This window comes from Schistocerca serialis, chromosome 2 (assembly GCF_023864345.2).
Source record: "Schistocerca serialis cubense isolate TAMUIC-IGC-003099 chromosome 2, iqSchSeri2.2, whole genome shotgun sequence".
NCBI lineage: Eukaryota > Metazoa > Arthropoda > Insecta > Orthoptera > Acrididae > Schistocerca > Schistocerca serialis.
Genome location: NC_064639.1, coordinates 865,223,251 through 865,367,429, shown reverse-complemented (window position 1 = coordinate 865,367,429; position 144,179 = coordinate 865,223,251). Strand labels below are relative to the sequence as shown.

The window sequence follows — 144,179 nt, the reverse complement described above, 5'->3', positions numbered from 1 at the left end:
GCCAAAGGAACTGGTGTAGACATGTGTATTCAGATACAGAGATATTTCAACAGACAGAATACGACGCTGCGGTCGGCAACGCCTATATGAGACAACAAGTGTCTGGCACAGTTGTTAGATCGGTTCCTGCTGCTACAGTTGCAGGTTATCAAGATTAAGTGAGTTTGAACGTGGTGTTACAGTCGGCGCAGAGCGATAGGACACAGAATCCTCGAGATAACGATGAAGTGGGGATTTTCCCGTACGAACATTTCAGGAGTGTACCGTGAATATTAGTAATCCGGTAAAACAATAAATTTTCGACATCGCTGCGGCCAGAAAAAGCTACTGCAACAGGAGAATCGTTCAACGAGACAGAAGTGCAACCCTTCCTCAGATTGCTGCAGATTTCAATGCTGGGCCGTCAACAAGCGTCAGCGTGCGAACCATTCAACGAAACATCATCGATATAAGCTTTCGGAGCCGAAGGCCCACTCGTGTGCCCTTGATTATTGCACGACACAGAGCTTTACGCCTCGCCTGGGCCCATCAATACCGACAGTGGATTGTTGATGACTGGAAACATATTGCCTGGTCAGACGAGTCTCGTTTCAAATTGTATCAAGCGGATGGACGTGTAGGGGTATGGAGACAACCTCATGAATCCATGGGACCTGCATGTCAGCAGGGGACTCTTCAAGGTGGTGGAGGCTCTGTAATGGTGTGGGGCATGTGCAACTGGTGTGATATGGGACCCCTGATACGTCTAGATACGACTCTGATGGGTGACAGCCTGTCTGATCGCTTACATCCTTTCCTGTCCATTGTGCATTCCGACGGACTTGGGCAATTCTAGCAAGACAATGCGAACCCCACACGTTCAGAATTGCTACAGAGTGGATCCGGGAACACTCTTATGAGTTTAAACACTTCCGCTGGCCACCAGTCTCCCCAGAGATGAACATTATTGAGCATATCTGGGATGCCTTGCAACGTGCTGTTCAGAAGAGATCTCCACCCCCTCGGATCTTACGGATTTACGGAAAGCCCTGCACGATTCATGGTGGCAGTTCCCTCCAGCACTATTTCAGGCTTTAGTGGACTCCATGCCATGTCCTGTTGCGGAACTTCTGCGTGCTCGCGGGGGGCCTACACAATATTAGGCACGCGTACCAATTTTTTTGGCTCTTCAGTGTATAAACTGATGGTGGTTATACCAACGTCCAGGGAAACCACAAGTCCGTTGGCATACTAAGCCTAGCGAACGTCGAAGTCCAAGTTCCAGTATAGCATTCGGATTCTAACTCAAGAGCGCTGCCGAATGAACATCGAACAGCAGATCGACCGCAGCATAGCACTTCGAGTTGTGAAGTAGAAACATAGCAAGATGCGAACTGGCTTGTGGACGTCAGTAGCCCCGTTAAATAAGGCTCCGCTGTTAGTGGAGCCGGCGGCTGTGTCGCTGTGTATTCTGGGCGGCCAACCGCTGAGTGTTATGGGTGGCCGGGTGGCCAATTGCTGTGTTTTGGAGCGCGAAGGTAGCCTGCGGTGTTAACAGCGGGCCGCGCACGAAGTGCGGCCAGCGATACGTTTCTCGGCCGCTCGTAATGCAGCGCGCCGGTGCTCGGTGCGGAGATTTAACAGTGGTGGATACCACAGTCTCCCATGTCGTTTATATAGGTCAGGAACTGCTGAGGGCGTAAACACTACCTTGGGAAACACCAGATATTACTTCTGTTTTACTCAATGACATTCCGTCCCCTACTACGAATCCAATTCCACAACTGCGGCGATACTCCATAGACATGCAATCTGACAGGAAGTCGCTTGTGAAAAATGGTGTCGAAAGCCTTCTGGAAACCTAAAAATGTGGAATCAGTTTGACATTCCCTGTCGATAGCACTCATTACTTCGTGAGACGAATCCGTGCTGGATGTTTGTCAATAAATCGTTTTCTTTGAGGTTCAAAATTGCTCTGAGCACTATGGGACTTAACAGCTGAGGACGTCAGTCCCCTAGAACTTAGAACTACTTAAACCTAACTAACCTAAGGACATCACACACATCCATGCCCGAGGCAGGATTCGAACCTGCGACTGTAGCGGTCGCGTGGCTCCAGACTGAACCTCTCGGCCACCCTGGCCGGCTTTCTTTGGGGTAATGCGTAATGTTCGAACACAACATATGTTCTAAAATCCTACAAATCGACGTTAGTGATATGGGTCTGTAATTCAACGAATTATTGCTATTTCCTTTCTATGGTGCTGGTGTGACTTGCGCAACTTTCCAGTCTTTAGGTACGGATCTTTCGAAGAGCGGGCAGTTGTATACTACTGCTAAGTACAGAGCTGTTGTACCATCATATCTGAAAGGAACAAGACTCATATACAACCTGGACCGGAGGCCTTCGGTTTATTAAGAGGTTTAAGCTGCTTCGCTACACCGTACATATCTTCTTCTAAGTTACTCACGTTGGCTGTTGTTCTAGATTCGAACGCTGGAGAATTTCCCTCGTCTTCTTTGGTTAAGGACTTTCGGAAAACCGTGTTTGGTACCTCTGTCATCAGTGACCAGTGACGCCACCATTGTTATCGCGCCGTGAAGGTACTGATTGCGTCTTGCCGCTGGTCTGCAGAACACGGAAGTAACTAATTCTCAAATTAAGAGTGCAAATGCACAACATTCTAAGTGCCTTTTACTTCGCAAAACGCGTTTTCAGTGCTAATGTATTCTCGGTGCTCTGTTGCATGCTCGTAGTCGTGATCCAGGTGTCAAACCATGCACAAAGTCTTTCAAACACGCGTTAGTATATGGCGGACGTTCTTTGTGCCAAGCCCTGTTTCACTATGGAGCTCCAAAATTTAAAAGATACCCAATGAGGAGTGGTTTTCTTTGACTGCTGCCTCACCATTTAAAAACCTGATACTCTATTTCGGTACTTCTATTATCACAAATGATACGTAGTGCCTCAATATTAATGCCATTTGGAACAACAACTTTCTTACTGCTATTTCGTCGAAAACGCATTTTTGAGACCGTGGCTGCATATAACATACAAGTTTATACCTGTAAAGAATAATGGTGTTTATTTACACACACAGCTTCGTTACTGGTTTCGAAAAGTTTGTATTGCATTGGTTGTTGTTACATTAGTTGTTGAAAAAAGCCACAGCCAATAACTAATGTAAAAAACAACAAACGTAATATGAAGATGAACAGCCATCTGAAGATGTATCTGTCAGTTCGAAACCGTAATCGCACTGTATGTGTAAATGAACACCATTATTGACAGTGGCTGTCTGTTGCTTTCTTCTTTGCGATAATCGGTATGTGAAAACTTTCGTATTGGCACCAATCAGTTTTCTGGTATGTCACTTAGAACATTCTTAATAAAGTATTTATTTTCTAATTTGACTTATTACTTTTTACGGGGATGCTGTGAGCAGCACAAGTCTGTGATATGAAAATACCTTCTCAGCTAATTAGATAAAAATCTGTTGTGTACAAACAGATATACACTACTGGCCATTAAAACTGCTACACCAAGAAGAAATTGCAGATGATAAACGGGTATTCATTGGACAAATATAATATACTAGAACAGACATGTTATTACATTTTCACGCAGTCTGGGTGCATAGATTCTGATAAATCAGTACCCAGAACAACCACCTCTGGCCATAATAACGGCCTTGATACGCCTGGGCATTGAGTCAAAAAGAGCTTGGATGGCGTGTACAGGTACAGCTGCCCATACAGCTTCAACACGATACCACAGTTCATCAGGAGTAATGACTGGCGTATTGTGACGAGCCAGTTGCTCGGTCACCATTGACCAGACGTTTTCAATTGGTGAGAGATCTGGAGAATGTGCTGGCCAGCGCAGCAGTCGAACATTTTCTGTATGCAGAAAGGCCCGTACACGACTTGCAACATGCGGTCGTGCATTATCCTGCTGAAATGGAGGATTTCGCAGGGATCAAATGAAGGGTAGAGCCACGGGTCGCAACACATCTGAAAAGTAACGGCCACTGTTCAAAGTGCCGTCAGTGCGAAGAAGAGGTAACCGAGACGTGTAACCAATGGCACCCCATATGATCACGCCGGGTGATACGCCAGTACGGCGATGACGAATACACGCTTCCAATGTGCTTTCACCGCGATGTCGCCAAACACGGATGCGACCATCATGATGCTGTGAACAGAACCTGGATTCATCCGAAAAACTGACGTATTGCCATTTGTGCACCCAGGTTCGTCGAGTACACCATCGCAGGCGCTCCTGTCTGTGATGCAGCGTCAAGGGTAACCGCAGCCATGGTGTCCGAGCTGATAGTCCATGCTGCTGCAAACGTCGTCGAACTGTTCGTGCAGATGGTTGTTGTCTTGCAAACGTCCCCATCTGTTGACTCAGGGATCGAGACGTGGCTGCACGATCCGTTACAGCCATGCAGATAAGATGACTGTCATCTCGACCGCTAGTGATACGAGGCCGTTGGGATCCAGCACGGCGTTCCGTATTACCCTCCTGAACCCACCGATTCCATATTCTGCTAACAGTCATTGGATCTCGACCAACGCGAGCAGCAATGTCGCGATACGATAAACCGCAATCGCGATAGGCTACAATCCGACCTTTATCAAAGTCGGAAACGTGATGGTACGCACTTCTCCACCTTACACGAGGCGTCACAACAACGTTTCACCAGGCAACGCCGGACAACTGCTGTTTGTGTATGAGAAATCGGTTGGAAACTTCCCTCATGTCTGTACGTTGTAGGTGTCGCCACCGGCGCCAACCTTGTGTGAATGCTCTGAAAAGCTAATCATTTGCATATCACAGCATCTTCTTCCTGTCCGTTAAATTCGCGTCTGTAGCACGTCATCTTCGTGGTGTAGCAATTTTAATGGCCAGTAGTGTACACTGTTTTTTGATTCTTCCGGAAAGTGTCACATTTGGCCCTTACAACGTTTTCTACTTCGACTCCTCAATTTTTAATGGAAGTGCGTTATTTACAGGGTCCCTTTTCAACAATGCTACCTACTGCTGCAAATTTCGTATCAGTTCTCAAAAACAGCATTTGGTGACTCTTTCCTAGCTTCACTCCATAGGTAGCTCGTGCGGTGGTTCAAAAAAACAATGGTGCAAATGGATCTGAGCACTATGGGACTTAACAGCTGAGGTCATTAGTCCCCTAGAACGTAGAACTACTTAAACGTAACTAACCTAAGGACATCACACACATCCATGCCCGAGGCCGGATTCGAACCTGCGACCGGAGCGGTCTCGCGGTTCCAGACTGACGCGCCACAACGGCCGGCTTCGTGCGGTGGACTTGTGATTGCTGCATCTGCCATTGTGAAACAAATAAAACTGACAGCGCAACTCGACATTCACTACTTACTGTAATGGTTACTCCAGAACAGGAAAAAATGGTTCAAATGGCTCTGAGCACTATGGGACTTAACAGCTATGGTCATCAGTCCCCTAGAACTTAGAACTACTTAAACCTATCTAACCTAAGGACAGCACACAACACCCAGCCATCACGAGGCAGAGAAAATCCCTTACCCCGCCGGGAATCGAACCCGGGAACCCGGGCGTGGGAAGCGAGAACGCTACCGCACGACCACGAGATGCGGGCTCCAGAACAGGACTCAGTGCTGTTAATGATATATCTGTTAAGTTGGCAGTGCCCCCCCCCCCCCAGACGGGGTTCGTATAAAACATCGCTTGTCAGAACATTGTAATCGTGAGCCACGCATGTACTTGCAACTGCGGCCGGCAGATGATCGTAGTAGAAGCATTGCCATTCCTATTCGGTATAACGTAAACAAGCAGCGCTGGCAATCTGTTACTTGTGGAATGAACGTGATCACCGCGGTAATCGCTTGTAAGCGTACATTATTGTGTTTGCTTCCCGCTGTGCGTTTAGACAGGTGACTGACGATATTAGTGTGTTCAAACGTTCAAATGTGTGTGAAATCTTATGGGACTTAACTGCTAAAGTCATCAGTCCCTAAGCTTACACACTACTTAATCTAAATTATCCGAAGGACAAACACACACACCCATACCCGAGGGAACACTCGAACCTAAGCCGGGACCAGCCGCACAGTCCATGACTGCAGCGCCTGAGACCGCTCGGCTAATCCCGCGCGGCTATTAGTGGGTCTAAACGACAAATACACTTCACTGGTTCTTTTTGTAAAAATTTAAAAGGTGAAAGTGAAATTAATGTTGGAGAAGTGGCATCACTCTCAGCGATTGTGAATTCAGCTTCTACAAGTAATTCGTCTATTAAGCAAAGCCGGTGGTTTATGTGATGACGAGATTATTATGGATGAACATAATATTGGTTATTTGGTGAACAGAAGTCAACATGTGGTGGACGAGGAAATATTCCAATGGTTAAAGTGCATTCGGGTATCTACTGCCAAATTTTGCTTTCCGATAGTTGCAGAAGGCAATAAAATGCGATCGTTCCAGAGAAAACGGCTGGAGGAAAATGTTTGGCTGGCCTACAGCAACAATTCAGTGCCGGATTCTTTGAAGTTTCCGTTCTCTCTGGTTGGGGGGAGAGGGGGGGGGGGAAGAGGCAATAATGATGTAAAATTAGGAAGACTAGTAAATGAACCAATGGAAATGTATAAGAAAGCCACTAAAATTATACATAGTCACCCAGAGCAAGAGTATCAAAGACAAGTATGGTTACCTGGAAGAACTTTCTGCATGTGACTGAAGGGAAGTCGACGGATGTTTTAACATGAATGAATGAGGTTAGAAAGAGGTGATTGGACGAAAACAGAAAAAAAATAATCGCAATTATAAGGACAATAATGTTATATGGAGCCCAAAATATACCCTTGCGGGGGCATGGAGACGGATTATTGTTTGGTGAAGGTAGTCGGAGATGGACAGTGAATCATTGGAATCTACTTCGGAGGGTAACTTTCGTGTTTTGCTGAAATTTCGAATGGACGCACGGGATGAAATATTAATACAACACATGCAGTCTGTCTCTGAAACGCCAGTTATACAAGCAAGACAACACAAAATTATTTAATAGAATGATATTCTGATGTTATTACTGGAGAAATGGATGATTCCGCAAAGACAGGAATCCAAATGTTTCACCATAATAGCAGATGAGACAACTGATATAAGCATCTCTGAACAGTTACCGCTATGCATACGTTTCTTTGGTGTTGAGAGTAGTGTCGTAAGAGAAGAATTTGTAAAATTCATTAAAGCAAATGGCACTGATGTAGTTTATTGCAGAGAACAATCCTACGACGGAAGAGCGAATATGAGCGGTAAATTTAAAGAAGTCTATGCAGTTATATCACAGGAACTGCAATTAGCAATTTACAGTCGCTGTGCCAGTCACAGGCTCAATCTTTCACTAAGCACAGCCTGTACTCTAAACAGCGTACGAAATGCTATGGGTATAACTGGTTCCGTAGCGAACTTCATCGGGGCATTGCTCAACAATGACACTTACAAGAGGAAGAAATACAGTAGGAAAGATTCAAACAATTAAGAAACTGTGTGAAACACATTGAATAGGGAAGCATGATGCTGTCGTGCATTTTCGAGACATCGTTCCTAGGTTGACTATTGCGCTGCAGAAACTTTGTAACATTCGCAGTGGTATCAGTACTGCAACTCCTGCATTTTCCTTACTTGATGCTGTGCAGCCATCAGAATTTTTTGTAAGTTTATGTGTACTCGCCAAAGTGCCAGGGATAACGTCGCCACTTGCTCGATAACTGCAAGACAAGGAGGACCTATTCCAACCAAGGAAACTCGAGGAAGCAGCGTGCGACAGCTTGAAAGAACTTCATCAGGACAGCATTTTACACTTCTCCTGTCTTAAAAGCAGCAAAAGAGCTTGCTGAGAATTCTGGCACTGAGATAAAAACTCTAAGTAGAGTAGCAATCTGGATTCTTTCTCTAGATTCTCTGTCTAGTGAACTGGCCTATAGATTCCCCAAAGCACACCTTGAGACCGTTGGTCGTTAAAAGAAGCTAATAATAAGCAAATCTGAAATGCTGGTACAATAATAACCAGTGTAACTGTCAGAATGTTGAATGCAAGGATGCAAACATGCGTTGTACAGATGCTGTATATAAATTTGTGGGATGGAGTTCCATGCCTGTTGCACTGGGTCGGTCATTAAAAGGACGATTAATACTGTTTGTGGATGACGCCGGAGTTGTCGTCCGATGATGCTCCATATGTGCTCGACTAAAGACAGATCTGGTGATCGAGCAAGCCAAGGCAACATGTCGACACGCTGTAAAGGAAAAACGCCACTTGGAATGCTGTTCATGAAAGGCAGCACAACAGGTCTACATCTACAGCTACATGGATACTCTGCAAATCACGTTTAAGTGCCTGGCAGAGGGTTCATCGAACCACCTTCACTATTCTCTATTATTCCAATTTCGTATAGCGCAGGGAAAGAAAGAACACGTACATCTTCCCGTCCTAGCTCTGATTTCCCTTATTTTATCATGGTGGTCATTTCTCCTTATGTAAGTCGGTGTCAAAAAGATACACACATCAAAAAACGTTTTGCATCACCCCAGTTCCCAGAACTCCTGAAGACAGACATTGACCGTGGATACTGTATCACAGACACAGTCCCTTTGACTGTTCAGAGATGTAATTAAACCCACCCAAAGATGTAAACAACCATGCATGTGCAGTGCCTCTTAGATGGAGGGGGTCGACAGCCGATTAGTTCGTCATTCCACCAGGAAGGAGGTACACGGCTCGTGTTGTCTGTAGTTCAACCATGCCTAGACGGTCAATAACGCGGTTCGATCGCGTCCGCATTCTTACTTTGTGCCAGGAAGGGCTCTCAGCAAGGGAAGTGTCCAGGCGTCTTGGAGTGAACCAATCGGAGATGGAGGAGGTACAGAGAGATAAGAACTGTCGATGACATGCCTCGCTCAGGCAGCCCAAGGGCTACTACTGCAGTGGATGACCGCTACCTACAGATTATGGCTCGGAGGAGCCCTGACAATAACGCCACCATGTTGAATAATGCTTTCTGCGCAGTCACAGGACGTCGTGTTACGACTCAAACTGTGTGAAACTTCATTCCCGACGTCCGTGGCGAGGTCTGTCTTTGCAACCACAGCACCATGCAGCGTGGTACAGATGGACCCAACAACATGCCAAATGGACCGCTCAGGATTGGCATCACGTTCTCTTCACCGATGAGCGTCGCACATGTCTTCAACCAGACAATCGTCGGAGACGTGTTTGGAGCAACCCGATCAGGCTGAACGCCTTAGACACATTGATCAACGAGTGCAGCAAGGTGGAGGTTCCCTGCTGTTTTGGGGTAGCATTATGTAGGGCCGGCGTATGCCGCTGGTGGTCATGGAAGGCGCCGTAACGGCTGTACGATACGTGAATGCCATCCTCCGACCGATAGTACAACTATATCGGCAGCATATTGGCGAGGCATTCGTCTTCATGGACTACAATTCGCGCCCCCATCGTGCACACCTTGTGAATGATGTCCTTCAGGATAACAACATCGCTCGACTAGAGTGGCCAGCATGTTCTCCAGACATAAATCCTATCGAACATATCTGGGATAGATTGCAAAGGGATGTTTATGGACAACATGACCCCACCAACCACTCTGAGTGATCTACACCTGATAGCCGTTGAGGAGGGGGACAATCGGGACCAACAGTGCCTTGATGAACTTGTGGATAGTATGCGACGACAAATATAGGCATGCACCAATGCAAGAGGACGTGCTACTTGGTATTAGAGGTACATCTGAAGGTCTCGCTGTATGGCGGTACAACATGCAATGTGTGGTTTTCATCAAGAATAAAAAGGGCGGAAATGATGTTTATGTTGATCCCTATTCCAATTTTCTGTACAAGTTCCGGAACTCTCGAAACCGAGATGATGCAAAGCTTTTTTTGATGTGTGTATTTTCGCATACGGAGGAGAAAGTTGGTGATTGGAATTCCGTGAGAAGATTTCGCCGCAACGTAAAACGCCTTTGTTTTAATGATGTCCATCCCAAATCCAGTATCATTTCAGTGACACTCTCTCCCATATTTCGCGATAATACGAAACGTGCTGCCCTCCTTTGAACTTTTTCGATGTACTCCGTCAATCATATCTGGTAAGGATCCCACACCGCACAGCAATATGCTAAAAGAGGACGGACAAGCGTAGTGTAGGCAGTCTCCTTAGCAGGTCTGTTGCATTTTCTAAGCGTCCTGCCAATAAAACGCAGTCTTTGGTTAGCCTTCCCCACAACATTTTCTCTGTGTTCCATCCGACTTAAGTTGTTCGTAATTGTGGTTCCTAAGTATTTAGTTGAATTTACGGCCTTTAGATTTGACTGATTTATCGTGTAAACGAAGTTTAACGGATTCCTTTTAGCACTCATGTGGATGACCCAACACTTTTCGTTATTTAGGGTCAATTGTCAATTTTCGCACCATACAGATATCTTTTCTAAATTGTTTTGAAATTTGCTTTGATCTTCTGATGACTTTATTAGTCGATAAACGACAGCGTCACCTACAAACAGCCTAAGAGGGCTGCTCAGATTGCCTCCCAAATCGTTTATATAGATAAGTAACAGCAAAGGGCCTATTACACTACCTTGGGGAACGCCAGATACAATTTCTGTTTTACTCGACGACTTTCCGTCAATTTGTACGAACTGTGACCTCTCTGACAGGAAATCACGAATCCAGTCACATAACTGAGACGATATTCCATAAGCACGCAATTTCACTACAAGCTGCTTGTGTGGTACAGTGTCATAAGCCTTCCGGAAATCCAGAAATACGGAATCAATCTGAAATCCCTTGACAATAGCACTCAACACTTCAGTTGTGTTTCACAAGATCGATCTTTCCTAATTCCATGTTGACTCTGTGTCAACAGACCGTTTTCTTCGAGGTAAATCATGACGTTCGAACACAATACATGTTACAAAATCCTGTTGCATACCGACGTTAACGATATGGGCCTGTAATTTAGTGGATTACTCTTACTGCCGCTCTTGAATATTTGTGTGACCTGTGCAATTTTCCACTCTTTGGGTATGGTTCTTTCGTCGAGCGAACAGCTCGTATGATCGTTAAGTATGAAGCTATTGCATCAGCATACTCTGAAAGGAACCTAATAGGTATACAGTCTGGACCAGAAGACTTGCTTTTATTAAGTGAGTAAAGTTGCTTCATTACTCCGAGGATACTTACTTCTACGTTACTAATGTTGGTAGCTGTTCTTGATTCGAATTCTGGAATATTTACTTCGTCTTCTTTTGTGAAGGCATTTCGAAGGGCTCTGTTTAGTAACTCTGCTTTGGCAACACTGTCTTCGATAGTATCTCCATTGCTATCACGCAGAGAAGGCATTGTGTCTTGCCTGTAGCATACTTTACATACGCCCAGTATCTCCTTGGATTTTCTGCCAGGCTTCGAGACAAAGTTTTGTTGTGAAAACTATTATAAGCATGTCGCGTTGAAGTCCGCTCTAAATTTCGAGCTTCTGTAAAAGATGGCCAGTCTTGGGGATTTTGCTTCTGTTTAAATTTTGCATGTTTGTTTCGTTGTTCCTGGCCCGTTTTGTGTACCAAAGAGGCTCAGATCCGTCGTTTGTTAATTTATTTGGTACAAATCTCTCAATTTCTGCCGATACTATATCTCTGAATTCAAGCCATATCTGGTCTACAATTACATTATTAATTTGGAAGGAGTGGAGATTGTCTCCCAGGAAGGCGTCAATTGAATTTTTATGTGCTTCTTTGGAGAGGTATATTATTCGTTTAATTTTGGAGGATTTGGGGTTACAATATTCAGTCTCGCTACGACAATCCTGTGTTCACTAATCCCTCCGGCGGAAGTTCGAGTCCTCCCTCGGGCATGGGTGTGTGGGTTTGTCCTTAGGATAATTTAGGGTTAAGTAGTGTGTAAGCTTAGGGACTGATGACCTTAGCAGTTAAGTCCCAAAAGATTTCACACACATCTGAACATTTGAACTAATCCCTGTATCCGTTTTAATGCTCGTTATTAACTCAGGATTATTTGTTGCTAAGAGGTCAAGTGAGTTTTCACAACTGTTTACTATTCGAGGTGGGCTCATGAACTAATTGCTCGAAATAATTTTCAGAGAATGCGTTCAGCATAATTTCGGATGATGTTTTCTGCGTACCTCGGGAATTATTATTTTCGCCAACTTATCGAGGGTAAATTAAAGTCATCACCAACTATAATCGTATGAGTCGGGTACATAGTTGAAATCAAACTCGTTTTCTTTGAACCTTTCAGCAACTGTATCATCTGAATTGGGAGGCCGGTAAAAGTATCCAGTTATTAATTTATTCCGGTTGCCAACAATGACCTCTGCCCAGACCAACTCATAGGAACTAGATAATTCAATTTCGCGACAAGATAAACAACTTCTAACACCAACAAACACGCCACCGCCAACCGTGTTTAGCCTGTCCTTTCGAAACACCGTTAGGTTCTTCGCGAAAATTTCGGATGAGCTTATCTCCGGCTTTAGCCAACATTCAGTGCCTGTAACGATTTGAGCATCAGTGCTTTCTGTTAGTGCTTGGAGCTCTGGTACTTTTCCAACACAGCTACGACAATTTACAGCTGTTGTACCGATGGTTCCTGTATCTACGTTCTTCCTGTGTTCATCTGCACCCTTTGTGACTGAAGCCCTTTTTGTGGGGACCGATGACCTAGCAGTTTGGTCCCTTCCTTCCTCTTTCAACTAACCCTTTTTGTGTTTTCCCGAGACCCTCTAACCTAAAAAACCGTCCAGTCCACGCCACACAGCCCCTGCTACCCGTGTAGCCACCTCCTGCGCACAGTGGACTCCTGACCCATTCATCGGAACCCGAAACCCAACCACCTTTTGGCGCAAGTCAAGGAATCTGCAGCCTACACGGTCGCAGAACCGTCTGAGCTTCTGATTCAGACTCTCCACTCGGCTCTGTACTAGAGGTCCGCAATCGGTCCTGTCCACTATGCTGCAAATGGTCAGCTCTGCTTTCATCTCGCAAGCAAGACTGGCAGCCTTTACCACTTCCGTTAGCCGCTCGAAACCAGAGGTCGACTCATCAGTGTGACGTACAAATTTGCAGTGAGGGTGCATAGTATAACCCCTGCAACCGAGACTGTAATTCCAGGTGTATAGTCATGCTCAAAAGCATCCGAACGACCTGAATTGCATTTTGCCTTATTCGCATGCAACCCGCATAACGCAGCTGTCTAGCAGCCCTCTAATGGCTCTGAGCACTATGGGACTTAACATCTTAGGTCATCAGTCCCCTAGAACTTAGAACTACTCAAACCTAACTAACCTAAGGACATCACACATCCATGCCCGAGGCAGGATTCGAACCTGCGACCGTAGTGGTCGCGCGGTTCCAGACTGAAGCGCCTAGAACCGCTCGGCCACTTCGGCCGGCAACCGCTCCTCAGTAGAGTCGTTTTACTATTGAAAATGGTTCCAACAAGTCACCACTAGAAGACACTGTTCTGTATCGCAATAACTCAAGATGTAAAGTAATACCACGATACTACAAATATCAGGGAACACCTTATCACAGGTAAGACTGTCCTTAAAGCTCGTAAGCACACATTTTTAACAATAAATGACATACAGGGTTATTACAAATGATTGAAGCGATTTCACAGCTCTGCAATAACTTTATTATTTGAGATATTTTCACAATGCTTTGCACACACATACAAAAACTCAAAAAGTTTTTTTAGGCATTCACAAATGTTCGATACGTGCCCCTTTAGTGATTCGGCAGACATCAAGCCGATAATCAAGTTCCTCCCACACTCAGCGCAGCATGTCCCCATCAATGAGTTCGAATGCATCGTTGATGCGAGCTCGCAGTTCTGGCACATTTCTTGGTAGGGGAGGTTTAAACACTGAATCTTTCACATAACCCCACAGAAAGAAATCACATGGGGTTAAGTCGGGAGAGCGTGGAGGCCATGACATGAATTGCTGATCATGATCTCCACCACGAACAATCCATCGGTTTTCCAATCTCCTGTTTAAGAAATGCCGAACATCATGATGGAAGTGGGGTGGAGCACCATCCTGTTGAAACATGAAGTCGGCGCTGTCGGTCTCCAGTTGTGGCATGAGCCATTATTCCAGCATGTCCAGATACACGTGTCCTGTAACATTTTTTTCGCAGAAGAAAAAGAGGCCGTAAACTTTAAACCGTGAGATTGCACAAAACACGTTAACTTTTGGTGAATTGCGAATTTGCTGCATGAATGCGTGAGGATTCTCTACTGCCCAGATTCGCACACTGTGTCTGTTCACTTCACCATTAAGAAAAAATGTTGCTTCATCACCGAAAACAAGTTTCGCACTGAACGCATCCTCTTCCATGAGCTGTTGCAACCGCGCCGAAAATTCAAAGCGTTTGACTTTGTCATCGGGTGTCAGGGCTTGTAGCAATTGTAAACGGTAAGGCTTCTGCTATAGCCTTTTCCGTAAGATTTTCCAAACCGTACGTTTAGCTCCCTGCTTGCTTTATTCGTCGACTTGCGTGGGCTACGCGTGAAATTTGCCTGCACGCGTTCAACCATTTCTTCGCTCACGGCAGGCCGACCCGTTGATTTCCCCTTACAGAGGCATCCAGAAGCTTTAAACTGCGCATACCATCGCCGAATGGAGTTAGCAGTTGGTGGATCTTTGTTGAACTTCGTCCTGAAGTGTCGTTGCACTGTTATGACTGACTGATGTGAGTGCATTTCAAGCACGACATACGCTTTCTCGACTCCTGTCGCCATTTTGTCTCGCTGCGCTCTCGAGCGCTCTGGCGGCAGAAACCTGAAATGCGGCTTCAGCCGAACAAAACTTTATGAGTTTTTCTACGTTTCTGAAGTGCGTTGTGACCATATGTCAATGAATGGAGCTACAGTGAATTTATGAAATCGCTTCAATCATTTGTAATAGCCCTGTACCTGAAATGTTACCAGTGTCATTATTACATCAGATAGGTAATGCACGTAGTACGTTCGTCATATTCATGATTTCCTCTTCAAAGTAACATACCGTACTTATTATTTTACAAAAAGGGACATTAAAATTTTAAGTTATTCATGAACAGCTAGTTGAGAATACGTATGAACTTCAAATGACAAGACGTACCGTCTCATTCTGCATACGTATTCAAACCCAGGTCATGCAGACTAAGCAAAGATTTCGTGACTGATAGAAAAATGGCTCTGAACACTATGGGACTTAACTTCTGAGGTCATCAGTCCCCTAGAACTTAGAACTACATAAACGTAACTAACCTAAGGACATCACACACATCCATGCCCAAGGCACGATGCGAACCTGCGACCGTAGCGGTCGCGCGGTTCCAGACTGTAGCGCCTAGAACCGCTCGGCCACCCTGGCCGGCACTGACAGAATTTAACAGTCATTCCTGACTAGGCAAACAGAGAGTGATATACCTCGATTTTAGACAGTATCAGTTAGCAAACATCAACTTTAAATTACATAACGTAAACATTTTTAACTGACGTGAATTCCTACCAAGCATCTGTTGTCTCTGTTAACGAACTACGAGAGACGTTAAATATTGCTTCTTCACAAGTAACTTACTTGAAATGCCGTGAGGTAAAGCTTTGTGTTGGACAGGGATTCGAACCCAGAACCTAATCGGATTGTTATCGAAGCACAATCAACTGTGACATATCGGATTTTCTCGGCAGTAGTAAGAAGTTTTAACTGAAATAACGAGACGAAACTTTAATTTTTTCCTTCCCAGGACTCCAACCCGGCACCTATTGCTGTTATGTTCTAGAGAAAACGAACGTTAAATATGGGTTTGTTACACCAGCAGCGACACGTGAGCATGTTTGAGCCAGAAATAATAGGACGAATAGTTCAGTGCTGACTGGTAATCGAACCCCACATGTATCGTTGTTGACTAAACACAAAATGACGTCAGCTACCGAATTTTTCTCCACCAGCAGCTCGGAATAACATCCTTGAACTTACAGTGATCTCGCAAATAGTTCTGTGTCTCACTGGGAGTCAAAAACGTCAGATATCGTTAGTGTTGACAAACAAATGAAAAAAACATTAAAAATCAAAATTATTATCCATCAGCAGATAGGTGTTGTCATGCTAGGGCTTGATAAGAGATAATGAAAACTTAAGTGTCGGGCCAGGATTCGAAACCATTCACTCGCAATATGTGAAGATGTTGAGGAATCTGCAGTTTTGAACAAACAACAAATTGTAGTCGAGCTGTATTGACACGAAGGGATCAAATACCGCGTTAAGGGCGGTCTGAGTTGCATTCCCAGTTCAGAACCAATTTTATCGACATACAGAAGATCAAATAAAAGATGGAATAAGTGTCCTGTGACCCTATATAGCGTTTGTTTCGTCACTAGAAATAAATAACTAATATAAGAAAGGTTACAGGTGATAGAGTTTCTACATGTCGCCACTCCTGACTTTATTGTGTTTCAACCTAACGTCTACTTGGTAGAGAAGGAATATCATGTTTAATGTGAATTTCAGACCACAAAGCCTTATACCTTCTTCATTTGGCGTAGCCAGAAGAGAATAGAAGCTGTCTCTACCTATCAAAAGTCATCGGCAGAAGTTGGAACCGAACCCAGACCATAAGTATATGAACGTATCATCAATCCAACAGACCTCCAGATCCTCTTCTCTGTGACTCATTTTTCCATCATAACGCCGTTGCGCCACACTGGATGAGAATTCTGACACACTGGCGCCCTGTAGTGGTTTCCAGCATGTTCAGTACATTCATTTACTTGGTTGACCGAATTGCCATGAACTAGCTTCCTCGGCTACCGCCGGCCGAAGTGGCCGTGCGGTTAAAGGCGCTGCAGTCTGGAACCGCAAGACCGCTACGGTCGCAGGTTCGAATACTGCCTCGGGCATGGATGTTTGTGATGTCCTTAGGTTAGTTAGGTTTAACTAGTTCTAAGTTCTAGGGGACTAATGACCTCAGCAGTTGAGTCCCATAGTGCTCAGAGCCATTTGAATCTCGGCTACCCAGTGCATACATTCGACTCTATTTTGTAATCACCGAAATAAAGTCACGTAACTGCCACCTACACAGAACTGCCAACAGTGTAGGATGTAGAAATTTAAATAGGAAGTGTTCCTTTCGACTTGAGCTACTCTGTTGCGCTATCTGTTTGTTGAAACCATCATGCAGTGCAAAAGAAAAGCTGTAACTGTCTGTCTCTCAGAAGTCTACATCCGGCCATATGCATTATCTCACAGCACCGTAGAATGCGGAATTTCTGCAGGAATTGTTGTTGACTTCTGGAGCTGCTGTAGCTGCGTGTCAGCTAGTAGCATAACAGCAAGCATCGCGCAGCGTAGATAAGACGTCGCGAGTTCGAGTGCATTCACTGCTACATTTTTTAAAAAGCAATTCTGCTGTCTGCTGAAGTTATCAATCTAATGTAACTTTGAACATAATTCCCTTCACTTCTCAACCCAAAATAGTCGCATGTGGAAAAAGGGCTAACTTCTGCGACATTTTGTTCAAATGGCTCTGAGCACTATGGGAGTTAACTTCTAAGGTCATCATTCCCCTAGAACTTAGAAATACTTAAACCTAACTAATCTAAGGACATCACACACATCCATGCCTGAGGCAGGATTCGAACCTGCGACCGTAGCCGTCTCGCGGTTCCAGACTGTAGCGTCTAGAACCGATCGACCACTCAGGCCGGCGACATTTTGTTCTTTTCAGGTTTAATAGACGGCCAGGCAGCAGATGCATCTCGAAACTTTTTTATTATGTATGGGGAGAGAGCATCGTGCCAAAATACATCAGAAAAGCATTTTTTACATTAGCTGTCGTGTGGTAGTGGCATTTTAGTCTTCTTCAAACCTTGTTTGACAGCTTTAACTCAGAACAAGCTTTCTACATGCATGTAATCGATAAACTGCATGTGCATTGTCAGGCTGATAGATAACATCAGAGAATTCGCATATATCGTTGATGATTAATTTCTCTCTCATGTTTACTATTGTTTAACAACAATAAAAGAAACCTTACGAAAATTGTGCACTGTATTATAAGACGTGCAATAAAACTACCCACGATAACCTTACGACGAAAATCTGTTTTCATAAAACTGAGTATCTGTACACAAGCGTGCCTCTATGGGCATCAATTAGTAAAATACTACTCACTTAGATTTATCTTGGGTCTGTATTTAATTGGTACGCTGTGTTATACTCAAGAGGTATGCAAATCTGGTATTTCATAAACAAAGTTATGTATTCCTAGAAACCCAAAATTTGCTTGTTAGCAGTGGAAAGAGACGTTATCTGTTGTGCTACATTGTAAGTTTTTCACCATTCCACTATGAGCCGAAAGTATTTTCTTGCAATTTCCTTATCGAGGTTTGATTTGACTGCTTGTAGCTCTTTCACAAAAGGGATAAAAACGTTATACTGAGCGGGACTGGAACCGCGAACCATAACAGACGTTTTTCCACAGGTCAGCACATTAGCACAGAGCTAGCGAAGAGGTATCTGTCGTGCCTTCCTCTTACAAGGCCAATAATGGCTAGAACTCGTAAACCACTATTTAAAGGAGGAGATTAGTTGCGATTCCCACGTGCAACGACTTTCCTGGGCTGAAAACCGTAAATTTACAATCTTGTGTTACACCTCAAGCGATAATAACTCAGATTATTCAATGGAAATGACAGGAAAAATCAAGTGAACTTTGAGGCTTAATTCCACAGATCACCTTGCCTTGTTGCCAAATCTCAGTTACAGTACCAGCAGAAAGAAGACGAACCGATGTGTTCCTACAGTGAGCTGGGAAGTGACCATAGCTGGCGTCTCAAAGACACGGCTGCCACGGCTTGGAATACGTAATGCATTTCTGTAACTAGGTTTAGGGACTGGAGCGTAGTTATTAAAAATACTCAGAATTGACTGCAAACTAAGCATCATAAATCAGTAACTCTCATAGTTGTTTTTATATTTCTTTCGTAAGTGTACTCAAACCTAAGAAACTCATTCACACACGTTTTCGTGCCTGGCCCATAGTCGAGCACAACAAACAAATAATAAAAAAAGCAAAAAAAATCATATGTATATATAGGGTGGGTCACCTAACGTTACCGCTGGATATACAGGGCTATTACAAATGATTGAAGCGATTTCATAAATTCACTGTAGCTCCATTCATTGACATATGGTCACGACACACTACAGATACGTAGAAAAACTCATAAAGTTTTGTTCGGCTGAAGCCGCACTTCAGGTTTCTGCCGCCAGAGCGCTCGAAAGTGCAGTGAGACAAAATGGCGACAGGAGCCGAGAAAGCGTATGTCGTGCTTGAAATGCACTCACATCAGTCAGTCATAACAGTGCAACGACACTTCAGGACGAAGTTCAACAAAGATCCACCAACTGCTAACTCCATTCGGCGATGGTATGCGCAGTTTAAAGCTTCTGGATGCCTCTGTAAGGGGAAATCAACGGGTCGGCCTGCAGTGAGCGAAGAAACGGTTGAACGCGTGGGGGCAAGTTTCACGCGTAGCCCGCGGAAGTCGACGAATAAAGCAAGCAGGGAGCTAAACGTACCACAGCCGACGGTTTGGAAAATCTTACGGAAAAGGCTAAAGCAGAAACCTTACCGTTTACAATTGCTACAAGCCCTGACACCCGATGACAAAGTCAAACGCTTTGAATTTTCGGCGCGGTTGCAACAGTTCATGGAAGAGGATGCGTTCAGTGCGAAACTTGTTTTCAGTGATGAAGCAACATATTTTATTAATGGTGAAGTGAACAGACACAATGTGCGAATCTGGGCGGTAGACAATCCTCACGCATTCGTGCAGTAAATTAGCAATTCACCAAAAGTTAACGTGTTTTGTGCAATCTCACGGTTTAAAGTTTACGGCCCCTTTTTCTTCTGCGAAAAAAACGTTACAGGACACGTGTATCTGGACATGCTGGAAAATTGGCTCGTGCCACAACTGGAGACCGACAGCGCCGACTTCATGTTTCAACAGGATGGTGCTCCACCCCACTTCCATCATGATGTTCGGCATTTCTTAAACAGGAGATTGGAAAACTGATGGATCGGTCGTGGTGGAGATCATGATCAGCAATTCATGTCATGGCCTCCATGCTCTCCCGACTTAACCCCATGTGATTTCTTTCTGTGGGGTTATGTGAAAGATTCAGTGTTTAAACCTCCATTACCAAGAAACGTGCCAGAACTGCGAGCTCGCATCAACGATGCTTTCGAACTCATTGATGGGGACATGCTGTGCCGAGTGTGGGAGGAACTTGATTATCGGCTTGATGTCTGCCGAATCACTAAAGTGGCACATATCGAACATTTGTGAATGCCTAATAAAACTTTTTGAGTTTTTGTATGTTTGTGCAAAGCATTGTGAAAATATCTCAAATAATAAAGTTATTGCAGAGCTGTGAAATCGCTTCAATCATTTGTAATAACCCTTTATTTCGTAAACCACATCAAATACTGACGAACCGATTCCACAGACCGAACGTCAGGAGAGGGGCTAGTGTAATTGTTTAACACAAACCATACAAAAATGCACGGAAGTATGATTTTTAACACAAACCTAGGATTTTTTAAAATGGAACCACGTTAGTTTTGTTAACACATCTGAACATATAAACAAATACGTAATCAGTTCCGTTTGATGCATTGTGAAATGTTAATTACATCCGGAGATATTGTAACCTAAAGTTGACGCTTGAAACCTCCGACGTTCAGTTGCGTGTTGTAACGAACACGGGCCACGGTCGGCGAGCAGCATCTGCAGGGACATGTTTACGATGACGACCGTGTTTACGAGTGTGACTGTAGTGCACTGTTGTGGTTTGGTCTAGCTGTCGCAGTGTCCGCATGTAGCGCTTGCTGCTATTGTTATTCTGCATTCGTCTCCGCACGCAGACCAACTGTAGTACACCGTGTTACCGGACGTCTGTGATAGTGTAGTGTTGTAGGAACTGTGACCATGGTGTATTCAGACTCTGAAAAGGCGGAGATGATACTCATCTATGGCGAGTGTCGACGAAATACAGCTGAAGCCTGCAGTGTGTATGCAGAACAGTACCCGGACAGAGAGCATCCAACGTGCCGCACATTGCAAAACATCTACCGCCAACTGTATGCAGCAGGTATGGTCGTAGCACGCAAACGGGTTCGTAACAGGCACGTCACAGGAGAAGCGAGTGCAGTTGGTGTGTTAGCTGCTGTTGCCATGAACCCACACATGAGTACACGGGACATTGCGAGAGCCGATGGACTGAGTCAAAGTAGTGTCATGCGCATGCTGCATCGTCACCACTTTCACCCGTTTCATGTGTCGCTACATCAGCAATTACATGGTGATGACTTTAATCATTGAGTGCAATTCTGTCAATGGGCATTAACAGAGAATGCGTTGCAGTTCTACCTGTTTACCGATGAAGCGGGTTTCACAAACCACGGGGCAGTGAATCTACGGAACATGCATTACTGGTCCGTGGACAATCCTCGCTGGCTCAGACAGGTAGAGCGACAGCGACCGTGGACTGTAAATGTGTGGTGCGGAATCATTGGCTGCAACATACATCGCGTTTCTACAGAATGATCTGCCAACGTTGCTCGAAAATGTCCCACTGGAAATGCGTCGACGTATGTGGTATCAGCATGATGGTGCACCTGCACATTCCGCAATTAACACTAGGCTGACCCTTGACAGGATGTTCGACTGGCGTTTCATAGGACGTGGAGGACGCATAAATTGGCCAGCCCGTTCTCCTGATCTTACACCTCTGGACTTCTTTCTGTGGGGTACGTTAAAGGAGAATGTGTACCGTGATGTGCCTACAACCCCAGAGGATATGAAACAACGTATTGTGGCAGCCTGCGGCGACATTACACCAGATGTACTGCGGCGTGTACGACATTCATTACTCCAGAGATTGCAATTGTGTGCATCAAATGATGGCCACCACATTGAACATCTATTGGCCTGACATGTCGGGACACACTCTATTTCACTCCGGAATTGAAAACGGAAACCACGTGTGTACGTGTACCTCACCCCTCATGGTAATGTACATGTGCATCAGTGAAAAAGACAAATAAACAGGTGTTAGCATGTGGACGTAATGTGCTGTTCCAGTCTCTTCTGTACCTAAGGTCCATCACCGTTCCCTTTGGATCCCTACGTAATTCGGTGCTCTCCGATACACACGATCGAACAGCAGAGGAGTGGTACTCAAGGGTCAACTTTAGGTTACAATATCTCCGGATGTAATTAACATTTTACAATGCAACAAACGGCACTGATTACGTATTTGTTTATATGTTCAGATGTGCTAACAAAACTAACGGGGTTCCATTTAAAAAAACGTAGGTTTGTGTTAAAAAACATACTTCTGTGAATTTTTTTATGGTTTGTATTAACCAATTACACTAGCCCTCTCCTTACGTTCGGTCTGTGGAATCGATTCGTCAGTATTTGATGTGGTTTACGAAATATATCCAGCGGTAATGTTACGTGACTCACCCTGTATATACACTCCTGGAAATTGAAATAAGAACACCGTGAATTCATTGTCCCAGGAAGGGGAAACTTTATTGACACATTCCTGGGGTCAGATACATCACATGATCACACTGACAGAACCACAGGCACATAGACACAGGCAACAGAGCATGCACAATGTCGGCACTAGTACAGTGTATATCCACCTTTCGCAGCAATGCAGGCTGCTATTCTCCCATGGAGACGATCGTAGAGATGCTGGATGTAGTCCTGTGGAACAGCTTGCCATGCCATTTCCACCTGGCGGGTCAGTTGGACCAGCGTTCGTGCTGGACGTGCAGACCGCGTGAGACGACGCTTCATCCAGTCCCAAACATGCTCAATGGGGGACAGATCCGGAGATCTTGCTGGCCGGGGTAGTTGACTTACACCTTCTAGAGCACGTTGGGTGGCACGGGATACATGCGGACGTGCATTGTCCTGTTGGAACAGCAAGTTCCCTTGCCGGTCTAGGAAAGGTAGAACGATGGGTTCGATGACGGTTTGGATGTACCGTGCACTATTCAGTGTCCCCTCGACGATCACCAGTGGTGTACGGCCAGTGTAGGAGATCGCTCCCCACACCATGATGCCGGATGTTGGCCCTGTGTGCCTCGGTCGTATGCAGTCCTGATTGTGGCGCTCACCTGCACGGCGCCAAACATGCATACGACCATCATTGGCACCAAGGCAGAAGCGACTTTCATCGCTGAAGACGACACGTCTCCATTCGTCCCTCCATTCACGCCTGTCGCGACACCACTGGAGGCGGGCTGCACGATGTTGGGACGTGAGCGGAAGACGGCCTAACGGTGTGCGGGACCGTAGCCCAGCTTCATGGAGACGGTTGCGAATGGTCCTCGCCGATACCCCAGGAGCAGCAGTGTCCCTAATTTGCTGGGAAGTGGCGGTGCGGTCCCCTACGGCACTGCGTAGGATCCTACGGTCTTGGCGTGCATCCGTGCGTCGCTGCGGTCCGGTCGCCGGTCGACGGGCACGTGCACCTTCCGCCGACCACTGGCGACAACATCGATGTACTGTGGAGACCTCACGCCCCACGTGTTGAGCAATTCGGCGGTACGTCCACCCGGCCTCCCGCATGCCCACTATACGCCCTCGCTCAAAGTCCGTCAACTGCACATACGGTTCACGTCCACGCTGTCACGGCATGCTACCAGTGTTAAAGACTGCGATGGAGCTCCGTATGCCACGGCAAACTGGCTGACACTGACGGCGGCGGTGCACAAATGCTGCGCAGCTAGCGCCATTCGACGGCCAACACCGCGGTTCCTGGTGTGTCCGCTGTGCCGTGCGTGTGATCATTGCTTGTACAGCCCTCTCGCAGTGTCCGGAGCAAGTATGGTGGGTCTGACACACCGGTGTCAATGTGTTCTTTTTTCCATTTCCAGGAGTGTATATAAAAGAATGAGAGAGAGAGAGTAAAAAATTGTTGTAAGGAAATTGAATCATGGTATGTAAAGAAATTTCCATTAAAATGACACGTTCCACATCATTATGAAATGTCGTACTCAAGATCTATGGAACAAGTATTAATCTAATCTAATCTAATCATATTGCTGACTAGCCATGAAGAGTCATGAATTACCGAAATTTTCGCCAATAGCAGTAACCAAATCTAAACCTGAAAATAAAAGACAACAGTTTTTGTAATAAACTGGGACTCCTATCAAGACCCTTTCGTCCCTGTTAACTAACCACGAAAGATGTCTGATACACTCCACTCAGAAGTAACAAAGTGTGCATGTATTTACAGATGAAGGACATGATGTGAAGTTCTGTGACGGAGATACGAAACCAACACGTAATCGGATTGTCAACTAAGTAAAATCAAATGTTACGTATCGGTTTTTCTTACCAGCTGGTAGGTGTTTGAATCTAAAATAAGGATACAAAATTTTGTGCCTGAGCGACAATCGAACCGCACACCTACCATCCTTCTTTATCATCCACGAATATAGCTTAAGTATCAATTGGAAAGGAACTAAATGATTGACCTATACTGTTCTGAGAGATTCAGATCCTCGAAAGAGGAGATACGAATTCGAATCACAGTCCAGCACCAAATTTTTCATCGTCTCTAGTTCGATCAAGTACAAGTAAAATAATAGCCCTGTTTCTTCAAATGGCTATCGGTTCATCAAATAAAATAAAATTTTCTAATGTAAGTAAGTTTACTGGCGACAGTATTTCTGTTTACCATGACTTCCGCCTTTGTCATTTCCCAACATAAACCGGCTCTGCCCAGTTGGTAATGAAGGAACGTGATGTTTAATGCGCATTCTGGATTATAACGTCTTTTTCTTGAGGTTACCAGAGGTAAAGTAAATCTGTTTGTGCCTCTTAAAAGTAAATGTGATAGTTCGTTCCACATTTCCCAGCGCCAGGACTGTGCTGTAACGGATGATGGGCTTAGCTGACAAAATTAGTAACGGTGGAAAAAATGCGAGGCTATTAAATGGTTAAGTAGAAGCAAGCTTCTGACGTGGAGATCATACTATTCTCATTTCAGCAGGATGTAAAGACTCTTCTAGGCATCATAGCTTCAATGTGAAGCCATTTTGAAATTTTCACTAATTTAGCAAATTTCTTAGTTCGAGGAAATCCACTGTGAAGTGTGAAGTTACCGGATAATTCGATTATTACTATCATTTTCTTCATACCGCTGCTGGAACACATGTGCTTGAAGATCATTTAATGCCGGCCGGAGTGGCCGAGCGGTTCTATGCGCTACAGTCGGGAACCACGCGACCGCTACGGTCGCAGGTTCGAATCCTGCCTCGGGCATGGATGTGTGTGATGTCCTTAGGTTAGTTAGGTTTAAGTAGTTCTAAGTTCTAGGGGACTGATGACCTCAGATGTTAAGTGCCTTAGTGCTCAGAGCCATTTGAACCATTAATATATATATATATTAATATACACTCCTGGAAATGGAAAAAAGAACACATTGACACCGGTGTGTCAGACCCACCATACTTGCTCCGGACACTGTGAGAGGGCTGTACAAGCAATGATCACACGCACGGCACAGCGGACACACCAGGAACCGCGGTGTTGGCCGTCGAATGGCGCTAGCTGCGCAGCATTTGTGCACCGCCGCCGTCAGTGTCAGCCAGTTTGCCGTGGCATACGGAGCTCCATCGCAGTCTTTAACACTGGTAGCACGTCGCGACAGCGTGGACGTGAACCGTATGTGCAGTTGACGGACTTTGAGCGAGGGCGTATAGTGGGCATGCGGGAGGCCGGGTGGACGTACCGCCGAATTGCTCAACACGTGGGGCGTGAGGTCTCCACAGTACATCGATGTTGTCGCCAGTGGTCGGCGGAAGGTGCACGTGCCCGTCGACCTGGGACCGGACCGCAGCGACGCACGGATGCACGCCAAGACCGTAGGATCCTACGCAGTGCCGTAGGGGACCGCACCGCCACTTCCCAGCAAATTAGGGACACTGTTGCTCCTGGGGTATCGGCGAGGACCATTCGCAACCGTCTCCATGAAGCTGGGCTACGGTCCCGCACACCGTTAGGCCGTCTTCCGCTCACGCCCCAACATCGTGCAGCCCGCCTCCAGTGGTGTCGCGACAGGCGTGAATGGAGGGACGAATGGAGACGTGTCGTCTTCAGCGATGAGAGTCGCTTCTGCCTTGGTGCCAATGATGGTCGTATGCGTGTTTGGCGCCGTGCAGGTGAGCGCCACAATCAGGACTGCATACGACCGAGGCACACAGGGCCAACACCCGGCATCATGGTGTGGGGAGCGATCTCCTACACTGGCCGTACACCACTGGTGATCGTCGAGGGGACACTGAATAGTGCACGGTACATCCAAACCGTCATCGAACCCATCGTTCTACCATTCCTAGACCGGCAAGGGAACTTGCTGTTCCAACAGGACAATGCACGTCCGCATGTATCCCGTGCCACCCAACGTGCTCTAGAAGGTGTAAGTCAACTACCCTGGCCAGCAAGATCTCCGGATCTGTCCCCCATTGAGCATGTTTGGGACTGGATGAAGCGTCGTCTCACGCGGTCTGCACGTCCAGCACGAACGCTGGTCCAACTGAGGCGCCAGGTGGAAATGGCATGGCAAGCCGTTCCACAGGACTACATCCAGCATCTCTACGATCGTCTCCATGGGAGAATAGCAGCCTGCATTGCTGCGAAAGGTGGATATACACTGTACTAGTGCCGACATTGTGCATGCTCTGTTGCCTGTGTCTATGTGCCTGTGGTTCTGTCAGTGTGATCATGTGATGTATCTGACCCCAGGAATGTGTCAATAAAGTTTCCCCTTCCTGGGACAATGAATTCACGGTGTTCTTATTTCAATTTCCAGGAGTGTATATATATATATATATATATATATATATATATATATATATATATATATATATATATATATAAAGATCGTTTAATGCCTTTTGGTCTTTATCGATTTAGTTGCCCAAGAATGGGTTCTTTCCCTGTCTATGGAATCCTTTTCATGTTAATATCAAACATCAGCAATTACTCGAAGATTACATTAAAAACTAAAGTAAATGATGAAGACGTTACTTGATAACGAAAACGCGCTGCCTTTCTTCATTTACTTGCGCCTAGAAATGGCTGTCGAATACTGCCAAACCAAAAGCCAAGGGATCTTCCTACCTTCCGATATACGTCGCTGTCAGTTCTTCCGTATGATTTGGTCGACGTGACCTATTTCAAGTTGTGTGTGACACAGAATGTTTTAGAAAATCAATTTTTTTTCCTTTGTAATAAACAGAAAGATTTTCATGCTATCCAAGTTCAAAATTTTCGCTATTAGTTCAAATTTAATATTCGCTCCTGTAATGTAGGAAAGTATTTCTCAGTTGCAAAACCCGCATTCGACTCATTGACTTTACACTTAGTCGATGACCATAAATTCTAGCTCAGAGTGACACCAGTTTAAGTAACCTAATGTTTGCCAGCGCTCTTTCTCACCGGAAAATACGCAATTCATTCATTGCATTCATTGGACTCCATAAGTACCCTGTAACAGTAATTTCTGTGTGTATGCAATGCATACGGATTGTAGAATTTAGTGGTGCTCTCTCTTCCACTTCTGTATACAATATGCCTGACCTAAACGGGCCCTTTATCATTACAGGCCCTGGGCAGTGCAACATCATACTGACAACAGTAATGTGCTTATACTGACAACCTCACTGTTCATTTTACCTGATTCTGTAATCATTTAAATACGAGGCGTGTTTTTTAAGTAAGTACCGCTTTGAAATTAAAAAAAAGACGTGCTAAGATATCTCAATAATTTTATTTTTACATGAAAGCCTGTACCTTAATCTGCGCACTGACGCCATTAGTCTGATTCTTCCATGTTTACGTTGTGTACTGAGTGTTTAAGATGCCTCCGATAATCGTAAGGCCTAAAAGCGATCGATATTCATCGTGAGATCTGTGCAGTTTACGGAGAAAACATTATGAGTGATGGAACGTTAAGAAAGTGGGTGAGAGCATTTAAAGATGGCCGCACAGATGTGCATGATGAACAACGGACTGGGCGTCCTTCGGTCATTAATGAAAGTTTGGTGCAGGAAGTGGACAATAAGGTGAGAGAAAACAGACGCTTTACGATTTCCTCCTTGCGGGATGACTTTCCTAATGTTTCTCGTAGTGTTTTGTATGGCATTGTGACCGAGCACTTGAATTACCGAAAGTTGTGCGCACGTGTGTACCGAAAATGTTGACGGATGTGCACAAAACCAAACTTTTAGACAGTGCATTGACTTTTCTTGAGCGGTACCACAACGACGGTGATGATTTTTTAAGCCAAATTGTTATGGGCGATGAAACATGGGTGGCCTACGTCACACCAGAATCAAAGCAACAGTCCATGGAAGTTGAGCAAGGGCATCGTTTTGCTGCAAGACAATGCCCGTCCGCATGTGGCGAATCAGACCAACGATCTCATCACATCTGTTCGACTGGAAATTCTAGATCATCCTCCATACAGCCTCGATCTTGCGCCCAGTGACTACCATCTGTTCCTGCACTTGAAGGAACACCCAGGCGGTCAGCGTCTTCAAGACGATGACGGAGTCAAACAGTGGTGATGAAGTGGTTAACAAGTCAGGCGGCAGACTTCTATGAGGAGGATATTCAAAAACTGGTACAACGTTATGACAAGTGCTTCAATATTGACGGAAATTATGTAGAAAAGTAGATTAAGGTACAGGCTTTCATGTAAAAATAAAATTATTGAGATATCTTAGCACGTCTTTTTTTAATTTCAAAACGGTACTTTCTTAAAAAAACACGCCTCGTAAAACAACATGACCTTCCAGTGGGAGACATTTCGTCCCCCTTTTCCTTTTGTGAAATTTGTTAGTAAGTTTTTGCCTTCCAACTAGCGAAATGCGGTAGAGTACGGCTGGTAAACGATTCACAAACCTCGATTTAGTGCCGTTAAGACGATTTCTTTCGTAGTTGAAGGAATTTAGTTTCCTCTTAAATCTTTTGCAGCAACGATCACAAATAGAAGAAGCTCTTTATTCAGGTACAAAGGTTGCAAAACAAACTTCCCACAGTTTGTCTCAGGTTGATCTTTTCGTCTAATAGCACTGCGTAAGTATTTTGTCTAGGAGGTATCACAAGTAGTGTTCCTGTAGCTGTGAGAATCATTGGTTGAAAACGAGTTTGTGTTAGGTTGATCTTCTCATCTGATAGCACTGCGTGTGTTCCTGTAACTGTGGGAATCATTGGTTGAAAACGAGTTTAACTCCAATGGATACAGTACTGCTAAATATTCTAAATGATTATCAACCTAAGTCTGAGTTCATCCACTAACTGAGGCGTATTGATAATTTTGAAGCTAGACTGTGTATCCTTGTCTAACCTTGTGTGGGCACTGAAAGGCGTTTATACACACGTATACAATACTATGAATACTTCGAAAGCTATAGTTAACGTTGCTCTCATAGACAATTTTTTTTAATTCTTCTGGGTCTTCAGCGTGCAATATGTGTTGTAGATACAGTCTTAGACCTCAACAAAAAAATTGACCGCCGAGTCGTTCATGTAAGGTGGACAATACAGTCGTGCTCCCTTCAGAATTCTATGTCCAGCAATATGCTCGATCTAGCAACATTGTAGACTGCGGCACTTCCCGGTGGAAGTCTTGACTGCAGTCTGAGTACATCACTCTTGATTACGACCGTAGTCTTGAGGTAAAACGCGAGACTTGCTAATACGACGTCTGGCAACCGAAAACAAAACTTTTATCGCCCCTTTCCTCTCGGTGTTGAAGCTATGAGTGTAATTCAGGTGAATCTACAATATATTTCGCTTTCTGTCACATTGGTAATAACAGTTTGGTTCAACAATATCTTAGCGAGAGATTTCTTGGCCGACCATCTGCCTCTGAACACCGCATGCGTCTGATTTCTCTGGCACCCGTCTGCTGCCTACCGGTGGGGGCTGAGGCACTGCGCTGCCTCGCCTTCTGCCAACTATGTCTGCTCCACTCCTCACTCTCGACGGGGTCAAATGCTTTAATGTTGTTGAGTGGTGACCCATAAAATCTGTCTACGATTTGTGTTTCACACTCGATAGCAACGGAGCCACAAAACCGTTTTCATTTGATGAGTATTTTATTACACTAGTATGCAATACGTCAATGTTGCACAGAATTAATTTCATTGTTTCTGATTCAGTACGCTATAATGAAAGTGTCACATCCTGTTCTGTTTCCTTTCACAGGAGATTCTTCAACTAATTTATTTTTGTCATGGATTCATATGTGTTAGTCAAGGTACAGAGAGTAAATGCAATATACTGTGTTTGGTTTCTTTCTTTGATTCCCTATGGTAAATGGATGCAAAACATTGTGTCAATACCTTTCAGAACCTGCTCTATAGCTACTCAGGCAAATTGCTTGTTTTGAGGTCCATACATTAATTAATGGAGAAGTGAACACTGTTCAAACGTGATATTTAAAATATTCAATTGGATTTAAGGCGACAAAATTGCCCATATTTGAAGCTACCCAGAGAAAAAATAAGTTGCTAGAGCCGCTGTTAGCAAATGTCCGCAAAGAGTTCCTAATTGCTATTGCGGAAATTTAGCATAGAGGCCCTATAGTAATCAAGAGGTTCATTTCCTTCATACTTATCACCCTGGCATGTGAATCTTAAGTGAAGAAAAATATTGAAATTCATATCGTTGATGGTCGATTCGAATTTTTTCAGAGATGCTTGTATTGTGAAGCAGCTTGACAGTCAGAAAGCCGAGATCTATGACCATTAACACAACTTACTGTGTCGAGCTACCAAGAGGACTTGATGTGTAAAGGTTTTCTTCCGATTTTGCTACAGAATTTTTTCTGTAAATTCGCAGCTCCATAAAATAAATCAGAAAAAAATGCTCACACGCGCTGGCCACTACCACAGTTAGACCTGACGACTCTTGAGTCGTTGCGACACAAGACACTACGATTTCCTCCTTGCGGGATGACTTTCCTAATGTTTCTCGTAGTGTTTTGTATGGCATTGTTGTGTGTTATTGCTTGGTGTTCAAAAGAAAAATATTATGCCTGCTCGCACGAGGTATTAGAGCGAGGTCGCAAGAAGGCTGTGGACACACTGCTGCCAGCACACCACTCTCATCATGGTATTGGTCGCTAAGCCTCATAACGCATCATGAACGATAATAAAAGTTGGCACTTATGTGAAGAATAGCATTTCTTTAGCCAAAAAATTGAATTTTCTGTCTCAGTGTCTTAGTTTACATGAGGATTATGTAGCACAAGTCATTCAAATGGAAAGGGAATATCAAGTGAATTTAGTAAGTCTATTCAATACCATACGCAGTAGTGATTTTGCTGACAGTGTTGCCAAATGTTTGTGACGATGTTGCCAATTCTCAGCTGTGCTAGGAACAGCTCTGTAGTGGTATATGAGAAGAATCATGTGCTCGTGTCATGGGAGGATACGGAGAGAGGCGCAGGGTTTGGTTAATATGCAGCGTTTTCTCCTACCAGTTGTGTCAAACATTCAGGTGTATAATCTTCCATCACGATTACAGTTTTCCACAAAATATATACGAATAAAACACTTACCTTGTTACTTTGTGACAAAAGATAATTTCAGTACAATAAAAGTCTTTGGAAATCAACTTTGCCCACCTGTCACGAAAAGTAAGATAAACACTTTGCACCTCGAAATCGATTGCATCAATGTGCAACCTTGTGATCATACAAGTAGACTTTCATGAATTGCACGAGAATGTAGAAAAATGTTTGTGCGAATGGAAGCTATGAGAAACAGAGTTAACTAGTTATTCTGTGCCACGTAATAATCAATTCATTTGAAAATTCAGAAGAGAAGAAACAAACAATTATGCCCATTAAGACAGAAACTAAAGTGCAGATGTGGGCACTGTGCAGATCTGCGCTTTTTCATCTTCAGATCTACAGAAATAATGTATACTAATCAGCATATTCATTGCTTTCATAACTGGATCCACACCCGTGAGCCTGATTGTTTCTTTGTATCCTTCCATCCACTATCTTTGTGTGTTATTGCTTGGTGTTCAAAAGAAAAATATTATGCCTGCTCGCACGAGGTATTAGAACGAGGTCGCAAGAAGGCTAACGAATTATAATCAAAATACACTGAGACATGACTTGTCGTCATGGTGTTAAGTAAACAGAAATAGTTGGGTATTATTGCCTGCATCACCGGCGTCCCGTTGTCGTCTTCTCTTACTGAGATTTTCATATAACCCTGAACACAGGACGCCGAGATAAATGTGTATATTCTCTGTGACTAAACATCCCACATTCTATTCATCCTGATCCATTCGTTACGTGCATCGGCAACAATGAGTTATAGGAAAGCTGTTGTGAGGTGACGAATAACAATAACAATGGTAGTAATAACAAATCAGTAATCAAGGGTGTTAACTGCATTACAGACAATTGTTAATGAGTAACCCAGTAGCCATACATATCGCTAGTACAACGAGATATTACCTATCAACTATCGTTGCTTTACATCACGAGGAGAACATGGCGTCACCGTGCTGATATTTGAAATACATTTCTGCTTTCTCTCTCTCTCTGTCTCTTTTTATTTTTTGAGGAAAGCATCGAGAGGCACGAGTAATAAGTAACAATAGCTTCTCGCTGCTGGTATAACAAACCCAGATTTAACGTTCATTTTCTCTAGAATATAGCAGCAATAGGTGCCGGGTTGGAGTCCTGGGAAGGAAAAAATGTTTCGTCTCGTCATTTCAGTTAAAACTTCTTGCTACTGCCGAGAAAATCCGATATGTCACAGTTGATTGTGCTTCGATAACAATCCGATTAGGTTCTGGGTTCGAATCCCTGTCCAACACAAAGCTTTACCTCACGGCATTTCACGTAAGTTACTTGAGAATTAGCAATATTTAACATCTCTCGTAGTTCGTTAACAGGGACAACAGATGCTGGAGGAATTCGCGTCCGTTAAAAATGTTTACGTTATGTAATTTAAAGTTGATGTTTGCTAACTGATACTGTCTAAAATCGAGGTATATCACTCTCTGTTTGCCTAGTCAGGAATGACTTGTTAGTTTCTGTCAGTCACGAAATCTTTGCTTAGTCTGCATGACTTGGGTTTGAATACATATGCAGATTGAGACGGTACGTCTTGTCATTTGAAGTTCATACGTATTCTCAACTAGCTGTTCGTGAATAACTTAAATTTTTAATGTCATTTTGTGTTAAATAATAAGTACGGCATGTTACTTTGAAGAGGAAATCATGAATATGACGAACTTACTACATGCATTACCTATCTAATGTAATAATGACAGTGGTAACATTTCACGTATGTCATTTACGGTATTGTAATAAATGTGAGCTTACGAGCCTTAAAGACCGTCTTATCTGTGATAAGGTGTTCCCTGATATTTGTAGTATCGTGGTATTACATCTTGAGTTATTGCGATACAGAGCAGTGTTTTCTAGTGGTGACTTGTTGGAACCATTTTCAATAGTCAAACGACTGTAGCGAGGAGCGATTGAGGACCTGCTAGACAGCTGCGTTATGCGGGTTCCATGCGACTCAGGCGAAATGCAATTCAGGTCGTTCGGATACTTTTGAGCACGACTGTACGTCCAGTGTTTCTAGTACGCAGACAGATTGGTTGCAGGCCCCAATTGGTCTTCTCCTGAACAACACTGAAGCAGAACCAGCTTTCATCAGAAAACGTAACAGGACTCCATCTTGCCCTCCATTGAGCTCTCGCTTACCACCACTGAAGTCACTAATAGATATGGTTTTGGGTGAGTGGAATGCCCGCCACAGGACATTCGGGTCGCAGCTGTCCTTGAAGTAATCAATCTGCAACAGTTCGTTGTGTCACTGTGGTGCCAACTGCTGCTCAGATTGCTGCTGCAGATACATGATGCGCCAGAATCATACGCTGAACAAGATGGTCTTCCCTCTCGGTAGTGCCACGTGGCCGTCCAGAGAACAGTCTCCTTGCGACCTTACATTCTTAAGACCACCACCGCCAGCAATCATGTCCAGTGGCTACTTTCCTGCAGCACTGTAGAAGGAACAGTCAGCTTCTCGTAGCCCTATTACACAACCTAGTTCAAACACAATGAGGTGTTGATAATAGCGTTTTTGTCGCCTTAAAGGTGTTCTTGACTCACATCTACTCACCACGTCCGATCTCAAAGGTAAGTAACGCTCACGACTGTTTACAGCATGTATATAAAGCGAACCTGATTTGCATCCTCTCATTGGCGTTACTAGCGCCACTCTTATGCGACTGACGCGTAATTTGAATAGAAACACGCCTACCAACTTTCGTTTATGCCACACAACTCCTCCTTTGCATTTCGATTTTTTTCCCCGTCAGTGTAGTTAAAAACAGCGTTTTATCGTTTGGGGCTAGTCTAATTGCACGATGGTCATAAAACAAAGGCATTATGCCATTAAATCTTACATGCAGTATAGCTCCTGTAATCCGCCACATTTGTGATTAGGGTATGGGTCGGAACGCAAAAATGGCCATATTATCAGAAACTACAGTAAATCTCGTATTTACATTTTAAAAAATCTTTGAACTCAAAAATTACTACTGTACACATGTATATTGCTCTCTAGAGCAGCTGTAATTAACAGTATAACAGCTGTTATTATATACTAAAAAAGAGAAATACTGTACAGTATGTATTTACTCTACTGTACTGTACATGCAGTACATATGTACAGTACTATAAAAATTGAAGGTAGTCTATACACTATTAAAAATTAGTTAGTAAGAAAGGCAGTTATCGATTTTTGTGTAGCAGATGAAGTTCTAGACTTAGCTGCAGTATTCCTCCATTTTGTGATGCACAAAATGTATGCAGGTGTTGCAGTTGAGTTCTGCTCGGTGTAGTGAAGGGCAATATCTAATGCATTTTTGGCTTCATTGTGTGAAATATCATAGGTGGTTCGTCATCACCACTGTCCGAGTCCTCCTTCCCAGTTTCTTATTTTTTCCAAAAAAGCAGCAATAGTCTGGTTGTCATTGAGCTCTGACTTTGTTACATTGGTTAATCCATGCCTCAATTTGACTGGCAAGGACATTCGATTTTACAATTTCTAGATCTTTAACGTTTCCTGCACATCGTTCTTCTGCTTGTCTTTGATCTGTCACTTTCGGTCATAACTTCAAAAGTTTATGCTAAGATATTCGCTGCATGTCAGGTTTCAATAATTCATCCCTTGACTCAGTAATCATATAGATAGTATCTTTGACACTGAGGGATTTCATGAGTTTCAAATCTGTTACAACCTTCTTGAGGCTTCACTAAAATTGAGCTGATATACTTTCTGTGATACTGCCTCGTTAACCATTCTATCACTCCCTGATCCATTGGTTGGATACATGGTTGGTTGGTTAATTCAGGGGATGGGATCAAACAGCGAGGTCATCGGTCCCATTGAATACGTGATGTGACATTTGGTGGATGGAAGATGACTGTTATATCCGCTTTTACTAAATCCTCCTCATATGGCTGTGATGGTGCATTATCCAACAGCAATAGAGCACCAACAGGCAGATTTTTTGTTCCAATTATTTTTCAACAGCTGGAACAAACTCATCGAGACACCAGGACTGCAGTCCATACAGGCCAGTTTTTTTTTGCTGTAATAAACTGGCAAGGAACATTAGTAATGTCCTAGGCTTCTTACATTTGCCTATAACAAACAGGGGAAGCTTGGGTGTACCGTTAGCGATGCTGCAAGGAGCAACAATTCGGCTCTTCCATTTCTGCCATGGTTCATTTGATGCAGTGAGCGTTTTGTTTGGCAGCATTTTATAGTTTAGAGCTGTCTCATCTACATTATAGTCTAATCAAGGTAACAGTTCATTTTCTCTGACAGTTTCTTGGAACTTCACAGAAAACAGCAGCAGACAGTTTTTCATCAGAAATTGAAACACACCAAACGCCATAACGGGTTTACTATATTGATTGTGTTTTATGAAGTTTTAAAAGCGTATTGCCTTTGTTTTATGGCCATCATTTGATTACACTGGCACCAAATGATGAAAAGCTGTTTTTAACTATTTCATGTATGAATGTTGTCATTTTAAGGTAGATTTTAGGAATGTGTGAAGCCATAATGGCATCAACACTAATCAACAATGTTTTATGATCTGAAGATAGCAAGATTGTTATCCTAAACTAGTAATCCATCCATGTGCAATTTTAACTTCTAAGGTTATCAATCCCTAACATAAATTAAAAAGAATTCGAATTTATTAATGTAGTATTCAGGTAGGGCGCAATTGACCTGTTAATGTAGTATGTGGAGTAAGTGTAGTGAATATTTGTTTTTGTGTGTGAAGCTTCTATCAACACAGTTTAACTCTTTTATCTTTGGTGACCAAATAGCTGAGACACACACCTTAAGTCTCTGCCATAACCTTTGGAAGACTGTGCTTGCTCACATTTGTCACTGTCACATGTAAATGACCACACTAGTTACCTGAGGTACAGATGCAGTGTGTGTGATGGTGTGCAGCAAAAAATCAGGTCAAGTCCTCCAGTCAATCAGTACATTATCAGGCAACCTTTCATTACATTTTAAATAACAAGTGGTATCATGACCGAAAGTGACAGATCAAAGACAAGCAGAAAAACGATGTGCAGGAAACGTTACAGATCTAGAAATTGTAAAATCGAATGTCCTTGCCAGTCAAATTGAGGCATGGATTAACCAATGTAACAAAGTCAGAGCTCAATGACAACATTCCATTGGAACTACTGACGGCCTTGGGAGAGCCAGTCCTGACAAAACTCTACCATCTGGTGAGCAAGATGTATGAAACAGGCGAAATACCCTCAGACTTCAAGAAGAATATAATAATTCCAATCCCAAAGAAGGCAGGTGTTGACAGATGTGAAAATTACCGAACTATCAGTTTAATAAGTCACAGCTGCAAAATACTAACACGAATTCTTTACAGACGAATGGAAAAACTAGTAGAAGCCAACCTCAGGGAAGATCAGTTTGGATTCCGTAGAAACACTGGAACACGTGAGGCAATACTGACCTTACGACCTATCTTAGAAGAAAGATTAAGGAAAGGCAAACCTACGTTTCTAGCATTTGTAGACCTAGAGAAAGCTTTTGACAATGTTGACTGGAATACTCTCTTTCAATTTCTAAAGGTGGCAGGGGTAAAATACAGGGAGCGAAAGGCTATTTACAATTTGTACAAAAACCAGATGGCAGTTATAAGAGTCGAGGGACATGAAAGGGAAGCAGTGGTTGGGAAGGGAGTAAGACAGGGTTGTAGCCTCTCCCTGATGTTGTTCAATCTGTATATTGAGCAAGCAGTGAAGGAAACAAAAGAAAAATTCGGAGTAGGTATTAAAATTCATGGAGAAGAAATAAAAACTTTGAGGTTCGCCAATGACATTGTAATTCTGTCAGAGACAGCAAAGGACTTGGAAGAGCAGTTGAATGGAATGGACAGTGTCTTGAAAGGAGGATATAAGATGAACATCAACAAAAGCAAAACAAGGATAATGGAATGTAGTCTAAGTCGGGTGGTGCTGAGGGAATTAGATTAGGAAATGAGGCACTTAACGTAGTAAAAGAGTTTTGCTATTTGGGGAGCAAAATAACTGATGATGGTCGAAGTAGAGAGGATATAAAATGTAGACTGGCAATGGCAAGGAAAGCGTTTCTGAAGAAGAGAAATTTGTTAACATCCAGTATTGATTTAAGTGTCAGGAAGTCATTTCTGAAAGTATTCGTATGGAGTGTAGCCAAGTATGGAAGTGAAACATGGACGATAAATAGTTTGGACAAGAAGAGAATAGAAGCTTTCGAAATGTGGTGCTACAGAAGAATGCTGAAGATTAAATGGGTAGATCACATAACTAATGAGGAAGTATTGAATAGGATTGGGGAGAAGAGAAGTTTGTGGCACAACTTGACCAGAAGAAGGGATCGGTTGGTAGGACATGTTCTGAGGCATCATGGGATCACCAATTTAGTATTGGAGGGCAGCGTGGAGGGTAAAAATCGTAGAGGGAGACCAAGAGATGAATACACTAAGCAGATTCAGAAGGATGTAGGTTGCAGTAGGTACTGGGAGATGAAAAAGCTTGCACAGGATAGATTAGCATGGAGAGCTGCATCAAACCAGTCTCAGGACTGAAGACCACAACAACAACAATCATGTTCTTTGATAATCTGATCACGTTTGCAGTACCAGTAAAGACTAAAATGACTGATAGACGTGGTTCATTTTGAAAACAGTTGCATTGTTTGTGACTAAAGGCATTAATGTAAGGAATGCGTAATTTAATTGTTGTTACCAGAAGCCAATGCCTCGGTTGACAGTTTCCCCTAGGAAACATATCCAGTGTGGTCATTGTAGCTATGGTCAGATGGGCTTTTGATGAACATTTAATGTGTTCAGGCTGGTGTGAACATGTTCAGAGAGGCATCTGTTCCTGATGTGTGGGGCAAGGTGGATACAGGGTGGAGGTGAGCCATTCAATTCTCCAAAAGTATGAAGGCCAGGGATGTGGCATACCTTCCATGCAAACCAGACCCCTGCTAATGCCTCTCTTTGTACTTGTGCATACGTGTGCTGAACATGTCAAGGTCAGTGCTCCCCCACCATTCTGTCTGTCAACAACAGGGTCCTAACCTACATTCACCACCAGCTGGCACAAGCCCAAATCAAAACATAACCTCTCCGCCTCCTTTGTGTAATAGCAAATGTAAGAGATACATGTGGAGTGTAGTTCATTCCAGAGACGATTGGTATGTAAGAGACTCTCACCTGGTTGAGTTGGTTTTTTTTTTTTTTTTTTTTAGTGCGCAAAACTCCCATGGTCATTAGCGCCCAGCCCGTGACTTAGGAAACAGTAAAAAACCGAAATTTAAAACCAGCAGCAATGGGAACAAAGTCATAAAATTTGAGAAACTAAAAGCAGAAGGAATGCTTAAAAATCCACTACAGAAAGGGGTTGGTTGTCCCCAAAAAAAGCTTCAAATGACTGACGTCATTTCACTGTCACTAATAAACTGGAGAACGCGGTCGGCTGAGCGCGTGTCATCTGCTAAAATCGACGTTAGATCAGGCGATAGCTGTAGACGGGAGCGTAACGGATTAAAATAGGGGCATTCAATTAAAAGGTGTCTTACCGTCCACAGCTGAGAGCAGTGGGGACAGAGTGGGGGATGATCGCCGCTTAAAAGATGTCGATGGCTAAAAAGACAGTGCCCTATCCGGAGTCTAGCTAAAATTACCTCCTCCCGACGATGCGTTCGGGAGGAAGAGGTCCAAGCACAAGGAAGGGCTTTCACTTCCCGCAATTTATTATGGGGAAGTGTTGACCAATGCGCATGCCATAAATGAGCAACTTTGCGACATAAACCGCTCCGTAGATCGGTGAAGGGAAGTGACTGAATAGCTGGCCAAGGAAGAGAGACTGCAGCCTTGGCCGCTATATCGGCCGCCTCATTCCCACAGATACCAGCGTGTCCCGGGAGCCAGAGGAACGCCACCGAGACGCCCCCCCCCCCCCCCCCCAGGTGGAGCAAGCGCAGACAGTCCTGAATCCGGTGGACCAGAGGGTGCTCAGGATAAAGAGCTTGGAGACTGAGGAGAGAGCTGAGAGAATCTGAGCAGATTACGTACTGTATCCGCTGATGGCGGCGGATGTAGTGGACAGCCTGGAGAACAGCGTAAAGCTCCGCAGTATAAACCGAACACTGGTCGGGAAGCCAAAAGTGATTTGGGGTGTCGCCAACAATATAGGCACTCCCTACACCTAACGATGTTTTCGAGCTGTCGGTGTAAATAAATGTGGCGTCCATCATTTGTGCACATAGAGCAGCAAATGCCCGACGGTAAGCAAGTGTAGGGGTACCATCCTTGGGAAATTGACAAAGGTCACGGAGCAAGTAGATCCGGGGACGGAGCCAAGGCGGTGCTGTACCCCAAGCTGTCAAGAAGGTTTTGGGAAAGCGGAAGGAAAGAGAATGGAGCAGTTGACGGAAGCGGACTCCCAGGGGTAGTAGGGAGGAGGAGCGGCCTGCATACCCTACATCAAAGGAGGCGTCGAAAAAAAGGTCATGGGCTGGATTAGCAGGCATGGAAGACAGATGGCTAGCATAACGACTCAGAAGGACTGCCCGCCGATTGGACAACGGAGGTTCAGCAGTCTCAGCATAAAGGCTTTCCACAGGGCTGGTGTAAAAAGCTCCAGACACTAAACGTAATCCACGGTGGTGGATAGAGTCGAGACGCCGAAGAATAGACGGCCGAGCAGAGGAGTAGACTATGCTTCCATAATCCAATTTCGAGCACACTAAGGCGCGATAGAGGCGGAGAAGGACCACTCGGTCCGCTCCCCAGGAGGTACCATTCAGGACACGGAGGGTGTTAAGGGAACGCAGACAGCGAGCCGAAAGATAGGAAATGTGGGAGGACTAGCACAGTTTTCTGTCAAACATAAGACCCAAGAATTTAGCGATGTCGGAAAACGGAAGGTTGACAGGACCTAGATGTAAGGAGGGCGGAAGAAACTCCTTACGTCGCCAAAAATTAACACAAACGGTCTTACTGGGTGAGAAACGGAAGCTGGTTTCGATGCTCCACGAGTGGAGGCGATCGAGACATCCTTGAAGACGTCTTTCAAGAAGGCTGGTCCGTTGAGAGCTGTAGTAGATCGCAAAATCGTCCACAAAGAGGGAGCCCGAAACATCAGGAAGGAGACAATCCATAATTGGATTAATGGCGATGGCAAACAGTACAACACTCAGCACGGAGCCCTGGGGTACCCCGTTTTCTTGGGAGAAAGTACGGGAGAGAGTAGTGTTCACCCGCACCCTAAATGTGCGCTCTGCCATAAATTCGCGAAGAAAAAGGGGCAGCCGGCCTCGAAAGCCCCAAGAGAACAGTGTGTGGAGGATGCCTGTCCTCCAACAGGTATTGTATGCTCTCTCCAGATCAAAAAATATTGCTACCGTTTGGCGTTTCCGGAGAAAATTGTTCATGATATAAGTGGAGAGAGCAACAAGATGGTCAACTGCAGAACGATGCTTTCGGAATCCGCATTGGGCAGGTGTTAAAAGACTGCGGGATTCCAGCCACTAAGCTAAATGGTAATTCACCATATGCTCCAAAACCTTACAGACACTACTCGTGAGAGAAATGGGGCGATAGCTAGAGGGGAGATGTTTGTCCTTTCCAGGTTTCGGAACGGGAACGACAATAGCTTCCCGCCATCGTCCGGGAAAGGTACTGTCGGTTCAAATTCGATTATAAAGGCGAAGGAGGTAACGCAGACTATGGGTTGATAAATGCAGCAACATTTGGACATGGATACCATCCGGTCCTGGGGCGGAGGAGCGAGAAGAAGAGAGGGCATGTTGGAGTTCCCGCATGGAGAAAACAGTATTGTAGCTTTCGTGATTTTGAGAGGAGAAAGCAAGATGTCGCACTTCCGCTGCACGTTTTTTCGGGAGAAACGCTGGCAGGTAATTTGAAGAGCTCGAAATCTCAGCAAAGTGCTGACCCAATGAGTTAGAAATTGCGACGGGGTCCACTAAGGTATCATGCGCGACGGTGAGCCCAGAGACCGGGGAGAAACTAGGCGCGCCTGAGAACCGTCGAAGCCGACTCCAAACTTCCGAGGAGGGAGTGAAGGTGTTAAATGAGCTAATAAAGAATTTCCAGCTTGCCTTCTTGCTATCGCGGATGACGCAACGGCATCGCGCACGGAGCTGCTTATATCGGATACAGTTGGCCAAAGTTGGATGGTGACGGAAAATGCGAAGAGCACGTCGCCGCTCACGTATTGCGTCACGGCATGCCTCGTTCCACCAAGGAACTGGGGGGCGCCGGGGCAATTCAGAGGTGCGTGGTATTGAACTTTCCGCAGCTGTAAGAATAACGTCGGTAATATATGTGACCTCATCGTCGACGCTGGGAAAGCGACGGTCATCGAATGTCGCTAGAGACGAAAAAAGTGTCCAATCGGCTTGGGCAAATTTCCAGCGTCGCGAGCGCATATATGGCAGTTGAGGCTGCAGTCTAAGAACACATGGAAAGTGGTCACTCGAGTGTGTATCATCAAGGGCGAACCATTCGAAGCGCCGAGCTAGCGGAACAGTACTGACCGCAAGGTCCAAATGAGATAAATTTGTCGTGGAGGCAGACAAAAATGTGGGGACCCCAGTGTTGAGGCAAACTAGATCCGCTTGGTGGAAGACGTCTAGCAATAGTGAGCCACGTGGACAAGGATGTGGAGATCCCCAAAGCGGGTGGTGGGCAATTTAAGTCCCCAACCAGCAAATAGGGGGGTGGAAGCTGACCAAGAAGATGAAGATCAGCTCGTGCCATTGGTGTGGACGATGGAATGTATACCGTACAAAGAGAGAACGTGTATCCAGAAAGGGAAAGACGGACGGCGACAGCTTGGAAGGAACTGTTTAAGGGGATTGGGTGATAATGGAGAGTATCATGGAGAAGAATCATGAGTCCTCCATGGGCTGGAGTGCCTTCAACAGAGGGGAGGTCATATCGGACGGACTGAAAATGAGGGAGAACAAAGCGGTTATGGGGACGCAGCTTTGTTTCCTGAAGACAGAAGATGACCGGCGAGTAGGATCGTAAGAGGATCGACAATTCATCCCGATTGGCTCGAATGCCGCGGATATTCCAGTGGATAATGGACATAGGGTGAACAGAAAATGGAGGAATGTGACCAAGAGTGCTGTCAACTCAACGACTGCTCAGAGCTTGCGACCGACAGCATGGAATGGCATTCAGTCGAAGGCAGAAGATCCTGATCCATAGGTTGGTCAGGAGCAGCTCCTGCCACCAGCAATTGGCTGGTTGACCGGCCGCCAGCAGTGTGCCTCGGCACCACAGAAGACGGCCGAGGGCGATTTCCGCCAGGTGGTGCTGTAGATGGGACTCGCCTTGGCGGAAAAGGAGAGTAACTGTGTTTCTTTGTAGCCTTCTTGGAAGTATGATGTTTAGATGAAGGAGGAACCGATGGTTGTGAAGTTGCGGTACATAAAAACTCTTCACGAGTATGCTCTTTTTTCGAAGACTTGGCGTCTGACTTTTGGGCTCGAGATTTAGCAGAACCCGACGAAGGGTGAGCCATAGTGTGGGCAGGCGAAAGAGGTGAGGTTGAACGGGCGATCTTTGCGCTGGCCGATCTGACGACCGTGGTACTAAAGGTGAGGTCGCAAGTCTGCGTGGCCGCCTCCTTTGTTGGCCGAGGAGAAGCAAGGACAGTGCTGTATTTTCCTGTCTGAGGCACGGTGGGCTGTCGACTGGCGAATAATTTTCGAGCAGCAAAGGTCGACACCTTTTTCTTCACTCTTATTTCCTGGATGAGCTTTTCGTCCTTAAAAACGGGGCAATCTCGAGAGGAAGCAGCGTGGTCACCCATACAGTTGATGCAGCGAGGGGATGGAGGTGGACAAGCACCCTCATGGGCATCCTTGCCACACGTAACACATTTGGCCGGATTGGAACAGGACTGGCTGGTGTGATTGAACCGCTGACATCGATAGCAACGCGTAGGGTTTGGGATGTAAGGGCGAACGGAAATTATCTCATAGCCTGCTTTGATTTTCGATGGGAGTTGAACTTTGTCAAATGTCAAGAAGACAGTGCGGGTTGGAATGATGTTCGTGTCAACCCTTTTCATAACCCTATGAACAGCCGTTACGTCCTGGTCAGACAGGTAGTACTGAATGTCTTCGTCAGACAATCCATCGAGGGAGCGTGTATAAACGACTCCACGTGAGGAATTTAAGGTACGGTGCGGTTCCACCCGGACAGGGAAGGTGTGGAGCAGAGAAGTATGCAGCAATATTTGAGCCTGGAGGGCACTGTGTGTTTCTAACAACAGGGTGCCATTCCGTAATCTGGAACAAGACTTTACAGGACCTGCAATTGTGTCGACACCTTTCTGAATAATGAAAGGGTTGACCGTGGAGAAGTCGTGACCTTCGTCAGACCGAGAAACAACAAGGAACTGTGGCAACGATGGAAGAACCGTCTGTGGCTGAGACTCACTGAACTTACGTTTGTGAGCAGACATAGTGGAAGGTAAGGAAACCATTGCAGAAGAATCCCCCATGATTACTGGCGTCTCTGATGGCGCGCTCCTCCCTTGTGGGGGCCCTCACTGAGGGCACACCCGCCTTAGGTGATTGTTCACACCTCAGGTCACACCTCCCGACAAACAGACGGAGGGACCAATCGGCACTTTCGGAAGGTATCAGCTCGGGTAATCACCCCTCCCTGGGCCTGGCCGTTACCAGGGGGTACGTACGTGTCCTACCTGTCTACCCGGGGCGGGGAATTACGCGTTACCCCATCACCGGCTACGCATGGAAGTGCGTGGGTCGGCCTTCAGACACGCACAGGGAGGAAAAAAGAGAAAGGGAAAGGAAAGAAGAGGGGGTCTCAAACGCCGCAGCGGAGAAAAGGGCAAAGAGAAGAGGGAAGGAAAAGAGGACAGAGGAAGGACGAGGACTTGCAAGTGTAGAAAGCAAGGAATTTGGAACAGTTTCGAGCGTCCGTCTCCGGACGTAGGCACAAACCATACTCCCAGAGGGGGAGAAAGGGAAGGAAAGAGCCAGAGGTGGGGGGGGGGGGCGAAGATGGGGGATGGGGAAGGATGCGGAAAGGGAAGGGAAGGTATGCAGCCCGGAAAGGAAGGAGGGCCACATTAGCTCGGGGTCCCGTGCTCACTACGCACGTGTCCACAAAAGAGTTGTGGACCCCCTGGGGGGGCACCTGGTTGAGTTTTGAGTCTGTTTGACCAGAGTCTTACAGGAAGTAGATATAACACTGTTTCCAAAACAGATTCAAGAAATTACAGCTATCGTCCTTTCCTTCAAAATACACAGTGACAATACAGAAATTACAGCATAGGAATCACACAGCCAACAGTTGTAAATGACTGTTTGGTACACTGAACCAGGTTTTGACATCTCCAAGATGTCTTCATCAAAATGAAATTTTAAGAAACCATTAAATTACAATGCAAAAATGCAATGGTCAAAGTTTTGAGCAGAGATGCTCAAGTCAAAACTTAAAATTACACACATTCAAGCCTTTAGCACGTACGCCTTGCTAGGAACAACATCAGACCCAAATGCTTCAACATGTTTAATTTTAATTTTTAACTTCAGCGTATCTGCTCAAAACTTTGACTATTGCTTTCTCGCAATGTAATATTAAGGTTTCTTAAAATTTCATGCTGATGAAGATATCCTTAGAGGTGTCAAAACCTAGGGCAATGTAGCAATCAGTTATTTGCAACCAGTTGGCTGTGTGATTCCTATGCTGAAACTTACATATGGTTGCTGAGAGACAGCCATGTTTAAAACTGTAATACAGAAATTAGTGAGAATTATAAACTGGAGGAACGAATGTGTGCAATATAGAACCTATACATAAAAAATAATTAAAAATGGCTTGTCCCTGGAGTATCACTCTTTGATTGGCCAAGGGTCAAGCGTGGTCCTCTGATTTGGAGCAGAGTGGACCAGAGACTCAGACGACTGCAACTGTATCAGATGCGAATTTATTGATCTCTGGTATTGAGTGGAGAGTTGTAGGGTTTCCCTTAATAATTCAGATGTGCACTACATACAGGAAGTAGCTACTAAGGTAGTGGCATACACATCATATACAGGGTTTTTTCTAGGTTAAAGAAACCCCTCCTTGGAATCAGAGACAAAATGCCTTCCAAAACTGAAGTTACATCACCCACAATGATCTCAGAGAATACTCATCCTCACAGACTGAATACAGAAAAGGTTAATATGACGCAAACTAAAGGAACACCCAAGGAAAGATCCCAGAATTATTATCGCTTATTGTAAGTTATAATGTCCAGAGAGTATTAGGAACAGAAAGTTCTGGAAGTGAATAGCAACTAAAACCTAAGTTTAGACTGGTATGTTTATCGTAAGGATAGTCAAACAATGGAAACTCCAAGTTGAAATTTCAATATTAGAGAAAGAATAGATTGCTACTCACTGTAAAGATGACCTGTTGAGTTGCAGACATGCACAACAAAAAGACTGTTACATATTATAGCTTTCAGTCAAAGCATTCAACAAAGAAAACACACACATTCACACCTCTCGCATATATGACTGTTAGCATCAGCAGCTCCAATTGGAATCTGGAGATTTCAAGTGAGTATTTAAAGAGCTCGGAGCTGCCAGTGGTGGTGGTCAGTGTGCATGAGGTGGGCTTGCTTATGTGAACGTGTTTTCCTTGTTGAAGAAGATTTTGGTCAAAAGCTATAATGTGTAACTGTTTTTTTGTTGTGCCTATATACAACTCAATGGGTCATCTTTACAGTGAGTAGCAATTGTCTTTTTCCTAATATTGTTGATTATCATATGGTTAAGTTAAGTCACCAATGGTGGTGGCGTATTTATTGCAGTAAAGAAGTTGATAATATATAGCGAGATTATCATGGATTCTGAATGTGAATTAATCTGAGTGGGGGTAAACATCAAAGGTCAGTCAAAAACAGTAATTGCATGCTTTTATACATCACCAGGCTCAGGAACTGTAGTGGCACAGCGATTCAGAGAGAACTTGCAGAACATTATAAATAATTTTCCTGTTCATGCCATTGTAACAAGGGGTGACTTCAACTTGCTAGGGAGAGATTGAGAGAATCATGCCATCAAAACTGGTGCCAGAGACAGATATTATTGTAACATCCACAGTAATGTCTTGTCCAAAAATTACTTTGAGCAGTTGATTAGAGAACCAACTTGTGACAGTAATGTCATAGAGCTCCTACCAACAAAATACCTGAATTTATCAAATCAGTTAACGCAGATGAAGGTACCAGTGATCATAAGGCTGTGATAGCGGCTATAACCATGTGTTTCATAAGGAATGTTAAGAGAGGTAGGAAAATATTTTTGTTTAATGCAAATTGCAGAGTATATGAAAAGTCGCCATCAAATATTCATTGATGAGGACCAAGGTGTGTAGCACAACTGGAAAAAATTCATAAGCAGCGTTCAGTATACCTTGGACAAATATGTTCCAAGCCAGGTCTTAAGGGATGGGGAAGATCGCCGTGGTTCAATAGACATGTTAGAAAACTGCTATGTAAACAAAGAGAGCTTCACTGCAGATTCAAAACCTAGTTGACAAACAAAACCTGAAGGAAGTGAAAATGGGCATAAGGAGAGCAATGAGAGAAGTGTTCAATGGCTTTGAGAGTAAAATTTTGTCAAGCCGTCTGAGCAAAAACCTTAAGATGTAACAATATTATGAGAAGGAAAGTTGCTGCTCACCATACAGCGGAGATGCTGAGTCGCAGATTGGCACAACAAAGACTCTCACAATTATAGCTTTTGGCCATTAAGGCCTTTGTTAACAATACATGCGCGTGCACACGCACACACACACACACTGCAGTTGTGTGTGTGAGCTGCGTTTGTGTGGCAGTGTGGTTTCAGTTGTCTGAGACTGCAGTCTGTGAGTGTCTATTGTTGACAAAGGCCTTAATGGCCAAAAGCTATAATTGTGGGTGTCTTTTTGTGCCTATCTGCGACTCAGCATCTCCACTATATGGTGAGTAGCAACTTTCTTTCTCATAATATTGTTACATTCAATCCTGGATTTTCCATTGTTTGAAAACCCTCAAATTGTTTTGATCTTACATAAAATAAGTAAGCACTTTGAAATCCTCTATTCATTCACTCAATGACAATACTGCCACTGAACCTGATGAAATCCTCTATTCATTCACTCAATGACAATACTGCCACTGAAGCTGATAACAACAGAGAGAAGGCTGAAATATTTAGTTCAGGCTTCCGAAATTATTTGACTGTGAAAGATCATAACACAGTGCTTTTCAATCACTGTATGAATGCCAAAATTGTAGCTATTGAGATAACTGGTTGTGGAATACTGCTTAGCAGTAGAAAGGCATCAGGACCAGATAAGATACTTGTAAGATCCCACAAAGATACACAAAAAAACTCGTTTCCCTTTTAAAAGCAGTTTAACGTAGGTTGTTGGAGTAATGAAGGGTACCTAGTGACTGGTGCAAAAGCACAGATCATTCCCATTTTCAAGAAGGTTCATAGGGCAGATGCACATAATTATACACCTGTATCACTGATGTCAATCTGTTGTATAATTATGGAATATGTTTTATGTTAAAGAATAATGACTTTTTTGGAGAACGAAAATCTCCTCTATCACAATCAACAAGCATTCTGCAAGTAGAGATCTCATAAAACTCAGGTTGCTTTGTTCCTCTGTGAGATCCACAGCACTGTAGACAATGGCGCTCAGGTTGATGCCATGTTCCTTGACTTCAGGAAGTCATCTGACACCATCCCACATTGCCTTTTAGAGAAAAACATATGAGCTTACCCTGTTTTGGAGCAGGTTTGTAACTGGATTCAAGACTTCCTTACAGACAGAACTCAACATGTCGCTCTCAAGATAACGAACTTGACAGATGTAAAGATAATTTCTGGAGTACCCCAAGTAAGTGTGATAGGACTGTTACTGTTCATACTACATATAAATGATCTAGTTGAAAGAGTCGGAAGCTCTATAACACTGTCTGCAGATTATACAGCTGTGTATAAGAAAGTAGCAACGCCAGAAGACAGTATCAATTTGTAGAATGACCTACAGAGGATTGATAAATGGTACAGGTTCTGGCAGTTGACCCTGAATATAAATTAATGAAACATATTGCGCATATATGGGAAAAAGAGCCCTATTGTACAAATACACTATTGACGACAAACTGCTGGAAACAGCATCTACCATAAAATATCTACAAGTAACTGTCTGGAGTGATCTTAAGTGGAGAGACCACATAAAATAAATACTAGGAACAGCAGATACCAGACAGAGATTCATAGGAAGAACCTGAAGGAAGTAAGACTCGTCCACGAAGGAAGTGGCTTTGATGGTGCTTGTTGACTGATTCTTGAGTACTGTTCATTCACCCGGGATCCTAATAGAAGGGATAGAGAAAATTCAACAAAGAGAGGCGTGTTTCATTACGGGATCATTTAGCCAGCATGAGAACATTACAAGGATGCTCAACAAACTCCACATGCTACAAGAGCGCCATTGTACATCATGAAGAAGTTTACTACTGAAATTTCAAGAACACTTTCTGGGAAAAATTGGGGCACTTATTACTTCCTCCCGCATACATATCACGAGAATACCATGACAAAATTTGAGGCATTAAGAGCTAACACAGATGTTTACTGACAATCATCCTTCCCACGTGCCATTCAGAAGTGGAACAGGTACGGGGATCAGTTAGTGGTACAAGAAGTACCCTCTGCCACACACCTTTAGATGGGCTGCAGAGTATGATGTAGATTAGATGAATTACATACTAGGAAAAGCAAATACCAGACTGACATTCATATGAAGGACCTGAAGAAAATGTAACTCATTCGGGAAGGAAGTGGCTTTTAAGGTGCATGTTTGACCAATTCTTGAGTATTGTTCATCCAGAACAGTTAGTCATCTTACTAAAGACTTCCCAAATTCTGCTTTTGTCTATTAAGTGCAACACTGATGGTGGGACTTTTATTTAAATTGATAAGGATGTTGTAAAAAAGAGCAGAAAAGCTGCTTCGAAAATCTTGTTGAGATACAAAGGGCACCAATTTTGGCCATTAGATGGAATGATACCAAAATTCCCTACAGCCTGGTGCAAAGGGTACAACACACAATACACATACGTTGCTTTTGACACTATATGGTCATGTTTTGCAGAAGTGTGTGATGTGCTTGCCCTTGGCTTGGGCAAAGTGAGTCTGGGACGGTTCCTTGAGATCACCATTGTTTGGTTCGGTATGCGGAAGCAATGAAGCCACTAGTGTCTGACAAAAGTGCAGCTGTGCAGTTGTTCTCGGTCTGCCTCCACAGACGCAACGACCGCAATTATGTGAGCACCATTTCAACATTACTTCCACTGGTTGCACACTCCCATCCTTTCCACTCTGGTCGGACTCTTAAAATAAAGCAATCCTAGGGGAGACTAGCTGTAGCAGAGTAGTATTCTGTTTCTACATTTTCTGTAAAATGTGAAAATGTACATTGAGAGTGTGTGTGTGTGTGTGTGTGTGTGTGTGTGTGTGTGTGTGTGTGTGTGTGTGGAAGGGGGGGGGGGCACAGAGCTCACTCCAATGTATTGTTCCATTTAATCTGCATTCATCATCTCCAGGTCAGCAGACATCTCGAGGGAGAGACAGACAAGCTGGCGTGGATAGCACAGCAGGATAATGTGGAAACCTGCCATGAAGGGTGCACTTGACATGTAGGGCGAGCAGACCCACTGGCGGAGATGTATACTGGCAGTCGGCCAGGTGGGCCAGTGCTGAACTGAAGTTCATCCACTACAGACCTCACAAAGCGTATCATGCCATGTGGTGTGCAGAGTGCCTAGCCAATTGCCATTAGCTGTCCACGCCAGCCGCACACCGAATCCTTCCCGTGCTTGTCTCCACGTGGGTTCAGACATCTCTGCTTCCTGTAGAACGACTCACATGGAGAGTTCATTTACCTCTCACAGTGTTCTGCTCCCTCGCTATTAACGAGCCACCATCGGCCTGTGATGTATCTGTGCCGACTATGTAGCAAAGAGGTGTTGTCACACTTGTGCAGGTCCTGAAGCCATTGCTAGGTGCTAACTTAATCATATTAAACATGGTTTGACTATTTTCTCACTGGTAAATGCATTAATTTATTCCATTTACTTTTTTCCTCTGACAAACATAACTTTTATTAGGTTGAATAATGCTGGCAGGAAGGAGATACCTTATCTCTTGCAAAACACAGTCAATTCTCTATCAGAAAAATTACAGGAACAAACTTTTCCAGAAAGTAGGCAAAGAAGTTCAAATCGATTGTGCATGGAATAAATTATATAAGCAACCTTGTTGAGTGTGAATTAATTTCACATGCACAGCAACACCTCCTGGAAAGACTCTCCCCACCAACACCCAGCTACCACCACCCAAACCTTAACACTATCTTTAGATCATCTTTGCTTTAAACAGCGTTTCTATACAGGGTGTCCCAGCTATCTTGTCCACCCAAAATATCTCTGGAACAATAACAGCTATTGGAAAACGACTTTCACTGGTATCAACGTAGGGCTGGGGCCCATGAAAGTACATATTTGGAAACATTCTAAAACAAAAGCATGTGTGTTTTTTTTTAACACAAACTTATGTTTTTTTAAATGGACCTCCTATATTTTTTCTTCAGCAATCCATAGCATGACAAAACACATACACAATGGTGTTGATCGCATCGCAATATTCCCATTACATCCCGAGATATTAAGATGCGAAGTTGACGCTTGAAACACCCGACATGCGCTGCTAGCACACGTCCTGAGGCTCAGGCGTGAACCCCATGCTGCCCGTAATCGTTTCGTGATTGACATGCGTAATCACACTTCCATACTTATCAAGAGGTCCGAAATGAATAATACGGTCTGCTGCCATCCTGCATTAATGTCGTACATTCCAGCAGGTATTTATCCCATAGGCTAGGGGTGATGCGGTTCTGTAACATATCTGTGTACCGCAACGTTAGTCACAAAGTTAACTTCGCTTATCGTTAATCCGTTACTAAAAAGACAATGCCGTTCAACATTAAAACTTTACTTTACTGTAGATCTAGCGCAAGTGACAGTTAATCATTCACTTGTAATAGTAAAATTCATGTTGATGGTTTTAGTGAAACAAGCAAGTGGACTAAAAGTTTTACCGTTGTTTAGGTAAACATGTTTTGATTTGGGAAGTTCAGGTAGGACATAGAAGATGAATGTAAACATGTTTAATCAATTAGTTTTATCATCACATAATTATCAATGTTATGTTTATCTAATGCGCTAAATGACAAATTGTTGCAAACAAATGTTTCTTAACATCACTGGGTAAAATGGCCCTTTGTAGAAACTTCCACTGTGATACCAGCACTACATACTAAACATAGCTTTCACATCTCGTGCTCAAAGTGATGCCCATTGGCTTGCATACGTAGGGTCACTCTGCGGATGAAGGATGCCCTACTTTGTGCTACTGTTTCCTCTTTGATGGCTGTACAAGCATCAATAATGCGTTGCTTCATGTCCTCTGGTGTTGTTGGTTCATGTTGGTAAACAGCATCCTTCACTGCTCCCCAAAGAAAATAATCCAGCGGTGTAAGGTCCAGAGATCGGGCAGGCCACCTAACTGGGCCACCTCGTCCAATCCACCTACCAGGGAACTTACAGTTCAGAAGTCATCGTGCTCGTAAGGCGTTATGTGCAGGGCATCCATCATGCTGATACCACATGACCATTCTCTGGTTCAGAGGTACGGTGACCAAGAGAACAGGAAGATTGTGTCGTACAAATCTGGAGTACTGTCTGCCATTTTGGATGCCATTTATAAAGAAAGGTCCGATAACGGTATCTCCAATAATCCCACACCAAACATTAACTTTCCACGGACGTTGATGCTCTACCTGACGGAGCCATTTTGGATTGTCTGCGGACCAATAATGCATATTCCTCATATTGACAATTCCTTTGTTGGAGAATGATGTCTCGTCAGTAAAGAGAACATCTGCAAAAAAATTTGGATTAGTCAGAAGTTTTTGCTGAGCCCACCGACAAAATGTTACCCTATTGCGGAAGTCATTTCCATGAAGATCCTGGTGTAAATGAACATGGTAAGGATGAAATTTATGACATTTAAGAATACGCTGTGCACTTGATTTCGACACACCAACTTCACGTTCAATTTGACATGTGCTGATTTGAGGATTCACAGCTATGGTAGCGAGCACAGCAACTTCAGCACGTTCATCTGTGCGTGTTCTAGGACGATGTTGAGGTGTTGGATTTAAGCTTCCCGTTTCACGTAGACGAGATGTGAGACGACCAAACATCTGGCGCAAAGGTGATGGCTTGTCAGGGAATCGTCTTCTGTACAGTCGTTCGGCCTGAACAGCATTTCGTCCACCTACAACAGGGTACAGTACAGGTTAGTAGAGTAGGGTAGAAAACAGACATATTAACTGAATAATCATAATGTTCGCTAACAGTACTATCAACAAACAAGCAATCTCATAACGTATTTCCCATCAACGTACATTCTCCATAGATCAGCAGCATTTATACCATATCTTCATGTGTGTACATTATACTGTACAGTATAAGTTCCACAACACAACGTTTATTCACAATGTGTACTACCTCCGTGCCGTCACTAGATTACTCTGATGCACGACTACACTGGCAAGCGGTGTACTGCACGCCAAAGCAACAACAAATGGGGTGCTCAGAGGGTGGTGGAGTACAGGAGTTTGCATGGGTCGCAAATCATAAACAAGGCGAAGTGGTAACTGTGCCAGTAGTGGGAACTACGTTGGACACTTGACTAGGTAGAGCCAGGCCCTGCGCGACAGGCACAATGGGTCATATAATGCATTAGATAAAGCTTATTTTGGGTGTGCAGGATAAATAAGACAACCTGGCGGGTGTACACTGACTGGTACTGGCTCATATTGTGTACGTAGATACGTAAAACGTGCAAGAGGGAAACCATTATGTGCTGATGGCAGCAGACCGTATTATTCGTTTCGGACCTCTTGATAAGTATGGAGGTGTGATTACACATGTCAATCACATTGCGATTACGGGCAGCATTGGGTTCATGCCTGAGCCTCAGGACGTGCGCTAGCAGCGCATGTCGGGTGTTTCAAGAGTCAACTTCGCATCTTAATATCTCGGGATTTAATGGGAATATTGCGATGCAATCAACGCCATTGTGTGTGTGCTTTGTCATGCTATGGATTGCTAAAGAAAAAATATAGGAGGTCCATTTAAAAAAACATAAGTTTGTGTTAAAAAACACATATGCTTTCGTTTTAGAATGTTTCCAAATATGTACATTCATGGGCCCCAGCCCTACACTGATACTGGTGAAAGTCGTTTTCCAATAGCTGTTATTGTTCCAGAGATATTTTGGGTGGACAAGATAGCTGGGACACCCTGTACATTCTTACCACAATCAGCCTCCCTTTGCTTAAGCACTGATACTTAATATCAAGAGTTCTCTCAACTTGTGTACGCTTCTTATTCTGTTGCAATTAAGTGTTCTACAAATGGAAAATGAAACACGTTACGAAATGCTGTATTACCAATTATTTCTTCAAATTGGTTTTAAGTGGAATCTGGGCACCACACTTTCTTTTGTTTCTATTCAGAATGGAGAGTTTGGCTCTTTTGAAGGTCAAATTTGACACACTCATATAGTTACTTGACACTCCCATATAGTTACAGAAATCAAGAAAGATCAATACCCAGCAACTTAACTGTATTTACAGCCTCTCTGAATCATAACTTTTTTAAATATTTAAGCATATCACCATATGGCTACGACGATCAACCCTTCCAGTTACTTTTCCTTTCACCTCTGATTCAGACCATTGAAAGTTAAAATCAATCAGTACATACAATTTTTGTGGAATTATAATTACCAACTAAATTAGACTTCATCAGAACTTCTCCTTAAATATCATTACCTGTGCATGTGGCAGTGATTCTTCAGTATGAAACCTTGATGAAAGATTATTAAAACGAGGTCACTCTGACTGTAAGAAAGCTACAGTCTACGCAAATTAATAGGAGAATTCAATAGTAGAGTGTAGTATTGCAAATCTGAGTGTTAATTATTTATAGACTCAAATATAAATGTAGTTCCAGTAATTATTTTATTTGTACAGTCTACATCTTATGTGATCTCACAGTCTTCAGTAATTCTTCCCAGCAAAGTCATGCAATAAGTGGTCAAAGAATGCTGTTGCAATACTGAAAATATATATTATTATTGCTTCATGACTGTGCAAGATGAACTAGGCTCTTGTTAACCATTCAATAGATCACATTATTTTACAACCACTATTGTGGAAGAACAGAAATTGGTATAAACTATATTCTTTCAATTTCATTTTATCTACAGTACTCAAAATATTATACTAGAACTAAATTATCATAAAATTTTCTTGCAATTCCATCTACATTTAACAAAAATTATGCACATTCACAGACTCTCTCGACAAAAAAAAACTGGAACTTTATCAAATGGAAATAATTTGGGGAAAAAAAAGAAACAGTTCACTGTATTTCTCATATGAAAAATTAAAAGTAGTACATACACATATTCTTTACTATTATTAAGCAATCAGAAACAATACACCTTTTCTGACGGCAGAAGTAGCATTTATCATCAACACAAATTTTCCTTTCGGAAGTCAACCACACACAATTATATTTATAACATAAGCTTTATAGGAACATAATGGAAATAGATACAACAGAAGATGTCTTTTTAATAATCTGAAGAATCTCTCAAGGATTCACTGAAATTCCAGTACCACCCTATAGCCACAGTGAAATTCAGTCACATGATTTTAATATCAATATTAGTCTGATAAACTGAAATCTCAAACATGTCTTCAAATGTCACAATACATAAATGTTTTAGCTCCTTAAATTAACACTCATAGAAAAAACTGTTCTTTACACACAGTTCTCAGAACAAATTACCTCAGAAATTAATAACTTAAGGAAAAAATATCAAAACATTATATTTCATCTTATAACTTCCATTACCTTAAAATGGAGCATGGGTGGATGAATGTCACAGTTACGGCCACTGTTACAATATTGTCTACACTTCTGACAACAAGAATTCATCAATCTTGAATGTTACACACAATCACACAACTTATTATTTGTGGGCATGTGTTCGATGGATGAGCATCCCACAATTCGATGTGAAAATTCTACCACAAACATCACATGGTGTCTTATCATACACCCATACGCGCCGCTTGTTGAAAACCATCTTCTTCCCTCGACCTCTGCTGTATCCACTTACACCCCGACCTCTGCCATATCGATTTACCCCCCGACCCCTGCTATATCCACTTACACCCCTACCTCTGCTGTATCCACTCATACCTCGACCTCTGCCATATCCACTCATACCTCGACCTCTGCCGACACTTCCTGTTGGGTGTCGTTTCGGTAACTCTTTCTTATCCTCTTGGGGAATTCTGGTGCCCTGTAAAATGGAAAGCGATTGACAATAGTATTACAGAACTGAAACATTATTTGTATGTGTTACATTAGCTAATGCAAGCAATATAAACCAGGGATCATCATTGCTACAAAGACACATTTACGTTCCACTGATATAACAATAAGAATGTGCATAAATAAAAGCAATTTCATAAGTCAATAATTGTCAGTTAAAGAATTGGTACATTTTGCTACACAATGTCAGATGCAGTGAGTTTGGCTCTTGCTAATACTTTTTTTGAAAGTTTCAAGCAGACATTTTCTGTTGGCAGCTACTTGAAACCATCAACTTTATATGCAACTAAAGAAAGGGAGCAAAAAAAAGTTTTTTTTAGTTGAAGAATTGGGCATATGTGGAGATGAAAACCAAATCAGACAAATTTCATGAATACTGTGCACAGACACTGAAGAGAGTGTTTAAATATAGTCTAAGAGACACATGCTGCCAGCCAGTTCAACACACCAAGATCAAATCTATAAAATTGCATCCTAAAATAGAACAGGATCAAAATACTATGAAGGAACACATTTCACCATGACTCTTACAGAGTTTTTGTTTTCCAAAACTAGTCAATTTCGGTACTTGCCTTACGTTACTTCTCTGTTTTAGCTGTTCCTACAATGTAGGCAAATTGTAATTTATTTACTTACATTAAAAATTCTCTTCTTAATAACAATTTAGAAAGATACTTACCATAAAGATAATATGCTAAGTTGCAGACAGGAACAATTAAAAGACATTTACTTAAAACCTTTCAACCACAGCCTTCATTGGAAAAAGACAAACATACACCATTCATTCACACAAGCAAGCTTACTTTACACGCACATGACTGATGATTCCAGCAGCTCGGGCCAGAATGCAGCTATCAAATAGGGTGGTAGCAGCAATCTAGAGTGGGTGGGGAGGGGGAAGGGGAAAGGATAGCAGCGTACAGGTGATGGCAGATAGGAGTGCTGTCTGACAGAGCATGGAGAGACTAGAATGCCAACAGGTGCAGTGCCATGAGGCTGTGGGGAAAGGAGGTGGAGAAAATGTAGCGAAAAAGAAAAGGAGGGAGTGGGGGGGGGGGGGGGGGGAGATGGGCAGGTACATTGGCAGAGGCTGACAAACTAAGATTGTAGGAGATGGGAATGCAGAGCACATGATAGGATGGAGAGGAGGGGGGGGGGGGGGGGGGTGGAATCTGTTGGGTGGAAAATGTGGAGACACTGTGTTACTGTAGGTTGACACCAGGATAATCACAGGAGCAGAGAATGTGTTCTAAAGATAACTCCCATCTGCACAGTTCACAAAAACTGGTAGTGGAAGGGAGGATGCAGATGACTCAGGTAGTGAAGCAGCTATTGAAATCAACAGCTGGTGAATGTCATACCAATAGCAAAATCTGTGCAATGACTGCAGCAAAGCTGGTAAATGTCATGGCTGCTTTCACAGCTGGCCCGGCTCCTAATGTGGTAGGACAAACCTACCTGCCACAGGACTGGAATAGGAAGCACTGGTGGGTGGACAGGGCAGGTCTTGTACCTGGGTCTTCCACAGGGATACGATCCTTGTGGCTAGGGGTTGGGGTTGAGGTTGGGAGTAGTATAGGGATGGATCGGGATGTTAAGGAGGTTGGGTGGACAACTGAACACCACTTTAGGAGGAGTGGAAAGGGTCTTGGATAGGATGTCCATCATTTCAGGGCATGATGATAGGTAATGAAAGCCCTGGTAAAGGATGTGGTTCAGTTGTTCCGTTCCAGCGTGGTACTGGGTGACGAAGGAGGCACTCCTTCAAGGCTGGAACTTTTCTAAATTGTGCAGATGGGAGTTATCCTTGCAGCACACTCTACTCCCTTAAGTATCCTGGCCTCAACCTATGATAACATACTGTCCCTGCACCCTCCACCCAACAGTTTCCACCCCCCTTCTGCACTATCACTTCCTCCCCATTCCTGTCTCCTACATTCTGTTTGCCACGCTCTGCAAATGCACACGCCTATCTTTCCCTACTCCTCTCCTTTTTCAATCACTTTTTCCCCATCTTTCTGCCCCACAACCTGATGCTGTGCCTGCTGGTATTCTAGTCCTCTTACACTACTCTTTTCTCCTCCCACCCATACACTCTTGCCCCCCCCCCCTCCTCCTTCCCCTTTCCACATCCCCTCTACACTGCTGCTATCATTCCATGTGATCGTTGCATTCTGGCCCAAGCTGCTGCAGTTGGCAGTCATGTGTGCATGAGTGTGTTCGCTTGTGTGAATGAATGGTGTGCGTTTCTCTTTTTCCGACAAATGCTGAGACCGGAATCTTATGTGTAAGTGTCTTTTAATGGCACCTGTCTGCAACATAGCATGTAATCTTTATGGTACATACCAATTATCTTTCCCTACATTGTTGCTATTTCTACCTGGAGTTTCCACTGTTTGATTCTCTCTGTGTAAATAGCTTTGTATGTAGACTGTGTGTCATTTCTTTTGCATTATGACATACGCACTCCACATCATTACAAAGTGTCGTATTCATGATCTATGGAACAAGTATTAATCTAATCTATGCGTAGGCACCAGTATGGTAGATGTGCTTATGCACACATATTATCAGATGTGAGATTAATTTTTCTATGATAGCAGTGTGTGATTGTTCCGTTATGTTCCCCATGTTTATGTATGTTTTGTCAATGTGACCTTGCAGGTGGAGGTGGTGGTAGTGGTGGTGGTGGTGGTGAGGGTAGGGGTTTCTGAAATTTAGACGTCTTAAAACATTATTGCTTTTCTCGAGGTACTGGTACAGTGGTACAGTACGCTGGCACATATCGTGAAAAATCAAGACTGCATTTTTTATCTGATTGCAGTTGCCACTTGACAATGGTATTTTTACTACAAATGACAAATTTTGGAAAAATAAAATAAAATTTAACAGTTGAAGCAAAATCTATTCCTTCATTCACTGTAACTCAAGTAAATTATTTAGGAGTGAAACAATAAGTAAAACTACAAGTTTTTAGAAAAGAATACTTGAAACCTCGAACTGCAATACTGGGATTGACAGACATTTGCAGTAAATGTAATGAACTTTTCAGACTAGTTTATTTATTTCTGTGGTGTTACCTATACAAGTCAAAATGGGGTTGCTGTAGTGATCACTGCAAAATGGAATGAAGCAGTTATGAAATAAAGACCAATCACAGACTTAATACTTTAGTAAGATTTAGCACAACACCCTGCAAATATCTATATAAATGATTAAAGATCATGTCACTATGAGATTCCATTCCAAGATTTCAGAGGAAAGAAAAACAAGATGTGTTTATATCTAATCAACATTCGTACTCTGCAAGCCATTGTGAAGTGCATGGTACATGGTACTTCCTCCTGTAGAATAATCCAATATATTGTGGTTTCTTCCTGTTCCATTTATGTTGGGATTGTGGGAAGGACTGCATGTGCTGTTATAAATCTAATCTCATTTTCATGATCCCTTTGGGAGTGATATGGGAAGGACTGCGTGTGCTGTTATAAATCTAATTTCATTTTCATGATCCCTTTGGGAGTGATATGTCTGAGGCTGTAATATATTCCTAAATTTGAAAAGATATTTGTCAAAACTAACTTTGAAGTTATTGATGAAGAGAAAATGGGCACATCAATAAGCAGCTGGCTGAAGAAAACATTCAAATGATTAATGAGAGAAGAAAGGGCTCTCTAAGGTGAGAACATTGTCAATTTTCCAAACATATATAAAAAAAGATTTCAAAAAGGAAGAAAAAAATCAATAAATAACATAAAAAAGTAAGTGCAGAAAGTGCAAGGAGACCATAAGGCTTGTCAGCCTGATTTGAGGGTGCAACCCAGTATGCCTGTTGTATCTGGCTCATCATGTGGGTTTACAAAAACTTCAATTTCTAACCCTCACATGGTGTCTGAGGTCTTCTTACACTTCACGGCTTGTTTAGCTACAAAGAAACAGTTTTAATGTGGATGTAGACTTCTCATCCTCCAGAAATGCCTTTGTGGACTTTTTATAATAATTGGGTAAAACAATTATGGTTATATCAAGGTTCATAGTATAATAATTTGAAATTTTTGCAGTGGGGACGATGTTATACTTCTACTTTAGTACAAAAATAAAAACTTGGAAACAATTATCCCTATAAACAGACATTTATATGTCTATTGTAGTAAATAATTTGTAGAAAATACACACATGTGCATTGTCATGACAAGTTCACAGTTAGGAACTGCTTAATTGGAGTAAGACATGGTGTTACATTTTATTTGTCATGGATGATGAAATACGATTTGAAAGGGACTACAGTTTCAAGTAGGATTTAGCAGATTTACTGAAGAGTGATACTGATAATGAATCAATTTTCGGAAATGAGGATGAGAGTGATGCTGATGCCGATATGATAAGAGAAGATGTACAGGTCTGAGATAAAGTGGATGTGAGTGAATGTGCAGATGATGACAATGGTAGTCAGGAAACTAATGCACCTATTCTTGTATCTAGAAGTGGAAAGATAACATAGGACATAGTACCACCTGATGTGCAAAAATGGTCAAATGTGTGTGAATTCCTAAGGGACCAAACTGCCCAGGTTCTCGATCCCTAGACATACTACTTAAACTAACTGAAAGTGACTTGTGTTAAGAACAACACACACACCCATGACCGAGGGAGGATTCGAACCTCAGACAGGAGGGGCCACACAATCCATGACATGGCACCTCAAACTGCGTGGCCACTCCACGCGGCCCTGATGTGCACAAGCATGTACATTCAAGGAATGTAAAACATGAAATTGCACATATTCCATGTTACCTTAGACCAAAACTTACAGACACGGACAGATTGTCTCAGACTTTTTACTACCCATCACATGCAGGGTGTAATAGTAATGCATATCAATAATCATGCAGATGATAGTAAAATTCTACACCCATATATTGAACACTGGATTGAACTTGACTCTACAGAACTGTAGGCATTCTTTGGTCTACTAATAATGTGTGGCCCACACAAGGCATGTGGGAAAATGGCTTACCTTTTTCTTTGAGCCACAATGAGCTTTTTAAGAGTAATTAATTATAGTATTGATAAATAGTGTGTTTTAAAACAATTTCTGGAACAAAACAAACTAAAATATATTTCAGACATAGCTAGCACACAATTGCAACTTATACAAAACTTAATTATAGGAAGCAACTAAGGAACTGTAATTTCAACATTGTCCATGGGTCTCTCAAAAAACCATTATTATTTTTATGGAAATATTTTACATTTTACTGACATGAAGTTGCAAGAATCACTTTGGGGTCAAAAAAGACCCCAGACATACAATTTTCCAGAACTGATACCATGCGAGGGTTAAACAATATGGAAGCCAATTTTGAGGTGTTTTAATTGGGAATCATGTTTGTAGGAAACAAGCATTTTGAGGACTAAGTAGTCATATTCATTAAATCGTTGGCATATTCTAAAACAAACATGGCCTCTACAAGGTTTGAATTTTTTTCATCATTAGGAAGTGAATTAAAAAATTCAACGCTCGCATTTGGTAACCACTCACAGCAATTTCCATTATTTCTTCAAAATAAAGGGTGACCCAAAAGAAGAAAGGTAAAACTTGACACAAGTGCCTGAAACCAAAAACAAGTGCAAAAAGCAGCTAAATAGATGGCGCTGGACAACAATGTGTTAGTAATGCCAATGAGAATTGTTAGTGTGACTGGTGCGAGGTATGCTGCTGTGATAAAGAACTGCATCACCTTAGCATGGCTGATAAACATATAGTGGAAGATACAACTTTTATGCAGGATGGTACTATACCCCATAATGCTACACTTGTGAAAGATCTCTTGCACACATCGTTTGGTGAGGATCGTGGTGTTGTGCAGCTATAATGCTTGGCCTCCCAGGCCCCCATACCTCAATCTGAGTGATTATTGGTGGTGTTATCTGAAGTCTTCAAATCTACTACAATCATCCGACCTCATTATGGATGCTAAAAGACAAAATCCAACAGCTATTTCTCACCATACCTACTGATATGCTGTACAGTGCTGTTCACAACAATGTCCCTCAACTACAGGTATTGTTGATGAACAATGGCCAACGTGCTGAGCATCTGTTATAAAGATCATCACTGTTAAAAATCAATTGTTATGGTAATTATTGCTTTTGTATCATACAATGCACCATCTGTTGGCCATTTATAGTACTTTTTCTCTGGCTCAATAAAACCCCATTTCATTTCAAGCACTTGCGTCAATTTCTACCTCTCCACCTACATTATTCTGTGAAGTCAACATTATGAAAAGGATAACTGCACCAACCACGGACCTTGCCGTTGGTGGGGAGGCTTGCGTGCTTCAAAGATACAGACAGCCGTACCGTAGGTGCAACCACAACGGAGGGATATCTGTTGAGAGGCCAGACAAACATGTGGTTCCTGAAGAGGGGCAGCAGTCTTTTCAGTAGTTGCAGGGGCAACAGTCTGGATGATTGACTGATCTGGACTTGTAACATTAACCAAAACGGCCTTGCTGTTGTGGTACTGCGAATGGCTGAAAGCAAGGGGAAACTACAGCCGTAATTTTTCCTGAGGGTATGCAGCTTTACTGTATGGTTAAATGATGATGGCGTCCTCTTGGGTAAAATATACCGGAGGTAAAATAGTCCCCCATTCGGATCTCCGGGTGGGGACTACTCAAGAGGACATCGCTCTCAGGAGAAAGAAAACTGGCATTCTACAGATCGGAGCGTGGAATGTCAGATCCCTTAATCGGGCAGGCAGGTTAGAAAATTTAAAAAGGGAAATGGATAGGTTAAAGTTAGATATAGTGGGAATTAGTGAAGTTCGGTGGCAGGAGCAACAAGACTTCTGGTCAGGTGAATACAGGGTTATAAATACAAAATCAAATAGGGGTAATGCAGGAGTAGGTTTAATAATGAATAAAAAAATAGGAGTGCGGGTAAGCTACTACAAACAGCATAGTGAACGCATTATTGTGGCCAAGATAGACATGAAGCCCATGCCTACTACAGTAGTACAAGTTTATATGCCAACTAGCTCTGCAGATGACGAAGAAATTGAAGAAATGTATGATGAGATAAAAGAAATTATTCAGGTAGTGAAGGGAGATGAAAATTTTATAGTCATGGGTGACTGGAATTCGACAGTAGGAAAAGGAAGAGAAGGAAACATAGTAGATGAATATTGATTGGGGCTAAGAAATGAAAGAGGAAGCTGTCTGTTAGAATTTTGCACAGAGCATAACTTAATCATAGCTAATACTTGGTTCAAGAATCATAAAAGAAGGTTGTATACATGGAAGAATCCTGGAGATACTAAAAGGTATCAGATAGATTATATAATGGTAAGACAGAGATTTAGGAACCAGGTTTTAAATTGTAAGACATTTCCAGGGGCAGATGTGGACTCTGACCACAATCTATTGGTTATGAACTGTAGATTAAAACTGAAGAAATCGCAAAAAGGTGGGAATTTAAGAAGATGGGACCTGGATAAACTGACTAAACCAGAGGTTGTACAGAGTTTCAGGGAGAGCATAAAGGAACAATTGACAGGAATGGGGGAAAGAAATACAGTAGAAGACGAATGGGTAGCTCTGAGGGATGAAGTAGTGAAGGCAGCAGAGGATCAAGTAGGTAAAAAGACGAGGGCTAGTAGAAATCCTTGGGTAACAGAAGAAATATTGAATTTAATTGATGAAAGGAGAAAATATAAAAATGCAGTAAATGAAGCAGGCAAAAAGGAATACAAGCGTCTCAAAAATGAGATCGACAGGAAGTGCAAAATGCCTAAGCAGGACAAATGTAAGGATGTGGAGGCTTATCTCACTAGGGGCAAGATAGATACAGCCTAAAGTAAAATTAAAGAGACCTTTGGAGAAAAGAGAGCCACTTGTATGAATATCAAGAGCTCGGATGGAAACCCAGTTCTAAGCAAAGAGGGGAAAGCAGAAAGGTGGAAAGAGTATATAGAGGGTCTACACAAGGGCGATGTACTTGTGGACAATATTGTGGAAATGGAAGAGGATGTAGATGAAGATGAAATGGGAGATACGATACTGCGTGAAGAGTTTGACAGAGCACTGAAAGACCCGAGTCGAAACAAGGCCCCGGGAGTAGACAACATTCCATTAGAACTACTGACGGCCTTGGGAGAGTCAGTCCTGACAAAACTCTTCCATCTGGTGAGCAAAATGTATGAGACAGGTGAAATACCCTCAGACTTCAAGAAGAATATAATAATTCCAATCCCAAAGAAAGCAGGTGTTGACAGATGTGAAAATTGCTGAACTATCAGTTTAATAAGTCACGGCTGCAAAATCCTAACGCGAATTATTTACGGGCGAATGGAAAAACTGATAGAAGCCGACCTCGGGGAAGATCAGTTTGGATTCCGTAGAAATGTTGGAACACGTGAGGCAATACTGACCTTAAGACTTATCTTAGAAGAAAGATTAAGGAAAGGCAAACCTACATTTCTAGCATTTGTAGACTTGGAGAAAGCTTTTGACAATGTTGACTGGAATACTCTCTTTCAAATTCTAAAGGGGCAGGGGTAAAATACAGGGAGCGAAAGGCTGTTTACAATTTGTACAGAAACCAGATGGTAGTTATAAGAGTCGAGGGGCATGAAAGGGAAGCAGTGGTTGGGAAGGAAGTGAGACAGGGTTGTAGCCTTTCCCCGATGTTATTCAATCTGTATATTGAGCAAGCAGTAAAGGAAACAAAAGAAAAATTTGGAGTAGGTATTAAAATCCAGGGAGAAGAAATAAAAACTTTGAGGTTCGCCAATGACATTGTAATTCTGTCAGAGACAGCAAAGGACATGGAAGAACAGTTGAATGGAATGGACAGTGTCTTGAAAGGAGGATATAAGATGAACATCAACAAAAGCAAAACAAGGATAATGGAATGTAGTTGAGTTAAGTCGGGTGATGCTAAGGGAATTAGATTAGGAAATGAGACACTTAAAGTAGTAAAGGAGTTTTGCTATTTGGGGAGCAAAATAACTGATGATGGTCGAAGTGGAGAGGATATAAAATGTAGAGTGGCAATGGCAAGGAAAGCGTTTCTGAAGAAGAGAAATTTGTTAACATGGAGTATAGATTTAAGTGTCAGGAAGCTGTTTCTGAAAGTATTTGTATGGAGTGTAGCCACGCATGGAAGTGAAACATGGACAGTAAATAGTTTGGACAAGAAGAGAATAGAAGCTTTTGAAATGTGGTGATACAGAAGAATGTTGAAGATTAGGTTGGTAGATCACGTAACTAATGAGGAGGTATTGAATAGGATTGGGGAGAAGAGAAGTTTGTGGCACAACTTGACTAGAAGAAGGGATCGGCTGGTAGGACATGTCCAGAGGCATCAAGGGATCACAAATTTGGCATTGGAGGGCAGCATGGAGGGTAAAAGTCGTAGAGGGAGACCAAGAGATGAATACACCAAGCAGATTCAGAAGGATGTAAGTTGCAGTAGGTACTGGGAGATGAAGGAGCTTTCACAGGACAGATTAGCATGGAGAGCTGCATCAAACCAGTCTCAGGACTGAAGACCACAACAACAACAACAACAACAACAACTGCAACTCACCGTATGGCAGAGATGCTGAGTCACCCACATGCACAAGAAATATACTGTCAGAAAGTAAGCTTTCGACCAACAAGGCCTTCATCGGAAATAGACCTCCCCCCCCAATAAACACATAAACACACACGCAAAAGCATGACCACGGTTCCTGGCTGCTGAGGCCAGAAGTATTGAATTTTCAAATGTTAATTAACGTTTGGGTCACCATGTACTTCACTATGTAAGTGATTCTGGAAAGGCAAGTGTCCTGGTGCATTAATATTCAAAGATGGAAAGCCTTTGGATCTCTCCCCTCTTACCCTTCAAAAACGGTAAATACAAATGCTTGTTCTTTCTTGTGGCCAGGAAAGCATTCCAATTAAATTTCTGAGAGTTCTTTAATTACTGAGAGTTTCTCTGAAAAAACATTTGCAAGTAGGTCCCAGTTTTGAACATCAACATATCACTTGCTCTTTCCAGTACTGAATAATGGAAGTGACGTTACAAGGCACCATCTACCTTACAAATAAAGTCTAAATATCCAATCAGCACAAAAGAACTCGCGATGGTGGTAGGATTTATTGCTGCTGAAAGAAAATTTATAATAGACCTTCCTGACAATCATTTGGTAAATTCTATGCACTGCAAACTGAAAGAATAGGAAATTTATCAGACAAACATTTCAAAACATCAATGCATACATGTGCAACAAAATCTATGCCAAGTAAACATCATCTTATTTTTGCCCAACACATCTTGTCCTTTTTCTAACTGCCAAATATTGGTTAAGTTGGTCTATCATGATGGCAGGTGTCTTTCACCATCAGTCAGAAAGCAACTTTTGCAAAGTCCTGGCACAAGCAGCTCTTTGCACAAAAGAGCTGTCAGCTAGAGCAAGAAGTGGACAATGGAGATGCTCAAAGCCTGTGGCTGAGAGTCCGAAATGTTTTCAGTTTCACAGAGCAGAAGAGCTCAGGAAATCGGGAATCAGTGGCCTCACATGTGTATGAAGTGATCATGGACCATGTGGAGTGGCAATGATGTTTTAAGTGAGTTGTCCACCACAAGCCAATAAGTTACTGTTCAGCATGGAAACCAGATGCAAGCTCACAAGTGCATTCACAATAGTGGACATGGAATTATTCTTCCAGTTACCTAGGCAAGAGTTGTAGATTAGTGAGTGAGTACATGCTCAGTAGGTCTATGCCTCATATCAGAATGCAGAGCTGTTAGCTAACAGGAGGTGGTGTTTAATGAACAAGGCAGACTTGTCAAGGTCTCACTGAGCCAATAAGTTCAAGTTCCTTTGTAGAAACTTGAAGTTTTTTTTGTTTTTGTGCCTATGTACCAAACCAATCTTCATGAATCATATAGGTTGAACAACAACAAAAAATTTTGATTTGACTGTAGGTTTCTCGGTAGAAATGATGAAACCAGTTTTCTCATATGGACAGTCACTGACAGAAGTGGAACCAACATCATGCAAGCCCCAGTTGAAGTGTATGGGGACCCTTGCCATTCATGTTGTGTGTGTATATATATATATGACCTGACTGACAATATATTTTTCCATGCAATTTATTAGTAACTTTACATTGCAATATTACAATAAAAAATTAGTCACATTAAACCACATGCTGCTGATAGAATTAGATTAGGACTTGAGATACTAAAAGTTGAAGACAAGTTTTGCCGTTTGAGGATCAAATGACGGAGGGAGTAGAAAGAGTATTAAAATTCGGACTGGTTATAGCAAGAAAAGCATTTCTGCAAAAGAGAAATTTGTTAACACAGCACAACTTATCTGTCTGGAGCGTAGCCTTGTACAGAAGTGAAACTGGAAAATAAGCAGTACAGAGAAGATGAGGATAGAAGCTTTTGACACAAGATGCAACAGAAGAATGCTGAAGAGTAGATGCGTATACTAGATAACTAATGAAGAGGTGTTGATCGGATTAAAGAAAAATGTAGCACAACCTGAGTAAAAGAATGAATCAATGAATTGGATGATGAAACACGTCCTGAGACATCAAAGAATCATCAGTGTGGTAATGACAGGAAGTATGGGGGGCAGGGGGAGATAAAAGTGGTAGAGGTAGACCAAGACGTGACTACAACAAGCGGGTTCAACTGGATGGAACTTTTTTGAGCCCATTACCCTGAGTGTAATCAGATATTACCTACTTCACCCCCCTCCCCCCCCCCCCCCCCTCCCCAAAATCCACATTTATGCCTAACTGAATTTTAGAATGAAAAACAATTCTTCAAATGACTATTTTCAAAATTACGAAGGATAAATGATATTGGGGTTGAAATGGAGTAGTGACATGTAAAATATGACTTTAACAAGTGAAGGTCACTTAGCCCCTCCAATTCAATTCTGTCTCCCGCCTCCAAGTTGGTGAACCCTGGGACTCTGGGCAACCCAGTGAAAGACTTGGTACCCAACCTCAATGGGAAACAAGTAGACGACAGCAATAGAAATGGTGCTCCAAAGAATAGGAGGTTGGGCTGTGGGCTAATAAAATAGTCTTCCTATGAAAGCTCAAAGAAATACAGCTGGATAAACATGGAAAAGTAGCAAGGAATACGAGAAATGGAACTAGAGACCTGGGAAGCCTGATTGAAATAGTGAAAACATGGAAGGTGATATCATGCACTTGCAAGAGATAGGATGGACTGGACAGGGTACCTTCCAGAATCAGTATATTATGTACTATAGTGGCCACAATAATGGACAAATATCTGGTGCAGGATTTATAGTCACCCAGAGCACTGAACAAATAGTGACAGGATTTAACGCAATAGCTTCAAAGATATGTTATACACAAATAAAGGAGAAATTCTTTAACTACAGTCTCCTAAAGGCAGATGCCCCTACTGAGGAGAAAACAGCAGAAGAGCAGAAGATGATCTATGAGGAACTGGAGCAAGCTTATTGACAAGTGTCCAAACATGATATAAAATGGTGACAGGAGACATGACTGCTAAAGAAGGGCAGGAGCATATTTTCTCCCAACCAATGGTAAATACAGCCTCCATAGAGAGAGAATAACAATGGACTCCGCCTGATAAATTTTGCAGCACCACTTAATATGACAGTTTCTAGTAGGTGGTTCCAGAATAAGAATATACATAAAATGACCTGTGTGTCAGGAGGCAATAATGCCACGAACCAAACTGATCATATAATAACAGATACCAGGCATGGTTCTGATATAATAGGCTGCCATACTTTCGGAGATGCTAAAATGGACCCAGATTATTATCTCCTCAATGCAAAAATTGAAGGGAGAGTTTCAAATGCACATAAAGTTAAAGGAGAAAAACAAAATAAGTATAATATCTCAGAACCAACACAAGAAAGGCTGAACACATAACTATTAATTTGCAAAATAAATTGAGAGGAATCCTACGGAACTATATTCATAACACAAATGAGCAGTGGTATAAAATGAGAAATGAAATACAGGCTGCTGCAGACGAAGTACAACAGACCAGAAAGAATGAATGGTATGACAAGAGTGTGAGGAGGCAACAAGAACAAAGACTGAAGCATATAAAAAGATGCAGGCCAGAAGAAGAAGAAGAAGAAGAAGAAGAAGAAGAAGAAGAATGCTTGTGGTTGACTATAAAGAAAAAAGGCATGCAGAAAAGCGAATTATGAAAGCAGAGAAGAGAAGCTTTTTCAAAAGACTATTGCAGAACACTAAATCACTGAATAACCCTTATGAAAGCAGGAAATTATACACAAAGGTGAATAACCTTAGAAAGGAATTTCAACCAAAAACTATGTAGAGGGAAAAAATGATGAATTAATAGCATCACAGGAAGGTGCATTACACTGTTGGGCCGAGTACTTGAAGGAATTATAATGCTCAAGCATGTGAAATAACTGAAAATCAACAACTGGAAGAAGGGGAAAATGGGATGTCCTCAATGCAAGAGATTCGGCTACCAATAAACAAACTAGCCAACAATATGTCACCAGGTAATGACAACCAGCCAGCTGAGCTTATTGAGTGTGGTGGAGAACATCTGATTAGATGCATGCTTGCCCTGACCTCAGATATGAGGGTTGGAACTTAAATAGTGGCAACTATTTATTCATAACTGATACAAAAGAGTTAAATGTTTGCACCTGTTACTGCCCTTCAAAGTAGTCACCGGCGTTGTGTAGAACCTTTGCCAGCGATGTGGAAGGCGTAGTATACCCTTAACAGAGTCTGTTCTGTTGATGGTGCGAATGGAGAGGTCTAAAGTTATGGTGATTCTCTTGTACGACAGTGACGATGTTATCCTAACGCATTAGGTTCCTCCACGGCAGACCATCAATGCACAGTATTACTGTTTGTTTTTGGAGCATCACCTGCGACCAGCATTGCGAAAGAAGCAGTGGCACTTTTTGCGCAACCCACCCATCATTTTGCACGACAACGCACAGGTGCATACAGCGCCAGCTGTGGCTGCTCTGTTCGGTCGATGGGACTGGGAAGTACTGTACCGTCCACCATACTCCACGGACTTAAGTCCTTGTGACTTTGACTTGATTCTGAAGATGAAGGAACTACTTCGTGGCATCCGTTTCAGAACTGTTTCAGAGATTTGACAGGCAGTAGACTGCTCCATTCGCACCATCAACAGAACAGCCTCTGCTAATGGTATACTATGTCTTCCACATCGCTGGCTATGGGTTCTACACAATGCTGGTGGCTACTTTGAAGGACAGTAACAGGTGCAAACACGTAACTCTTTTGTATCGGTTGTTAATAAATAGTTGCCAGTATTGAGGTTCTAACCCTGGTATATAGATGCAAAAAGTCATCCCAGGTGATTGGAATATTGGTGTGAAATGTGCTATTCGTAAGAAAGGGGACATTCTGGAATGTACAAACTACGGGGGAATTACATTATTGAACACCGCATATGTCCTCCGTGCTTTGTACCCGTGTAAAACTTCTGCAGAAAAAGCAATTAGGAAATATCAGGTATGCTTTAGGTCTGGTCAATGAACTACTGCCCAAATATCAACCCCGAGACAGATATTGGAAAAAACAAGGGAATACAATACAGAAACACATCATATATTTGTTAATTTTAAAGCAGCATATGACACCATAAGAATAAATAAGCTTATTTAAGCCATGAATGAACTGGGCATACAACAACATTTAACTCGCCTCATAAGCTTGACTATGGAAAAAGTATTATTTGATGTATGGATATAGCTTGTGCAGGATACAGTGGCCGATGCGCAGTAACTAGTTTTCATCCAAAGTGGTGGGCAAGTTCATTAGTTTGTTTGGAAGGGGATACTGATAAGTGTTTTCCACCTTTCGGCCAGTCACCAATGACAGAACTGAGGCACGCACCCAGCAATCAGTGTCAGTGTCGACGTAACTGCTGTCTGCGTCACGTCTGCTGTGCAGCGAGCTACGTTAATTTAAGTATCAACTGTATTTTTCTTACTTGTAACTTCTTCTTCCGTGTGTTTTTGCTTTTAGGAAGCTTTAATTTTTGAGTGCTAGTAATAGTGTTCCATAGAGTTCATCCTTGTTTTGAATACAGTCAGACAGAGTCCCTTTAGTCAGCTTTAGTGCCAGTAGTGCTAGTGTTTGTTTTGAATACAGTCCAGAGACAGGTAGTGCTATTTTCATTGTTTTCAACAAGAAGTGTCTAGTAACCACAGTTTAGTCAGCTATCAGCCACCTTTAGTGAATTAGCAGTCCAATTAAAAGTTGATTAACTCTCTACAGTAAATTGATTTCTTAGGATAGATAGGATGTGTGACTGTGGTGTGGACGCAGGAGGAGCTGGCCACTGTTTGCGAACAGCTGAACGTGTTGATGGCTGCGGTCAGCCCTTTTCAGGCTGCTGCCTCGGAGTGCAGCGGCAGTGGGGAGTCTGGTGCGTCGCATAGTTCACCCCAGGTGTTACATGCTTCACCCACGGTCCCTGCTGTCGAGACATCTTCGTGGGTACTGGGCGCGGTTGGGCCGCCCTCTCTCCAAGGGGAGAGGCGGGTTCAGCGGCGTTCGCGGCGCACGAGGCGGAGGGTCAATTTGGAGTCTGGCCGTGTAGCATCGCCTGCTCGGCCTGTGAGTGGACATGGGGTCGCTCCTTCAGCAAGGTCCGAGCAGGCACAGGGGGGGGGGGGGGGGGGGGGGTTTTATTAGTGATTGGGAGCGCCAAAGATAGGCGGGTGATGGAGATCTGAAAAGTGAAATAATTTGGGTGAAGGTCACGGTTAAAGCAGGCTCAAACATCGTAATTGGATGTCTCTATAGCCCCCCGGCTCAGCAGTTGTTGTGGCAGAGCACTTGAAGGAAAATTTGGAAAATATTTCGAGTAGATTTCCCCACCATGTTATAGTTCTGGGTGGAGACTTTAATTTGCCGGATATAGACCAGGAGATTCAAACATTTATAACGGGTGGCAGGGACAAAGAATCCTGTGAAATTTTTTTACGTGCTTTATCTGAAAACTACATTGAGCAGTTAAACAGAGAAGCGACTCATGGCGATAACATATTAGACCTTCTGGTGACAAACAAACCCAAACTATTTGAAACAGTTAACGCAGAACGGGGAATTAGTGATCACAAAGCAGTTACAGCATCGATGATTTCAGCCGTAAATAGAAATATTAAAACAGGTAGGAAGATTTTTCTGTTTAGCAAAAGTGACAAAAAGCAGATTTCAGAGTACTTGACGGCTCAACACAAAAGTTGTGCCTGAAGTACAGGTAGTGTTGAGGATCAGTGGACAAAGTTCAAAACCATTGTACAATATGCATTAGATGAGTATGTGCCAAGCAAGATAGTAAGACATGTTGAAGAGCCACCATGGTACAACAACCGAGTTAGAAGACTGCTGCCGTAGCAAAGGGAACTTCACAGCAAACATAAACATAGCCAAATCCTTGCAGACAAACAAAAATTACACGAAGAGAAAAGTAGTGTGAGGAGGGCTATGCGAGAGGCGTTCAATGAATTCGAAAGTAAAGTTCTATGTACTGACTTGGCAGAAAAACCTAAGAAATTTTGGTCTTATGTCAAAGCGGTAGGTGGATCAAAACAAAATGTCCAGACACTCTGTGACCAAAATGGTACTGAAACAGAGGACGACAGACTAAAGGCCGAAATACTAAATGTCTTTTTCCAAAGCTGTTTCACAGAGGAAGACTGCACCGTAGTTCCTTCTCTAGATTGTCGCACAGATAACAAAATGATAGATATCGAAATAGATGACAGAGGGATAGAGAAACAATTAAAATTGCTCAAAAGAGGAAAGGCCGCTGGATCTGATGTGATACAAGTTCGATTTTACACAGAGTATGCAAAGGAACTTGCCCCTCTTCTTGCAGCGGTGTACCACAGGAATCTAGAAGAGCGTAGTGTTCCAAAGGATTGGAAAAGGGCACAGGTCATCCCCATTTTCAAGAAGGGACGTCGAACAGATGTGCAGAACTAAAGAACTATTTCTCTAACGTCGATCATTTGTAGAATTTTGGAACACGTATTATGTTCGAGTACAATGACTCTTCTGGAGGCTAGAAATCTACTCTGTAGGAATCAGCATGGGTTTCGAAAAAGATGATCATGCGAAACCCAGCTCGCGCTATTCGTCCACGAGACTCAGAGGGCCATATACACGGGTTGCCAGGTAGATGCCATGTTTCTGGACTTCTGCATACAGTTCCCCACAGTCGTTTAATGAACAAAGTAAGAGCATATGGACCATCAGATCAATTGTGTGATTGTATTGAAGAGTTCCTAAATAACAAAACGCAGCATGTCATTCTCCATGGAGAGAAGTCTTCCGAAGTAAGAGCGATTTCAGGTGTGCCGCAGGGGAGTGTCGTAGGACCGTTGCTGTTCACAATATACATAAATGATCTTGTGGATAACGTTGGTAGTTCACTGAGGCTCAGTGCGGATGATGCTGTGGTAAACTGAGAGGTTGTAACAACGGAAAATTGTACTGAAATGCAGGAGGATCTGCAGCGAGTTGACGCATGGTGCAGGGAATGGCAATTGAATCTCAATGTAGACAAAGGGTAATGTGCTGCGAATGCATAGAAAGAAAGATCCCTTATCATTTAGCTACAATATAGCAGGTCAGCAACTGGAAGCAGTTAATTCCATAAATTATCTGGGAGTACGCATTAGGAGTGATTTAAAATGGAATGACCATACAAAATTAATAGTTTGTAATGCAGATGCCAGACACAGATTCATTGGAAGAATCCTAAGACAATGCAATCCAAAAATAAAGGAAGTAGGTTACAGTACACTTGTTCGCCCACCGCTTGAATACTGCTCACCAGTGTGGGATCTGTAACAGATAGGGTTGATAGAAGAGATAGAGAAGATCCAACAAAGAGCAGTGCGCTTCGTTACAGGATCATTTAGTAATCACGAAAGTGTTACGGAGATGATATATAAACTCCAGTGGAAGACTCTGCAGGAGAGACACTCAGTAGCTCGGTACAGGCTTTTGTTGAAGTTTTGAGAAAATACCTTCACCGAGGAGTCAAGCAGTATATTGCTCCCTCCTACGTATATCTCGCAAAGACACCATGAGGATAAAATCAGAGAGATTAGAGCCCACACAGAGGCATACCGACAATCCTTCTTTTCACGAACAATACACGACTGGAATAGAAGGGAGAACCGATAGAAGTACTCGAGGTACCCTCTGCCACATACCGTCAGGTGGTTTGCGGAGTATGGATGTAGATGTAGATGTCTCAAACAATATTACAGAAACTATTAGGGCGAGGGGGGGAGGAATCATTTTTCTTTACTTACAACTTTGTGTGTCAGATGCATGATGATGTGCCCACCATTTTGTTAATAGTCATAGTTATTGTGATATTTACATGAATGTAAGACACTGCATGAAATTTGGAAAAGTATGCAATGAAAAACAGAGGTTGCTATGACTTTGCATTTGGTGCATGTTACATAATATGTTGTTGCACACAAAATTTAGCTAACACATTGAATTTTTCTTTACACTTGGGTGGGGATATCTAATTGTCACCATTTCCGAAAAAATTGATCTGATGTAGCTCACTCATTTGCAGTCATGCCACACCAGTGATAAAACCAGAGTGAAATATTCCTCAACATTCCCCATATTTCGCAAATGGTTTCATATACTGAAAGGACATTTTGGCAAATGATAGCACGCAATGAGGAAAATATTTTACCATATCGTTATTATGCAAAACCTCGTTATCTACCATGTTAATCCAATAGCTATAGACTTTTTTGTAAAAGAACATCATTTTAACAGCCATCAACAGTTGGCAAAACAAGAAATTCTATGGGTTTTGGAACAACATATGTGAAGATATTACAAGCTTTTTTTGTGCCAAGATCGTGCTTCTTCATACGCCACTAACTTTACTTTTCCTCAGTTGCTCACTTAATAAACTTAATAAACCACTGTTTCAGAATTCTCTCACAACTGTGCCTGCACATGTTAGTGAGGTGAGGCAGTGTAAACTCAGCTGTGTTTTGGCAAAAGAAGCAAATTTTGATATGGCAACTGGAGAAATGCGTAGGTTTTACTCAAAATTCACCGCTCATGATGCTTCGCTGAAAGTTACAAATGGTTAATAAGTCAGGCGAAAATAAATCACTGCATTTTCAGCAGTATTCTTCTCAGATACTAATGAAAGCAGAGGTGAAAGTAGATCTTTTTGAATGGTCACCATCAAAGTGTGGGTGTTGAAGGGCAATATAATATTTACAAAAAAATGCGCGCGTAGGCTTCAGTTCAGAATGCCACTTTCCCCTCCAGCACTCAACATTTCCTCTACAGTGCTCTGAGGGACCCCCCCACCATTGTCTCCCCCCCCAATTCACATCCGACTGTGCATCTAGCGTCCACAGCATTTTGCACACTATACAAGAAAAGTTGACACCAAGTTTTGAAATTAACTGTGGGCTAAGGTAAAGGGATCCACTGTCATGTATACTTTTTAACATAGCACTAGAGAAGGTAGTAAGGACCCTCAAATCAACACAACAGGCACAATACACAATAGAATGCTGCAGCTTCTGGCATGGATATTACTGCCAGAACGGAACTAGCTGCTACAGAAACATATAGGGCATTGGCTGTAGCAGCAATCAAATGGAGCTGGAACTGAATATGAATAAAACCAACCACATGTGGATAATATGACCAGAACTAAATACAATGTTAAAATTTGTCAGGTGCAAACAGAACATGTTAGTGAATTTGTCTATCTGAGATCACTGGTAACATCACAGACTGATATTAGTTTGGAAATAAAACAGCAAATCCACCTAGCTAATAAATGCTATTATGGGCTGGCCACATAACCTAAATCCAGAAGAACAAAGTGTCAACTGCATAAAACTTTAATACGCCCAGTATTAACAAATGGCTCAAAAATGTGGACACTGACACAACAGCATGAAGAGCTAATACAATGTTTTGAATGAAAGATGTTATGCAAAAACTAAGCAGACAACTAGTGAAGATGGAGTGTGGTTCAGACAATGTAATTTTGAACTTTACAAATTATACAAAGACCTTGAAATCATAAAGTTCATTAAAATAAACCACTTGAAATGGGTCGGCTATGCTTTTCGCGTGGAACATGAGAACCTAACAAAAATAGCACTGCTGCAAAATCCAGTGGAGCAAAGAAGTACAAGGAGACCAAGACTTCGATGACATATAAAATGATTTAAAAATTATTAGTGTCAGAGGATGGAGACAAGATGCTAGACAGGGACAAACAGAATGATGCCTTAGAGCAGGCAAACCCATCAAGGGCCAGGATGAAGAAGGATAAATGATATTTAGTTTTTGTCAGCGTTTTATTAAATTACAAGCTAATGAGGCAACCGATTCTGACTGCTAATTTCTAACAAAAAATTAGAGTGAGGAACCAGTTCTCAGTGCATCTATGTGTCATCTACAACTCCCTTTCAGAAAAGAAAGCTAACTAACTTGTTACAAAACATGTTTTCTCTGCATCATTCCTTTCCCCAGCAACAACTGATTCCCCTCATGCTCAGCATCCCCATTTAGAATCAACTGAGTTAACCCTTTCATGATCAAATTAATAAAATTTCGCATATTACTCTAAAAATTGGTTTTTGGTATTGAAATTTTACTGAGTGAGGCCATATTTCTAAATTTATATTGCTGTTTAGAGTTTTATGACTATTTTAAGGGGAACATACATGTCTCGCTGGACTCGAGAAGGAATAAATGATTCCATAAATTTATTTCTCATGAAGTCCTGTGAGACATATGCCCCATTTAAAATAATTTTTTTACTAGAGATTAGCATCTTAATTCACATAAATTTCAAGACAATAAGCCAGTTTCAGTTTTGTCAACTGCTCCCCATCCGAAAGAGATAAGATTTGCCACAAGACAAAATAGAGATGGTACAACCTCTGCTATATCCTGCTCTGCATACGTAGCAGAGTACACAGTTGTAATGGGAGCTGTAGACTGGTTTGACCACCAGAGAGAAAGATACACTACTGGTAGCAGGTCACTCAAATTGTGGCATTGTCTTTCTCATTTTCTTTTAGATTTTGCAACGGTAAACCGTTTCATCCTGTGGAACTGTAATAATGGAGGAAAAGACAAGCATTCATCAGAAACAAACCACGAGTTTGTGGAGTTTTCTGTTTCATATCAAAATAAGGGATATAAAATAAAATTATAGCACCAAATAAAATGTGTAAACATTTAGACACAAATATGAACAAAAGGCACAAATAGAAATTCTCTACACACACTGGCCACGCGGCAAAAACAACTAAACAAATTTAAAACTATATGCACAAATCTGTATATTTCTAGAAAACAGTGGAAAAAAGATAATAAATACCTTTACTGGACTTATCTATTGCAGATAGGAAAAGAATTTCATAACACTGCCAAAACCCAAGGCACAAAATGCACAACAGAAACAATTAAGTGATATCTCACACTTTAGATGCCGAACAATGAGCCTGTGAATCAGTGAAATAAATTTGTATGTGAGGCACACGTCTCACCAGTCCAAAAAGGGGTTAAAATGTGTGCACTATACTTCTTGTTGTTGTGGTCTTCAGTCCTGAGACTGGTTTGATGCAGCTCTCCATGCTACTCTACCCTGTGCAAGCTGCTTCATCTCCCAGTACCTACTGCAACTTACATCCTTCTGAATCTGATTAGTGTATTCATCTCTTGGTCTCCCTCTACAATTTTTACCCTCCACGCCGCCCTCCAATACTAAATTGGTGATCCCTTGATGCCTCAGAACACGTCCTACCAACCGATCCCTTCTTCTGGTCAAATTGTCCCACAAACTCCTCCCCAATTCTATTCAATACCTCCTCATCAATTATGTGATCTACCCATCTAATCTTCAGTACTCTTCTGTAGCACCGCATTTCGAAAGCTTCTATTCTCTTCTTGTCCAAACTATCTATCGTCCATGTTTCACTTCCATACATGGCTATACTCCATACAAATACTTTCAGAAACGGCTTCCTGACACTTAAATCTATACTTGATGTTAACAAATTTCCTTGCCATTGCCACTCTACATTTTATATCCTCTCTACTTCGAACGTCATCAGTTATTTCGCTCCCCAAACAGCAAAACTCCTTTACTACTTTAAGCATCTCATTTCCGAATCTAATTCCCTCAGCATCATCACCCGATTTAATTCGACTACATTCCATTATCTTCGTTCTGCTTTTGTTGATGTTCATCTTATATCCACCTTTCAAGACACTGTCCATTCCGTTCAACTGCACTTCCAGATCCTTTGCTGTCTCTAACAGAATCCCAGTGTCGTCCACAAACCTCAAAGTTTTTATTTCTTCTCCATGGATTTTACTACCTACTCCGAATTTTCCTTTCGTTTCCTTTACTGCTTGCTCAGTATACAGACTGAATAACATCGGGGATAGGTTACAACTCTGTCTCACTCCCAAGCCAACCACTGCTTTCCTTTCATGCCCCTCGACTCTTACAACTGCAGTCTGGTTTCTGTAAAAATTGTAAATAGTTTTTCACTCCCTGTATTTGACACTTGCCACCTTCAAAATTGGAAAGAGAGTATTCCAGTCAACATTGTCAAAAGCTTTCTCTAAGTCTACAAATGCTAGAAACGTAGGTTTGCCTTTCCTTAATCTATCTTCTAAGATAAGTCGTAGGGTCTGTATTGCCTCTCGTGTTCCACCATTTCTACGGAATCCGAACTGATCTTCCCCGAGGTCGGCTTCTGCCAGTTTTTCTATTTGTCTGTAAAGAATTCGTGATAGTATTTTGCAGCCGTGACTTATTAAACTGATAGTTTGGTAATTTTCACACCTGTCAGCACCTGCTTTCTTTGGGATTGGAATTATTTTATTCTTCTTGAAATCTGTGGGTATTTCGCCTGTATGAAACATCTTGCTCACCAGATGGTAGATGTTTTGTCAGGACTGGTTCTCCCAAGGCTGTCAGTAATAAAATAATGGAATGTTGTCTAATCCCGGGGCCTTGTTTCGGCTCAGGTTTTTCAGTGCTCTGTCAAACTCTTCACGCAGTATTGTATCTCCCATTTCATCTTCATCTATGTCCTCTTCCATTTCCATAATATTGTCCTCAAGTACATTGCCCTTGTATAGACCCTCTATATACTCCTTCCACCTTTCTGCCTTCCCTTTTTGCTTAGAACTGGGGTTCCATCTGAGCTCTTGATTTTCATACAAGTGGTTCTCTTTTCTCCGAAGGTCTCTTTAATTTTCCTGTAGGCAGTATCTATCTTGCCCCTAGCGATGTATGCCTCTACATCCTTACATTTGTCCTCTAGCCATACCTGCTTAGCCATTTTGCACTTCCTGTAAATCTTATTTTTGAGACATTTGTATTCCTTTTTGCCTGCTTCACTTATTGCATTTTTGTATTTTCTCCTTTCATCAATTAAATTCATTATCTCTTCTGTTACTCAAGGATTTCTACTAGCCCTCGTCTTTTTACCTACTCGATCCTCTGCTGCCTTCACTGTTTCATTCCTCAGAGCTACCCATTCTTCTTCTACTGTATTTCTTTCTCCCATTCCTGTCAATTGTTCCCTTATGCTCTCCCTGAAACTCTGTACAACCTCTGGTTCTTTCAGTTTATCCAGGTCCCATCTCCTTAAATTCCTACCTTTTTGCAGTTTCTTCAGTTTTAATCTACAGTTCATAACCAACAGATTGTGGTCAGAGTCCACATCTGCCCCTGGAAATGTCTTACAATTTAAAACCTGGTTTCTAAATCTCTGTCTTACGATTATATAATCTGATAGCTTCTAGCATCTCCAGGCTTCTTCCATGTATACAGCCTTCTTTCATGATTCTTGAACCAAGTGTTAGCTATGATTAAGTTATGCTCTGTGCAAAATTCTACCAGACGCCTTCCTCTTTCATTTCTTAGCCCCAACCCATATTCACCTACTACATTTCCTTCCTATACTTATTGTTTGTAAATCACTTCTAACTTCTGAACTAACAGAAATCTTAAGGATTTAGACTGCCAATGCTTTGTGTCTGACCACTGTCAATAATAATAATAATAATAATAATAATAATAATAATAATAACAAACAATGGAAAACCCAGGATGGAATAATAATAATAATATACACTCCTGGAAATGGAAAAAAGAACACATTGACACCGGTGTGTCAGACCCACCATACTTGCTCCGGACACTGCGAGAGGGCTGTACAAGCAATGATCACACGCACGGCACAGCGGACACACCAGGAACCGCGGTGTTGGCCGTCGAATGGCGCTAGCTGCGCAGCATTTGTGCACCGCCGCCGTCAGTGTCAGCCAGTTTGCCGTGGCATACGGAGCTCCATCGCAGTCTTTAACACTGGTAGCATGCCGCAACAGCGTGGACGTGAACCGTATGTGCAGTTGACGGACTTTGAGCGAGGGCGTATAGTGGGCATGCGGGAGGCCGGGTGGACGTACCGCCGAATTGCTCAACTCGTGGGGCGTGAGGTCTCCACAGTACATCGATGTTATCGCCAGTGGTCGGCGGAAGGTGCATGTGCCCGTCGACCTGGGACCGGACCGCAGCGACGCACGGATGCACGCCAAGACCGTAGGATCCTACGCAGTGCCGTAGGGGACCGCACCGCCACTTCCCAGCAAATTAGGGACACTGTTGCTCCTGGGGTATCGGCGAGGACCATTCGCAACCGTCTCCATGAAGCTGGGCTACGGTCCCGCACACCAGTAGGCCGTCTTCTGCTCACGCCCCAACATCGTGCAGCCCGCCTCCAGTGGTGTCGCGACAGGTGTGAATGGAGGGACGAATAGAGACGTGTCGTCTTCAGCGATGAGAGTCGCTTGTGCCTTGGTGCCAATGATGGTCGTATGCGTGTTTGGTGCCGTGCAGGTGAGCGCCACAATCAGGACTGCATACGACCGAGGCACACAGGGCCAACACCCGGCATCATGGTGTGGGGAGCGATCTCCTACACTGGCCGTACACCACTGGTGATCGTCGAGGGGACACTGAATAGTGCACGGTACATCCAAACCGTCATCGAACCCATCGTTCTACCATTCCTAGACCGGCAAGGGAACTTGCTGTTCCAACAGGACAATGCACGTCCGCATGTATCCCGTGCCACCCAACGTGCTCTAGAAGGTGTAAGTCAACTACCCTGGCCAGCAAGATCTCCGGATCTGTCCCCCATTGAGCATGTTTGGGACTGGATGAAGCGTCGTCTCACGCGGTCTGCACGTCCAGCACGAACGCTGGTCCAACTGAGGCGCCAGGTGGAAATGGCATGGCAAGCCGTTCCACAGGACTACATCCAGCATCTCTACGATCGTCTCCATGGGAGAATAGCAGCCTGCATTGCTGCGAAAGGTGGATATACACAGTACTAGTGCCGACATTGTGCATGCTCTGTTGCCTGTGTCTATGTGCCTGTGGTTCTGTCAGTGTGATCATGTGATGTATCTGACCCCAGGAATGTGTCAATAAAGTTTCCCCTTCCTGGGACAATGAATTCACGGTGTTCTTATTTCAATTTCCAGGAGTGTAGATGAGTTTTGCTATTTGGGCAGTAAAATAACTGATGCTGGCCAAGCAGAGTGGATATAAAATGTAGACTGGCAATGGCAGGAAAAGCGTTTCTGAAGAAGAGAAATTTTTTAATACTGTATTTAGACATCTGTATAAGGAAGTCTTTTCTGAATTTATTTGTCTGGAGTACAGTTTTGTAGGGAAGTGAGATATGGACAATAAACAATTCAGACAAGAAGAGAACAGAAGCTTTTGACATATAGTGCTCCTGAAGAATGCCGAAGACTGAATGCTGACAGGCACAATTAAAAGACATTTCCATAAAGCTTTCGGCCACATCCTTCATTAGCACAAAAGAAACACATAGCATTCATACTGACAAGCAAACACTGTCATGCACATGACTGCCATCTCTGGCAGCTCGGGCCCTGGCATTCCAGCCAGAAGTGGCAGTCATGTATGTATAGGATGTGCTTATTTTTTATATAAGTGTCTTTAAATTTGTCTGTCTGCCACTTAACACATCTTCGTTTCAGTAAGCAGTAATCTATCTTTTTCTACATTGCTGATATTCCTCCCTGGAGTTTCCACTGTTTGAAGACTGGATGGGTAGATTACGTAAACAATGAGGAGGCACTGAACAGAATAGGAGGAAAGAAATTTGTGGCATAACTTGACAAAAACAAGGCATTGGTTGAGAGGAAACTTTCTAAAACATCAAGGACTCACCAATTTAGTACTGGGGAGAAGTGTGGGGGTTAAAAATAGTAGAGGGAGACCAAGAGGTGAATACAGTAAGCAGGTTAAAACGGATGTAGGTTGCAGCAATTCTTCAGTGATGAAGAGACTCACAAAGGATAGAGTAGCATGGAGAGCTGCATCAAACCATTTTTTGGACAGAAGACCACAACAGCAGCAACAATGACAACAGCACTACCAACACAGTGTTTGTGGAAATTACCTACAAGAAGAAGGAGAGATTTGCAAAAGAGGTTTAAGCATGTGCAATGTATACTTTTCAATTTTACTATCATAGATCCACTGCACAAAGTAAGTGAGGAAGATGATGATCATACATTCGTTACGTAAGCTGCAACATCCAGCAGATTGTGTCACAGATTATTGCTAGTATTTGACAAAAGCTTCATTATTGCTAACATTTGTAACCAGAACTACAGTCTTCTGAAATCTTGATGGTTGGTTGGCTGGTTCAAAAGGGGGAGGAAAGGGACCAAACTGTGAGGTCATCAGTCCCTTGTTCCCAGTAGAACAATTACCCAAGGGAAAGAAGACATACGGCATAACAACAGGAGAAAGGAAGAACCAGAAGAACGACAGGACAACACACACTTAAAAAAAACAGGGGGTGGAATAAACAGGGAGAAGAGATTAAAAACAAGAAAGCAGATTACCATGGCTGGCTGACCGTGAGAATAAAAAGAAGAAGCCAGCCACTCTGCAACACATTAAAACCTCCACCCTAAAAGCCCTACGTTGGAGGACACAGAGGGACAAAGCACATGTGCTAAAACTCAGATCAAATGACAAAATCCACCCTCACAAATAAAACATAAAACTAAAGCTGCTGATGATGCACTGTTGCCCAACACCGAAGATAGTGTGCTGGGATGGTTAAAAGTCCGCCGCAGAGTGGGTAAAAGTGGGCAGTCCAGCAAGAGGTGGACGACTGTCATTTGGGAGCCACAGCGACACTGAGATGGGTCCTCGCAACAGAGGAGGTAACCATGTGTGAGCCACGTATGGCCAATGTGGAGCCAACAAAGGACAACTGATTCCTTGTGAGAAGCCCACAGGGAAGACTTCCACAGATCCACAGTCTCCTTTAAGACATGCAGTTTTTTGTGCATACTGTTATGCCACTCCGTCTTCCAAAGCCGAAAAACCTAGTGGCGTAAGGCAGAATGCTGGTCAGTTTCAGAGATGCCCATATCTCCAGAAGCAGTTTCCACGTAACTTGTTTGGCCAGCCTGTCAGCAAGTTCGTTGCCTGGGATTTCAACATGTCCTGGGGTCCACACAAACACCACTGAACGACCGGACCATTCCAGAGCAGAGATGAACTCCTGGATGTTCGCTCTCAAAGGATGGCAAGGGTAGGACTGGTCGATAGCTCGTAAGCTGCTCAGGGAGTCAGAACAGAGAAGAAACGACTCAACATAGCAGGAATGGGTGTACTGAAGTGCACGAGATATGGCCACAAGCTCTGCAGTGAATACACTGCAGCCAATGGGCAAGGAATGCTGTTCAACATGGCCTCTGTGGACAGAGGCGAAGCCAACATTACCATCAGCCATCGAGTCATCTGTGTAAACAACTTCAGAGCCCCGGAACATGTCAAGAATCGAGAGGAAGTGACAGCGGAGAGCGGCAGGGTTAACAGAGTCCTTAGGGCCATGCAAAAGGTCCAGATGAAGCTTCAGCCGAGGTGTACACCATGGAGGTGTTCTACCGTATCTTCCTTCACCGTCGGCGTTGTCGTGGTTACCGTGAGACACCGTTATACCAAGAGGAAAGGCGCGTCGATCTTAGAGCATGAGATATGATGACCTTAAGCCATTGACAACACACAATGGTCACGGTAGCACCTGATTCCAGAATAGCTGCAGTAGTTAAGATCTCTCGATTCTTGACATGTTCCGGGGCTCTGAAGTTGTTTACACAGATGACTCGATGGCTGATGGTAATGTTGGCTTCGCCTCTGTCCACAGAGGCCATGTTGAACAGCATTCCTTGCCCATTGGCTGCAGTGTATTCACTGCAGAGCTTGTGCCCATATCTCGTGCACTTCAGTACACCCGTTCCTGCTATGTTGAGTCGTTTCAGATCCCTGTTGACCAGGTCCCCAAAACTTAACTCGTAACGAGATCCCTTCAAAGCAAATTGTCATAACGATTGTCTATAAAGGCTTCGTACGACGAGAATAAATGTTACCGTTTATGGAATAATAACAGATACGACCAAACTGTCTTGTCTCTTCTGCTTTATTTAACATAACTTCATTCACAGTTTCATTTCGCATTCACCACTCATTCATTGAAACTCTTTGATGAACAGTTTTGGTTGCTTAACACCAACAGTCAATGATAATGATACAGCTTTTCTCCTTTTTATAAATTGAAGCCCGCTCTCCGTGATATAATAAAAAAAAAAACCGGTCTCAATACCGCGTACCTCGTGAGACGCGAATAGACTTATCCTGGAATTGACCGCCCTGTAGGTGTACTCAATTTAATGACCACACTTCACTGTCGGTTATTTCGCGTAACTGAATGTCCATTTGTTAATCTGATTATACACTGTAGCTATTTAAAATTCGCCCCTATATTTTTCACAACGCACAATTAGCACTTCGTTACTTGTTTTCTTTTTTCTTCTTCTAAGAGTAAACGGAAAAAAAAAGACACCGTATCATCGGCTTAGTCGATATAAAGCAAAACACCTTAATATGCCCAATTTTACCTCTTCTTATAGGATCGGCTACCTTACTCATTAATTTATTACATATTATTTCCAATAACGCTAAACAGGTATCGCCGTTATATTTTAATTGTATTCAAAAGCATGTTACTACTATTATGACCGACCACATCGTAACAAATCGCGCGGCGTGCGTTTTTAACGATAACTTTACGCTATTCAAGTTCCGTTACAGCTGTCTTGACTCGTAATGTTACACGGCCCCCCAGACTGTGATGTCTTGAAGAGGGTTCCAGACAGAACAGGCTTATTTTTTTTTTGTGTACTGTGACAGGAGAGGGTATTTGTTTCGGCGAATACACTCACTCTCAGATTCACTCAACAAGTCAGTACATACATTCTACAATATTTAAGTTGAGTTAATGGGCCTAGACAAAATGCCCTTAACTAAATTCCACATTTGTTTATAGGTTGTCTTAGAAGCACTTCGCACTAACCACTTCATATTCACACCACATTTTTTTTTCTTGGATGAAGCCCTCAGTTCTTCAACCGACTGTGCAAGGCAGGGATCACAGCCGGGTTCGACGATTGGCATCCTAGGCCAAAACCCTTATCAGGCCACTTGTTTAACCAGAGAGGATTTGGTCCTTTTCTTTTCCTCTTAATTCCACTTTTAAATCATCCATCCTCGCTGTTCGGTGAGAGGATAAATCGTATTTCAGCGTCGTCATTGCTGCTGATACCAAGAAGGTATCTCATGGAAATCGTCGGTACATTCTTTAATTTTCTTTGTAAGTTAGTATAAGTACGTATTTATCCATTGGTGCTTTTATTTAGTCCACTGAGTGTAGTCTTGGTATCATTCAGTGTTTCTTGAATCTATATTTTGCTCATTATTGATAATACTTCTTCAGGTCTATGTGAGGGAACAAGCCTTTAATTACATCAGTATCACAATCTGCCAGGAGATAGCTCCCTTCATGAGGTATTTTCATTATTTTATATGGACCTGTATATAAATATTGCCATTTCTTATTCAGTCTTTTCCTGGTTGATGCTTTTGGGTGATTTCTCAATAAAATTTCTTCCCCTACATCATATGTGACTACTTTCTTCACATTTTTATCAAAACGGGTTTTTCTCATTTGTGCTTGATGCTTCAGGTTTTCGTAGACCTTCTTCACCAGATCTTCTTTCTTGGTAATCTTTTGTTCTATCGCAGGTAATTTCTTCATCCATTCTGGCACAATACTTTCACCAAATACTATTTGGTTAGGTGAATAACCTGTCGATAAGTGTGGTAAGTCATTACACACTTTCTCAAATTCATAAATCCAATCGATCCATTGATAATGTTGTTTGGGTATGTACGTCCGTAAAAATCGGTTCAACTCTCGGAAGATTCTCTCAACCAGATTTCCACAAGGGTAAAATCTTGAGATGTAAATGTGCTGGATTCCTTGTTCTTTCATAGTGTCTCTCCATACTATGCTTGTATAATAAGCAGCGTTGTCTGTCAAGATCATTACAGGTTTGCCAAGCTCAGTTATATAGTTGTTGATAAATTTGCGTAACATGGGTCGAACGTGGAGATTTTTCAAAGGATATAATTTCACATATTTTGAAAAGAGATCATAGAAAGCCAATACATATTTGAACCGTCCACGTGTCATGGGACGTGGCCCAAAGACGTCACATGACACCAACATTAAAGGTTGTTGTGGGATGATAGGATGTAATTCTATCTTCCGACAATAGTTTATGGGTTTCGCCTTCTGACATATTTTGCACTTCTTAATAATATTTGTAGCTATACGTCCCAAATTTGGATGATAGCAGTATTGTGCTATTTTGGCTGTACATTTAGCGGCACCAAAATGACCCCAATTCAAGTGAGTGTACCATACTAGTGATTCTAAATATTTATTTGGAACACAAACTTTCCAAACATCTTCTTCATCCTTCCTCCGATACAATATTCCGGATTTTAATTGATATTGTTCTTGAGAGTGACTTAGCGTTTTGCTTTCAACAGCATGCCTAATGGCTTTCCACAACTTATCATCTTCTTGCAGTTGTGGAAGACTTCGAGATAGCTGTGAAATCTGCCTCTCACAATATTGCCTTGATAAATTCATGACTTTAAAGTCAATAGTCCGTTCTTCACACTCGTCAGCATTCTTTCTTTTCGGTAATCTTGAAAGAGCATCGGCTATGATGTTGTCTTTCCCTCTGATGTATTTGAGCATAATATCATATTCTTGCAGTAGCAAGGCCCACCGGGTTAAACGTGAATGGAACATCCTTCCTGTTAAAATAAAAGATAAAGCTTTGTGGTCGCAGAATACAATGATCTTCTTTCCATATACAAAATAGCGAAACTTTCTAAGTGACCAGACCACGGCCAGTACTTCCAATTCAGTAGTACAATATGCACGTTCACAGCTAGAGAGTGTTCTGCTGGCAAACCCAATTATCTTGATGGTACTGATATCTTCTGGATTGTCCATCTGGAAAAGAGTGGCACCCAATCCTGTTTCAGAAGCATCCGCAGCAATATAAAAATCTTGATCAAGTCTCGGATGATGTAACAGTGGAGCATTAGCCAAAGCATTGCGGATGTTATCAAAAGCTTGCGTGCATTCGGAATTCCACTCCCACATGACATTTTTTCTTAACAGCCGTAACAAACAGTCTTGGCTTCCTAACTGATTGGGTAAAAATCGTCGAAAAAATGAAACTAAGCAGATAAATGACTTTAATTCTGTTCTATTCTTTGGATAAGCACATCTGTTAATCACATCCATCTTTTTAGGATTTGGTTTTATCCCTTCAGGAGTGATTATATGTCCAAGAAATTTCAATTGGTTATGAGCAACTTGGATTTGCTCAAATTTACAGAACTTCGTATTCCAAAAATTTCGCAAAAACTATTCTTAATAAGTCCAAATGTTCCTCCCAAGTTTCAGAAGCAATTAGCAAATCATCCACATATAAAGTAACTTCATTCAAAAGATCTCTGCCCAGTACGGTATCTAATGCCGATATGAAAACACCACTGCTTATTTTCAACCCAAATGGCATGACAGTAAACTGGTAACTTCGGCCCAGAAAAACGAATGCAGTATATTTTCTAGATTCTTTCGATATTCTAGTTTGCCAATATGAACTACGCATATCCAAAGAAGTTAAGAAGCGGGCACCATAAAACTGTTGTACTAACTCTTCTAGGTTCTCCGGTCACGTTTGTACATGTATAATGATCTTATTGATCTCTCTGGCATCCAACACCAATCTGATGTCACCATTGGGTTTAATTACCGCCACAAGAGGGTTACAATATTCGGAATCTGAGGGCTCAATAACACCCCATTCTAACATTTTATTGATTTCCTTTCTGACTACTTCTTTCTTTGTCCATGGGATAGAATAGGAAGTACGACAAAAGGGTTTATGTGCATACGTCTTTATATGGTATTCAAAGTCTTTTATTATACCCGGACGTTTACTAAAAATTGACTGATATGCTTCCAACAAGTAGTACAGTTCATCCCTTTGGATAACAGATAAATATTCTGATTCTAACACCTTTTCCTGCAATGACATTTTATCCAACATTTCTTCAGAACATTCAATAAGGCATATATCATACACATTTTCATCATCAATACTGACATATTTTACCATTAGATTCATACACAATTGATTTGGAATTATTCGGCCCTTTCTCAGGGTGGCTGTCAAAACATTACCATTGGAATTAAATATACATTCACCTTTCTCTAAATTAATGATTGCACCGGTCTCACATAAAAAATCCAAACCCCAGATACATGGTACTGTCATTTTAGGAACAACCAGGAATGTACTTTCTATTTGAGCCCCCTGTATTGTAACGTCAACACGTACCTGTTTCACAACTTTTTGCATTTTTGCGCTGAACGCGCCAGACACGGTACATCCTGTGATAGGAAAAGTGGGCATTTTTACCCCTCGGCTTATCTGTTTTAAACAGTCCAACGTCATGACACTAATAGTTGCTCCAGTATCAATTAATATTTCAACATCAACATTATTTATACTTGTTGGAATTATTGCCTGTAAAATTTGTCTACATTTATTAGAAACTTCAGGTTTTTCTTCAATTAACTCATTCCTTATATCCTGATCATTATTGTACCTTAATACTCTCACTTCAAATTGATGCCTGCCTTCCTTCTCCTTTCCAGTCATCCTAGGAAGGCATTTGGTGACTGGTATTAGTTTAATCTATCTCGTTGAGTCATCGGTGGGGGTTCATGAACTTCCACAATCCGTACAGTATGATCCGAGTTATGGTATTCACCCCGTCGCACATTGGAGGCTCCTTCGCCCATTGGTATAACTCCTTGTGCTGGATGAGGACTCGAGGCATTTGTTCCATCCTGCCGATGAACATTATGCTTCGAATTATCTTCCCAAGGTTGAATGCAATTGGGTTCATCACTTGGGTACCTGTTACTCTTATTAATATCACTACTATGCACATTCGCGTCACCATATCGAGGTTTACCTCTAGCACAGTAAGTATCTCTTCTATATTTATTATAATCATTGTTTTTATTGCAACCATAGGATGAAGATTGTCCACGCTCCTGTGATGCGGGTTTGCCTGGTTTTCGGTATTATTATTATCATATGTTAAATTATTATTATAATTATTTGTATTACTATGAGTGTGAGTCGACATTTGATTACTACTCATTTGTCTTGCGTCTTCCATAATCATTTCTATAGAGTCAATCACCGACAAGAACTGTTCTACATCGTGGTCAGGAACATTTATTAACTTATCACGCATATTTATGGGCAACCTTCCCTTCAAAATTCTGATCACTTCCTTGTGAGAAATTGGATCATTCCAATAACGTGTCATATTTATGTACTTTTCAAAATATTGCCTTAAAGTACTCCCTTTACTGTTAAAATACTCAGGTTGGTAAACCTCTTTTCTTAATTTCTCTTGTTTACTCGACGACCAGTATTTAGTCAAAAAAAGTTGTTCAAACTCAGCGCAAGTATGGCAACTTTCACATACTTCGGCGGCCCATAATGCGGCTTCTCCGGTAATTTTGGATACTATAAATTGAAGTCGGTCGTGTTCTGACCAGCTACGCGGAAATATTCTTTTGAAATTATTGATCAAGATTTTCGGATGCAGGTTGTTCTTTTCAGTGGAGAATGTTGGGAATTGTCTACTTTTAAAAATGCTGTTCTCCACCTTTAAAGAAGATAAATATCCTCGCTGACCAAAAGAATCATCATCTTTACCAACCGAATCATCAACTTCCCAATGCAAATTTTCACCACAATTGTACTTCGTATTATCACATGTTCGGTTGTTTTTTGACCTATTCTCCGAACGTTCGTCCTCTGCCAACAAATTTTGTGATGACTTTCGTTCTAACTCCGCCAATTTATGATTGGTTTCCTTTTGCCATTTAGGTAACTCATCAACTATTTTGTCTTTTATTTTCTGAAATTCGCTAGTGAAGAGCTTAATTAATTCGTCATTTCTACTTAGGTGCTCATTGATATTTTCATTTGGCTGGGATCCAATAATAGTCTTAACCTTCCGTGAAATCTTCTCGGGTGATCAGCCGAGTAAAGGCGTCGTCTTCTCGCAACGTTTCGAAGGGTTTCGTACCCATCATCTTCAAGCTTGAAGATGATGGGTACGAAACCCTTCGAAACGTTGCGAGAAGACGACGCCTTTACTCGGCTGATCACCCGAGAAGATTTCACGAATGGAATACGCCGAGAAAGTCTCAAATCACATTTAGTCTTAACCTTGTCTACAATTTCATTTCCTTTTATTTCTATCCATTCAGTTAGATCTTCGTCAAGTCTTTTAGGTTGATCTACTAAATACTTGTCAATCCCCTTACGAGCATCAGACTCAAACTCGACTATTTGTTTCGAAAGCTCTCCTATCTGAGCGCTAGCATTGAAACAGCTGCTTTCACACTTAACCATCCTATTGGACAGGCCATGACAACTCTTCGAAACTACCTCATATTTCTTTTCTACGTCATGAAGCTTTCCCATTCAATTATTATATAGCCTTTCTAAGGTGTTAGAAAACTCTACATCTAGTTCTCCAAATTTCGCATTTAATTGAGTCTCCCAGTCCGCCTTTAATTCTTTCTTAGTATTTTCCAGTTTATAATCAAAGGTGTTCAGTTTGCTTTCCAAAGAATCCATTTTAACTTCTAATGAACCAAATTTGGCCTCAAATTTTTCATTTAACTTTTGATTGTCCTTTTTGAATTGCTTATTATCTTTTTCTAGTGAACCAAGTCTTCCATTCATTACACCCATTTAAGTATTTATTGATACCAGCATATCAAACATTTTTTGATTAATATTTCCATTTTGAGAATCAACTTGCTGATCTACTTCCGAAACCTCAAGATCTTTATGTTCTCCCACGCTGCTTACCTTACTTATCATTGTATTTGAATCTCCTAACGGCTCTAAATCAATAACTGTATTATTATCTGTACCTGTCTCCTGTCCCACATTGAGCTCATGGGATGCATCATCCCTATCCTCTTCACTTTCCTCTCTCTCTCTACTCATTACTCTACTCAACTGCACATTATCATGTATTCTTTTCGTTCGTTTTGACATGATTATTCACTACCAAGACATACACTTATTTTCACTATGTATTTACATATATTTATCTACCGAAATCACAAGTCTCAACTTCCCTTTTTTTTATAATTATACAGTTATTTTAATCATACCTGGTAGTATCGCTCACTTTTAGCGATTATTGAAGAATACCTCTTTCATTGGACAGACTCACTGGCTGCTACAATATTTTCCAACTCTAGGGTTCGTGAATCCGGATGACACTCGACTCGATGCAGCAATCCTCCTCGATCAAGCCGCACGTTGTGGCGCCACTTCTACCGTATCTTCCTTCGCCGTCGGCGTTGTCGTGGTTACCGTGAGACACCGTTATACCAAGAGGAAAGGCGCGTCGATCTTAGAGCATGAGATATGATGACCTTAAGCCATTGACAACACACAATGGTCACGGTAGCACCTGATTCCAGAATAGCTGCAGTAGTTAAGATCTACGAACTATCCCCTGTTGGCCAGGTTCCCAAAACTTAACTCGTAACAAGATCCCTTCAAAGCAAATTGTCATAACGATTGTCTATAAAGGCTTCGTTCGACGAGAATAAATGTTACCGTTTATGGAATAATAACAGATACGACCAAACTGTCTTGTCTCTTCTGCTTTATTTAACATAACTTCGTTCACAGTTTCATTTTGCATTCACCACTCATTCATTGAAACTCTTTGATGAACAGTTTTGGTTGCTTAACACCAACAGTCAATGATAATGATACAACTTTTCTCCTTTTTATAAATTGAAGCTCGCTCTCCGTGATATAATAAAAAAAAAACGGTCTCAATACCGCGTACCTCGTGAGACGCGAATAGACTTATCCTGGAATTGACCGCCCTGTAGGTGTACTCAATTTAATGACCACACTTCACTGTCGGTTATTTCGCGTAACTGAATGTCCATTTGTTAATCTGATTATACACTGTAGCTATTTAAAATTCGCCCCTATATTTTTCACAACGCACAATTAGCACTTCGTTACTTGTTTTCTTTTTTTTTCTTCTAAGAGTAAACGGAAAAAAAAGACGCCGTATCATCGGCTTAGTCGATATAAAGCAAAACACCTTAATATGCCCAATTTTACCTCTTCTTATAGGATCGGCTACCTTACTCATTAATTTATTACATATTATTTCCAATAACGCTAAACAGGTATCGCCGTTATATTTTAATTGTATTCAAAAGCATGTTACTACTATTATGACCGACCACATCGTAACAAATCGCGCGGCGTGCATTTTTAACGCTAACTTTACGCTATTCAAGTTCCGTTACAGCTGTCTTGACTCGTAATGTTACAGTGTACATGAATGGACCTCAAGTAGAGGTGGTAAAGGGAAGGACTCCAGTTCGGAGAGAAAGGATCGCATGCGAACTGCAATCGTGAGCCCTGACCTGGGCCACCGATGCAAGAGATTAACTGCTGCGGGTGGGAAAAAGAGACTGGAATTTGGACGCTCATTAGAACTACGAATGTGTGCAACATAACTAGCGAGCAGTTGTGCACGTTGAATCCACAATGGAGGGATTCCAGCTTCCACCAGGACACTGGTCACCAGACTTGTTCTAAAGGCTCCTGTCTCTAGGCGAACACCACAGTGGTGCACTGGGTCGAGTAAACGCAATGCTGAGGGCACCGCCAAACTGAAAATCAGACTCCCATAGTCAAGGTGGGATTGAACAAGAGCTCTGTAGAGCTGCAGTAGCGTAGAGTGATCTGCACCCCAGTTGGTGTTGCTCAAGCAGCAGAGAGCACTGAGGTACTGCACTTAAGCTGACAAAGGTGAGGTAGCCAAATCAATGAAGTGTCGAAAACCAGTCCTAAGAATCGATACATCTCCACGACAGTGAGTTGATCATCATTAAGATAAAGTTCAGGGTCCGGATGAATGGTACAACACCAACAGAAGTGCTTGACACATGACTTCGCAGCTCGAAACTGCAAGCTGCGGGCTAGAGCACATGAAGACGCCTTGTCAATGGCTCCCCATAGGTGTAGTACTGGAGGAGCAATATGAAAAGCTGAAGTCATCTGCATACAGAGACGGGGAGACCGATGGCTCAACAGCTGCTGCTAGGCCGCTAACGGCCACTAAAAATAGAGGTACACACAATACAGAGCCCTGTGGAACGTCATTCTCCTGAATACGGGGGCAACTATGGGAGGCACCAACTTGGACATGGAAAGTACGAAGCGACAGGAAGTTTCAGGAAGTTTCGGATAAAAATTGGGAGTGGGCCCTGGAGACCCCACTCATACAATGTGGCAAGGATATGATGTCACCAGGTCGTATTGTATGCTTTACGTAAGTCAAAAAAGACAGCAACCAAGTGTTGGCGCCTCAAAAAGGCTGTTCGGATGGCAGACTCGATGGACACAAGATTATCAGTGGTAGAGCAACCCTGGCGGAAGCAGCACTGACATGGAGCCAGCAGGTCATGTGACTCCAGGACTCATCCCAACTGCCGACATACCGTATGTTCCAATAGCTTACAAAGAATGTTGGTGAAGCTGATGGGCCGATAACTTTCCATATCAAGTGGGTTTTTACCAGGTTTGAGCACTGGAATGATGGTGCTCTCCTGCCATTGCAATGGAAAGGTACCACCGCACCAGATCCGGTTGAAGACGACGAGGAGATGTCGCTTGTAGTAAGATGAGAGATGTTTAATCGTCTGACTGTGGATCCGATCCAGCTCAGGAGCTGTGTCAGGGCAATGTGCAAGGGCACTGAGGAGCTCTCACTCTGTAAATGGGGCATTATAGGGTTCACTGTGGCGTATAGTGGACGAGAGAAATTTCCTTTCCACCTGCCATTTAAGGGTGCGAAAAGCTGGGGGGTAGTTCTCCGATGCAGATGCTCAAGTATAGTGCTCAGCAAAGTGCTCAGCAATCGCGTTTCCATCGGTAGAGAGCACACCACTGATGTTGACACCAGGGACATCTGTTGGGGTGTGGTACCCAAAAAGACGTCTAATCTTTGTCCAGAATTGGGAAGGTGATGGATGGCACCCAATGGTTGACACGTATCTCTCCCAACACTCCTGTTTCCATCATTTTATAAGCAGGCGAACATGGGCATGGAGCCGCTCAAAGGCCTTTAGTGCGCTAGGGAAGGGTGCCGCGTATGTCGCTGTTTAGCTGGCCGATGATCTTTAATTGCCTCAGCGACTTCCAACAACCACCAAGGGACTGTCTTTTGCTGGGGGCACCTCAAAGAATGAGGATCACGTTTTCCACCGCAGAAATTATCGCTGTAGTGACCTGCTCAATCACAACATCAATGGCACCATATGGGGGAGATTCAACGGTGACAGCAGAGGTGAAGGCTACTCAGTCTGCCTTGTTTAAAGCCCATCTGGGTAGGTGTCCATAGGCATGACACTGGGGGAGTGACAGGAAGATAGAGAAGTGGTCACTAACACACAGGTCATCATGTGCTCTCCAGTGGATAGATGAGAGAAGTCCTGGGCTGCAAACTGATAAATCAAGCCACACTGAAATGTGTGGTGGCCCCAGCACTTAAGAGGTGGAGGTCGAGTTGGGGCAGTAAATTTTTGACATCTCTGCCACGGCCAGTAAGCATGGTGCTACCCCACAAGGGATTATGGGCATTAAAAACTCCCAAAAGTAGGAAAGGTTTAGGGGTTGATCAATCAGTACAGCCAATACGTTCAGGGGTACCACACCATCTAGAGGGAGATATATGCTGCAGATAGTTATTTCCTGCATTGGGCCATATCCTGATAGCCACAGCTTCAAGAGGAGTTTGAAGGGGCACAGGTTCACTACATACCGAGTTTGTGACATAAATGCAAATTTCACCTAACACTATTACATTCGCTATGGTTCTTGTAATATCCCCGGTAGCCACGAAGGGCAGGCACCCGCATTGCCAGGAACCAGATTTCCTGGAGGGCAATACAGAAAGCTCAACAGTTGCCAGAGCTCAGCCAGGTGGTGGAACAAACTGCCACAATTCCATTGGAGGATGATATGATCTTGAGACTGGGAAGGCATGAAACACTCAATGAGGCATCCTACACCTGAGGGTCACATGCTACCACCAACTTATTTCCTGAACAGGCTATGTCCATTGTGTCTGAGGGTCTGGCGAGATCTAGGTCCTCACTGGACACCAGCACCTTCACATCCTCCTCAGATGCAGAGCTTGTGGGCAGTGGTGGTGTGGGTGCCACCACAATTCCCTTGGTCTTGGGGGTCTTCTTTCTGGACTTCTCTTGCTGATCCTTGGGCTTCTCTGGCTGGTAGGGTTTCACTGATTCAGTCTCTGGGACTGAGGATGATCATGAAGCCCTAGACCAGTTGCTTCTGGGCACCTCAGACAGTGACGGGTGTCATCTTTCCCACTATCAGAAACCTGGGAAGGGAGTGACCCAAGGAACCCTTTCCCAGTGAGAGGAGCCAAAGAAGACTTGCGCTTCTCTGGCTGAGAAGTGGGGACTGGTGACCCCGATGCTTGGGGGGACAGTGCTCGTGAGGTAGATGGAGAAAGAGCAACAGGGAGGGAAGTGGCCCCCCACAATCAAGGGGGCAGGTGTAGACTGTAACTCGCGGAACTGATGTGGCTACAACTGTTCTCGTAGCGGTGGCATAAGAGAAGGTCATAGCCACAGGATGTAGGCGCTCAAATTTCCTCAATGTAGGTCTTTCGGTCCAGGGTCTTGTACTCCACGGTTTTCCTTTCTCGCTGTAAAATCCTGCAGTCTGGTGAGCAAGGGGAATGATGCTCTCTGCAGTTGACACAGATGGGAGGCAGGGCACATGGAGTATTGGGATGGGATGGACATACACAATCTCGACATGTGATGCTGGAAGAACAGCCGAACTTCCAGCACTTAAAGCAGCGCATTGGGGAGAGATATATGGCTTGACATCACAGCAGTAGACCATCACCTGGACCTTCTCGGGTAATGTGTCACCCTCGAAGGCCAAGATGAAGGCACCAGTAGCAAACTGATTATCTCTCGGACCCCGATGGACGCACTGGACAAAATGAACTCCTCACCACTCTAAGTTGGCGCACAGCTCATCGTCAGACTGCAAAAGAAGGTCCCTGTGGAATATAATACCGTGGACCATATTTAAGATCTTATGAGGTGTGATGGTAACAGAAAAATCCCCCAACTTGTCAAACACGAGTAATGCTCGTGACTGGGCAGAGGATGCCATTTTTATCAAGACTGACCCTGATCGCATTTTGGACTAGCCCTCCACCTCCTCAAACTTGCCCTCTAAATGCTCTACAAAAAACTGAGGCTTCAATGAGACAAAGGAGCCCCCATCAGCTCTCGTACATACGAGGTACTGGGGCACATAAAGTTTGCTGCCATCCTTAGCCTGACATTCCTCCTATGGTGTGGCCAGGGAGGGGAACAATTTAGGACCATACTTCCTTGCATTGTACTGAGACTTGGAACAGTTAGAGACCGGTGGCATTTGATCACCAGCAAGTGACAACGTGCTACGCTTCATTGCGCATCATCAGCCCTGATTCCACCCACTCCGACCAGGGGCCCTCCCAGCTACAGCAAAGGCCACCTAGCAGGATGGCCATTGCCACGGGTCCCAATGTTCCAGGATGATGGGCATGTAACCCTTGGCATACGTGGGGAGTTAACGGCAGAGGCATCAGCAGAGCTATCCCTGTGTAGTCGGGGGCTACAACCAACAGGGTACATGGCGGCCCCACCACAACAGACTGGCTACCATGCTGGATATGAGGTGCAAAGAATTCTATGGTCATCGTTGACACAGAATTTGACATTGTGTAGTGGGTGGAGGAAAACACACCCAGGAAGGTGTCCTCACTCAAGAGATGGTGGATGAGTGGGACTGCAATGTCACGATGAGGAAGTGGGCTAAAGATCTTAATGCACGATGGACACGATGCGCTATGTAAGGCACCCTTCTCCAATTGGCTTGCTCTTCAGGAAAAGTTTGAAAAATAGAGGTCAAACCCTACAGGGGACCATCACATAAAGGCCGAAAGGTGTGAGACTCCTTTTAGTTGCCTCTTACGACAGGCAGGAATACCTCAGCCTATTCTAACACCAGGGCCCACAGGGGGAAATAGTGATGATAACCATCAGCATAAAAAAATAATTTAGTTTCATGACCAAATCAGAATCCAACTATTTTGCTTTTATCCCTCAGAAAATTTCGTTTTACCCCTCAAGAGGTAATAACCCTCACGTTGCAAAGCACTGCCCTAAAGTGAATGACATTTTCATACGGGAACAAGGTCTTCTATCCTACTCTGCGCAGATAAAACACAGTTTATGATCACTCCCACTGGCCGTAACCCAGAGACTGGGGAAACAACAGACAGTTCTGCAGGTCAATAACAGCAGAGTTCACGACGTGAATGGCTAACCAAAAAATAAGTCCAGAGCAAAGAAAATTCATCCTTTGCATATAAAACATTGCAAGGAGTAATCCAATCACAAATGTAGTACATGCAAGATAAAAATTCTCCTGCTCAATGGCTTGTAACTAAAGGCTTCAAAGACAAGTAAGGGACTGATGGCAGGTGTGTCAGGTCGCTGTATTTGCAGGCAGTCTGATGTCATGTCAGTGGACGGCTCCACGTGACATGCTGTGGATGCATCTTCTACAGGAGCAAGCAGCCATTGTTAATTTTAAGTAGTTCGAGTATCTCTGGCCGTTCCCCATAAGGATACTCAGACTGGGTGGGGAATGTGAATCAATGTCTGATACTAAACAGAGAAAATGCCGAATTATGTACTGTGAAACAAAGTCAAGTGTTTGCCAAGCACAAGCTACAATTTAACAGCCGATCACAATTTCTTACTCAATACAAAAGAGATCGAATCCAACCATATTACGATGGCTAAGAAACTTCACAGACACTGCTTCATCAAATGAACTGTTCCAAATATCCATGTTTTATTGCCGAATGCCATGGAACTCAATATACTTAAGTCAACCAATCAGAGTTACATATCAGTATCAATAATTTCACCTTACAAAGCTAGAATTAATTTAATATTGAATCCAAATTACTGTCAACTGTGTACAATTTCATATTATCCACTTTTACTCAAAAATGTTAACTGGTGATATCTTTTCAAGATATAAGCCAAAGATAACAAATAGGAAACTGGTTGAAACATTGTTACCAGACAACACAGCTATTCGCCTGATGTCGTAAGATGATTTCATCAAAGAAATTTGCTGAGAAAGCTTGGATTTCCCTATAACAATGATAATTATGATATTTCTGACAATGACCTTTGCAATATTTTGGTATATGTTAACTGCCACTGCAGTGGACTTTTGCCCCTTCCTGTTCTATGATGAATTCTTTACAACCGGATAAGAGTTCCCATTTATGTTTATCAAAGGCACCATCATTACAAAAGCTCCTCAACATGACTAAACAGTCAAAGAACACATTTAATCTGAACACACATCTACAACACATCAGTGATCACATGAAGTATGGAATTTTCAGTCCTTGTTGTTACACACACACACACACACACACACACACACACACACACACACACACACAAATGGGTGTACTATTTCAAAATTCCAAGCTCTTAAGAGCTAAGTCTAAACCATTAATAAGCAAACTGTGTTTGAAAACAATGTACCTGGAGCTGGTCAGCACTTTGTGGCTGATTGTGAGAAAGGCAAACGCAATGCCGCCACAACGCAATACATGAGCGGAAGATCCTTAGGCATGTGCCACACTTGAAATGCTCATGAGACACTTCATTTTCTGGCTCTTCATTTACTGCATTCAGTTTCTGTCAAGTCAGAGAAACAGTCATTAGCAAGTGTCCAAAATGATGATTAGTCTAAATACTATTTGTGACCTAAAATTTTGGAAAAAGCAAATATAAGTTAGTCCCTGAAACATATTTTATTCATATATATTACCTCAGGTGAATTATGATGCATAATATAAACTATATAGCAGCAGCAGGACACATTCTGAGGCCTCCAGAAGTAATCAGTTTGGTTATGGAAATGGGTGGGAGGTAAAAACTTTACAGGAAGACCAAGGCACGAATACAGTTTTCACGTTCGAATGAATCTATGATATAGTAGCTATTCGGATATAAAGAGGCTTCACAGGCTAGAGTAGCATAGACACCTGTCTCTGAAGTGAAGACAACAACAACAACAACAACAATAACAGAAATTAGGGAGAATAATGCACATCTGATTCCATGGAAACTACAGCACTGTATATTCAGTTGCTCTAAGGAATACCTGAGCGAAGAACAGTTGGCAACATTAACATTTTAGAACTAGAGTAATACTTTAAATAAACAAACACTGAAATAATGAGGCAAATGTGATTCAGTGATCACACGAGTGTAGCACAGTCAACTCGCTGGTGATTACGTACTAGGGATTGTGACTTTAACACAAACAGTGCCAGACCTGATGACACCAAGGACTAGATGCTACTTCCCCCATCCAAGTGCAGCACAACGCATTACATAAAAATTCTAGCCTGTTAGAAGTACTTTAAATGTTACTCATATCTGCTTTGGAAAATCATTCTTACCATGGAATGTTTGTTAGTGTTTGCCACACTGTAATCTGATGTACTGATAAGTATACTACGAAATGTTTTACATGTTGTTATACAAGCAGCGGAAAGGTTCAAAACAGTGCATAAAAGGGTTGGACAAAAATAAGGAAACACAGAGGAAATGCATGCTGCACATAAATGCAGATGCTATCCAAGCCTACAAATTGTGTTGTTGTTTACGACCACAAATGGCACCTGTGCGATGTCCTCAATGCATTGCAACTGTCAGTCATGCTCAGAACAGTGTTCTATGTAATTTTGAGTGCATTATGTTGGAGACTAGTAGAGTTGAATGTGGGCAAACTGTTGGTGCTTGTATGGTGGGTGCTTTCATAACAAAGGTAGCCACGTGTTTGGTGTTTCAAGAGGCATTGTATCAAAGATTTATACCACATACAGGAAAAGCAGGAAACGTCACCATCTAAGTCACAATGCAGGTGAAAACGTGTACTGAGTGATCCTGACAGTTTTGCAAAATTACCCCACAAATGCTCAATAATATTGAGATTTGGTGGCAGACTGTCATTACGAACCCTATCAGCACCAAAAGCATCACAAAGTGAGCTCCATAAGCAAGGAATTGCTGGGCAAACTGGAATTCCAAAACTACTCATCAGAGATGCAAATGCCCATAAAAAGGAAAATGTGGCATCAAAGCCATAACACCTGTGGCATCAAAGCCATAACACCTGGGCTATGGTGCAATGGAAGAAAGTCATTAGGTCAGATGAGTCTTGTTTTACACTGTTTCCAACTTCTGGCTCCCTCGAGTGAAACACGAATCCCACTGTTACTCTGCAATGTCGCATTACCACCATGGATTATGTAAACCATTTTGGCTGAGCAGGTCCATGCCACGATACGACATTATCCACGACGTCAGGGCCCCTGTCACAGAGCTCACATTGTCCTCGACTGGTTTCGTTGGTGTGAAGCTGAATTATCATCTCCCCCCTCGCCACCACTTCCCCCCTCACCATCTCAGTCATAAGATTTCAATATTATTGAACATTTGTGGTCTACTTTGGAAAGGAGAATGCATAATCACTATCCACCTCCAGCAACATTACCTGAATTTGCCACTATTTTGCAGGAAGAATGGTATACAATTCCTTGAAAACCAAACATAATCTGTATTTATCCAATCCACGGCAACTGGAAGCTGTTTTGAATGCGAACATGTTTCCTATACTGTATCAGGCATCCTACAGCATATTAGGCACAGTGAGGTGTTGTGTTTTTGTGTTTCTGTGTTTCTGTATTTTCGTCCATCCCCTGCACTCTACGGTGAAGTGACATTCATTCCAGAAGCTGATTAGTGATAAGAATGGAAATTTAGCAAGTCTTTCAAGTTGGCAGTTTTTATATAAATATACATATTTATTAATATATCTAAAAACAAATATGATGTGACTTACCAAATGAAAGTGCTGGCAGGTCGACAGACACACAAACAAACACAAACATACACACAAAATTCAAGCTTTCGCAACAAACTGTTGCCTCATCAGGAAAGAAGGAAGGAGAGGAAAAGATGAAAGGATGTGGGTTTTAAGGGAGAGGGTAAGGAGTCATTCCAATCCCGGGAGCGGAAAGACTTACCTTAGGGGGAAAAAAGGAAAAAAGGACGGGTATACACTCGCACACACACACACACACACACACACATATCCATCCACACATATACAGACATAAGCAGACATATGGTTTTTAAATATGTCTGTTTGTGTCTGTATATGTGTGGATGGATATGTGTGTGTGTGTGCGCGAGTGTATACCCGTCCTTTTTTCCTCCTAAGGTAAGTCTTTCCGCTCCCGGGATTGGAATGACTCCTTACCCTCTCCCTTAAAACCTACATCCTTTTGTCTTTTCCTCTCCTTCCTTCTTTCCTGATGAGGCAACAGTTTGTTGCGAAAGCTTGAATTTTGTGTGTATGTTTGTTTGTGTTTGTGTGTCTGTCGACCTGCCAGCACTTTCATTTGGTAAGTCACATCATCTTTGTTTTTAGATATATTTTTCCTACGTGGAATGTTTCCCTCTATTATAACCAATACATATTTATTAAAATTCATGAAGTATAAGGAATGATAGATGACTAACCATCATTCACTTTTAAGGTAAAGATTTGAATGAGCAAATATATAAATAAAAAGGGATATATGACTGCTTGCATAGACTGTCAAATCTATGTTGTTTTCCCAGACAGGAAGTTTAAAAATACAGGTGCGTGCACATTTCTGTTGTGTTGTGTGAGCTGTTTTTAAGCAAAAGATCATGGTCACAATGCTCTTTATCAATGAAAGAGCAGTGTAAAATTAATTAATTTTGCTGATTATAGTAGCTACCTCATACTACTGTTCAAATATTTGAGCAATTCCACACCCCGGAAGATTGTCATCTATTATGAGTTCTATATGCTAAGTGTAAGTGGTGTAAGTGTAGTGGTAAGTGCCTTTGATGCCTTTCTAACAAGGTCATTACAGATGGGGCACAAATCTGGATAGTGCAATGCAGGGGACGATGAGACTCGACCACATTCATTACACGGCTCATAGCAGATTAACTAACTTTGAGAAATGGCAGGAAATGTACATCTGGGTAGTCAGGAATTACAACACCATTCTTCTCCTTAATGTATGAAGTTCAATTACACATCCTTGGTTCAGTTTCACAAATATCAGCATTGCTCCAAAGTTGAAAGAACTGCCCACAACATACTATGGTATTAGACGACCTAAACAGATAGGTTATGTACCTCATTCATTCTTTTGATATTTTTTGGAATTTTGAACCACACACAGTGCTTAAGATAGTTGTGGTCTTGGATGAACACAAAAATATTTCTGTGTTTAGAGTTCACAACTTTGCTCCTGATGTCAAAAACTTGGATATTACACTGGAAGATAATTTATACCTTTTACGCATCTAAGAATGTTCCATTTATCAATGAAAGAAGAAGATGTTTAAACATAAAAGCATAATATTTAAAATGTAAAGCATTTTCATACACATTTTGTCACTGACAGGAAACAGATCAGTAAAACTGTCTAGCACTGTCACGGACACAGAAATTAAACATACACTGATGGGAAAAAAATCTTCACAACAAGAAGGAGATATGCAACATAAACAAAAGTTGGTAGGCATGTTTCTACATCCGAAAGATGATGTCTATTCAAATTGCACATCAGTCGCATAAGAGTGGCACTAGTAGCACCACTACAAGGACGCAGGTAATGTTATAACTTTAAATACGTGCTGTAACAGCTGTGAGCAATTGATACCTTTGGGACTGAACACGGCGAGTTGACATCAGTCAAGAATGCCTTTCAAGAGACTAAGATGCCTTTTATCAACACCTCACTGAGTTTGAACAAGGTCGTGTAATTGGGCTACAGGAGGCTGCTGGCAGCAGTGGTCACAAGAATGTACAGTCCAAGAAGCCTGGGCTCCAGATGGCCACATGGCACTACCGAGAGGGAAGACCTTCGTGTTCGGCGTATGGCTCCGGCACGTGTACTGCATCTGCCAGATGTGGCCATGTGTTGGTTAGGAGGAGGCCAGTTGAGGGGCCTGCAGCCAATCTGCATGCTACACACACCTACGCTTGGAATCACGGTCTGGGGTGTGATTTTGTATGACAGCAGGAGCAGACTCATAGTTATTCCACACACTCTGACTGCAAATATGCAAGCTAATCTGTTGTGCTGTCATGCGCGAGTAGCATTTCAGGGGTGTATTTATCAACATTTTTTTCATGCTCGCCCACGTATCTCTATTCTAACACGACGTGCTCTACATACTGTCGACGTGTTGTCTTGGCCAGCTTGAGAACCAATTTGTCTCTGATCGAGCACATACGGGACACCATTGAACAGCAACTCCAGCATTATCCACAACCAGCGTTGACTGTCCCCGAATTGGCAAACCGAGTGCAACAGGCCTGTAACTCAATCTCACACTGACATCTGGCACCTGTACAACACAATGCATGTCGTTACCATGCTTGCATTCAACATTCTGGGAGTTACATTTGTTATTAATGCGATAGCATTTCACATTTGCAATGGCTTACCTCACACTTATATTAACATGTGACTTGCAATGTTAATCACTCAAATATGTTACCTAGACAAACGTACTCCAGAAATTTCATTACTTTACATTAATTACATTTTAGTGTTGTAATTTTTTTCGTTATTGTATATCTAGCACTTGCTGCCCACATGAGTTTTGCCTTCTGAATCAGATCACATCCAAAACACTTTCTAGCAACACTGACAGACATATCAAGGTTTTATTGGACAAATGCTTGCTCAGCCTACATGGGGAAAAGAACCTTCCATGTTAATACTGGAAGAAGAAGAAGAAGAAGAAGAAGAAGAAGAAGAAGAAAAGAGAACTAAATATGTGTATGAAAAACGAATTCACTTATGAAAACAGAAATTTTTGGGAAGGAATAGTAGGTCACTCAGATTGGAGGTTGAGAGGAACTGGTGGGAAGTGTGCCCCCTCATTCCAACTACATCTCCCCCCCCCCCCCCAGAAAGGAACTAATGGTTCTGAAAGCTACATAATTTTTTTTTTAATTTTTCCTGCTAAAGGTGAATACTCACAAGCCACTCTGCTTCCTTGTAAAACTTCAATGTCTGTGAAGTAACTAAGGCAATATTGAAATTTCCTGGCAAATTAAAACTGTGTGCCGGACCGAGACTCGAACTTGGGACCTTTGCCTTTCGCGGGCAAGTGCTCTACCACCTGAGCTACCCAAGCACGACTCACGACCCATCCTCACAGCAAGTTTCATATCAGCACACACACTGCTACAGAGTGAAAATCTCATTCTGGAAACATCCCCCAGACTGTGGCTAAGCCATGTCTCTGCAATATCCTTTCTTCCAGGAGTGCTAGTTCTGCAAGGTTCACAGAAGAGCTTCTGTGAAGTTTGGAAGGTAGGAGATGAGGTACTGGCAGAATTGAAGCTATGAGGACGGGTCTTGAGTCGTGCTTCGGTAGCTCAGATGGTAGAGCACTTGCCCTCGAAAGGCAAAGGTCCTGAGTTCGAGTCTCGGTCCGGCATACAGTTTTAATCTGCCAGGAAGTTTCATATCAGTGCACACTCCACTGCAGAGTGAGAATCTCATTCTGGTAAGGCAATATTTTTTGACTAATCCATTCCAGACTGTTCTATACAGTTATCTGTATCTGTTCAAACCTACTGAGAAAGGAACTAGTTTGCTGATACTGTGGTTACTTAGTGACACATTGTCTACCTCCTCTCTCTGTCTCTCCATTAACTGTGTGAATTCCCCAGTGATATTCTGATCAATAAATGTTATTAAAATAACTACATAAACAGTAAAGCTACCTACATTACAGACAGTCCGCACATGCAAGCGCAGGGCTTTCTCGCTGGGCAGCTTCTCATCACAAATTAGGCACACATTGTCAATGTGTTTACGCTCATGGTTAGCTAACGACATTGATGTTGGTAGCTCCTTTTTGCAGTATCGGCATATGTATGGGCATCCCGGAGATTCAGGACAGGGCGCACGTGAATAAAGAGAAGTAGAACGTCTCTTTCGCCGCTCCTCTGTCAAGCACATCCTGCAAACAAATTTTTTAATGCAAGACATAGTTTAATATTTATAGAACAATAGTCACACAAATGGCTGTAATTGAAAGATTGATCAAGACGATTTGCATAATATGTTTTTGAAAGTTTGCGTGTCAACTTAATCTTGATACTAGGACCTTACTAACCACAACCTGAGTTGCAGGTTACTGACAAGGACTGCTAAACCCTGTGATCAACTGTTCGTAATGAGCATCAGGAAACTAATCAGAGGTCACTCCGAAGTAACTCCTATGCAGGGTATAGGTCACTGTGCCCCTGCTTTTGAAAAAAAAAAAAAAACTGAGCTCAAAAGTCATGAAACAATTTCAAGTTGGTCCTGACTAGAATGCAGAAGTGCATCATATTTCATCATATTGGTTGGCTGGTTTGTTAGTTTCATGTTCCTGGTTCGACCTCCGCTATTGGGTGGAGAAATGTAGGGTCCCCCTGAATAGATCAGGCGTGCACTACACGCAGGAAGTGGCTACAAGGGTAGTGGAGTACGTGTGGAGTGCACATGTGGTTTTTTAGGTTAGAGAATTCCCTCCCTAGGCCTGACAACACGCCTCCTGAGACGCGACAGGGTACCAGTAGGCAAAATGCAACAGGGAATGACAATATTAATGTGGTAATAGTAAACTGCAGGAGTGTGTATAGAAAGGTCCCAGAACTGCTCTCACTAATAAACACCCACAAAGCCCACATAGTACTAGGGAAGGAAAGTTGGCTGAAACCAGATGTAAACAATAATGAAATTATAAACTCAGATCGGAATGTATACCACAGAGACAGGATGGACAGAGAAGGGGGAGGCATGTTTATAGCAACAAAAAGTGCAATAGTATCAAAGGAAATTAATGGAGACCCAAAATGTGAAATAATTTGGGTGAAGGTCACGGTTAAAGCAGGCTCAAACATAGTAATTGGATGTCTCTATAGGCCCCCTGGCTCAACAGCTGTTGTGGCAGAATACCTGAAGGAAAATTTGGAAAATATTTCAAGTAGATTTCCCGATCATGTTATAGCTTTGGGTGGAGATTTGAATTTACCAGCTGTAGACTGGGAGACTCAAACATTTATAACGGGTGGCAGGGACAAAGAACAAAGTGAATTTTTTTTAAGTGCTTTATCTGAAAACTACCTTGAGCAGTTAAACAGAGAAACGACTCACGGCGATAACATATTAGACCTTCTGGTGACAAACAGACCCGAACTATTTGAAACAGTTAATGCAGAACAGGGAATCAGCAATCATAAAGCAGTTACAGCATCAGTGATTTCAGCCGTAAATAGAAATATTAAAAAAGGTAGGAAGATAGGAAGATTTTTCTGTTTAGCAAAAGTGACAAAAAGCAGATTTCAGAGTACTTGACAGCACAACACAAAAGTTTTATCTCAACTACAGATAGTGTTGAGGATCACTGGACAAAGTTAAAAAAAAACATTGTACAATATGCATTAGATGAGTATGTGCCAAGCAAGATCGTAAGAGATGGGAAAGAGCCACCATGGTACAACAACCAAGTTAGAAAACTGCTACAGAAGCAAAGGGAACTTCACAGCAAACATAAACATAGCCAAATCCTTGCAGACAAACAAAAATTACACGAAGTGAAATGTAGTGTGAGGAGGGCTTTGCGAGAGGTGTTCAATGAATTCGAAAGTAAAGTTCTATGTACTGACTTGGCAGAAAATCCTAAGAAAGTTTGGTCTTATGTCAAAGTGATAGGTGGATCAAAACAAAATGTCCAGACACTGTGACCAAAATGGTACTGAAACAGAGGACGACAGACTAAAGGGCGAAATACTAAATGTCTTTTTCCAAAGCTGTTTCACTTGGGAGGACTGCACTGTAGTTCCTTCTCTAGATTGCCGCACAGCTGACAAAATGGTAGATATCGAAATAGGTGACAGGGGGGATAGAAAAACAATTAAAATCGCTCAAAAGAGGAAAGGCCGTCGGACCTGATGGGATACCAGAGTACGAGAAGGAACTTACCTCCCTTCTTGCAGCGGTGCACCATAGGTCTCTAGAAGAGAGAAGGGACGTCAAACAGATGTGCAGAATTATAGACGTATATCTCTACAGTCGAGCAGTTGTAGAATTTTGGAACAAGTATTATGTTTGAGTATATTGACTTTTCTGGAGACTAGAAATCTACTTTGTAGGAATCAGCATGGGTTTCGAAAAAGACGATCGTGTGAAACCCAGCGCACACTATGCATCCATGAGACGCAGAGGGCCATAGTAGACACGGATTCCAAGGTAGATGCCGGGTTTCTTGACTTCCGCAAGGTGTTCATTATTGTTCCCCACAGTCGTTTAATGATCAAAGTAAGAGCATATGGACTATGAGACCAATTGTGTGATTGGATTGAAGAGTTCCTAGATAACAAAATGCAGCATGTCACTCCCAATGGAGAGAAGTCTTCTGAAGTAAGAGTGATTTCAGGTGTGCTGCAGGGGAGTGTCGTAGGACCGTTGCTATTCACAAACAAAGATGATGTGACTTACTAAACGAAAGCGCTGGCACGTCGATAGACACACAAACAAACACAAACATACACAAACACAAACATGTGTGTATGTTTGTGTGTCTATCGACGTGACAGCGCTTTCTTTTGGTAAGTCACATCATCTTTGTTTTTTAGATATATTTTTTCCAAGTGGAATGTTTCCTTCTATTTTTTTTATTTATATATATATATATATATATATATATATATATATATATATATATATATATATATATATGACCTTGTGGATAACATCAGAAGTTCACTGTGGCTTTTTGTGGATGATGCTGTAGTATATCAAGAGGTTGTAACAATGGAAAATTGCACTAAAATGCAGGAGGATCTGCAACGAATTGACTCATGATGCAGGGAATGGCAATTGAATCTCAATGTAGGCAAGTGTAATGTGCTGCGAATACGAAGAAAGAAAGAGCCTTTATCATTTAGCTACAATATAGCCGGTCAGCAACAGGAAGCAGTTAATTCCATAAATTATCTGGGAGTAGGCATTAGGAGTGATTTAAAATGGAATGACGATATAAAATTAATAGTCAGTAAAGCAGATGCCAGACAGAGATTCATTGGAAGAATCCTAAGGAAATGCAGTCCGAAAACAAAGGAAGTAGGGTACAGTACACTTGTTTGCCCACCGCTTGAATACTGCTGACCGGTGTGGGATCCGTACCAGATAGGGTTGATAGAAGAGAGAGAGAAGATCCAATGGAGAGCAGTGCGCTTCATTACAGGATCATTTAGTAATCGCGATAGCATTATGGAGATGGTAGAAAACTCCAGTGGAAGACTCTGCAAGAGAGATGCTCAATATGGGCTTTTGTTGAAGTTTTGAGAACATACCTTCACCGAGGAGTCAAGCAGTATATTGCTTCCTCCTGCGTATATCTCAAGAAGAGACCATGAGGATAAAATCAGAGAGGTTAGAGCCCACACAGAGGCATACTGACAATCTTTCTTTCCACGAACAATACGAGACTAGAATAGAAGGTACCCACTGCCACACACCATCAGCTGGCTTGTGGAGTATGGATGTGGATGTAGATGCAGTTTGTTTCATGTTCCATGGATCACTCTGCATGACATATGTTAATGATGTGGAAGGGGTCATTTTACATTCACACCAAAAATTATCTGTAAATAAAGCTACATGCTGAACACTTTTTTAAAAAACAAAATGTACAGATGAAAACTACATGAAAGGTATTCACTACAATTTACTTGCAATAAAAAAAGGGGAAAACTTATTACACTTCTTCGTCGTCAATCTCTGTTGGGCATGCCTCCTTGTCGACATCCTTGGGTTGTTCTGATGGTCTTGTGGCTGGGGATGATGCATCACAGCTGGGAGGTTCTGTCTTTACACGTGCCAGTGCTAGTGATGGTAGTCGGAACCTGCCATTGCCATCTGGTGATGAACTCCAAGACACCTGGCAGGGGAACAATAATAATAATAATAATAATAATAATAATAATAATAATAATAATAATAATAATAGTGTTGATGAGACAATATTCAGCAATTAAGTGAAGCTTTACTTTAAATACTGGTATCATAAGATATTTGTGCATTAAAGTTTGAGCCTAGTTCCACAATATATATAATGGGGTCATCCCACGCCAAGTGGACCAAATGTTCCCACTTTACCATCTCAAACTAAAATGAAATTTTGCATACACTCATGACATGCGCAATTTCAGAGAGAGCGCACCCATGTAGTTCCCAGACGCGCTTATACTGGCACGTAGTTATGCCAACATTTCCAGGTTTTCCAAGTAGGAGATGCAAACCTTTCTTTCCTGGCTTTTGCCGTGCATGTATCAGTTGTTGCGCCAACTTGCACTTCAGGCAAGAACCACCAGCTTATCATTTGATGAAATGTGCAAGCTTCTCTCAACTGATTACTGTGACAGAACACGTCACTGTGACACATGTAGAATTTTACCGCCGTCAGAAATGCCCAAAACAATCTTACAAAGCCCGGGCTGCGAATTACACAGTTGAGCCTTCGTTGTAAATTTGCCACAAGTACCACTCACAAATCCTATGCTGACCACATGGTGCGTGGTGATATTATTTGTCTGGCTCCGGATAGGGAAGTTGGCAAAAAAGCACTTCAAAGTGAGAATCCGAAGCTTACAGCCATGCTCTATATAGAATAGTCCTTTGAAATGTCACGGGTCACAGGTGACCAGATTGCTGCTTGAGGGGAAGTATCAGACTGCTGTGTGAGGGGAGTGTTGCTCAGTCAACTCGTGTCGGGCATGCTGCAACTGTTCAGGATGACGGGTAAGCCATTGCAGCAGTACAACCTTACAACCTTCATCGCAGCACTGCATGGAGCAACGTCGGTTATAGCCACAGCAGCAACAGGCCGCGTCACAACAACGGCCGCATGTTCCCCTTCTTTCTTGCCCGTACTGCTTTGTCCGACACGAGTGTGCTGGGTGCCCTACTCGTTGGGTAGTTTGCAACAAATGTTGAAACAAAGGCCACATTGCATCGGTGTGCAAACTCCTCTTCAAATGTGGTGCGCACTGTCGATGTGCATAAATTATATCTCTATAATGACTGTTTCCCTAAACACATTGTTTATCGACTTGCATGTGTTTAATAAACTGCTAAAAATGCAAGTGGATACAGGAACTGCAGTGACTTCAGTAAACACACAAACATACATGGACTTGCGTGCCTCTCCCCTCATACAGGTTTCACAGATGTCGGTTTGCTCCAATTAACAGCAGAATCTGGTCCTAGATCAGTTATCCACTCCTGTCTCTTACAAATTTGTTGTTCGCTCTCTCACCTGCCTTGTTGAGGATTCATTCTCATACCGCAGACCTGTTCTGGTTAGAAGCATTTCCTTCCAGTTTCTCCATTGTCATGAGGTAAATTTAGAGTCAGATTAAGTTCCATGCAGCTGGAGATCCTCTGCTCTGAGCTTTGTCTCCGTTTTCCCCTGGGCTCAATTGTGGTACTGGTTTTCAGGCCCATGTTACCATGAAAGAGTTTGCCTGCCCTCATTTGTTTCAGGCGTGGCAGGGGCCTGTCACGTTGTGTCGCTCTGTCAACGCCAAATTAGACGGTTTGGACAACACTCAATGTCACTCGACCTATTTCTTCCAGGTAATGGGCTACACAACTAGTCGTCGTTAAGAAGATAATGGGTAAGCTTCGCCTCCGTAGCAACTTTAGTGGCACAATTAATGCACTGTCCATGACAGATACATGCCATTTGACCTGCCCTGATGAGTTGCCCGCAAAATTGCCAGGCAGCCACTAATTTTCCAAGATTGATTTGTCAGAAGCATACACTTCCCTCTGATAAGGCTACTGAGCATCTTCTCATTGTCAATACACCTTTCTGCCTGTACCAATATCAACGCTTGCCTTTTAACGTCACTACGTGCTAGCAATTTTTCAGCATTTTTTAGAATAGCTTACAGGCTCTGTACCCAGCTGCATCAATTACCTCGATGATATCATCACTTCCGGTATTTCCACCAAAGACCACCTTAGCAATCTCTGATCGTTGTTTTCTGTTTTGCAGTCTGTGGGTCTAAAGTGCAGTTTATCCAAATCTCAATTTTTTCAGCCGCCAATTGAGTACCTATGTTTTAAGGTTCCTCATACAGGGGTCAAGCCGTTGCATGGCCATACTGATGCAACCGCAGCTTTGCTGCAGCTGACCTCGATTAAGGAACTGCAGGCGTTTCTAGGTAAAGATGCATCCACTGTTGCTCAGCCTCTGCATGTGCTTTTGTGTAAAACTGCGCCTTTTTTCTGGTCCCCAGCTTGTGACTGAGCGTTTGCTTTGCTTAAGACTAGGCTTCAATCTGCATTGTGTCTGGCCACTTTTCCGCCAGGTCGCCATCTAGAGTTGGCTACAGATACCTCTCACATAGTGTTGGCGCATAAATACATGGATGGGTTTGAACAACCCATTGCTTACGCTTCTAAGACAAACTCCTGCTCAGCAGTGGTATTCTCACATTGAAAAGGAGTCTTTAGCAATAGTGTTTGCCCTCAAGAAATTTCACATCTTCTTATGTGATTCTAAGTTCCATGTAATCATGGACCACAAGCCATTTGTTGACCTTTTTAACCCTTCAGCTTCCGTGCCAGACAAGGCAGCACATCATTTGTGGCGATGGGCTCTCTCTCTTCCTCTCCTGTTATCATTACCAGATCTATTACCAGTCGATGGCACAACATGGCAAAACTGATGCCTTATCTCGCCTTCCGATCGGGATGGACCCAGGGTTCAATCAGGATGAGTTACATTGTTTCTATTTAGATACTGAGAACCTGAATGCGGTCAATGGTTTTCCCCATCACTAATGCCATGATAGCGTCAACCGTCACCATGGATTCTGTACTTAGTTGAGTCCTCTAATTTGTGCAACATGGTTGGCCAGAGAAACCCCCCAGCCATGTCTCTGATCCTTTCATAATTACTTCTTCCTCCAGTACCGCCTTTCTGTGTTTGATGGGGTTCTTTTGTTAGCTATGGAGGACACTGCTCCACGAGTTTGCAATTCCTGCTTCCTAATGCTGTCATGTACTGCGGCTTCTGCAAGTCAGTCGTTGGGGGACCTCTCGCACTAAAGATTTGTCCCGCCAGCATGTATGTTGGCTGGGCACAGCTGGGGACACTACGCAGCTTATCGTCACTTGCACTAACTGTCTTCAGCAACAGAAGCCCCTGTGGGCATCTTTTGCCCCTGGCCAAGACCACAGCGCTATGGGAGCTTCTACATGTTGATTTTGCTGGGCCCTTTCTAAATCAGTATTGGCTCATTGTAGTGGATGCTTATTCCACATCTCCCTACATGGTGTGTTGTCCATCCATGTCTGCAGCGGCCACTACTTTGGTCCTGTCCAAGATTTTTGCAATTGAGGGATTTCTGTATACATGGTTACTGATAACGGCTTCCAAGTTTGTTTCTCAAGAATTTGCATCTTTTTATCAGGTTAATGGTTTTTGCCATATCACAACTCCCCCGTTTCATCTTCAATCTCATGGTAAGACTAAATGCATGGTACAGACGTCTAAAACTCAGATGCCGAAGTTTGTATCTGGTAGGTCCCCTGAAGTTGCTTTGGACAATTTTTTGAGTTTGTACCGTTTCACTGCAGTGGGAAACAAAAGCAGTGGGGAATAAGACCCCGGTAGAGCTGCTACATGGATGCTAACCATGGACCCTCCTTCACCAGCTGAACCTGACTGCGTCAGCTAGCGTCACCTACTCCATGACAGTTTCAGCTGTGTGCACCTGTCTGGGCTCGTGGCTTTGGCTGTTGAGCAAACTGGGTCCCTGCCATCATCGACAGTCACCCGCACCTGTGTGCTGTTTGCACTCCTGATGGGCAGACGTCTTCTCACTTTGACCAGCTGCATCTGTGCACGGTGGACCCTGTTCTGGATGGTACATTGCCTCTCCCGCTGCTGCTAATGCCTGTTCCTGTGTCGCAAATGGTCTGGTTCACACCACAGAAGGGGTTGCTGCCTGGCAGATTGTTGTCTGAGGCTCCTGCCTCTGCCTCCTCTCCTTGACTACTGTCACCAGTGCAGCCCCTGCTGCACCTGTCGCCACAACAGCCACCTCCACTGCTGAGTCCTGTGCAGCCGTCATCTGACACCCCCGCTGATGCCTCCCGCACCGACTGCTGACCTCAACAAGGACATCACTATGGAGTTGTCAAACCTGGTCCTACCCTAAGGCCTCTCACAAGAGGGGGGCAGGGGGGGAGGGGTGGGGGGTGGGGGGGGGAATAGCACGCCAACCCGCCCCCTCATTACTTCTGCCCCTACTCGCCAGTGTGTGCCCGCTACATGATGCAGAAGCCGCCGCCGTCGGGTGATGAAATGGATGTCAGCACAATCATTGGTGTTTTCCCTCACTCGTAATCTCAGTGCCTTGCAAGATCAGTGTTTTCTTTTTTTCATGGTATCAGTGCTTTTTTTTTCGGAGTGTCATGTTTTTTACATACATATGTAGTTTTCACACCCCCTAAGAAAGGAGCAGTGATGTATCTTCACTCGTGTCTCTACAGTTCACAGATTCATTTATAGGGGCCACCTGAGTCAGCCCCCTGATGTGCTCTTGTGAGCCGCCAAAGATGTGGTGGTGGTGGTGTGTTGGGGCTTATGGGCGCTCAACATCGACGTCATCAGCGCCCTGACACACATTAAAAGGAACGAATGTGGACAGACCTAAGAAAACTAAAGCACACACTCAAAGAAAGCAGGAAAAGAAGGAAAATGCTACATAAGAAAGTAAAACCTAAGGAAAGTGGAAACATAGCAACAAGAATGTCACAGGAAATTGTTATTGGCTGGCCACTTACATAAAATATGGGCGAGCTTGTCACACAGTGAGCAAATTAAAATCCTCTCCCTAAAATCTTTGTAAAAACATTTGACAGGGCACAGAACTTTAAAACTTTAACCACATTCGTCCGAGTGTTGTCTAAAAGAGATGGCAGGTCCGCTGGCAAGTCAGCCGCAACCCGCTGGTCAGAAAATAAAACGCAATCCAATAAAACGTGGCGCACAGTGACCTGGACGCCGCAAGCACCACCCATTGGAGGGTCCTCTCGCCGGAGCAGGAAGCCATGCGTCATAGGGCTGTGGCCTATTCGAAGCGGAGTGAGGAGATACTTGTGGGACGAGACACGCCTCCTTGGCTGCGAGATCTGCTCTTTCATTCCCAGCAATGCCGACATGCCCCGGAACCAAGCAGAAAGCTACAACCTTCCCCAGTCGCTGTAGTTGGAGGAGGGCATCCTGCATGGTCTGGACAATTTTGTCTGCCGGATACAAACGTTGCAATGAGTGAAGGGCACTGAATGAATCGGAACAGACAAGAAATTTAGGAGAGGAAGAATGTCTCATGTGCTCCAGTGCCCGCAAGATCGCAAACAATTCTGCATCAAAGACAGTAAAAGTCTGAGGCAGTCGGACCTTGAGGACACGATATGGAGAAACAACTGAGCAACCAACAGAATCCCCTTGTTTCAATCCATCCGTAAAAACAGCTACATAGTCGTGGTGCTCAGATAAAATGGCAGAAAATGCTGCATTAAAAACGTTGACAGGAGTGCAATCTCTCTCGTGCTGCAATAAATCTAAAATCACTCCGGGCCTCTTCAGTAACCAGGGTGGCAGACGGTTAAAACCTTGGATTTGGGGTTGTACAGACTCCACACCGAGGGACTCTAGTACACGTTGCACATGGATCCCAAATGGCAACGTAGCCCGGGGACGGCGGGAAAAAAGGCGGTCCAGAGGTGGATGGGCAACAAGACGGTGAGCAGGCGAGCTGGGAGCTGCAAGAAACTTACAAGCCCGGCGCACCAGCAGGAGCTGCCACCAGATGGGAAGTGGCGGTTCGCCAGATTCAGCACAGAGGCTGGGTACGGGACTGGTCCGATAAGCACCTGTGGCCAGTCTGATCCCAGCATGGTGAACAGCGTCAAGGATCCGCAAATAAGATGGCCTCGCTGACCCATATACTGTGCACCCATAGTCCAGCCGTGAACACACAAAAGCTCCATAAAACTGAAGGAGACGCGCCCTGTCCGTGCCCCAAGACCTGTGGCTGAGGCACTTGAGAATGTTCAGTGCCTTCAGTGTTCTGGCTTTCAAGTCACGTAGGTGTGGCAGCCATGACAACCTGGAGTCAAAAATTAGGCCCAGAAACCACACTGTGTCTCTAAAATGTAGGACAGTATCCCCCATATGCAAGGCAGGCAAAGTAAAAAGATGAAGAGAACGATTAAAATGAACACAAACACACTTATCGGCAGAAAACCGAAAACCCGTCTTTGCAGCCCACTCCTCTAACCGCCACACTGTTAGCTGCAACTGACAGTTCACGGTTGCAACACTGGAGGAGGAACAGAAAACAGCAAAGTCATCCACAAATAAGGAGCACTGTACTGGACTCCTCACTGTAGGCGTTATACTGTTGATGGCTATGGCAAAGAGGGTAACACTTAAAACACTTCCCTGGGGGACACCGTTCTCTTGCTCAAAGTGATCAGACAGCGTGTTACTGCCAAAGAAACAGCATTATTTAAGTGCTCACAAATGAGTGTTCAGTCTATTCCTTATGCTGTATTGCTCTTGTCCAGTCAATGTGTTCAGTGCTGGGCACAACCTGTATCTTAGGTGTTGTTCTATGAAGTACTATGTTTCATAAATTTTGTTTGTTCTCGCTATGAGGAAATTAAATTTAAGTGTTATTAAGAGCGAAACAAAGCAGAGGTACACTGAAGTGTCGGGCAGCAAAAATGAAGCATAGTGACAATGCTTACTCATCAGGTTACCTTCCATTAGGAAAGTGGGTGCACTCAGCGACTGTTACGTATTTATAAATGATAGAGTGCAGCAATCCATTGCCCTTTTTTGTTTGCAGGTTTTATTACGCAAATCCGGATTTCGACTGGAGCCTAGCCATTATCAATACACTATTTTTTAATCTAGGTGCGTGTTAGTTCCCTGTTGCTAGAGCCTAGCCATTATCAATGCTCTATTTTTTTTATCTCGATGCATGTTAGCTCGCTGTTCCCAACAGGGGACTAACTAACACATGTTGGGACTAGGAAACAGTGCATTGATAATGGCTAGGCACTAGCTGAAATCGGGATTTGCGTAATAAAACGTGCAAAAAGGATGACTGATTGCTGCACTCTATCATTTATAAATATTTACTTACTTTGTTATAGTCAGGGCATGGCTCGATATTATTACAAATTTTCTTTCAGACAATGTGATTTTCAAATTTGCCTGACAGCAGAATGAAAAATTCGTGGACTAGCAGTGACAGGATGTATGCGTCACAAAACAATTTGTTTTTTCAATATAGTCTCATTTTAAGTCAAATTTATTACACCTTTTGCAGAGTGTGAAGTCCATACATGAAGTGCAGATCTAGAGGGTAAGCAAAATATCCGTCTATGCCTGCCATAACTTCTCTCACTGAAATCAAAATGTTAGCCAAAATTACTGTATTTTATGGACTATATGATGCATTTAATTTTTAAGCAATTTTTTAAACAATAACATTTTTATCATTTTTATTATTAGATTGCAAAGCCGGACTAAAAAAGAGTTTTTAGTTTATAAAACCGAACTGACCTTTAAAATCCCTTAAAATCATCGTATTCAGTTTTGGCCATTTTCCATTCAGTCCTCTATTTGCGCATTTAGTCTTCATTTTTTTCAGTTCTTCTTCACTAGCCTGCAAATCGCATATGGTTTTTCTGTTGGTGGACGGCCGAAATGCCACTCAGCTGCTCTGTTTCCACATTCTTCTGCATATGGTATTATTTTCAAATTTTACCCCGCATCATATGAATACTTTTTTTATTTTTTCCCATTATGAAACTAGCTACTACAAAGATATGGTGCTGTTAACGCTAACACAAATCACTTTCAACTGAAGTTCACTGGCAGCATAGACTGCAATGATGCATCAAAGGCTGGGCAGTGTTCTGGGTTTGTGTTGGCAGGGTGGGAGGGAGACAGTGTTACAAGCTTGTGAATTCCCAAAACTCTTGTTCGTCACATTGGTACACCGCTACCGCCAGTTGAATCCAATGTTGCCAGGTAGAGATAGGTTCTCCGCGGCATCAAATATATGGCCATTTTTAAGACTGGCAGGAATTTTAAATCAAACATTGGACATTTTTATATTATTTTAAAGTATAAGATGCATCTGAATTTTGGAGGCGATTTTTTGAAGACAAAAGAGCATCTTAGTCCATAAAATACTGTGATTTAAAAAAGTTTAGTCACACAATGCAAAATGTGAGGTGGAATACAACAATATGGAAAGGGTATATTGCTATCCACAACATAGGATAGACACTGAGTGACAGACAGGCACATTAAATAAAGACAACTTGTATCGTCAGCTCTTAAGCAGGACTTCCAAAGTTTTAAGAAGGTGGTGTTCCACAGCTCTTCAATAAGTGAAGATTGGCACGATTTACCACAAAGAGCTACTGACAGAGGTTCTGTAATGAACAACCCTCTTTTGTCCGCAGACCTTCATTGGATTCAGCTTCTAGCCAACATTCGGAATGTTAAGGCTGACTATTAATATAACATGAATGAGTGCACTGTTTCACACATTTTTATGACTGATGACATAATTTTTTACTATTTGACAACAGTGAGAAATCCATGAATTTTATTACTTCTGCCAGTACCTCGTCTCCTGCCTTCCAAACTTCATAGAAGCTCTTGCAGGAGAGCTTCTGTAAAGACTGGAAGGTAAGAGACGAGGTACGGGCAGAAGTAAAGCTGTGAGGACGAAGTGTGAGTCGTGCTTGGGTAGCTCAGTTGGTAGAGCACTTACCCGCGAAAGGCAAAGGTCCCGAGTTCGAATCTCAGTCCAGCACACAGTTTTAATCTGCCACGAAGTTTCACATCAGCACACACTCCGCTGCAGAGTGAAAATCTCATTCTGGAAGTTGGCACTAATTTTGCAAAAACTTTCGCTTAGTTGATGCTTCATGTAAAATATATTGTACACTTTTTTTCTGACATGGCTATGAGATCTGCTATTTCATACACCTTTAACACAGATAATCTGACGCCATATTGACACTTTCTCCACAACAATTTCCTTTGTGGTTTTTAATTTACAATGTCCTTTAGGTGGATCATATTCAGGAGAAATACAACCACATTTTTATTCAGTCACACATTCCTTAAACGTCTGAAGGTGGGAGTAGACTCGCTCTAAACCTTTATCAATTTTAGACAGATTCCTTTAGGTGGATCATATTCAGGAGAAATACAACCACATTTTTATTCAGTCACACATTCCTTAAACGTCTGAAGGTGGGAGTAGACTCGCTCTAAACCTTTATCAATTTTAGACAGATTTCCATCGGCAATCAAGTACCCAAAACAATAAATTTTATAACAACACAGTATTTCAGAATACCCATTTAACAAAACACAAGGCATCTATACCATTTTGAGAACTTTTCACCTTACCCTCGCATTGCTTTATACAACAAACTACATAACTTGATCTTACTCTATCTATTTCAGACAAAAGGTGTGTATCCCATAACTGTCTGTAATCTTGCTGCATCTTATCACATTTCAGTGCTGACGATCTGAATTCATTGAACAGTTCCACTTTGTAAAGGCACTCTCCACAAATAAGCTGTGACAATCCATTGCCAGGGTGGATCTGAAAAACAGAAAATGCTAACTGTATTACTGGAGCTTGCAGCAATTTATTTTTCAGCATGGACAATGTGTATTAAAACTACCTGCTGAGGAAAAGCAAGAGAACACATGAAGAAAACTTATTAAAGTTGAGATCAGTGTAAATATATCATTTTGTTAGATGCATGTGGGATATGTCCCTACACCACGTTTCACACTCCCCTTTCCCTTAATATATAACACAAACAAAACACAGCACAATACCACAGTGCACTGAACAAGTGCTCACCTCAGTCATCAAGAAACAGGTACATATTAGAACAGGTCAGAAGAAAACAATGGCTACCAATCTCCCCTACAAATTTGCCAAGGAAGATAAAAATGTGATCCTCATATTGCCCACAACAGACTGATTCCATGTGCACACCACATCACTGACCCCAGTAAATACATCAAGCCACAAGTCTTTATTTGCAACAGTTGTTACAGTAGCAAAATACATAGAAAATATCACATGTGGATTTTTAATTATACAGTTCACTTGTATAACTTGTAATTAATAGTTCTGGTGCAGCAATGGAAAAATTTCTTGTCCATTAAAATGTTAGTGAAAGCTTCTCTGACTTGTTTTGATCATTCTGCATCTAAACTTCAGCTAGTGTTTTGCAGGGTAAGCAACTGAGCTGCTACACACCATATTGTTGAATGCCATGTTCAGTATGAACGCACAGTTCTGATGTGTCTTGTACAAGTATACTGCATTATAGTATCAAGCCATTTCTTCGCCTTGCACTTCACGCAATATAGTGACACAATATTATTGAGTCAATAATAATGAGCATGTGAAGGCTGCTTTAGCTAATGTACCGGCAAACTCAATTGATCATATTATTTTGACTCAACAAACTGCAAATATAAATCATGTCAGCACTAAAACAAATTATATCCCTTAATGAAATGATTTAGGCATAACGAGTGTCATTTTAAATCACGTGTCCACTAATTACTGCTGATTACAATTACTTTGGAACTATTTTTGCAAGATATGTGAGTTAGAAATTTACAATTCTTATCAGCCATTGTCAATATTTTTAACTAGATATTTCATACAAAGAAAGTCAAAGTACAAAACTATTACAGATCTGTCAGAAATCAAAATGTATGGAGACAACTTCAATGCTGATGCTCTTGTGTCTGATCAGATTAAACAAATTAATGAATAAATTACAAGGATATGTATAAAATGGCTGGTCAATTCCTACCTTCAGGAGGCGAATTCGTAGTATGCCAAGAGATAGTTACTATCACTATATAACAGAGAAAAGTGCACTAATCTTACATTTTGGGGTAACTTGGCAGTTACATACACAAATTTTAGCAAAGTTGTGAGCTGCAGGTTGCAACAGTTAAGTATAGGCGACAGATCACAGCGTTTGAAAGTAGAAAAATTCAGGAAATCCAGCAAATCATAGCTTTGGTATGAATATCTTCCAACTTTACACAGTGGAAAAAAGCATTTAGACTACCCCAAATTCTATGGAGCAATCTGACATTACAGCAACAGATCGAAAGAAGAGTTAAGAAACTGAAGACTTTCTTACTGCTGGGTAATAAAAGGGTGACGCAAAAAGAGTGCATGGATTTCAAACTAGTATAATTAGCTCTATTTTGATCACTTACAAAATGTTCTCATATCACTACAGTTCGTAATGTACCCAATTTATTAACTGTTACTTTTTAACATTTTAAAAATAACGCCAGGCAGATAGTGGCCTTGTTCGTGAACACACATTAAAAGTTTAAACAGCAGCAATTTCCCGACTTATTGCAACTTTCACGTCACTGAGTGTAAGAGGTTTGTTACGATACACTTCACTTTTTAGGTAACCCCATAAGAAGAAGTCAAAAACAAGTGCTCACAGCACTGGTACTTAAAACAGCATATTGGGTTAGGTTCAAAAGGCCATATACTGAGATGTGCTCTGGGAGTTTCGTGCTATTGAAGGTAAGGATGAAGGAGCCAGATTTCACCAGACCCCCATCCACCCTTTTCAACATATTCTGCATGTCTATGATCCCCTCCTGAGTGCACTCATCCTTCAGTTCCTCCTTGGGAATGTCAAAAAGATCTCGACACATCACAACACCTTTGCTATAGTTCAAAGTGTTATGGAGCTCCGTGTCTATGGCATATTCTCCAAGGCATTTGCATACAACAAAAGTTTTTAGCATGCAAAAGTGTGTAATAAGAATCATTTACAGTGTAAATTCAAGATCATCATGTAGAAACCTGTTCACGTAACTCTGTATTCTAGTCTCAGTATATTTATTCCTTATTGAAATTTGTTGCAAGTAATACATCTCTACTTCCAACCAATAGCTTAATACATAGTATCAATACCAGGAATAAGAACACTTTACATAAAGACCTGAAATCACTTAACTTGGTCCAAAAAGGGGTCCAATATTCAGGAACAAATTTTCAATAAATTAACAGCAACCATTAAAAACTTGGTTTCAGATAAAGCACGGTTTAAACATAGTTTGAAAGACATTTTGATAGGCAACTCCTTCTACCCTATGGGCGAATATCTTACGAAGGACTATTAGACAGCTTAAGGAAAAACGTCTGTTAGATTTCAGTTCTGACAGCACTTGGTGACAACAGTGAAGATTAGGTATTTTGCGTATGATAAATTTTTAAAATTTAATAACAATGTTTCATTCTGACAAGAGTATTAATTCTGTAAATATTAGCAGTTCCAGTTTACTGTAATTTATTCACCTTTCTTGACAATCTCCTGACAAATAATACGGGTAGTAAGTATTGTATTCAAATGTTTTACATTTTTTATGTTATTCTTTCTGACATGTTCCACACCCACAAGAATAATCTCATTTTTAGGTCTATGGAACGAAAACTAAATGTAATCTAATCTAGCTTCCCGGAGGCTTGTTCCTTGTTGGGAATTAGCAGTTTCAACCAACAGCGTTCTATTATACAGTCGTTTGATGGACTTCAGTGAACCTGCGATGCCCTCCAAATCTCTTTGAATATAAAAAGGCAAAACTCTGTCAAAACTGCCCACTTTCCATTTCACAATTAAAAACAAATTCTGACTGGCAGCATGCATTCTGTTCATATGTATGGAAAAAATCTGTGTAGCCTCCGAGTGTAGAAGACTGGCTACACGAGCCCTCTTATTTGATTAGGTGTTAGTACCTACCAGCGGCCCACCCACTCTGCTGGGAAGTGGAAGAGGAAACTTCGAAGGATCCATCTCAGTCCCATGAGCAGCTAGAGAAATAGAAGTCCACTTATACGGAGCCCCGCATGCCTAGGTAAGCCTTATACAGCTGAGATGTGGCAGTTTCCCCAGAAGTTGCCCACTAACAGCTGTTCCATCCCAACAGCCATGCACCTCATCCGTGCATAGCACACCTTGAGATTGAATTTTTTTAAGAGGTTTATTCCATCGCTGCATTGCACGGTGGTCACTGAAGCATGCCCAGAGCTTACAGTGACAGATGACTGGCGACACTTACCAGTCACCAGCTCAGAAACCCTGGGGGTCACCACACCCGTACACAGCAAACAAATGCTGAGCCCCTGAGGGGGCATGTCTCGAAGGGAGAAAACTGGAAGCCATGGGAGACGGCCATGCAGAGGCCCATCGGACGATGCCTTGGAGTCGGCACTCAGCAGATGCTACTGAGTGGGAACTGCATCAGATGCAAAAATCATTGACACACAATACCAGGGTAACCAGGGGCCCAACAATGTTTAAAAGCCCATTGATGGCTATGAGGAAGAGTGTGACACTTAACACAGAACCCAGTGGGATATCACTCTCCTGCATCCGAGGGGTGCTGAGTGAAGTGCCAACTCGAACCCGGAAGAGCCGGTGGGATAAAAACTTGGAGATAAAAATCAGAAGGGAGCCGTGAAAGCCTCAGTCGTGGAGGGTAACTAAAACATAATGGCGCCAAGCTGTGTTGCATGCCTTATGAAGGTCAAAGAAGACTGTGACAAGGTGCCAGTGGTTAGTAACAGCCTGCTGGACTGCTGTTTCCAATCTGAGTACATGGTCAGTTGGAGATCGTCCTTCCTAGAAGCCACACTGATATGAGGACAACAGGCACCAAGATTCAATTACCCAACATATCAGAAGCTAAACATCTTCTCAAGCAGTTTACAAAGAACGTTTGTCAGGCTAATCGGGTGGTAGCTGTCTAGAGACGTTGGGTGCTTCCCCGGGCTTAAGGAAAGGGATAACTATAACGTCTCTCCATTGTGAAGGTAAGGCACCCACTAGCCAAATGCAATTGAAGACCCTGAGTAGATGCTGCCTCTGGGTAACGTCCAAGCACTGGATCATCTGGTTGTGAGTGGAATCCAAGCCTGGGTCTGTGTCATGTGAAGAGGTAAGAGCCTGCAAAAATTCCCATTCAGTGACTGGTTCATTATACTAGGGTTCAGCTTGGTGGGGGTTGCAACAGAGGAGCGTCTGTTCAACTCGGCATTTCTGTCAGAGAACAACAGCAGTATAGGAAGAGGACACTGATGCTGTCGCAAAGTGTGTTGAGAGGTGCTCTGTAAGGACAAAGAGATCATACACAGAGCACCTTGGAGGATAAGACTCTAGACAGTTGATTAGCGCTGGCAGCCCAGAAGACTACGGGGCTTGGACCAAACCTGCAACGAAGAGGCCTGCGCCCCCAAGGAGAAAACATAGCACTTCCATCATTCCTTTTTACTCTGCTTAATAAAGTAGTGAGCCTTAGCATGGAGACACTTAAAAGTGAGGAGGTTGGTCTGCAAAGGGTGTCGATTAAATTGCTGCAGCACCCATCGGCAGTCCTGAGTGGCAACTGCTACGTCCTTAGTCCACCACAGTACCGACTGATGCCAAGGGATACCTGTGGATAGGGGGACAGTAGTGGCATCTGCATGAAGAATAGTTGCAGAGATGCCCTGCACAGCTGCGTCAATGCAATTCAAAAGAAAGAGTGGTTGATTGGCTCTGCGGAATGCCCAACAAGGGGGTCTGTCTGCCTGACAGTAGCAGGGGAACAAAAGAATCACCAAAAGCGGTCACTGTCACAAAGGTCACCATCAGGTGACCAATGTAGGGAAGCCATGAGAGCAGGGGAGGAGATTGTGAGGTCAATAGCAGTAGAGATGGCTTGAGCAGTGCAGAAGTGGGTAGGGGAACCGTCATTGATGAGACACAAATCAAAGTCATAATAAGCTGGTCAATTACAAGACCCCAAGCCGTTGAAATGGCACTCCCCCACAGCAGGTGAAGTCCACTGAAGTCCCCGAAGAGGCGATATGGGGGCAGAGAGTTGTTGTATTAAGGTAGGCAGTTCAACATAAGGAAGTGGCCTATCTGGAGAGTGGTAGACATCGCAAACGATGACTGCTGGAGTCATCTGCACCCTGACTAATATTGCTTCTAGGCTGGCATGAAGGGAGATCCTATCACCAATCATCAGCGTGAATCAAAGTGCAGACCCCTCCAGATGCTATCCCGGGGATGGCAAAGTTCTGACAGAATGTCCAATAACCACAAAACATTGGAGAGTGCTCGTCACTGAAGTGTGTTTATTGAAGAGCAGAATAAGAGCAAACAAGGCATTGTATTTCCGATTGGTGACCATAATATCCATTGCAATTCCAATGGATTATCAAGTGGTGAGAGTCCAGGTTAGACATAAAGAAGCTGCGGGAGGTCATGTTACTTGACTCCTTTGGAGGTGGCACTTCTTCGGCCAGGGAGGGGGAGCAGCTCCTGTAGGGAAGCGGCACAACAGAGGCAAAAGATGAAGAAAGTAACACTGGATGGTGTCTGTAATATTTCTGGCACGCCTCATCATGAGATAGGCAATCTAGGGACTCGTACTCTCGGAACTTCTTTTCTGGTACGCTGGGCAATCTGGCAGGCAAGGAGAGTGGCAGTCATGACAATTGACATGCACAGGTTGTGGAACACAGGGGCTTCCCTCATGGAGTGGGTGTCCACAGTCAACACACAGATGGCCCACTGTACAGTGTGAAGACTTATGCTCACAACGCAAACACCAAAAACACCTCATGGGTGCTGGGCCGTATGGCTTCACATCACATCAGTAGCATAAAACCTTGACCATCTCTCCCTCGAATGCCAGAATGAAGGTGCCGTTATTGGTGCAGTTGTCTTTATGACCCTCATGCACATGTCAAACAAACTGAACGCTGCACTGCTCCAGATTAGCCTGGAGTTCCTCATCAGTTGGCAGGATGAGGTCCCTATGAAAAATCACTCCCTGGACCATATTCAGAGACTGGTGAGCAGTGATAGACACTAGGACATTGTCAAGATGACCACAAGCACATAGAGCTGAAGACTGGGTGGCGGTAGAAGCTTTGATCAACAGGGATCCCGATTGCATCTTACTAAGAGACATCACTTCATCGAACTTGTCCTCAATATTGCCCACAAAAAACAATGGCTTTGTGGTGGTGAACATGTCCCCACCTGTCTTAGTACAGACGAGGTAGTGGGGAAAGTGTTTCATCCCATGACGGCAAGCTTGGACCTCCTCCAAGGATGTAGCCAGGAAAGAGAAGGCTGCCAGCTCATACAAAGCAGCATTCAATGATCCTTCACCATTTGAAGAGGCGGCCAATTCAGAATGGCCAGATTTTTGCAGTCTGATACACTTCATGTCCCAAACATCTGCCCCGATACCACCCACACCGATCAGGGGCTCTTTCCATTGGCACCACCCAGCCGCAGCATGGGCTACCTGATACGGCCTTTGGCAAGATGATATTTTAAGATGATATTTTTTACATTCAATCATTTTAGTGGGCTGTTCCTTATTGAAATATTGTTCTTTTTTCCCCTGTCTCTTCTCTAACGTATATTTTCAGTTTTATTACCATCACTCAATTACACTGGTCATGAATGATGAAAAGCTGTTTTTAACTATGCAATATATGGATGTTGTCATTTTAAGAAAGATTTTAATGATGTGTGAAGCCGTAATGGTACCAACACTATAGCTCGTATCTGGTAATTAATTCATTTATTTGCTCTTGAACCCTGATATAATATTATGTGCAGTTCTGTAAGCTGTTTTACGCTGGTAACACGAGAAAAAATCTGCTTTATATCTTAGATCTGAAAATGGGTAGATTGTTGGCCAAAATTAGTAATCCATCCAAATAAAGAAGATTTCATATGCAATCCTTACCTCCAGGGTTGTCAATTCATAAACATAAAAAAAAGATATTGAATTGTTCACAAATATACATTCCAGTCCCCCCCCCCCCCCCCCCCCCATGAACCATGGACCTTGCCGTTGGTGGGGAGGCTTGCGTGCCTCAGCGATACAGATAGCCGTACCGTAGGTGCAACCACAACGGAGGGGTATCTGTTGAGAGGCCAGACAAACGTGTGGTTCCTGAAGAGGGGCAGCAGCCTTTTCAGTAGTTGCAAGGGCAACAGTCTGGATGATTGACTGATCTGGCCTTGTAACAATAACCAAAATGGCATTGCCGTGCCGGTACTGTGAACGGCTGAAAGAAAGGGGAAACTACAGCCGTAATTTTTCCCGAGGGCATGCAGCTTTACTGTGTGATTACATGATGATGGCGTCCTCTTGGGTAAAATATTCCGGAGGTAAAATAGTCCCCCATTCGGATCTCCGGGCAGGGACTACTCAAGAGGATGTCGTTATCAGAAGAAAGAAAACTGGCGTTCTACGGATCGGAGCGTGGAATGTCAGATCCCTTAATCGGGCAGGTAGGTTAGAAAATTTAAAAAGGGAAATGGATAGGTTGAAGTTAGATATAGTGGGAATTAGTGAAGTTCGGTGGCAGGAGGAACAAGACTTCCGGTCAGGTGACTACAGGGTTATAAACACAAAATCAAATAGGGGTAATGCAGGAGTAGGTTTAATAATGAATAGGAAAATAGGAATGCGGGTAAGCTACTACAAACAGCATAGTGAACGCATTATTGTGGCCAAGATAGATACGAAGCCCACACCTACTACAGTAGTACAGGTTTATATGCCAACTAGCTCTGCAGATGACGAAGAAATTGAAGAAATGTATGATGAAATAAAAGAAATTATTCAGATTGTGAAGGGAGACGAAAATTTAATAGTCATGGGTGACTGGAATTCGAGTGTAGGAAAAGGGAGAGAAGGAAACATAGTAGGTGAATATGGATTGGGGGACAGAAATGAAAGAGGAAGCCGCCCGGTAGAATTTTGCACAGAGCACAACATAATCATAACTAACACTTGGTTTAAGAATCATGAAAGAAGGTTGTATACATGGAAGAACCCTGGAGATACTAAAAGGTATCAGATAGATTATATAATGGTAAGACAGAGATTTAGGAACCAGGTTTTAAATTGTAAGACATTTCCAGGGGCAGATGTGGACTCTGACCACAATCTATTGGTTATGACCTGTAGATTAAAACTGAAGAAACTGCAAAAAGGTGGGAATTTAAGGAGATGGGACCTGGATAAACTAAAAGAACCAGAGGTTGTACAGAGATTCAGGGAGAGCATAAGGGAGCAATTGACAGGAATGGGGGAAATAAATACAGTAGAAGAAGAATGGGTAGCTTTGAGGGATGAAGTAGTGAAGGCAGCAGAGGATCAAGTAGGTAAAAAGATGAGGGCTAGTAGAAATCCTTGGGTAACAGAAGAAATATTGAATTTAATTGATGAAAGGAGAAAATATAAAAATGCAGTAAGTGAAACAGGCAAAAAGGAATACAAACGTCTCAAAAATGAGATCGACAGGAAGTGCAAAATGACTAAGCAGGGATGGCTAGAGGACAAATGTAAGGATGTAGAGGCCTATCTCACTAGGGGTAAGATAGATACCGCCTACAGGAAAATTAAAGAGACCTTTGGAGATAAGAGAACGACTTGTATGAATATCAAGAGCTCAGATGGAAACCCAGTTCTAAGCAAAGAAGGGAAAGCAGAAAGGTGGAAGGAGTATATAGAGGGTCTATACAAGGGCGATGTACTTGAGGACAATATTATGGAAATGGAAAAGGATGTAGATGAAGATGAAATGGGAGATATGATACTGCGTGAAGAGTTTGACAGAGCACTGAAAGACCTGAGTCGAAACAAAGCCCCCGGAGTAGACAATATTCCATTGGAACTACTGACGGCCATGGGAGAGCCAGTCCTGACAAAACTCTACCATGTGGTGAGCAAAATGTATGAGACAGGTGAAATACCCTCAGACTTCAAGAAGAATATAATAATTCCAATCCCAAAGAAAGCAGGCGTTGACAGATGTGAAAATTACCGAACTATCAGTTTAATAAGTCACGGCTGCAAAATCCTAACGCGAATTCTTTACAGACGAATGGAAAAACTGATAGAAGCCGACCTTGGGGAAGATCAGTTTGGATTCCGTAGAAATATGGGGACATGTGAGGCAATACTACGACTTATTTTAAAAGCTAGATTAAGAAAAGGCAAACCTACGTTTCTATTATTTGTAGACTTAGAGAAAGCTTTTGACAATGTTGACTGGAATACTCTCTTTCAAATTCTGAAGGTGGCAGGGGTAAAATACAGGGAGCGAAAGGCTATTTACAATTTGTACAGAAACCAGATGGCAGTTATAAGAGTCGAGGGACATGAAAGGGAAGCAGTGGTTGGGAAGGGAGTAAGACAGGGTTGTAGCCTCTCCCCGATGTTGTTCAATCTGTATATTGAGCAAGCAGTAAAGGAAACAAAAGAAAAATTCGGAGTAGGTATTAAAATTCATGGAGAAGAAATAAAAACTTTGAGGTTTGCCGATGACATTGTAATTCTGTCAGAGACAGCAAAGGAGTTGGAAGAGCAGTTGAATGGAATGGACAGTGTCTTGAAAGGAGGATATAAGATGAACATCAACAAAAGCAAAACAAGGATAATGGAATGTAGTCTAATTAAGTCGGGTGATGCTGAGGGAATTAGATTAGGAAATGAGGCACTTAAATTAGGAAAGGAGTTTTGCTATTTGGGGAGCAAAATAACTGATGATGGTCGAAGTAGAGAGGATATAAAATGTAGGCTGGCAATGGCAAGGAAAGCGTTTCTGAAGAAGAGAAATTTGTTAACATCCAGTATTGATTTAAGTGTCAGGAAGTCCTTTCTGAAAGTATTTGTATGGAGTGTAGCCATGTATGGAAGTGAAACATGGACGATAAATAGTTTGGACAAGAAGAGAATAGAAGCTTTCGAAATGTGGTGCTACAGAAGAATGCTGAAGATTAGATGGGTAGATCACATAACTAATGAGGAAGTATTGAATAGGATTGGGGAGAAGAGAAGTTTGTGGTGCAACTTGACCAGAAGACGGGATCGGTTGGTAGGACATGTTCTGAGGCATCAAGGGATCACCAATTTAGTATTGGAGGGGAGTGTGAAGGGTAAAAATCGTAGAGGGAGACCAAGAGATGAATACACAAAGCAGATTCAGAAGGATGTAGGTTGCAGTAGGTACTGGGAGATGAAAAAGCTTGCACAGGATAGAGTAGCATGGAGAGCTGCATCAAACCAGTCTCAGGACTGAAGACCACAACAACAACATACATTCCAGTAACAAAATTAACTTCAGAGGGTCTTTTCCTGGTTTTTCTGTAATGAGAATAACTTTCCCATCTATCAACATGATGTTTGTAGTGCAATTCTCTATGGAGAAGGCAGTAGTGCGGGGAGTGGTAGGGGTGAGGAGAGAGGGGGAGGGATGGAGGGGAGAGGGATGGATGGGGAGAGGGGGAGATCGGGCAAGAGGGGGTAGGGGCAGAGGGGGAGGGTGGGGAGGGGAGACAGGGTACAGGGGAGAGAGTGGGGGGACAGGGGGGAGGGGGGGGGCAGGGGATGGGGTGGGGGATTGGGATAGGCCTAAAGGTTTGAGGAGAGACTGGAGATCCTGCTGGATTTTTGGATAGGATCACTGAGGCAGTGTTGGTAGATGGATGAATTTGACAGCTGGTGGAGTCCTTCCACCAGGTAATCCTTATGGTTCAAAACCACAGTGGTGGGGCCTTTGTCAGAAAGTGAAATTGTAAGGACAGCATAATTTTTTGGTGGTGGACTGCGGTTCTTTCTGCAGCTGTGTGTTTAGCTTTCACATTGACGGATTTGGGGAATGATGAGGCAAGGTTTGAGGTTAAGAAATACTGGAAAATCAACAGGGGGTGATTTGGGGGCAGTGGGAGTGGATCACGGTTGGATGGACGAGTGAACTGAGTCAGCCATGCTCATTATTGGCCTTTGGTTGAGTGTGATTGGCAGGGTTGGTGTTGAAAAAGTATTTCCACTATAGTGAAATGGAGGAGAAGAGAAGGTCTTTAATTAAGTCCAGCATGATTGAATTTGGGAATGTGGCAAGAGATAAGGCCTTTGGAAAGGACTTATACTTCTGTGGGACTAAGAAGTTTTTGGAAAAAGGTTCATGACTGTTCCATTTCATTGCTATTTTCTGTCTTTATATACAAGCAATACTCAAAATAAGTCAGTTACTACTGGGTAGAATTTAACATTCCAATTTTTGAGGGAGTCCTTTGAACCATACAGAGCCTTTCTGAGTTTACAAACTTTACCATTCATTTTATTGCAACATCCGGAATATGTAGAAAATTAATAGTGCCATTGATGTATGCCACGTTAGGTTGCTATTAGTGCAGCAGTAAGTATTCTAAGCAGGTAACAATCAAGTGAAAGTCTGGATTTATGGAATGCTTTAAAATGTGTACTGTGTTATATTAAGGGAACCCTAAAACCAAGTCATGTGCTAGGGAAAACTGCTTCAATACTATAATTGGTTATGTTGACTCTGATTGAGCTGTTGACAGTAGATAGAAAGTAGACAGGTGGTTATCTTTTTGAAGTTTTGGATTGTAGTGTGTCACGGGCATCTAAGAAGCAACCGACAGTGTGTCTGTCATCAACAGAATCAGAATTTTTAGTTTTAAGTATGGCAACTAAAAAACCCTGTTGGTTCAGTAATTTGTATTACAGTCTTCCTGAAACTCAAAGAGCTGTTGAACATTATGAAGATAACATGCCAGTGATAAGCCTTTGGAAGAATCCAAAGTTTCACCATAAACTTAAGCATATAGATGTCAAACTGTTATTTGCTAGGGAGAAAGTTTTTGTTTTGAAAGTAGTGTTAAAGCACATTAGCACAAATGAGCAATAAGCTGATGTTCTGACAAAGCCTCCACGTAAAATAAAATCTGAAAAATTTAGAGCCTTGCTTGGACTTATTTAAATCTTTCAATCTAGTTTTCATAAAATCGTTAATTTACACTCAGGGAGGTCATTAGTTGGAGTACCAAAGTTTCACCCAGTAATCTTGAGCTGGCCTGTAGCAAGGTCCAACTATTTCGAAATAGCAATTGTATTGCTATCAAGACATCTGCAAATGCATAAAATAGTAGTTTTTTCTGTCACTAACTCAACAGGTGACTTCAAAATCTCTTTCATAACATAATTGGCATACAGAGGCTACACCCTTATAATCTAAATTTTCTTTTACATAAACATTAATGTTGAATATGAAGTGAAACACTTAATATACCTCAAAAGCCAGAACCTTTAAGCTTCTCCAGAAAAATGTTGTAATTTGTGCCCTCATGTGTCTTTGACAGACCACAAAAAATCCTAATATGCAAAATCTTGCCATTTAGATATTTTAATACAGGGTCAGTGAAATATGGTAACAGATGAGAGGATGCTCTGGGATCATGGTGACTGACTCAGAATCATACTTGTAGATATGCTCAATTGCTAAATGGGTTAATAAATATTTATCCTAGCACCATTCTTAAATATAGGACCTAATAATGGCATACTATAGTCTGCATGGGAAGATACCTTGTGAAAGTGATGCACTGAATACATGCCTCAGTACAGTACCTGTATCTGAGGAATATCCTTTTTAATATTGCACTCGTGCAAAATTATGAAAAATGAAATACAAGCACAAATTACAAGCTCAGTTCGGCATAATTTGCAGGTAGACTTGTTTTAACTAAGAGTATGGTGCTAGCTTATTTTCAATACTGTCAGCTCCTGTTGTTCCATGGCACTGTTTTCTATGTACCCAAAGTGTGTTGGCATTATTAGCTGTAAGTGAAAATGAGTAAACAGCAATAGCAAGAAAATAGTTCTCTGTATCACATCACAATGTGCAGTACATCCACCATGACTTCGGCATCTGATTCACCATAATTTGCACACATTATGGTGCTAGCACAAGAGAACTTTATTTTTTTTCAACTCCATTTATGTCATAACACTACCTTCACTTCACATGTGATTATTTTACACTTTTGTCAAACTCTGTTAGATCAGATTAGATTCCTTCCAATTGATCCGTAGTGAGGAGGTCCTCCAGGATGTAGGACATGTCAGAAAAACAATAATACATGAAAATATTTACAACTAAGACAAATAAGCTAACATATCTTCAACAGGTCCCAAGTAGAATGATCGTCTTTTTCTTCTCTTGTGAACACTCTATGAAAGGATCATTTTACAAAACTCATTTACTAAGATCGCATTAATACACTAAATTTAAAATTAAAAAAAAATTATTTATAAGGTAATAAACATATAAGAGAACTACTACAATACTTATTTACAATGAACACATTACTGCACTGAAATGGCGCAGAAGTCAGATTGTACTTTTTTTATATATATATATATATATATATAAACCTGTTGGTTCTACTGCAAAATTCATCAGTGGAGTAGGAGTTGGCCACCAATAAATCCTTTAGGCTTCTCTGAAACTGAATTTCATTGGTTGTTAAGCTTTTAATGGCTGTTGGCAAGTTATTGAAAATGTGTGCTCCTGAATAACACACATCTTTTTGTACAAGAGTAAGTGACTTTAAAGCCTTGTGAAGATTATTCTTATTTCTAGTATTGATTCCATGAACTGAGCTGTTGTTTGAAAAAGTGGTATATTTTTAATGATAAATTTCATTAAGGAATAAATATATTGGGAAGCAATAGTTAGTAAACCTAGTTCGATAAACAGGCCTGTGTAGGATGTTCTTGAGTTCACACCACATATAATCTTATTGCACATTTTTGTGCCCGGAAAACTTGGCTTGATGAATTACCCCAAAAAATAATCCCATATGACATTATAGAGTGAAAATAAGCATAGTATGCCAGCCTTTCCATTTTTATATCCCCCACGTTTGACAGAATTCGCACTGCAAATAGAGATTTGTTTAGGTGCTTCAGCAGTTCTGTGGTGTGCTTCTCACAGTTGAATTTATTATCATGCTGTAATTCCAAGAATTTAACACTGTCCACTTCTTCTATCTGCTTGTCATCATATGTTAGGCATAAACTCGTGGGGCACCCCTTACAAGTTCTGAACTGCATGTAGTGTGTTTTTTCGAAGTTTAGTGACAAGGAATTGGCTAGGAACCAGTGATTAATGTCCACAAATATCCTATTAGCCAATATTTCTAAGACTTCATTTGATTTGCTACTTACTGCAATGTTCGTATCATCATCAAACAAAACAAACTTGGCATATGTTAATGTTACTGATGAAAGGTCATTAATATACACAAGAAAAGGTAAGGGCCCTAAGATGGAACCTTGTGGGACACCCACGTGTAATTAGTTCCCAGTTGGATGATGCCTGATAACTTAATGCATGTCTCTTTCCTAATAACACCCTTTGCTTTGTGCCAGAGAGTTAAGATTTGAACCATTTTGCAGCATTTCCTGTTACACCATAATATTCTAATTTACTTAAAAGGGTATTGTGATTTACACAGTCAAATGCCTTTGACAAATCACAAAATATACCAGTTGCCTGAAACTTTTTGTCTAATGAATTAAGTACATTTTCACTGTAAGTGTAGGTAGCCTTCTCAATATCAGAACCCTTTAGAAGTCCAAAATGTGACTCTGACAGCATTTTATTTGTGATAAGATGGTTATAAAGCCGATTGTACATCACATTTTCTAAAATTATTGAGAATGCTGGCAAAAGTGAAATTGGACAGAAATTTGACTATTTCTTTATCTCCCTTCTTGAACAGTGGCTTAACTTCAGCGTATTTCAACAATTCAGGAAATATTCCATTGATAAATGACTGGTTACACACATGACTTAATATGTTACTTAACTCAGAACGACATTCTTTAATTAACTTTGTTGATATTTCATCATATTCACTATATGTTTTTGATTTTAAAGAATTTATGATGGACATTACTTCTGCTGAGGTAGTGAGGGTCAAATTCATATAATGGAAGTTACTTGAAATGTCTGGTCTGAGGTGTCCCATGGCAGCATCTACAGAGCCTGACAACCCCATCTTTTCAGTAACAGTTATAAAATGTTTGTTAAAAAGTTCTGCAACACTATATACATCTGTCACCAATGTATCATTTACTCAGGTCGACCAAAACGTCCGATCCCACCTGTCGGCTTTGACCTGTAACGTAAGGCTGTTGTGGTGAGTGACATCACGACAGTGCGGAATTTAGTTTGTGAGAGTGGCGTGTTTGTAGGTGTTGTTTTGATGCGATCGGTAGTGCGCTCTGGTGGTGTGTTAGGTGATGTTATTTGTTTAGTTTGCGAGTGTGGCGTCATGTGTGAATCTTGGTAAATTGCTTTTTTTTATGTCTTTGGTAGGTATGGATATGACTGACAGGGTCAACAGTTTTCGGTTGTCGGCTATGATGGGGGACAGTGCATTATCTCCAATAAAATTTCTTCAACTATTCGGATTTTTGGATGAAGTCGTGAAGTGTTTAGTATGTCGTGAAGAAATGAGGCTTACTTAAAGTTCCGGCGTCTCGGACCAGGGATGGCTGTATGTGGAGGTGTCTTAAGGAAAACAGGTCAAGGAAAGTGTTCGATCCCAATGTGTGGTTGTGAATGTTGGTATTGGTATCGGGAGATGTTTTTGAGCTATATAGGTCAAGGGAAGTGTTAGGTCCTAATTGATGGGACCGGGAGCTGCTGTTGAGCTATATAGGTCAAGGGAAGTGTCCGATTCCAGATGATATTGTGTTTAGTGGTATTTGGGGAATTCTGTGATGTCAGTTTTTTTCGTCGTTTTGCGTGGTTTTGTATGGGGGTAGGTGTCTAAGTTTGTTTATATTTAGTTTATCCCCACCCAAAAACCCCCTACTTCCCTCACTTGTCCCGTTAGTGTCATTAGGGTTTTTGTAGAATGTGTGTGTGTTTTTCGATGTATTTTTGTCATAATGTTTACAAAACGACTTTATATGCGCCATATTGGAATCGTGGTTTATGGTCATTTCCGCCATATTTGTGACGTCATGGGTCAAAGCAGACGGGTGGGATCAGACGCTTCCGTATTTCCATTTACTCTTAATCCTATTTGCCCCTCTTCATGTCTTGTTCTACTACCGGTCTCCTCCTCCACTATTTCCCATACTGTCTTTATTTTGTTATTTGATATGACTATCTTTTGCTTGTAATATATTTGCTTTGATGTCCATATCACAGTCTTTAATATTTTGCAGTATTTCTTGTAATGTGCTATAGCATCAACATCACGACTCTTTTGGATTGACAGATACAGTTTCCTTTTTGTTTTACAATATACCTCTGTTCCTTGTGTAATCCATGGCTTCTTTGTAGACTGCTCTAACCTTGGTTAGTTTTGGGGGAAAACAGTGTTCATATAAGGTAAGCACCTTATTAGCAAAAGCGTTGTATCTTTCACTCATGCCATGAGCACTCTAAACATCACTCAAAGGAATGTCTCTGACAGGTGTCCTAAAATAATCAATTTTTGGCTTATTGATTACCCTCTTGAGTTCAGATTCAGCATTTAGGTCTACTGCATATTTTGTCTCGTGTATGCTATAACTGTGCTAACAGAACAGTGATGTCATTAACATGACAGGGATTCAAGCTTCAAGAAACAATCAGTGTAAGAGATCACCAACAAAACAAAGGCATCAGCAAAACAAACTAACAGGACCTTCATGGAAATATGAGGCTGGCCTGTGTTGTTGTTATTAACACCTTTAAACATATTTAAAACTTGAAAATGTCAGACCACAATGGAAAACTAGTGGGTTTTCATCACAACTATCACCTTACAACCCAAGTTACACTTCACGTTACACAACGTAAATGATACAATCAAATCCACCACCCAGAAAAACTAAATGTACTTTTAGAAACAGAACACAAGAATGATATCTACAACTGAAACATACACATTACTATATCAAGGATGACATACACAAAACATACGACACCACACCTCAAAAAACTGCTTACCACTAACTCATTTTAGACACTAGATCTGACTAATTTTCACTCTGCCCTACTGTGTCTTTCCTAGTCCAGGACTCCTACTCAACTACTGAATATTTTCATTTTCTCCTACACTTTCTCTTCCTCTGCATTAAAGAAGTGCTGTTTCAGAAAGCTAGTGCTTCTGTAATATATTATTTGTTTGTTGCTTCTGCAGTGCTTTGGTAAGCAGAAACGTTTTCAATTTTTTAATAGACTGTTGTTACATTTGAGATTACTTCCTTCTTGTTCCCAAACCCTAATTATGTCCATTTCTGACACCTGCAATAACCATTATAAATGTTTCAATTCACATCTTTAGCCACATGGATCCTTCAGAGATGTCACATGAGAGAAGTTGTACATTAACACAACGAAGCACAGTGACTACCGTGAGTCATATCCATGAGCTACAGTAAACTCAAACAATAATTTACTTTACTTGTACTTGTTGGTTGGTTAGTTTCAAATTCCATGGATCATTTGCACAATAAATCATAATGATGTGGAAAAAGTCATTTTAAATTCACATGAAGAATTATTTTGCAACCATGGTTTGATTTATGCTTTATAAAATAATGTACTCTTTACATGCACAACAAGGCATCATTGCAGTTAACAGTCAAGTAACAGCGACTGTGAAAGATAAATGTCATAGATCTGGAAAATCATCTGCAGAAGCAGAACAGTAAGCCCTTTTTGTACAAATGGGCAAGACAGTGAAAAATCTACATTTTTAATTATGAAAATATCTACTGCACTAGCTAAACACTTCATCACTATTATGCAATAAGGTTATTCTTGTAAGTCTATAAATATTCTACCCCGATGTGGAAGACAATCGTAAATAAATACTTTGTAATATGCAATGATTAGGATATGTATATAAAAAGCAGGAAGGTCGATAGTTTAACCTTCTCTCTCTCTCTCTCTCTCTCTCTCTCTCTCTCTCTCTGTGTGTGTGTGTGTGTGTGTGTGTGTGTGTGTGTGTGTGTGTGTGTGTGTGTGCAGCAACATCAATGTAAACTAATTTTATATTTTTACTAAACATAAAGGGATATGTCACGTTGTAGACAGGCACAATTAAAAGACACTTACATGAAACTTTCCCTTCATCAGTACAAGACAGACACCATTCATATACACAAGCAAGCAAGCACGCCTCATGCACACAACCGCCAACTCCCACATCTCGGGCCAGAATGCTAACTAAAGTTTCCATTGTTTAATCTTTTAATAGCTTTGGTGATCCCTACATAACAGACATGAGAAAATATAAACAATGCTGTAAGCATCAGTGTAACTTCACAAATGCATTGGCTCATAGAGGAACAATATCAGCTTAACTTAACCTTTAAATTGACATATCCCGTACTCATATTTATCGCAAACACACTACATTTTAAATTATTATACTGAATATAAGGTTACTCCAACAGAACAATAACTTCGTTGTACCGTATCCTGTGTGGGGTCTTTTCTTGGGTGATTTCCGTAATTATAACAGGAAGGGTTATTAGATAACAAATAAATGGCGATACAGTAAAATAAGTGTACGTACATGGCTGATTCTACATTATTCTGTAAAACTTGTCCGTACGTATACACTCCAATCGTGAAACTGCGGTCTGTTTCCCTTCCCCACTCATAAATGTTTGCTGATGTATAAACAGTGCTCAGATTATTCAGTCTCATTATCTAACAGAAAAAGAATCGTGCAGAGTTGTTACCCGTCGCTCCCATGTCATTAAACTAATAACGAATATCATTTTAACATCTTGACATGGTCTATATTCATTACGCTGATCAAGGAAAAATTCTATAGTGAACAAGAAAGAATCAAAAACTAGTACTTACAGATATCGGCACCAGTTGTGTTATCTTCTCATATAGATTGTTCGAACCAAATATCGGTATAAGCGGTGCAGTTTTCCATAAACACAACCGGCAAACATTTGACGCAATCATCTCCTCCATAGCGCTTTGTTTTCAAACACACAGCACGCTACAGCTTGCCGCCTGCGGATGACGGCACGAGCAAAGATTTTGACACAATCGTGATCTACATGGGGTAAAAAAATTCTACCTCTATGGATCTAATTACTGATCCCCCCCTCCCCCCCTGTGAATTTCCAGAAAAAAATCCGTTCCAATCGAAAGTTTTGGTTTTTCCAGCGTCTGACTTAGCTTGTTCAACAGCAGAAAAGAAACAATGCAATCCATATGTTAAATGTTACAGGATTCAAGTTAACTTCTTATTTCTGTAGAGAAAATATGGAGAAAGGAGGAGTTGCCACAGTTGTCAGAAACTGTTTTGATGTCAAGAATATTGTTATTAATACGTTTTGCTCTGAGCAGCACTTACAAACTTGTACAACAGAAGTAGTTTTTCATAATAAGTTCTTTATAATAGTAGGTATATACAGATCACCTTAAGGAAATTTTAACCTCTTCAAAAAAATCTGGAGGCTCTGCTGTCCCATCTCATAGTAAATAACAAAGAAATAGTGGTTACTGTTTTTTTTTGCGTTGTGTCGTCGTCAAGTGCTGCCGCCTTTGGGGGCTGGACTTGAGTGGGAGGTGATTATCAGGATGAAGGATCAGTTTTATTTATTCCTTTGTGGGACAGTGAACTCGTTACGGTTCTTTTGCCCTACATTTCATTTAATATTTGGAGGCTCGTTGATCCTACGTTGAGTTTTGGTTTAGTTAGTTATTTAAGATGGCTCTTGTAACTCTTACAATGTGCCAAGGTTGGGGGTCTACGGTGGCTACGTCCTCTAGTTGTAATGTTGTAGGCCTAAGGGCGTCTATTTTGTCGATGATGCTCTGAGTCCTACCTTTTATGAGTTGTGAGATGTATTTTACGGATAGTTCGTTATGGAGTGTTTGTGTAGAATAGTCCTAAACATCTGTTTTGGAGTCTTTGGGGTTTTGTAATGTTGGTTTGACAGGTGGTTCCCCAGGTTGAACAACCATATAGCATCATTGGTAGGATTGTCGCCTTGGTTGGAACAGTCATGGTGCTGCTGAATATTGAATATAAACTGTGTAGTGTGCGGATAATCGTGTTTCTCTTGTCTTCGATGAGGCGTGTGTAGGTTAATTTATTGTCTAAGGTGACACCCAGGTATTTAGCGTGTGTAGTCCAGTCGACTTCCTGGTTGTGGATGGTTAGCTTCTGTCGTAGTTCTGGCCGGCGTCTTGTGAACATCGCTGCCTTGGTTTTTTGTGCATTTATTTTGATTTTGTTGTCAGTCGCCCAGAGTTGCAGGATGTCTAGTTGATATTGAAGGCGAGCTATTGCTGTGTTCAGATTTCTGCTGCTGGATAGTAAGGCAGTGTCATCAGCAAACTGCGCAAGTAGGTGGTTGCTGGTGATTTTAATGTGGATTTATTGAAAAGCTCTGTCAGTGAATAATTGTTGCAGTCAGTAAAACTATCATTCAATTTAGTTCCTACTGTGAATTTTGCTACTAGGATATGTAAATACTCTTGAGACTGCTATTGATAATATCTTGGTAGCCAAATCTAGGGAAAAAAGTCATATCACAAAACCAATAGTAAATGGGCTATCTGATCATGACATGCAGCATCTTGTGTTAAATGTGAGCTTGTCAGGATAGAAAATCTATTAAATCTGAGTACGGGAGGGTAAGAAATAAGTCAAAAATTGAGAAATTCAGGAAATTGCTCAAAGAAATGAACTGGATAGATGTTTACAATACGTCTGACTCAAATGGAAAATACAAGCATTCATTAACAAAGCTACCTCCACTTTTGAGAATTGTTTTCCGCTAAAGAAAACTCAAATCACACAGAAGTAAAAAATAAACTGTGGATTACACAAGGAATAAAGATATCATGTGGGACAAAAAGGAGAATGTATCTGCTATCTAGGAACAGCACTGATGTTAGAATTGTAATGTATTACAAAGAATACAGCTAAATATTGGAGCAAGTAATACAGAATTCGAAGCAGGTTTATTATGAGAGAAAGATAATTACATCAGGCAACAAAATAAAAACTTTATGGGGTATAGTGAAGACAGAGACAGATGGGGCCAAAAAGGAAGAGGAACAGATAGCTCTAAAAATAAATGAGACTTTGGTAACAAGTACATGTCGTGTTGCAAACCTTTTAAACAAATGCTTCAATTCTGTTACTGACAGCTTGGGGTTATCGGGTTCGGTTAACAGTGCAATGGAGTATCTGAGACAAGTCTTTAAAAATAACTTCAAAAAAATGGAAATGACACTCATGTCTCCCAAAGAAGTAGCATCCATCATAAAGTCCTTAAAATCTAAGTATTCCAGTGGGTATGATAACATATCAATGAAGTTAATCCAAGAGTGCTCATGCGAGTTGAGTACTATCTTAAGTTACTTGTTTAGTCAATCTCTTAACAGCAGAGCATTTCCAGACTGTCTAAAATATGCTGAAGTTAAGCCTCTTTATAAGAATGGGGATAAAGAGATATCATCAAACTATGGACCAATTTCACTTTTGCCGGATTTCTCAAAAATATTAGAAAAGGTTGTGTTCAAGTGTCTCCTTAACCATTAAGGGGTCGTACAGGGTTTTCAGAACACTCCACTCATCCATATCGATGGATTATTACATAATGCGTAAGAGTATAACGTCATGTTCTTTGGCACCTTGGTAGAACATAATATGAAAGCTTTGAGTAACAATACAATCTCCAATGGAAGTGCAAGTTCCAAGAAGACACGCAACAATGTGTCTTGGGGTGTTGTCAGCACCCTGCGCGACTCTTTATGTTGCAGTGCTGCGAGAAAGCGCACTGTTTGTTCCGTAGCAGCAGCTTGTATTTTGTCGCTCTGTCCAGTTATAACAGCTATGGATCTTTACGAAATAGAACAAGAAAGAGTGAGAAGCTTCTGGAAGAGGTCTTAGACGAAACTTTTGAAGGAGAAGAACAGGAAGAGGAGGAAACAGACAGTTGTGAAGTTCTCTCTCATCACAGTGACACGGAAACGGAGGATGGAGACAACCTGTAACTGGAACCGCAAGTAATTGCAGCAGATAATGAAAGCAAGTATGTTTTTTTTTATTGCAAAGGAAAAGGTTACAAAATGGATGAAAAGTTGTTGCAGTCGCAACGTAAGAACTAGAAGTATTATTCATCTCCCTGTCGTGAAAGCTATCGGAAAATCTGCGAAAACTGCTGTGGCTTGTTTTCCGATATTTCTAAATGACATAATAATTAGAACGATTACTTCATGCACAGATATTTAAATACCACACATTGCATCAAATGTCACAGGAGACCATGTTGTTGTTGTTGTTGTTGTTGCGGTCTTCAGTCCTGAGACTGGTTTGATGCAGCTCTCCACGCTATCCTATCCTGCACAAGCTTCTTCATCTCCCAGTACCTACTGCAACCTACATCCTTCTGAATCTGCTTAGTGTATTCATCTCTTGGTCTCCCTCTATGATTTTTACCCTCTACGCTGCCCTCCAATACTAAATTTGCGATCCCTTGATGCCTCAGAACATGTCCTACCAACCGATCCCTTCTTATAGTCAAGTTGTGCCACAAACTCCTCTTCTCCCCAATCCTATTCAGTACCTCCTCATTCGTTATGTGATCTACCCATCTAATCTTCAGCTTTCTTCTGTAGCACCACATTTCGAAAGCTTCTATTCTCTTTTTGTCCAAACTATTTATCGTCCATGTTTCACTTCCATACGACTTCCTGACACTTAAATCTATACTTGATATTAACAAATTTCTCTTCTTCAGAAACGCTTTCCTTGTCATTGCCAGTCTACATTTTATATCCTCTCTACTTCGACCATCATCAGTTATTTTGCTCCCCAAATAGCAAAACTCCTTTACTGCTTTAAGTGACTCATTTCCTAATCTAATTCCCTCAGCATCACCCGACTTAATTCGACTACATTCCATTACTCTCGTTTTGCTTTTGTTGATGTTCATCTTATATCCTCCTTTCAAGACACTGTCCATTCCCTTCAACTGCTCTTCCAAGTCCTTTGCTGTCTCTGACAGAATTACAATGTCATCGGTGAACCTCAACGTTTTTATTTCTTCTCCATGGATTTTAATACCTACTCGGAATTTTTCTTTTGTTTCCTTCACTGCTTGCTCAATATACAGATTGAATAACATCAGGGAGAGGCTACAACCCTGTCTTACTCCCTTCCCAACCACTGCTTCCCTTTCATGTCCCTCGACTCTTATAACTGCCATCTGGTTTCTGTACAAATTGTAAATAGCCTTTCGCTCCCTGTATTTTACCCCTGCCACCTTCAGAATTTGAAAGAGAGTATTCCAGTCAACATTGTCAAAAGCTTTCTCTAAGTCTACAAATAATAGAAACGTAGGTTTGCCTTTTCTTAATCTAGCTTTTAAAATAAGTCGTAGTATTGCCTCACATGTCCCCATATTTCTACGGAATCCAAACTGATCTTCCCCAAGGTAGGCTTCTATCAGTTTTTCCATTCGTCTGTAAAGAATTCGCGTTAGGATTTTGCAGCCGTGACTTATTAAACTGATAGTTCGGTAATTTTCACATCTGTCAACGCCTGCTTTCTTTGGGATTGGAATTATTATATTCTTCTTGAAGTCTGAGGGTATTTCACCTGTCTCATACATTTTGCTCACCACATGGTAGAGTTTTGTCAGGACTGGCTCTCCCAAGGCCGTCAGTAGTTCTAATGGAATGGTGTCCACTCCCGGGGCCTTGTTTCGACTCAGGTCTTTCAATGCTCTGTCAAACT

The 144,179-nt window shown here is 42.2% G+C and overlaps 1 protein-coding gene across 1 annotated transcript; it reads right to left on the bottom strand.

Annotated features, from left to right (window-relative positions):
* Positions 1-55,172: 55,172 nt before the first annotated feature.
* LOC126458174 (uncharacterized) lies at positions 55,173-139,462 on the bottom strand. Its single transcript, XM_050095044.1, has 6 exons — positions 139,271-139,462; positions 119,933-120,091; positions 110,123-110,301; positions 106,098-106,332; positions 99,772-99,927; positions 55,173-56,322 (listed from the first exon to the last, which is right to left on the bottom strand). The coding sequence occupies exons 1-6, from the start codon at positions 139,388-139,390 to the stop codon at positions 55,987-55,989; spliced, it is 1,185 nt and encodes a 394-aa protein (XP_049951001.1). The 5' UTR covers positions 139,391-139,462; the 3' UTR covers positions 55,173-55,986.
* Between the last annotated feature and the right edge of the window lie 4,717 nt (positions 139,463-144,179).

Excerpts from the sequence above, each read along its gene's own strand:
- LOC126458174 (XM_050095044.1), bottom strand. The coding sequence starts at position 139,390 with ATGGAGGAGATGATTGCGTCAAATGTTTGCCGGTTGTGTTTATGGAAA. Across the intron at positions 106,333-110,122 it reads GAGATTGACGACGAAGAAGT|GATGTGCTTGACAGAGGAGC; the intron begins GTAATAAGTTTT and ends ATTTGTTTGCAG. Across the intron at positions 56,323-99,771 it reads AAAGTGCTGACCAGCTCCAG|GGCACCAGAATTCCCCAAGA; the intron begins GTACATTGTTTT and ends TCCATTTTACAG.